Source organism: Enhydra lutris, unplaced genomic scaffold, assembly GCF_002288905.1.
Source record: "Enhydra lutris kenyoni isolate GAN:26980312 unplaced genomic scaffold, ASM228890v2 scaffoldscaffold17, whole genome shotgun sequence".
Lineage (NCBI taxonomy): Eukaryota > Metazoa > Chordata > Mammalia > Carnivora > Mustelidae > Enhydra > Enhydra lutris.
Window position 1 is genome coordinate 10,804,035 of NW_019154101.1, and position 144,179 is coordinate 10,948,213.

Consider the following 144,179-nt stretch of genomic DNA (forward strand, 5'->3'; position numbering starts at 1 on the left):
CTGTAGGGAGTACACAGAGGATGGGGGAACCACAATCCAGCTGGGAGGAGGGTGTGGGGGGAAAGGCTCTCAAAGAATGGGGAGGAGTTTTTAAGATGGTGAGGTGGGGACAGTGGGGAAAATTCTGGGAGGGGAAGGGAATTTTGTCCCAAGAGACCAAAGAAGTTTTTTCAGAATGAGTGGAGTCAGACTTTGATGAGAGGGACTATGTCAGGCCAAGGCTGGGAGGAAGGACATTCCTGGCTGAGGAACAGCAAGTGCAAAGGCAGAGAGGCGATGGCTGACAGATAGGGATGGTCTGGAGTCATTTGAGCACCGTGTGTGCATAGGGATGGGGTAGGAATCAAGGCAGATGAATTGTGAGTGTTTTAAACCCTGGAAAGTGTTTTAAAGTGTTTTAAAGACTGGAAAGCTCTGTACCAAGTGGCTAGTGTTTCAAGTATGTGATATGTGTAAACTCCCTCAACCTCACTATAACCTGATGAGGCAAGCACTCTTAGAATCTCCTTAGCAGATGCAGAAATTAGGTGAAGGAAGATTTAAATCCCTTGCTCCAGACTGTATAGCAGTGAATGACAGGGTTCAGATTGGAGTCTGGGCAGTGGGACTCCTCAGCCCATGTGCTTCCCTGAGACCCTATGCATTCTCTCAAAGCTGCAGACTTCACAGGGATTGGTACTCTTAGCCCTTTCCCTCCACCTGCACTGGCACACCTCTGCCTATCCACACCTGGCATCCTCTGCAGGCTCATATTGGCATCCATCCTACTTATGGCAATGCCAGGAGATTTTGATCTTGGTCCTAAAGGGAAAGGGAGAGAAGGGTCTCCTGGCCCGGGGGAGCCGGGGCGGGGGGAGGGCAGCAAAATCCAGAGCAGCCAGAGAGAAAGGCACATCTGAAAAGGGGAACCTGGATTTATTCAGACAGGGTCCTCCTTTCATTTTAGGGGGGGGAGATTTCCAAAAGGAAACTTCCAGTACCTAATCTCGTTTGTACAGTAGGGATGTAATGACCATTTATACATTAATGCTTTTCTTAGGTGTTTCCATTTACCCCGGCAGGTCAACTCTATGAAGTTTCTAATCTCACCGTCATTTTACAGACAATCTGAGGCACAGAGATGGGAAGTAACTTGCCTGAGGTTGCCCGGCTCATAAATGATGGAGCCGGTCTGCGTGACCCCCAAGCCCACTCGCACTCGCCTGGCTCTTACTGAGTTCTCTGTCAGAGATCTTTTTATCCGTGACAGAATTCTGTTCAGATGCTGCTGCATCCTCCCTCCCTCCCTTTCCCCTCCCATCCTGCTCCCACAATCTGTAGTCAACATATGCCTCGAAAAGGCGACAAAGCCACAGACGTCCTCAGAGGTTAAAAAAAAAAAATGTAGTATTATTATGCAAGAGCTGAGAGAATCATTGCTACAAACACCCTTTGCCTTACTCAGTCCCGGCACGTTTGGAAAACCCGTCCTAAAACAGGAATCTGAGAGCCTTCGGGCACCGAAGACCTTGGACTTGTCCTCCTCCATCCCCCGCCTTAGGGAAGGAGGCCTCTTAAATCCGCGCTGAGCAGGGGAAGGGCCCCTCTGGAACTGATGGAGAGGCGCGCTTCCCCCGCTCTGGCCACGGATTTGTAATAACCTCTTGGCGGGGAGAGGCCCAGAGCAGGGGTGCGACGCCACGCTAGTGCAGGGGTGCGACCTCACGCCAGTGCAGAACGCGCCCCTCACTCACCACGCCGCGTGCCTCCGTCCCGGGCGTGGCGGGCGGCGGGCCCACCCCCTCGCCCCGCTGGCCTCGCCAGCACCCCGCCCCCCGTCCCGGGTTCCCAGGTCCCTCGGTGCCCCACTGCCCGGCCGGCCCGGCTTCCAGGGCTCCGCAACGGCTCCCGGCCCGCCTGCTCCAGACCTTGTTTTAAGCCCCAACTTGAAGCTGACTGATGGCTGGCTGCTGGGCGGCCCACACGTCTGGAGTTCTTCCCGGGAGAAGCCTCAAGTACAGCCCAGTAAATCAATAAACAAATTAATAAGCAAATACTGCTGTCTGCCGAGCCGAACTGGGACTCCCGGGCGAACAGATTTCAAATCAACACCAGACGGCCACAGGGCATGCCGGGAACCAGGGCACCTTTCGGGGTGGAAATTTCAAAGTTCCCCGCCCTGGCCCCCAGCACTCGAAGCAAGGCTGGGGGCGGCAGCCCTCCCGGAGCTGAGCCGGACGGAGGCTGCTACAGAGGAAAGCCCCGTTGCAGCCTGAGTTCACCTTCATCCCCAGTTGCTCCCGTGGGTCCGCTGTCTCCGGCAGAGAGAGAGGCTCGGGCACAGCTGGCGGCAGCTTTGATCTGGGTCCCACGGACGATGATGACGTGGGTGACAAAGGAGCCTTGAATCACAGAAGGCACCAATTACGGGAGTTGGCCCCTTATTGCCGACTGGCGGCTCCTCGCCATAGCGGCTGCAGAGGGGCTTCTGTTCCTGGAGGGGCGTGCGCAGGGAGGAGGAGGGGCTGGCAGCCAGAGGGAAGCCAGGTGACCCCCGTGGACGCCACCCCCATGACCCCATTTGTGAGAAGGTGTGCAAGCAGGGGTGCCGGTGCCTGGGGAAGACCGGAACTCCAGCTCTGGCACAAATCTCGGAGCTAGCCCCCTCCCCAGGCAGCAGAGCATCCACACCCCCACCCCCCACCCGGAAAGTGCCTAGGGGCCAGGGTCAGGATGCAAACAGAGGGGCCTGGACAGCTGAAAATAGACTCAACAGGACCTCCAGAGAACTCCAGCCAGGAAGCCTGCGGCACCCTTTTCTGAAAGGCCCTCCAGAATGCTCGTGTCTTCTCTTTTGTGCTCACAAATGCCACCCAATCGCTGAGAGGCCACTGAAGCTGAATAATAAGGCAGAGAGAGTGTCTGCCTGGGGCGCTGGCCTCTGGGCTGTCTGCCAGGGCTGTCAGGCCGCCCAGACTTCAATACCAACAGAGCTAAGGGACAAGAAAACAGTTCCTGTAAAGGCTTGGAAGCTGGGGAGGGAAATGACCTGTCTTGTGAAGTGACAGAGTTCAGTCTGCCCGAGGCCTTCTGACGTGAGGCTGTTGCAAGGAGGCCCGTGTGGGCAGGCTCTCCCCCACCCGGTGGGCACTAATCGTGCCCACAGTCGGCAAAACGGGCCTTGTAAGCACTGCGCTGCCTGGTTGCCTATGGCTCATGCTGCTAATGAGCCTGGGCCCACCATTTCTTCTGCCGCCATTGGGGAGGGGTCTTGTCAAGCTGCTACAGCACTCAGCAAACACTCTTCAGAAGGGAAGCAAGATGACAGCCCCAAACACCCCAGGACACGGGGAGAATTCTGATCATGCAGTCCACGTGCTGACCAACCTCCAGTGATCTGCCATTGGCTCACAGAACCACATCAAGACTCGCGAACATTCCAGTATTCCTCTGCGGACTCAGTCATAGGGTGCCCACTCTGTCCCTTTGAGGAAGGTGTCCAGGTGGTGACAGTGAGCGAGACAGACATGGTTCCTACCCCGCCTGAGCGTGCAGTAAGAAGATGCCTGGCTTCCAGATTCAAAAGGTGGGCTGGGGTGGGTAGAGCACTCTCCAGAGGGAGGCTGGGGTTTCAACAGGACTTAGAGGCAGACTGGGTTGGGCTGGGAGCAGAATGCATTGCACAGGGTGGAGAGGAGGCTGGCAAAGGGCAGAGGCCAGGATCAGCCAGTCAGGGAGAAGAGGAAGCCATCCTGCCCAGAGGGTGAGGGTGTGAGGCAAACAGAAATCTGTCCCGCTTCCAGGCCAGGAGGAAAGACAGAGGGCCCAGACCCGGGGACTTCCTCCTGCCTCCAGAGCCACTTGCCTCATTAACTGGCATACCACTGCCCAGCAAGCTCAGGCCCGCACTCATCCCATACCAATCACCACATGAGAGGAAGAGAACAGGGTTTGGAGGAAATGCCAGAGGAAAAAGAGATCAGGCCCAAGGCAGCTACCTTGCTGGCCCCAGAGAAGCCAACAGAAGGTACGTGGCTGGGGAGCGCAGACCCAGGGGCCAAATCCTAGCTCTGCATCTTAATAGCTGTGTGGCCTTGTGTGAATCACTTCCCCTCTCTGTGCCTCAGTCTCCTCATTTGTAAAATGAAGGTAAAAACAGTATCAATGTTCATAGGTTGTTGTGGGAATTAGGTGAGTTCAAGTATATGAAGCACCTAGAGCAGCTTCCAGTGCCCAGTAAGAGCTATGACTTTTACTCTGAGGAAACAAGGCGGCTGGACCTCCTCGCAAGGAAGGTGTCCTGACCCCAGCCACTTCCGCAGTGTAGGCAAAGGAATGAAAAAGAAAGAAGAGAAGAAAGGGGGACAAGTAGGCATGGAACCACAGGCTGCTGCAGCGAGCTCAGGCCCGCACTGTGTTTGCTGAGTGTTGTAGCATTCTGACAACTAAAGGCCCCAGGCTTTTAGATGAACCATGGCACACAAGTGGGAACCCACTAGGCTCTGACATGTGTGCATGTATGCGCATATATGTGTGTGTGTAAGAGAGAAATTTTTGTACTGTCGAATGCACTGATCTTAAGTGTACTGCGTAGTCAGTTTTTACATATGTGTACACTTTTATAATCACTACGCAGGTCAGGATAATATTTCCATCACCCCAGAATGTTCCTACGGGGACATGGCTTTTAACACAGTCTTCATCGAAGCAGGGAGCCCACACCCCAACAAGGCATGAATCTAATGGGTGCCACTTCTATTTTATCTCATCCTTTTCAATTTGGCTTTGTGCGTGTACTTTATAATGCATGTAATACATTAGCACAGGCGTGCATGTTTAGAATTAATAGGTAAACATACATTTGCTGGGGATATGAGCTGAATGTCTCTCCTGCTTGTCCCCTAGGCACTTGGTGACTAGCTGAATGTCTCTCCTGCTTGTTCCCTTTGCCTTCCTCCTCCACCCTGCCCTGGGGTTTCCGGTAAGATCTGGCTAGTGCGAGGGCTGACAGGAGGACAGGCCAGTGAAGGAATTTATTTTCAGGCCTCTCTCCCTGGGGGGCCACCTCAGATGGCTGTGTCCCTCACTGGGCAGCTCCTCACAGGTTGGCTCTCTCCCTCCAAATTTTGACAGTCATTCCCTCCCCTCCCTAGCAGACGGAAGGATGGCCTTTGCTCTCCTTACCACACTGTCCATAGTGGTTCCTTTGTATATAAACTTTCTTGGATCACCCTAATTTGAATATAACATCTCTTTCCTGCTGGGACCCTGGCTGATATACAGGCACATCCTAATAAACGTCTTATCCACGGGGATATGTGCTCAAAACATTTGAAGATCACTGTTCACTGTGTAGTCAGTTTGTCCAGAAATCTGGACCCATCAGGGCAGTCTTCCTATTCCCAGAAGAGATGTGAAGGTAGCCGTTTCCAGCATTTGCTGCCCCCTCCCAGCAGCAGGTGTCCAGTCCACTTTGGAGATGGAGGGGCCCAGCCCACACTTGTGGCTCACCAAGGGTTCCTCCATTGGGATTGGCCCGGAAGCAACCTCTGGTTCATTCAGCTGCCTCGCAGCCTCCATTTCCTGCCAGTGAGGGGAGTTTGATAGTTTGCTTGCAAAGGTGCAAGCGTGGTGGGGAAACCCACAAGGCATACTGTAGTACCCTCGGGCTGGCGAAATTGGAGAACCTCTAAGGGAGGAGCAGTGTGGAGGGGGCTGCCTGGCCTGGGTAACTGTGGATACAGGGATTCGACCAGCTCATGGTAACCTCGCTGGGGGGATCTGGGTTCCTAACCTCCCTGTCCTCCCTTTTTCCTCCAAACCCAATAGGAAGCCCGAGGTCATGGGAGCCCTTGGATGTGTCCAGAGACAACAGCTTTTCCGGCCAGGCAGCGGGGCGTGGAAAGGTGGGACTCAGATCTGGAGGGACAAAGGGAAGACTTCCTGCCCAGCATCAGAAATGACTTCTGTTCCCAAAATGCTTTGCTGCTACCCCCCAGGGACCCTGGTCCCCCCGGTGCTCAGGGTGACCACAGCACAGCTCCATATAGCTCTCCAGGTACAGAGTGGGAGGGACTCTTATCCCAAGGAGAGGCTGGAGGAATGAGTGGAAGTTTGGAGGAAGAAGTCTGAACCTTCCCAGCAGGCAGGTGGAGGCAGCTAAGCAGTGATCTGGCTGATTCGAGGCCTGAGTCGGCATCCAGCACAGATGGACAGAATCTCTCTGATTCCTCACAGCCTCAAAGGGAGGAGACGAGGGAGAGGGGAGGCCACAGATAAAAATGCCGCTGCCTCCAGCAAGTCATTTAGGAAGAGCTCCTGAGCCTTTGTTCACTGCAAATACACAGAACTGGTTCTCACTTCCCCTGGAGCGAAGGTTCTGGTATTTATGGCTGGGATGGAGAGGGGAGAGGCAGCTGGCGGAAAAGGGGGAAGGGATTTCTCTCTCCCTCTCATCCCTGGGAAAACTCAGACCCCCTCAAACCCAGCTCTGCTTGTTTCTTTTCTGTGTAGCTCTGGGCAGTTTCCTGCATTTCTCTGGGCCACAGTGTCCTCATCTGGAAAGTGGCAATCATAGCACCCTCTTCCCGGGGTTCTTGGAGGAGTAAATGCGACAACACGTGTGCAAGCATATGTCCCTCACCAGAAGAAACGGAGGATGGTGGGCAAGTGCCATTTTATGGAATACCCAAAAGGAATACTTATCTCTAAATATGTCTTGTTGAAATAACAGGACCTTTCCCCCGCCCCCTACTGGTTTACTGAGTGTCTTCATGCCACGCACCCCCCCCCCCTGCCCCGTCCCTCACCCGTCTTTGTGGGCTGCCCTGGAGCAGGGGAGAGGATGGGGGGCCAGCAGCTGAGCCAGAGATCAGACAAACACAGACATCAAGTGTGGGAACTCTGGAGGTGGGGGGACACAAGTTCGGTGTATGGTAATTCTGGGAAGGGGGAAATTGGGCCAGGGGGCGCAAGGAGTGTGCCTAAGCAGTGGCAGGGTCAGCATTCCGGGTGAGAGAAACCTCCCAGGTAGGAGGAGGAGCCTGGAGCAGGAACAGCACCCAGGAGGGAAGGTGCTGGAAGGAATTGGCCAGAAGGGCCACATACAGGTCCTGGGATAGTCCGCGCTCTCAAACACCACACCATGTGTCTGTCTGTTTGTTTGTTTGTTTTCTGGTGGAGATTTATTTATTTGAGGGGGGAGGGGCAGAGGGAAAGAATCTTCAAGCAGACTCCTAGTTGAGCACAGACCCCAATAAAACCCTGGGCTCGATCTCACAACCTTGAGGTCACTACCTAAGCTGAAACTTAGAGTCAGACCCCCCCTTTTTTAAAAAAATATTTTATTTATTAGAGAGCATAAGCAGGGAAGGAGGGGGCAAGGGGAGGAGAGGCAGATGGAGAGAGGCAGACTCCCCGCTGAGCAGAGCCTGATGCGGGACTTGATCCCAGGACCCTGGGCAGATGCTTAAATGACTGAGCCACCCAGGTGCCCCACCACAGCATGTATCTTGATAACCACAGAGGTAGAGACCCTACCCCGGAGAAGCCCCTCCAAATCTTTGTCCCTCTTACTGTCTTTCTGCTCTTTCCTCTGAGCAAAACCCCATGCCTTAATCAGTCCAGACTGCTGGTGTCTGCCAGAGAATGTGATTCCTTCTTGTTAGCCCTGGAATCCCTACAAATTCATTCACTCATTCATTCACTCACACATTCAACAAATATTTATTGAACATCTATTACTTATGTTCACTATTTTAGGCCCTGGGGGATACATCAGTGAATGAAATGGAGCCATGTCCTAAGGTAGAGAGACAACAAACAAACAAACAAAAAATAAGCAAAATATATAGGAGGTGTTATGGAGGAAAAGGAAGGAGAATAAGAGGATGTGGGAGGGAGGTCAATTTAAAGAAAGTGCCAGAGGGTATCTCATTAGGAAAGTGCCTTTGGAGTAAAGACCTGAAGGGAAGAAGAGAGGAAGCCATGTAGGCGCCTGGAGGGAGAGCATTCCAAGCAGTATGAACAGCAGGTACACAGACACCAAGGTGGGAGTGCCTGACATATTTGAGCAAGAGCAAAAGGCCAGCGTAGCTGGGGTAGAGTGCACAAGGGAGAGTAATAGGTGATATCAGAGCTCATGGGAGGATCAAGCTGTGGAGGGCCTTGGAGACTGTTTTAAGATCCTCCCCTCAATCAGGCCCTTAATGTGGCATTTGGTTTCCCTCTTTCAAGCCACACTTGAGTTATTTCAAAATTTCAAATCCCCTGTATCAATTAGGGTGCATTTGGCAATTAGGTTGCATTTGAAAACCCAACGATCAGTGCCTCAGATAGATCATAAGGATATATATTGTGTCCTGGACAAGTGTCTGAAGGTAGTGGGTCCCAAAACTAGTTTCACAGTTCACAGATGTCACCAAGGCCCCAGCCTCTTCCTGTCTTTTTCATTCTGTCACCCTCAATGTGTCTCCTCATGGTGACAGGATGGTTGCTACAATTTCAAGCCTCACACCCCCTCCCAACAGCTTCCCAAATAGAAATGAAAGTCTTGGACAAAGAAAAATGCATGTGTTTAGTGAGAAAACAGGAAGATTTTCTTCTTCCATATGTCTCTTATCATGGAGGAAAGAGTTTCCCAGAAGACCCAACAGACCTTTTGTTTCATTGGCCAGAATGGGGTCACATGTCTACTCCTCAGCCAATCACTGCGGAAGGGAATAGATGGTCTTAATTGATTTGTACCAATCATGATTCATCTTGGACCTGGACACATTGACTGGTGGAGAAAATTGGGGCTTTTTTAGCAAGGGAGGAGGAAAGCTATGGGGTAGATGATGGGTACTATCTACCATGTCCATCCCAGGTCCCCTCAACCACCCACCTGCCCTCCCACCCCATCTGTGATCCCTTCACCTATACCTTGGAGCCCAGCCTTCAGGGTTATTATTCCACTGAACTCATTGTTGTTCTTCCTAAATTAACATCTCTGCCTGGCTTTCCTGTCCCAGCAAATGGCAACACCATCCGCTAGCCCAAGACAGAATTACATGCTTGCAATGTGCCAACAGGCGCACCAGTGATATATTGCATTAGCATTACGTTACTAGAGATTGTGATGCAAACAGAGCTCTGTGGTTTAGCTTGGCCTCTTGAAGTCTTGCCATTTGCTGTGAGAAGAACAAGTTCCCGGCAAGCTGTTATCCCTTCAGCCTGAGTCCCCAAATGAAAGAGACATGGAGCAGATATGAATCTGAGCAGAATCACCCAGCTATCCTAAAATCCTATGAGCAAGAAGGGCATATCTGTTCCTGTAGTCACTGAGATTTTTTTTTTAAGATTTTATTTATTTATTTGACAGAGAGAGACCACAAGTAGACAGAGAGGCAGGCGGAGAGAGAGAGAGAGAGAGAGAGAGAGAGAGAGAGAGGGAAGCAGGCTCCCCGCCGAGCAGAGAGCCTGACGCGGGACTCGATCCCAGGACCCTGAGATCATGACCTGAGCCGAAGGCAGTGGCTTAACCCACTGAGCCACCCAGGCGCCTGTCACTGAGATTTTTAAAGATTATTTGTCATACAACATTATTGCAACAGTAGTTGACCAGTATAATGGGCATTCAGTTTGTTTCCAGTTCTTGGCTAGTACAACAAGGCACCTGCTTGTAATAGGTCACCTCGTGCACCGTGTATCTTCAACTTTTCTAGTTAGTGCTGATTTGTTTTCCAAAATTTTGTACTAATTTACACCCCACCAGCAATGTATCAGAGTTTCCATGGCTCCACGTTCCTGTCAACACTTGGTTTTGTCAGATGTCTGCTGATCTGATGGGTGTGAAATTGCATTGTCTGTCTAACTCTTACTCATTCATCCCTTCCTCTGAGCCTCCTTCCCTAATTCCTTAGTCGGAACTAGGTCTGCATGCTCAACACATTCCTGGCTCCTTATGTTTGCCTCTCACAGTTCTAGTAACATGGCATTGTGTTTCTCTTTTAGTCTATCACCAGACAGAGCCCCTGTATCCCAGGCCCAGTATAGAGATCAGCACTTAGTAGGCACTCAGTAAATAATTGTTGAATGAATATTTGATGAGAAACTTTAATGAAGCTGGTCAGCTCCTGAATGTACGAGTTGAGGCAACTGATTCATCACAGATACAAGGTGTGTAAAATGTCAGAGACCGATTGCTTTTCATGTGGGTATCTGATTTGGGCTTTGAATGCTGCTGGTTTTTAGCTGAAAATGTGATCAGACCAATGTGGATCTCAGGAGACTAGCAGCAGCTACAGAAGTGAGTGAAAGCTAAACCCAACGTTTTGTGGGAAAATGTGATCTAAAAAAAAGCAGGTAATGGCAAATAGCTAGAATTTACTATTGTTGCACGCTATTCTAAACATTTTATACATATATGGAGGCCTACAACAACTCTATGGGGGTAATATCAGAGAAGGAAACCGAGAAAAGCAACTCGCCCGAGGTACACAGCTGGTGAGTGGAGGACCTTGACTGGTTTGAACTCAGGCAGTCCAGCTTCAGAGTCTGAGCTTTTAATCACCATTCTCTGCTGCTGTTCTGGAAACCACACATACCCCCAAGGCAATTGCTTTAGAGATCATGGAAGTTGGCACCTCCCAAAGATCCCTTCCCTGAAATGCTGAGAACCCATTTGGATGGCATGGTTGTGTTTGATATATCTAAGATCATATTCAAAGGTCAGAGTTCTGAGCAATCCTTGAAAATGCATCTCTGCTGCCAGTCAGAGCGATAGAAAGAACACAGATCTGGGAGCAGGGAGAATTGGGTTTTAATCCACTCTTGGCCACAGTCTTAGTTTAGGTTATTTTTGTTACATGAAGAAAAAAAATAACTCCAAAATTCCCTGTATTATAAGGGATGGGTTGTGCTGGTGGGAGGCCCAAGTGTTGATCTAAGAACGGATGCATTGATAGGACACTTTCTGTGCCTTTCTCTCTGGGCTTAAGACCAGCATCTCATTCCAGGGTCACATTCTTGGGTGATGAAATCTGATTGGTCCAGCTTCAGTCAGGTGTTTTCCCTCAGGTCCAATCAACTGTGGGGAGGAAGTAAGATCACTTAAACCCCAGGCAAGGGGGATCATTGTGAGGTGGGTGGATATCTCTGTAAGGTGTCTAATAAAGTTGCAAATTCACTCTAGACCTTAGCGAAGCCATCTCCCCCCACCCCCCGCCCCGGGACCCAGTTTTCTCATTTGTATCTTGTTTACCATTATGTTTGCTATGTCTTGCACATAATAGATATTTAACAGATATTTGTTCAATGACTGAATGGGATCAAGCCATCTCTATATCACCTTCTGACTCTGATAGTGTGTCTTCTAGAATGTTTATATGTGAGCTGTGGGGGTTATGAGAGCTGACAGTGCGGAAGAAGAGGGAGAGGAGGGTGGACAGACACTGACTGGAGGTGTCCAGGGAAGCCAATTTAAGCAGTCCTTTCTCTGGGCATCTTTCCAGTGTCAATCCTCTGTCCTCACCAAGCAGCCTTCTGGACAGAATTTGGCTTCTCTAATGGACTTTGCCCCTGGAGAGTTAGTGCCCTTTATAAGTTAAATTGGCTTCCTGACAATAGCCAGCACAGTGTCCTTTGCTAAACATGGTCTTAAAGAGATGACCCTGGATTTTTTTTTTCTTTTTCTTTTCAACCCTGGATGTGATTCCAAGGTCTAGAACCCAGACTCTTCCAGTTACTATGTGACTTGGGTGGGTCACTTAACCACTTGGTACATCAAAGTCCTCATCAGAATATTTGTTCTGCCTCACTCATAGGAGTGTTTGAGGGATATTGCATGTAAAATTATCCAAAATGATTGAACTACATTTACGAAGTGCTGACTCGATGCTAGGCACAGCATTATATGCTAAAATGGAGGATTTCGCATAATCCTTACAAGAATTTTAGGAGGTACCTACTAAGATTATCCCCATTTTTTATAAATGAGGAAACTGAGGCTCAGAGGTTAAGTAACTTGCCCAAGTTCACACAGTTGATGAGCAACAGAGCCAGGTTCAGAGCCATTCTGAACCACAAAGCTCCATGGCCTTTGTCAGTGGCCCAGCTATAGACAAATGCATGATAGTGTGGTGGTAATTATTATTACCAGAGCCAAAGCCCCCTTGGTCAAAATTAACTTTGAGTTTTCTGACATGGGACCTAGGAAACCAAAACTTGGACTCCAGAGAAACAGAACTTCAGGGTATCTTTCCTCAGTAAAAAAAAAAAAAAAGCGGAGGGGGGGAGTCTAGAAAATATATGAATTAAGAAATCTCTAGGCTGTGAATGAAAGAAACTCAGCTCAAACTAGCTTTCTCAAAAAAGGAGATTTATCAGCCTCCCTCTTGGGAGGGGGTGAGGGTGAGGAACCTCCAAGCTCAGGGCACTTTCTCTCTCTGGCTCTCACAGGTGTTGCTTTGTGCACGCAGCCTGCCTTCTCTCATACTTCACATGAGCTGCTTCTCCTGGAAGAGTGATCAGCCACCAGCACTTCCAGGATCACATCTCAATAGCTCTATAACTAGAGCCGAGATGGGATTTCATTTCCCAGCTAGAGATTAAGAATCTCACTGAAGCACTCCATTGGCCCAGTTCAGTCATGTGTCCTCTCCTTTGAGCCAATCAGGACAGTCAGGAGCATGTGGTTCTATGATTGGCTGCCCAGCTTGGGTTACGTGCCACACCTATGTGGTAGTGGGGGACAGTGGAGATGGCAACAAAGATATGGACTCTGGGTGGGGCAGGGCAGAGCTCTGAAGCCAGTGGTCACCCCAGTTTGTGTACTCTTCAGCTGGTGGCTCCAAACTTCTTAATCCACATGTACTAATAAAAGTCACCTGGTGGGCTGTTAGTTTCATTTTCTTGTCTTTTTCTTCAAAGGTGTTCAGGTGGTCTTCTAGAGAGTTGGGGGAGTGGGTCTGTCCTTTTCTGCAAGCCACTTCATTCACAAATGTACCTCAGCTTCCTTGCCTGCAAAATAGGGCTGATCCAGCATCCGCCCAACTTCCTTACAGGGATGTGTGGGGACCCACAGAGCTAATGGATGTAAAAATTGCTTTAGAAAGAACAAAGTGCCATATTTACAAACACAGGATGTATTTATTGATTTATTTATGCTCCTTTGTGTTCCAAAAAAGGATTTTAGGTAGTTTACTAAAGTGCACACAATACAGCGGGATAAAAATAGATAAAGTGATAGAGCAAAGGGAAAACAAGGGTAGAAGAATAAAATAAAGCCAGGGAAGATGCTGGTACATGCTCCGAATCCCTGAACAAGTTCAGATCTGAGCTTCCTCATGAACAAAAATGTGGGAAGCATGATCAGTTACAAAATGTATAGCAGTCATTAAGGTAAAAACATAACAGCATACCAGGAAAGTTTTCATAGCTTATCTTGACACTCATATCTGATCAAGATGATATTGTGGATATCAATATATTATGGATATGCATATTCAACAATATTTAGATCTCTGTCCTTCCACTTTCACGTTGTCATTTGACATCTACTTCAGAATCTCATGTGGAGTCATCATTTATGATTTTATTTCATTTAGCTAAAAACCAGATACCAATAAAATAGCAAGCAAAAACATCCCTTTCATCTCTTCTGGCTTTCTTTTTCTGGGAAAATGAGATCAGATGCACGGAATGGTACATGAGTTCCCCAGTGAAGTACAGGACAAAAAAGTTCGAGCGTTTTGGCTTCGCTGAAACATATAAAAATCACCAAGACATAAAACTGATCCAAGCAGGCCATAAAGACACTGCTGCCTTTGCCTCAGAACTTGGGCTATAATCTGCTGTCCTGGAAGAAAATTCAAACATAAATCAGCCTCCACTGTATTTTTAACCACCTAAGAAATTCTTCATTTCCTGCCTGAAATGCTTCTGACAGTGAATGATTCCATTCTCCCCCACTTCTGCTCTGAAAAGGTGCCCTCGAGGCAGTGGTGGGAAGGGGAAGGCTGGGGTCCAGGTCCGGACCCCTCGGGTCAGGCAAGTCCAGTATGCACAAAGGGGTGGAAAAATCGACTAAGGGTCTCTGTAACAAGCCAGGGTTGTAGCTAGCCTACACAGTGATTTTGTGCAAAGTTGAAAGGGTTACCCTGTAGGCATAGGAAGTCCCTTGGGATCCCACCTGGGGTGCCCTCTTCCCCATCTTCACCTAATCTAATCTCATCTACCCTCCCAGACCCATAATCTCCACAAAGCCCATAGCATTCTCTTTTTTTCTGAGTTTCTAATGCATCAACAGTACGTACCAGACAGCTGGCATTTAATTATACGATGTCTGGTGTTCACTATTTCATGTTGTCAGTCTGTCTCTCTAACTAGATCGAAGCTATCTTGAAGGTAATGATCAGTTTTTATTTGATAGGTCTACCTTACAGCCAAGGAGGGCGCCTTATGTCTAGATGCTTTACATACAACAAGGTCATTAAAATAGAATCTTAGAGTGTCTAAGCGGTCTAGTTCCCCCTCCCCGTCCCCATGCCCATTTCACAGATGAGGAAATTGAAAACCAAAAAGGAGGCTTTATCTGCCCAAGGTCATGCAGTGAGAACCCGGCCTAGCCAGGAATGAACCTGGCTAGGCAGTGTCCTATTTCCCTTAAACACTTAGCTCTAAAACTCACAGACAGTTCAGAATCACAGCCCACTGGAGAACAAAGACAGACAGACAGCCAGCCCACAGTAATCGATCTGCATGTGGGCAGAGTTTCTAGCACAAAGCCAGGCCAAGCTGCAGTAGGCTTGTCAGACGGCCCCCATGGTAATCAAAGCCTGTCTTTGTATGTAGCAGGGGGACGAAAGGACCTCAGTGGGTCACCTGGGGCTTTTCAGCCTCCCCAGCACCACAGGATCATGCCATCTGTAATGTCTGGGCACATAAAACCCATGATTGATGGCCTCAGCAGGAAGGACAAGTAGATAGGTGGAGAGACGTCACAGAGAGACACTTGTGTATGTTAGGGGCTGCCTTTTGCAGTGAACCCACTTGATAGCAAGAAACCACCTAAGTATTTGCCCCAAATTCCTAACAACAGGTATTTTACAACAGTGTCAAAGCTGACCAAAACCAATATCAAAATAATAACAACAACAACAAAAAAATACAAGTGGCAACAGTTGCTAAGCAAACCTTATACCAGAAAGCTGGCAGCAGAAGCATCAGTCCTGCCGAGTCCCTGCTGGTCATTCACAAAGCACAGCACCGGCTGCTTCGTAATGCTCACGATGACCCTACAAGCCTGGTCTCATGAGCTCGTTTCGTTTTGCAGGCATGGGAAATTATGGTTCAGGAAATGTAAGTGTCATGTCCCACATCACACCACTGCTAAGTGGCAGAGCTGGGGACAGGAGTCCAGGTCAGTCTCCCTCACTCCCCTTATGCTACAACCCACATGTGCATTTCTTCCAGCCCCATTTCAAGTTATTTGTCCTCTTATCAGAACCATGGGACAAGGTTTGGGTGGAAAATCCGAGGCTCTTCCAGAAAAAGATAACAGCTTGCCCAATATTTCACAAGGGAATTAGAGCAGGGGGAGAAAAGGGACTGAAGCCCACTTAGATCTCCGTGGCTTTTTCTTGATGCCAAACAAAGGCATGAGAAGCCACTTTCTAAAAGAACACAGTGTTTTCCCCTCTCTTCTCACCTCCCCTGGGCCTATGCCTGAGATAATTGGGAAGTACAAAGTCTGGTTTTTCTGGGATTGGAACCAGTGCTGTGAAGAGTGTTCTGACAATAAATGCTGTTGATTGACAGTTGATGGACAATGTTCTTGAGCACGTGTTTCCTGTGCCAGGTGTGTTAAGCTGAGAACTGCTCTAAACAACTACTCAACAGCCTGCTTCCTGTTCAGACAGAATTTACTGCACTTTCCCTCTATGGGCCTCAGTCAGGTGGCCAGGCGAGATGCCATCTCAGGTCCCCTCTAGCTCCATTACTCAATGACTCTATCAAGAAGAGAACACAGATCTGCAAACAGTCCTCCTCCACCCCCCAAACATTGAGTCAGGGTTAATCATTCACACACAGAAACACAAGCTCCAGTAGAGAGGTAACTGGTCAGAAAATAAGGCATTTCATTCTGGTATCATATCCTTTGGCCTAATAATTCCACTTATTTGTGAATTTATCTTAAAGAACTATGTACAAAAAGATGTTTGCTTTGGCATTATTTGGAAGTTATGTCCCATAGAATAATGTCCAATACCAGAATGCTGGGACTCAACCGGCAGTATATACAGCTATCACAAAAGATTATTTGAAAAACATGAGAGAATGTCTATGACTGCTTTTTTTTTTTTTTAAGATTTTATTTATTTATTTATTTATTTGACAGAGAAAGAGATAGCATGCACACAAGCAGGGGCAGCAGCAGAGGGAGTGAGAGAAGCAGGCTCCCCACTGAGCAGGGAGCCTGATGCAGGGCTCAATCCCAAGACCCTGGGATCATGATCTGAGCCAAAGGCAGATGCTTAACCAACTGAGCCACCCAGGTGCCCCTATGACTGGCTTTCAAATTGCAGTTCAGTATCCATTAATGGGTCATGAAATAAACTTAATAGGTTTCCTGCCACCAACTCTTTTTTAAAATGAAAAAGACTGGAATAGAAAATACAGAGTACATCACAGGTGGTAAAGGTGTTCATCAGGAAACCAGTTTAGGGTATGTGGATAACTGGGCCAAAATACCCATAGTATTTTTGTATCATATGGTCACAATGAAAACATCTCTGAAGGGGGTGTCTGGGTGTCTCAGTCACTTAGCATCTGTCTCTGGCTCAGATCATGATCTCAGAGTCCTGGGATCGAGCCCACATCCAGCTCCCGGATCAGCGGGGAGCTTGCTTCTCCCTATCCTGCTCCCCCAGCTTGTGGTCTCTCTCTCTCCCCTGTCAATTAAAAACAAAACAACAACAACAAAAAAACCCAAAAATCTCCAAGGACATAAGTCTACAGTGTACTGTACAATAGGATTACAAGAGTGTAAAACACTCTATCTGAGACAAAGCCTAGAAGGGAATACACAGGAACAAAGGTAAGAAATGCATTAAGAGTGGTAGGATTGGGGCACCTGGGTGGCTCAGTGGGTTAAAGCCTCTGCCTTCGGCTCAGGTCATGATCTCAGGGTCCTGGGATTGATCCCCACATCGGGCTCTCTGCTCAGCAGGGAGCCTGCTTCCCCCTTCCCTCTCTGCCTGCCTCTCTGCCTACTTGTGATCTCTGTCAAATAAATAAATAAAAAATCTTAAAAAAAAAAAAAGAGTTGTAGTATAGGGGTGCCTGGGTGGCTCAGTGGGTTAAACATCTGCCTTCAGCTCAGGTCATGATCTCAGAGTTCTGGGATTGAGCACTGCATCAGGCTCTCTGCTCAGAAGGGAGCCTGCTTCCCCCTCTCTCTCTGCCTGCCTCTCTGCCTACTTGTGATCTCTCTCTGTCAAATAAATAAATAAAATCTTAAAAAAAAAAAAGAATGATAGGATAAAGGGTGTTGTTTTTCATTTACAAGTTTTCTGTGATGTTTGTAGGCAGGTTTGTTTTTTGTTTTTGTTTTTCTAAGATTTTATTTATTTATTTGACAGACAGATCACAAGTAGTCAGAGAGGCAGGCAGGGAGAGAGAGAGGAGAAAGCAGGCTCTCCGTGGAGCAGAGAGCCCGACCTGGGGCTCAATCCCAGGACCCTGGGATTATGACCTGAGCCAAAGGCAGAAGCTTTAACCCACTGAGCCACCCAGGTGCCCCTTGTTTTTGTTTTTTAATTTTATTTTTAAGCAACGTCTACACCCCAGGTGGGACTTGAACTCACATCCCCAAGATCAAGAGTCACATGCTCCACCTCCTGAGCCAGTCAGGAGCCCCTGTAGGTGGTTCTTAACAATAAAACAATAAAAATGAGTAGAAACACATGACCAAAAACCAAACCAAAACAAAGGAATATCAACTTGTCATTATGAGAGCCCAGGGGGCCAAAGGGCTCACGGTGGGGCTTCATAGAGGAGCAGAGCTTCAGAAAGAGCCTTGAACGTGGGACAATTTGAACAGGGCACGGGGGATGGCCTCTAAATAAACAGGGTGTTCACTAAAAGGATGAAGGATACAGAAGAATAAAATGGGGTGAAAAAATGCCTCCGTGATGTAAAATGGTTTCATCTAGGAAGGAAAGGAGCACCTCCATCTCTGGAGGATGGGCGACTACTCCTCCGGAGCCAATCTAGCCATCCCCTCCGGGTCCTCACCTGAGATCTCAAACTACAGGTTGCCCCTCATAAACATGGCTGCGCCAAGCTGGCCATGCCCCCTCAACAGGGTCGTGACCACCAGTAGCCCCGCCTCCCGCCGTCTCTGCGGCCAATGAGAGGGAAGTACGGGTGTTGGTGCATGCGTGGTGCCACCAGAGGGTGCGTCCAATAATGACTTGGGGATCGCGGCGAGTAACATGACCAAAAAGAAGCGGGAGAATCTGGGCGTCGCTCTGGAGGTGAGGGGACAAGAGGGGGTGGGCCGCGTCGTTAGCTGCCTTCTCCCTGCAGCGGGGTACAGTGGGACGGCCCGGCTGCAGGTTGGAGGAGTGGCTGAGGGGAGGAAGTGAGGGCGACGCGGATTTGAGAGAGGGACGCGAGGGGCGTGAGAGCATCGGAGGAGGGACCTGAAGATGAGGGGCAGGATGGGTGAAATGGAGTTTGGAGAGCCCGAGGGGGCACCGGAGGTGAAGGGACCTTTACAGGGAGGAGACGTGGAGGTGAAGGGGAGGCCCCGAAGAGGACTGGCCCCGGAAATGAGGCCCTGAGGGGAGACATGTGACTGAAGAGGACGCAAAAGGAACGGGCCCTCGGGGAACAGGGCGCTCCAAAAGGATAGATACCTGTGGATGAGGGCCCCCCTAAAAGTGAGAGAGCCCGTACTGTTTAGTGTATTACTAAATGGCTTAAACATCCCCTGTGGTGGGAAATTTTTCCCCTGGGGTACTGAAGCTCGTAGCCTGAAAATTACTATGGGAATTTGTGGAGAATTCTGGAATGATGAAGTTCCCAAAGAGCTTAAAAATAATGTACTGCATATCGAATTGAGGCATATTGAGCAGCTGCTATGTCCTACTTCATTTGCATTCTCAGTCAGTCCTCACTACAAGCCTGTGAGAGTTTTGTTTTGTTTTTTAAATTTTATTTATTTATTTGAAAGAGGGAGAAGCAGACCACCCACCCGCCCCAGCGAGGTGCCAGATGTGGGGCTCAGATCCCAGGACCTTGGGATCATGACCTCAGCCGAAGACAGCCATTTAGCGGACTGAGCTGCCCAGGCACCCCAAGTCTGTGAGAGTTTTAAACCAATGGGGAAACTGAGGTTTCAGGCAGAGCCCAGGCCAAAGCAGTGGAGGACCTGAGATGCAGCATAGGTGATTTGCCCTCTAGGCCATCTTATTTCTTCAGTGTTACATACAGTTCCCTCAGATACTGTCCCAAGAGTTACCAGAGAGATACGGGGTAATATTCTTTGGGAGTTTACTGCCAGTTCAGTAGTTTTCAAATTTTAGAATGCATTAAGAATAATTTGCAGAGCTTGTTGAAAATGGAGACTTGAGGGGCACCTGGGTGGCTCAGTGGGTTAAGCCTCTGCCTTCGGCTCAGGTCATGGTCCCAGAGTCCTGGGATCGAGCCCCACATCGGGCTCTCTGCTCAGCAGGGAGCCTGCTTCCCTTCCTCTCTCTCTCTGCCTGCCTCTCTGCCTACTTGTGATCTCTGTCAAATAACTAAATAAAATCTTAAAAAAAAAAAAAAAAAGAAAGAAAATGGAGACTTGAACTGTCTCCCACCCCAAGTAATTCAGTAAGACTTGGGTATACATTTTTAACAAGGAATCTGCATTTTTTAAGTAGGCTCCATGGTCAGCGTGGGGCTTGAACTTAGAAACCTGAGATGTAGAGTCCTGTGCTTGACGGACTGAGCCAGCCGAGCACTCCCAGGAATCTGCATTTTTAACCAGCTACATGCACCCATGTTGATGCAGGAGGTTTTAATACCACGCCTTAAGAAATATTGTCCTACTTGGTACAAAAAAAAGATTGGTGGAAATATGAACCACCCTCTAAAAGAGAATATGAGTGGTAAAATGAGGTGCACTGTGTGGTGGGAAAAGCATAGACTTTATTAGATTAGGACACAATAATTGCTGAAGTAGAGAAACCCTAAAATTCAGTGGCTTCAGAAAGTTTATTTTTTTCTAGTAGGGTAGAGCAGGGATTGACAGATGTTGCCTATAAATGGCCAGATAGTACATTTCTAGGCTATGTGGGCCATATGGTCTCTGTTGTAACTACAGTTGATCCTAATTATTCACAGATTCTGTATCTGTGAATTTGCCTTCTTGCTAAAATGTATTTGTAACCCCCAGATCAGTACTTGCAGTGCTTTTGCAGTAATTCACAAACAAACCAGTGAAAAATTTGAGTCACCTGAGGCACAGCTAAGGTCGAACAAAGTAACACTCTGTCGTCTTATTTCAGCTTATACTATAAACAGGTGTCCTTTTTGTGGTCTATGTTTTTTGTGTTTGTGTGCTTTTTGTTGGTGATTTTGTTGCTTAAAATGGCCCTCAAGTGTAGTGCTGAAGTGCTGTCTAGTTTTCCTAATGTGCAAGAAGGCTATATTTACCTTACAGAGAAAATATATGTTAGGTCGGTTTTTTTTTTTTTTTAAAGATTTTATTTATTTATTTGACAGAGAGAGATCACAAGCAGGCAGAGAGGCAGGTAGAGAGAGAGAGGAGGAAGCAGGCTTCCTGCTGAGCAGAGAGCCCGATGCGGGGCTCGATCCCAGGACCCTGAGATCATGACCTGAGCCGAAGGCAGCGGCTTAACCCACTGAGCCACCCAGGCGCCCCTGTTAGGTCGGTTTTGTTCAGAGTTGAGTTACAGTGCTTTTGGCTGTGAGTTCACTGTTAATGAATCAGTAATATATATTAAATAAAGGTTCCGAACAGAAAAACACACAAAACACAAGGTTTTGTATTGATCACTTGATAAAACTGTTGTGACCAGAGGCTCATAGGAATCTAACCTGGTTCAGTATTTGGTAATTCATTGTTGGCAGCAACTTTATAGAACATAGCTACCATAAATAAGGAGCATCAACTATGCTTAGATAGGCTATCTTAGCACAATGGCAGCCATAGACAATATGTGAATTAACGGGTGTAGCTGTGTTCCAATAAAACTTTACAGCGGACTGTATCTGGCCCCCAGGCCGTGGTTTGCCAGTCCGTGGTCTAGAGTGGTTCTGCTATAGTCCCCTCATCTTCTGACCTGCCATCCCTCAGTGCCTTAATGTCACCTCTTGAATGAAATTAAGTCACATCCCATTGATGTGTCCATTGGCAAGGAAAGAGTGGAAGGAGCATAAGCATCATTGTCTTAAGAGTCATGGGCGCAGGGGCGCCTGGGTGGCTCAGTTGATTAAGTATCCTACTCGTGATTTCGGCTCAAGTTATGATCTCATGAGTTGTGGGATCGAGCCCCGCCTAGTGGAGAATCTCCCAGAGATTCTCTCTCACCCTCTGCCCCTCCCCCCACTCAGATGCTCCCTTGCATGTGCACTCTCTCTCTTCAAATAAATAAATCTTAATAATAACAGTGGGCTCAGAGTGCTCACTTTCTGTTGGCAAAGATGTGAGCTAAGACTCGAGACCTCACCCAACTGCAAGAATGCCAACTGCATTCATTGGCTAGGAGGCCACATGCCCAGATACAGTTTGATGGCTATGGAAGAAGGGCCTAGCATGTTTAGTGGACAGCCTGTAGTCTCTACTGCAGATTGCAATTTACCTCGTGTGTGGTTTTTTTTAATTCTTATTTAATTTCAATTTAGTTAACATATACTGTATTATTAATTTCAGGGGTAGAATTTAGTGATTCATCAGTTGCATGTAACACCCAGTGGCATCATATCACGTGCCCTCCTTAATGCCCATCACCCAGTTACCCCATCCTCCTACCCAGCTCCCCACCAGCAACCCTTAGTTTGTTTCCTATAGTTCAGCGTCTCTTATGGTTTGCCTCCCTATATTTATCTCATTTTATTTTTCCTTCCTTTCCCTTATGTTCATCTATTTCTTAAATTCCACATGAGTGAAATCATAGGGTATTTTTCTTTCCCTGATTTATTTCACTTAGAATTATACCCTCCAGTTCCATCCACATTGCCGATGGCAAGATTTCATTCTTTTTGATGACTGAATAATATTCCTGTGTGTGTGTGTGTGTGTGTGTGTGTGTGTGTGTGTGTGTGTGTACACACATACATACACCCCACATCTTTATCCATTCATCCATTCATCCATTGATAGACATCTGGGCTTTTTCAATATTTTGGCTATTGTGGACATTGCTGCTGTAAACATTGGGGTGCAGGTTCCCATTCAGATCACAATATTTGTACCCTTTGGGTAGTGCATTTGCTGAGTCGTAAGATAATTCTATTTTTAACCTTTGAGGAACCTCCATACTGTTTTCCAGTGTCTGTACCAGCTTGTAATCCCACCAACAATATAAGAGGGTTCCCCTCTCTCTGCATCCTTGCCAGCACCTGTTGTTTCCTGAGTTGTTGATTTTAGCCATTCTGACTGGTGTGAGGTGATATCTCATTGTGGTTTTGATTTGTAACCTCAAGTGTGGTTTTGGGGAGACGATATGTCTGAAATACCAGCCAGTGAGTCTCCAACCCCTCTTCCTTTGCCCACCTCCACTGCAGAGGTTAGAAAAGCTCAAGAGATGCTTTCCCAGACTCAAGTATAGTTTTGAGAGGACCATATGTGTGAAATATGTAGCACACGCAGGGCTCAAGATGCAGATAATCAACAAACAGTGCCCTTATTAGTAGCCTTTACAGTTCTTTTGCAGTATTCCATCATGGTTAAGTCCAGCCCCTTTGTTCAGACTTAGTTTATTTTTCTGTAACATGATGACCTTCAGTTTCATCAGCGGTTATAAGTTCATTGACTGTGATCCAAATACAGGTCACAGAAGTCTTGTTTGGCTGACACAGGTTTCTAAAATGTTTTAAATTTGGTGGGCCTGTGTTCTCCTAGTGCATTCACATTCACCCCCTTTTTTTTTTAAGTCCTGTCAGTACCAATGTAGATATTTACGTTTGTAACTATCTAGAGTTTGTTAAAAAAAAAAAACACACACACACACACACAAAAACCCTCTAAGGTTACTTTTTGCTTTGATATTTTAAGATTCGAGATCTATAACTGTGCACCTTAGGAAAAGCTTGGCATCTGGCTGTCTCCCCACCTGTTCCTCCGTTGCCCCCCAGCAGATCTGAGTACTGAATGTGCACTGATGCTCAGTAGCAGTGGATATTGTCCTCTTATTAAAAGTCATGTGCCCAGAGCCAATGAAGTGGTGATTTAATCAAAATGTTTGTTAATCTGACGAGTGCAATAAAACCCCCACAAGTGAGTAATCTCAGCACCTGCAAACAGTCTCCACTGGTTGTAATGAAGCAATTACCAAGCAGGCAGTACTCACCCTGAGGGCTGGCTTGGGCCAGCTGTACCGGGCAGTCACCTCCCAGGTCAACCAAGGCACCCCCTAGCAGCCTCCATTCCTACGTCTCCTCTCAAGGTCTGTTTATCCAACTCATTTGCCAGCCTGTAAGATCTCAAAGTTGGAAAAGACTGGCTATGAGTTTAGCTTCTGAGAGTTAATTCTGAATAATGAGAGCATTCAGACGAGAAGTCACCAGCTTTGCTACTGATTATAATGTGTGGAAGGAGGGAAAGTTGCATTTCAGTCTAAACTGATAGATTTTGGCTGATGTAAATTCCTGTTTCTGTTTTTATAACTCTGATAGTAATGAGCTGTTACTTGGTCATTGTATTTTCTTTCACAGACCATTCAGCTCGGTGTCTTTAGATGTTTCAACAGCCAGTGAGTCCTCACAGATGTGTGGTGTCTTAGCTGACATCTTAAGGGGATAACTAGGTTAGATCTGGTCCCTAGTACAAAAATCTATCAGTTTGAAATGTTTGGCTATAAGGTACAGAAACTGACCTAAGTAAATAGGAATATACTTTCTTCCCCATAACAAATTTGGAGGTAAATGGCTACTGGCATTGGTTCAAAAGCTAGGTCAAGGCTGGTATTTCTACATTCTCTTAGCTGTTTCCTCATATTCTCAAGATAGCTACCACAGCTCTAGTCATCATATCCAACTTTAAGTTAGGAAGAAGGATAAAGGAACTACAACACTGTTCTTTTTTTTTTTTTTTTTTAAGATTTTATTTACTTGAGAGAGAGAGAAAGAGAGAGATCACAGAGGCAGAGGGAGAAGCAGACTGGTTGCTGAGCAGAGAGCCCAATGTGGGACTCGATCCCAGAATCCTGAGATCATGACTTGAGCCAAAGGCAGACATTTAACCGACGGGCCACCCAGGCACCCAATGTCCCTTTTATCAGCAAAGCATAAGCTGTCTCAGGAGTCTTCCAGCTGATTTCTGGAACATTTCATTGGCCAGAACTGGATCATGACCATCCCTGGCTGCAGTGAGTGTGGAAAAGCATCTCTTTAGCTTTTCTAACCTCTGTAGTAGGCAAAGGAAGAGGGATTGGGAATCAATATTGCGTTGGCCAACTAATAGTATTTGCTATAGGAGATAAAAGTGAATGGGAGTCATTCAAATTCACAAGAATCCTTACCAGAAAAAGAGGTAATAAATTGAGGGTAGAAAATTACATAGGAAAAAAAAAATTACATAGGCAAGATGAGCACAGGAGGAAAGAACCTTGACATTGTAATTATTTGTTCAGTATAAGCCACTGCTGTATGCTCTCTGTGGGCATAGAGAGGCAGAAGCACCAAGTTGTTGGTTTGCAAACTGGCCCCCTTCCATGGAGGACAGAGAGACCCAAGAAAGAGGCAGTCCACACCAGGTTGGTAGGTGGCAGGTTTAATAAGCAAGGGAACTTACTGGTGAGGCTTGTCTTGGGTAGTGAATATGAATAAGAGGACTAGATCTCCACACCCGCCCGCCAAATCTTCAAAGTTTGTCCAGAGGCCTTAACTGGGTTCAGTCATGTATACTGTCCAGATGGTCTCCACAACACATGGTCTCTCAAGGCTATGTCCTTGGAATAGCTCCCACTGTGGGAACAGTGGGCAGAACGTACATTCCAAGGTCAATGGAGGGATGAGGAGCCTCCAATTGCCCTGGTCCTGTGCTCAGGACCAACCGGTGGTCACATCCTCTTCGTTACCTCCTCCAGCACCAAGATGAAGAGAGTCACAGGCTGTGCACAAGGTTGGGGGGCATCTACCAATTTTCTGAGACAAGGGGCAGAAGCAGCTTAGTGGACCATCAATAAATATTTACTGAATTGGCTTGAGTAGCTGGAGGAAGCGCTTGAACCCTCGCCCTTGCTGTCTGGGCCCTCTTGAGTGGTTCACTGGTCAGGGTTAGGAGGCTAGCATGGGGCAGGCAGTTGGATACCACCTTGCGGGGGAGCCACCCGCCCAGGGGCCGGGAGAAGGGCCGCTGACCATTAAATGAGCCTCACCTGCTGCCAGGCGCAAGCGACAGGTTGCCATTGGGCAGGTGATTTCTCTCGACAGCCTGTGTCTGGCTCCATTCCACTTGACAGGGGTCCGGAGACTAAAACCTCATTACCTAACACGGCTGGATGTCAGCATGTGTGGAGTGGCTGTTTGCCAGCATCTTAATTAATGAATTCATAAGGCATGGGGTGGATGCCAGTTCTTGAATAGTGCTTTGAGCCTTTCAGCGATGAAGAAGCTTTTGCTAATTTATCAAAAAATATATATTGGGGGAAAGAGGAGAAAACAAACCCCAAACATTCTGGCCCAGGGACAGCTGAAGGCCTCAGGCAAGGACTGCCGTGGCTCTCCTTGTAGAGCTGCTCAGCACACCAGAAGGTCTCACAAGGTCTCAGAGCTTGCAAGCGTTTCAGCAGGGCCCCTTGTGTGCCTGACCTGGGGCAGTGGAGGAGGGGGCAGTGAGTCTCCAGAGAAATGACAAGCCCTTTGGCTCTCTGCTTTTCCTGAAAGTTACTCGTTTATTAAAAACCGGGAAGGTTTACGGTCTTCATCTGCTCACCCTGGTAGAGAAACTTCTGATGATTTGGGGAGACATGGATGGAGGTTTTGTCTTCTGTCCCCACAGAGCCCTGAGCCTCCTCCACAGAAAAACATCCCTTCAGCAGTGTCAGGGCAAAAGGCCCTTTGGGGTTTGAGGCTGGTCACCTGGGAAATCGAGGCCCATGACCCTCATGTGATTTGGCAGTGTGGCCTGATGGCCTCAGATGGAAAGCCCCAGCACTCTTGCCACAGATATCTGGGCAGGTGTTCTGGCCTCTTTACCCATTATAATAAATGTCCTGGGGCCTCCCTGACATGTGAAAATGAGTGGATTTCCAGAAATCCAGTTCCTAGGCTGCTGGGGCTGGAGATAAAACAGCTGGCACCATTCTCAGGGCTGTGGATTGGCATGTGAAAAGAAAGGCCTTGCTACCCACTAGGGAAAGAAGAGCTTATCAAGCCTACCCTAGCTCACCTTTCTCCTTCTCAAAACTGGGTCTGTTTTGTGTGAATTTTGGAGGGTGCTGTGGCAGTTTAGGCAATCTGGGGCGGGGGTAGGGGGGCAGGGTAGGGGGGCAGGGATCTTCGAGAAGCTGGAATTTGGAGGGTGGGTAGTTGCCTTCAACATGAGGATATGCACCCTGCTCCCATCTCACTGTCTCCAAGCAGATTTCAGTCAGGTTCTTGCCTCACAGAGAGTATCTGTTACGTGGACAGAGACCAGGCAAAGCCCTTGTACCAGATTATTCAGAGTAGAGAATCTGTTGAAAGCAGATCAACAAGCTTAGATTGGCTTCGACTGGGATGTGGAATGACTTTGTTCCACAGAACCCTTCTTTCTCATGAATGTTTTCATGAGGGATTTTCGAGAAAGAGCTTGAAGTGTTGGAAAGAACATAAGCTCTGAAGCAGAAAAACCTCAGATTCAGACCCTCAGTTCTGCCACTTCCCAATTACATGACCTTGATTAAAATCTCTACACTGGGAGTTTACTCCTCTCTAAAACAGAAACAGCCCCTTCCTTGCAGAGTTGCTGCAGACATTGGTAGCCTACACGAGCTGCACAAACTGCCTAGCTTGGAGTACAAGAACTGGGGGTTATTCCCAGGAGCTGAGAGGCTTAGGTAGGTCGGTATGTTGGGTGGCAGCTAACAGCACAGACTTAGACTGCCCAGCGCCCACCATGTGCACCCTGTGACCCTGGACAAATGACTTCCATCTCCACAGCCCAAGCTTCCTCATCTGCAAAAGGTGAATACAGGAGTTCCCCCTTACCCATGGTTTTACCTTCTGAGGTTTCAGGGGCCCACAGTTAACTCAGCCTGGAAGCAGATGATCCCCCTTCTGACATATTGCCACAATGCCTACATCATTCACCTCATATCACCTTATCATGTAGGCATTTTTTCATCTCCCATCAGCACAGGAAGGGTGAATATAGTACAGTAAGATATTTTGAGAGAGAGACTACATTCACATAACTTTTATATATCCCCTTTTGTCATAATTGTTTAATTTTTAATTTTTAAAAAATTTTCCTTATTTATTTCACAGAGAGAGACAGTGAGAGAGCGAACACAAGCAGGGGGAGTGGGAGAGGGAGAAGCAGGCTTCCTGCTGAGCAGGGAGCCCAAAGCAGGGCCTGATCCCAGGACCCTGAGATCATGACCTGAGCTGAAGCCAGTTGCCCAACAGCTGAGCCACCCAGGCGCACCCATAATTGTTTTATTATTAGCTATTGTTAACCTCTTATTGTACCTAATACATAAATAAAACTTTAACATAGGTATGTACGTATAGGAAAAAACATATATACACACACACACAACCATATATATCATATATATACCATATATGTACACCATACAGACCATATATATACCATGTATACCATATACTATATTTATTTCAGTACTATCTGTGGTTTCAGGCATCCATTGGGGTCTTGTTCCCAGCAGGTGGGGGGGACCACTGACTGATGCTACTACTACCCCCTCATAGGGTTATTGTGAGCGTTCTGTGCATGAGGTGCTGAGAACTGTGCCTGGCATAGAGCACACGCTATGGAAGTGTTGGCTGCTGCTGGTAGTGTGATTTAATGTTGGGTGGATTTCGGCTTCTGTAAGTTGTTTTGACTTGCGCTGTGCCATCTACATACCCCCGCACCATGCTCTTTATTAGCAAGTACCTGGCCAGGGAGCTGTAGTATATAACCCCATGACCACTGCCTGACTCCTGAGGTTAACCTATTCCAGAAACTTCTGGCAGTCAGTGGCCAGAAGCTGAGAGCAAGTCTGGGAAAACCGGAAATAACTTCCTAAACCAGAAAGCACAGTGGCCTGCATAACCCAGAGCTCTAAGTCCTGAGGGTGCTTTCTGCCTTTTTCTGAAGAAAGCCTCGCCCTAGACAGTGGCTTGGGGTGGGTGGGGGAGTCGCCCCCAGGCTGGGGAGAGGCTCTTGGGAGCACCGTTCAGGTGCCCTCACTAGGAGCACCTGCAACAGAGTAGTGGCAGCCTGTGGCTTATGCCTGTCAGCAGAATATGAGCTGTGCACGAGGGCCCGGCAGCCGCCGGACCTGGAGTGGCCCCCCTACACCCCAAGGGGACCTGATCTGACCAGTGTGCTGGGCAGTTATCCGTGCATGAGCTGGCACTAAGGTTCTCTGTCTCCAAAGAGGCTCACTCGGGGTTTCAATTCCAGGAGGCTCCACACTCCTGAAAAGATGCCTCACGGGGATTTCAGACGAATTTTACAGTTTCTCTTAACACAGTGGTTTTATGGCATTATAGGACCCCAGGGAGACTTCCCTAAAGCTCTGAGAATAAGGTGTTATTCCCCAACTCAGGTGGCAGAGGGGATTTTGCTTAACTGGCTCAGGGCTCATGACTGGCAGGTACAGCACATGGAGCACACGGCACTTAGAGCTACATCTGAAGGGCACAGGGGGAAGGCGGCGGGAAGTCTCTGCCCCTGGTGACTGGAAGTGAAAAAGCCCTCACTTCCCTTGGCACCTGCCAACAGGATCAGCGGCCCCATCTGGCTGGAGTGGGGCCTCTGCTGACCTTGACTGCCTGCCCCGCTGACCTCAGATCTTCACATTCTTATGTAAGAAACGCACTACCCCAACACCACCCAGGCTCCAGACTCTGATTCCCCAGTCCGTGCTTGGGTCAGAAAGGCAGTGGCTCTCAGTCTGCCTGCAGCAGAATCACTCGTGGGCCTTTCCTGATCGAGTGCAGACTTCCTGGATCCCCGGTTCCAGGGCCTCCTCTGGGACCTTCGGCTCCCTCCCACTCCCTGCCATGTATATTTTTTCCCTTCCACTCTGCATCTTTCTTTCTGTACTCAGACCAGCAGTCCCCATGGTCTCGTCTTGGGGTGAATCAACTGTCCTACCAGGACACCCTGCACATTTACCACCTACCTCTCAGTCCCCTGAACTGTAGCACATGAGTTTTCACAACTACCAACTCCCCAGCTCTGTGTGTAATGCTAGAAGGCAGAGTTTGCTAAGCTCCCCCCACCACCTTTCAGACTTCTTGTGTCCCTTTGTAGCTGTGCTTCACCTGCTCATCATCATCTCAGAGAGACACAGTGTTCTTTGTCCTTGTATAAAAATGGGACGCTTGGTCTTCTGAATACTATGTGTATGTGTGTGTAATGTAATTTTATTACTAATTTAATAATTATATATAATATAATGTAATTTTACATGGAGGGTGTCCATTCTCACTCCTACATTGTGCCTGAATGAGTGCCTCATCCCAGTTCTCACCTCAGCCGTTACCACTTTGCCTATGACAGTCAGTTACAGCCAGCCTTGCTGCCCCCGTAGCTCCAGGAAAGTCTCAGTACCTGAGGCACTTTTGGGCCGGTCACACTCTTTCTGCCAGTTGACCCTGTATCCATTCTGCTGGGCAGGAGTCCTGGGAGCCTCTGTGGCCTCGAGTGTAACTTCTTCCTGCTAGAGTTGGTCCGATCTCTTTGATGGGGCCTCTTTCTGCCATAGTCCTGGGGCTTCACATTTCTTTTTTTTATATGACAGAGAGAGAGATCACAAGTAGGCAGAGAGGCAGGCAGAGAGAGAGGAGGAAGCAGGCCCCCTAGTGAGCAGAGAGCCCGCCCGATGTGGGGCTCGATCCCAGGACCCTGGGATCATGACCTGAGCCGAAGGCAGTGGCTTAACCCACTGAGCCACCCAGGCGCCCCTTCACATTTCTGCTCCCTGTAGAGCCATGGTGTGGGTAAACATGGTCTCCGTCTGCCAGGGCCTGCCTGCCATTCCACGTCTCCTCAGATGCCCATTCATGCCCAGACCACACCTGAGTCCGTCTGCCCTCAGACGCTGCTCTGGGCCTCATCGTCGGGTGCCATCAGGCCCATCCTCAGCAAGTTGGTGCTGGCTGAAGAGCCCAGCCTGGTTTTAGCCCCAGGCAGGGACATGAGGTTCCCAGCATGCTATGTTCCAAGCCAGGTGGATGGGCTAGCCTTTAGAGGTGGTGCTGTTCTGATAGGCTACCCTGCAGGCCCCCTCTCCCCTCACCCCATTGCTGAACCCCTCTGTAGACTCAGAGGAGAGCCATATCCCAGCTAGATGGCCTCCCTTTGCCACTGGTGCCAGCCAGTGATGAGTGCAGATTCCTTTCCATCACACACCCACACTTCTGTCTCCTCTTACTTTGTCGCATACTCACTTTTCTTTCTCTTCCCCAAAGATCCAGTGAAAACCATTCTCGGCTAATAATGACAGCACACACTTATTTAACTCTTACTGTTCTAAGCACCCTACATGTATTGGCTCATAGCATCCTCACAAAACCTTTTTGAAATATGAACCGTTAACTTCGTTTTACACATGAATAAAATGAGGCACAGAATTAAGGAAGTCCTTTCGAGGGCAACTGAGCAGCAAGCTGAGGCACCTGATTACAGCCCACCCTCCTCACTACAATACTTCTCAGGACCTGCAGTTTCAAGCTTCTGCGCACTTGGGCTCCCAGCTGCTTGTCCAGCTTTGACCCTGTGTTTTTAAAATCTTCCTGACATTTGTCTTCTTATTCTGGCCCTAACCCTGTGGCCTCTCTCCTGTGCTGGCTATATTGTCCTCTGTTGCCTTTAGCCTGGCAGCAGAGAGAAAGCTACCCCAGGACTCTAGATTTGCACTGGGGAATCTGCGAAGTGCATAATTCACATAAATGCCATCAAGAATTGACTGAAACCCAAGGAGCGGCTTCCTTTAAGGCCCACTTCCTGGGTCCTCTCTCCCATTTCTGGTCCATTTGAGTCAGCCCCACTCTGTAGGCACCACTCATGACCCCAGGCACAACTAAAAGGTGCATCCTGACCTTCCCTCCCTACCTTCTTGTAGCTGGGTCACTCTTAAGTCTTTGCACCCATTATTATAGCTGCTTGAGAGCCAGCTTCTGCTTCAGCAAGTGCTACAGGGTGTTTGACTGCCAGCGGGGTCACCTTCTGAGGACGGGTTTGTGGCCTGCTGAAGAGCTTCCTGACAGTCTCCGCCTCCCCTCACTCAGCCCACATCAAGCAGCTGGGTTATAAAAAAGAAGGGGGGGGGGACTTGCTATTTAGAAGGGAATCAGAGAGAGCTGTCAGCAGGACATAAATATTCATAGAGGGAGGTTAGAACTTGAGTCCCTAAAACCTTGATTTGTGTTCGTCCGTTTAAGCCTCATTAAAAAGTGGTAAATGAAAGTGGGGATATTCAGTGGAACTGCAGATAAATTGGGCTTGTTCAGATAAAGGCCTCCGACTGCCAGCTCCACAGGCCCTGCCCAGAGCACGACGGCAGATTGGCTTGGCCACTTGTGGTTTGCCAACCTCAATTTAAAGATTTTGCTTAGCATGAGTTCCCAGCCTTGTTCTGGGCCAATTACCACTTATTTGGGCACCTGGTAGCCTTCCAAAGGTGTTTAGGGACGGAAATCCCCCAAGCTGCTTCTCCCCAGAATGACATGTGAACTAGGACTTGGCCCAAGGGGCAGCAGGAAGAAATCTAACCTAGGCTAAAGATTTGCACTGGGTTATCCACAAAGTACATAATCTATGTGCAAGTATAGTTGCTTCTCCTAGCTTCTTCAGGCTTCTGTGGGCTCTAGGGGAGGGTTTCAGGCTTGAGTTGCTACATGAGGTCTAGATCTGTCCCTAGCTCCTTGGCCCATCCATGTCCGACCCGAGTCATTCCTCCAAGGCTACAAACACAAAGACTGAAGTAGTCCAGGCCTTTGTGGTGACCACAAAGGAGAGACTGGTGGCCACCATTCTAGGATAGGAGCTACAAAATCAGGCATCCTTAGGAGCCAGGCAGTCATATACACAAGTGGAATGGGCCGCACTGGGCAACACTTGATCCCTGGGCTACAAGTTTACACCATAGGCCCTAGGGGTTCCCAGAGTCTGGTAAGGTGAGGTTGGATGCTCATAGCTGGGATGACCTAATGTGCTGTCAGCCTTACGAAAGAAGGCCTAATTCATTTGCCAAGGGAAGGACATGGTACCTCTCCAGCCAAGGGCAGCAGAGAAGGCCTTGTGGAGGAGGTAGTGCTTCAAGAATTAAGCTTTGGGATCTAGTGTGGAATTTGGTGCCTGACTGTGGTTTCTATACCATGGGATGGTAGGATCCCCAGGGGCTGGATTGAGGGTCCTGCTATGGCAAGTGGGTCACGTGGTGGCCTGAAGCACCTGCTCTTCTCATCCAGCCCCAATGACCATCACATTAGGCTGTTACTATTCCCTGAGCCTGGCTGCCCAGTGCTTATTTCTCTGCGGTACAGGTTCCTGGATGGTCTTTGGCCTCCCCAGGTCCAGGCCACAGCTCCTTGCTAAGGCTGTTCCCCAGGACAATCCTACATTTGGTGCCAATTAGCAGAAAAATGATACAGTTAACCAGGCAGTCAACTCAGGGCTCTTCAGTTGCTCCCTCCCACAGGGCTCAGCTTCTGGAGCTGGAGTTGGCAGCCAGCTGAGGCTGTAGGGAAGGGACTAGATGGTGTGTCATTTGGGGCAGGCCTTGGGATAAGGTAAAGTGGCTGACCCAGAAGTGGCTGGGTAGGTGCTGGCCAGGGAGAGGGGCAGAAGGTTTCAAGTGCATCTCTTCTGACACGGGCCCCGAAACACCCACTTGAAACACTGGGATCCATACATGTAATCATTGATTACCTTCTCCACAGGGGCCTTTCTGGAAGGGACTGGCTAAAGAACTGGCTGAGGCCAGTAAGGACAGGGGGGACTCCAGTCTGTCTCAGAAAAGTCATTCTCTTTGGGGATCCCAGTCTCCCATTTGTGAAATCGAGATCATATTTGCTCTCCCTCCCAGGGATGTGGTGAGAGTGAGTGAAGTCAGATGGAAAACTGAGCATCCTGGGCACCCAAGGCACTATTCTGTCAGCTGCCTTAAGGGACACAGGGCCCTCTGAACCCTCCCACCCACTGAAACCTGGGCTCCCACCAGCAGGGCAGAGGTACTGGAACAGACCTGGGCCGAGAGAGGTGGCCAGAAAGACAAGAAGACACCTGGAGACAGACACAGATGAACTTCCAAAGCTACATGTATCATACCAGGAACTAGGCTTGGATGATCCAGTCCAGTATTTTACAAAATATTTTCCCACAACTCACATTATTTGCCCAAGAACACGGCTTTGAAACTATAATCAAAACAAATGGGAAAACTTATACCTTTGGCAGCCAGCCTTTGAGGAGCTTAGCTGTTTTGCCCGACAAGCTACAGCTGCCTTGATAATGTTTTTGCATAAGAACCAAGTCAGAAAGAAACAAGTTTTTGAGCTGTGTGGTTGTTGTTGTTTTTACACTCAGTGGATTTTATTGATTCTCATGGGAAAATACATATTCTTAACAACTTAAGGCCACCTTAAGTGTGTCAGTGCAAAAAACACCTCTGCTTTTTGTCCCCTAGATGTCTAATCCCCCCATCCCTCACGAGTGTGGAGCGCTGGGGGAAGGCAGCACCTCACTGCATTCTAGGCTAGCCCTGTGTCCCAGGTGCCTGCTGCATTCCCCAGCCCTGGTGGCTCCTGTGGTCTGCACAGCCGGGCTGTGTGCTGGGGAGACAGAGCTGACTAAGGGACTGGTCCTGTCTGCCCCCAACCCAGGCTTGGTCCAGAGGGGCGGGGCCGCTGTGAAAACTGCACCCCACCCAGAGCTGCTTCCAGTGGGGCCCCACTGTGTGGAAGCAGGGGACAACAAAACAGGCTGGGGAGCCAGGGTCAGGGGACGCAGGGCACTGTCCAAGAAGACTCCTAGAGGCTCCTTCCTCCCCATTCCAAGATCCTAACTGTTTTGAAAGTTTTAAGGCTCTAGCACCCATCTCTAGTTATTGGGTGTGCTGTGTGTTTCAGATCGATGGGCTGGAGGAGAAGCTGTCACAGTGTTGGAGAGACCTGGAGGCTGTGAACTCCAGGCTTTGTGGGGCAGAGCTGAGCCCAGAGGCCAGGTAACACATCTGTCCTGGACTCCCACCTTACCCCACGCCCTCATATTTATCCTGAGGCTCTGGCCCGGAGCGTCCTTCACCCTGCCCCTTGCCACTAGAGATCTGGGCCCCTGTTCACCTGGTCCATCCTGCCCCCGTGTGTCAGCGGCCCCTCAGATGGGAAGAAAAGGGCTTGAGCCATAAAACTCCTTTCCTCACAGGAAATCTCTGGAGAAGGAGAAAAACAGCCTGATGAACAAAGCCTCCAACTACGGTAAGAAAGTTCCCTTCCTTTACCAGCTTCATCCTCCAGTCCCAGGGTCAGGAGGGGACAGATAGCCCAGGGAGCCCATCAGGTCATGGGCATCAAGAGGGTTCTTTGGGAGGGAGCGCACCCTCTCCCACACCACCCCGTGACCCACCCCCACTCTTCCCCTCTGCCCCACCCCCCACCCCCCACCCCTCTGCCAAGGCTCTAGGAATCCTCTGTAAGCCTGGCAGCCTGGAAGGAAAGCAGGTTTGTTCCTTTGTTCCAGGGGAGATAGAGAAGCCTATGGGTCTGTTCTTCCTCTGTGCGATGAAGGGGAATGGTAGTAGTCAGGTCCAGAAGAGACTCTCACATCCACCCAGACTGAGTGAGATCAGTACCACCACCCCCCTCTCCCCTCCCACCTCATCCCGGGAAAACCCTAGAGGTGAAGGAAGGGCTTACTGTGGGTGGAGCAATGCTGCCACCTTCTGGGGGCTGGGGGCAGAGTCAGGTAGAGCCAGGAGGGTGCAGGGCTGGAGCACGACTACTGCCCCCCAACCCCCTCCTGGCCCCAACCCTACCCCATCCAGTCTGAGAGGAATATGGTCTGCAGAGGTTCCTCAGACCTCTTGGATTGGTTCGTCCCTTGAGAGACCAGACTTGCCAAGAATCAGCCCCAGAACAGTCCAGATGACAGAGACTCTCCCAGAGGGACCAGTTTGAATCAACATTGTAAGCAGAGCACATGTGTGTGCACACACACCCCCTACCTGGGCCCCAGTCTCAGTCTGGCCTGCCCAGAGTTGATTTCCGGGTACCTACCCACTCTTTCACACAAGTAGGGGAGGGATACCCATTCTGCCTCCAGCCTAGCAATTTTTACAATTGCAGCCTCAGCCCTCAATTTACCTGAGAGGTAGCACGGTACCACCCACCTGCATGTCACACAAGGGGATGAATGGATGCCCTTTCCTCTAGAATAGGACTGGCTTCCTCTAGAGGCGAGCCCGACCACCTTGTGGGCACACTCCTTTCTCCTAGCATCCCTGGTTCCTGCTTAGCTGGGCATGCAGCGGGGGCAGGACTAGAAGCACTGATGGTGTGGCCCCCACCCTGTATCTACTCCAGTGTCAGGCCCAAAAAGTCCCAGCCACCCTGAGCTTCTAGTTGGCCAGATGAGACCCCCTGCAAGGAGGAGCACCACAAAGCACCCCACACCCATGTCCTGCCGGCAGTGGCAAGCCGGAGCACTCACCTGGTGATGCCAGGTCTGCACCTAGCCTGGCTATCAGGTGTGGCCTTTTTGATGACCTTACACACTCCATCCTCCACTTCCACTGCATTTGAAGAATGGTTGAGCAGCACTGGGTGCTGGGATGCCTTTGGGCCAGGACCTGCAGCCAAAGGTGGTGAGAATCTGGGCAGACCAAGGAGGATAGTCATTTTTGTGGATAAAGAAGTGGAGAAGCTGGGCGGGAACACCTCTGCTCTCAACAGTGTGTACACGCATTTGCCAGAGAGCAGAGGCAGAGGCGAGTAGCAGATGGGCCCAGACTATCTGTTCACCACCCTGTTTTCTCCCAGAAAAGGAGCTAAAGTTGCTTCGACAGGAGAACCGGAAAAACATGCTACTCTCTGTGGCCATCTTCCTCCTCCTGACACTCATCTACACCTACTGGACCATGTGAGCCAGAGATTTCACCAGTCAGCGCAAGCTTCACCTTGGCCCCCTGGTCACTACTAGCCAGGCCCTTCAAGCCTCAAGACAACCAAGGCACAGGAGAATTTCTCTGCAACCCAGAAGGGCTTCCTGTCGGTCCAGCCCCTCACCCCCTGGTCCTGCTGTGGGGCCTGGGTCTCCAGAAGGATTGTGTGCTGGTTCCTCCCTCAGCCCAAGGGAAAGGCAATAAAGAACAGCCAGGCTTCTCCCGTCTGCTGAGTAAATGTCATAGTCTGACTGCAGCTGGAGGGCAGTGGGGATGGCACTCGGGAATCAAGGAAGAAAAGATGTTCAAGGGAAAGTGCTTAGCTTAGAACTCAGGAGTGGGGGAAAGGGGCATTGCAAAGGTGAGTCCCCAGCTTAAGTGGGGAATAAGAGCATGGAAAGCATTTGTAAAGCCAAAACTATTCTGGGAGCCATTTCCAAGGCTTAGGCATGGCACCACCTGTCCACCGCCCCCACCAAACATGCTGTCTTGCCCTCCGGTCTGCCACTGCCTGTAATTATGGCAGAAAAATGCAGCCTGTGCACAGGGGGTGACTGGGGACTTGAAGTGGTCAGATGGAGGTCCCACAGGGGTATGGAGTTAATCCATCTTCAAGAGGCAAGCAGGGCTGGTGAGGCCTGGCAGAGGGAATGGGCAGCAAGAGCCATGATAATGACCGGACAGACTTATGGTGACAGTGGCCAGTAAATCAGGCAGGGCTCGCTGGGAGAAGCAGTCATGGCAGGGCTGATCGGAGCAGGGGCCAGGAACAGCAAACACATACCCTGCCGCCCCAACTCTACCCCCAGCACACCAGGACCAAGAGGGTCAGGAGTGGGAGTCTGGAGCAAGGCAGAGCACAGTAGGGCTAGGCATGGAGACTATACCAATTAAGAAAGTGAAAACAAGGAAAGGAGCTGCCCTGGGAGCTAAGGCTGTGAGACATCAAGGAAGGACCCTCAGGGCCAGAGTGAAGGAAGGAGCCAAGCAGAGGCAAGCTATGGGAGGCCAGCACCAGAGCTGTGGAGCTGGCAGAGAAGCTCTAGCCCTGAGCTGAGAGGGAGGTGCCATGGGCACCTGTGTGCCTAACCCCAAGCGCAGCCCCTCGCACTCCCCAGTGCAGACTCAGAATGGAGGGGAGACTGGCTAGGGGCCAGCGAAATCCTCTCTCCTCCCCTTTTCCTCCGGTCTAGTGACACTAATTGGTCTGACGCCTCTGTTATTTTAGTCACACAGACTGATCCTGGATTGTCACAGTGCCACCATGGAATGAGCCGTGTGATTTATGTGGAGGGGGGGAAGGTGCCTCGCTGCCCCGCTGGGCTATAGGTTCATTCATTCTCCAGTCGCTGCTTCCAACAGGAGCTGCATAATTTCTGGACTCTTCTGGGGCCCTCTCCAGAAGCAAGCAGCAGGGCCTGCAGGGCCCAGGAACTTGCACAGGCTCTGAGTAAACCAACCTGCTTTTTCCCCTGTTCTTAAGCAGAGAGCTTCCCCCCTTCTCCAGCCCAAGCAGTTTCATCCAAGCCAATCCCAGACCACACAGCACCAAGGACAAACAGCAATAGCCCCAGCACAGAGCCACACAGGAATTAAAAATATGTTTATCTTTAATGATCCAAGATTCTGCAAGACACACTGATATACCCAGAACTGGGTGGAAATACAGCTTTCTCAGCGGTGCTGCCGCCAACCTGGGAGGGAAAGACTGGATGCTGGCTGGGGACCCCCCCCCCCACCAGGTATAGTTCCAACCTCCGGGGAAGTCTCAGTGCCTTATCTCCATGGAAACCAGCCCAGCACTGGGATGCTGCTCTAGGGAGTCCACAGGAGCATCTCTGAGAGGTATTTCCCATTAAAAACAACCATAGGTGCCCTCCCCCACCCAGAGCTACTGCCCAGCTTCCCCTCTTCCCCCTCTGCCAAAACAGAGGAAATGGAGTGACCACAAAAGGACAAACAAAAGTGACTGTACTTCCTACTGGGCAAGAAAAACGAAGGGAGGGGTTAGCAAGGTGGCTGTGGCAAATGGCGGTGCCATGATTGCCAAAGGGCCAGGTGTGACCCAACCCCAGAGGTACCCCGTGTTGCCAGGGGGCCAGTGCTCTGGGGCACAGAAAAAGGCAGGTCTTCAAGGCTGCTTCCTCCTCTAGAGCTGCCCAAGGTTCAGACTGAAAGGGGGTGGGGCCCAGGAAGGCAGTCACACTCACTGCCAAGAGACTACCTGTGTTATGATGCAGTGTCAGGATGTGTGGCCCATAAGCCTCCCTTCCCGGCCTGCGGGACTATCAGAGGTCCGGCTGAGAAGAACTCCAGGGAAGACCAGGACAGGGGTCAGGGGAGGAGACCAAATCTTCTCCAACTTGGCATCAAAACAGAGCAAGTTCAAAGAAACAAAACATTGATTTGTACAGCAGCTGCCCCTGGCCTACACCCACTTGGGGTCAGCCCAATAAAAAGCTGGGCAGAGCAGAAGCATGGCCGCCCTCAGGGCAGTGCACGAAACTCAGAAAAGTGAGTCTACAGGATACAAGAGAGAATGGCAGAGCCAACGCCCTGCTGTTCTCTGACAGGTCCTACACCGGCCGTATGTTCCCTGGGCCCTGACCTCCAACCCACCGTCGGAGCAGCATCCTCAGGCTGAGCCCTGGCAGGCAGGTCTCTGGGGAGGGAAGTTCAAAAGGTGTCCCAGAAGGAATGCCTCTGGGACAGAGTCCTCTGAAGGCCCCTGACTGAGTTCTTCAGGGAGAACGGAGAGGAGACCACCCACCCCTTATGGGCAGGCTGCAGTGACTGCGCTCCCCAGTCCCTCTCCTTGAAGAGCGCCCTGACTCAGAGAACGACAGGTCAATCGGCAGGGGTGGGCATCCCCACACCCTCAAGCGCTGTGTGTCTGGATGAACGACAGGACATCTTCCTTGGACAGCTTGTCTGGGTCCTGGGGCTTCTGGGAGTCATGCACACGGATGCCATCCCCCCACTCCCAGAAGAGCCTGCCATAGTAGCAGATGCTGGGGAGAAGGAAGAGAAAGGAAGTCAGAGGGCTGTACTGAGGTGGTGCAGGACCAAGAGACCACCCCAGCCCTGGCGACCGTGATTTAGAAGGTTGGTTCTTAAGAGTCGGGTCTGGTGGTGGGGGGGGTGGTCATTTAACTCCAGGTTAGGGTCTTCCCTCTGGTGGCCAGAAGGTACCCAGTAGGCCCCAACTCCTCCTCCCTGACTTTCATAATCAGCTTTTCCCAACAAAAGAGGCTGCTAATTGTGTTCAATTGGATTTCTACAATTACTGATATTCCTGGTTTATCTGTCTGTGCTGCTTTATTAAAACAGTGTGGCCACAGAAACTAGTGTCAGTTGCTAATTACAGGCACATTAGGGCTGCTGGCTACTGTCAAAACCTAGAACTAACAATCTGGCAAATGGACACTGGGTCCTTGTGATGGACAACTAGGACCTTGAGTCCCAAGAGGCTGGGCTGCAGGCCCTCAGTATGTTCCTACCAGCAGGCCAGTACTGGAAAGTAATGTAAACAGTGGCTGCTCCAAGGGGCAGATGCCCTGCCTGGGTGAGGCCCTGCCCACCGAGGACCCCCAACCATTACAGCAGTTTCTAGCATCCCTCGCCTCGCACTGAGCCTCTCTACGCAAAATGGGGCCACATCCCTACCCTTGGGAGGAGCCTGGCCCAAGCACAGGGGAGCCCCTGCTTGGGCAGCCATCTTTCTCAGGACTTGGGGTGTGCCCCAAGAAGGCTGGCATCCTGGCAGGAGCACCTGAAGCTGCAGAAGGGGAAGGCACAGAGGAGGGCCACTTACTGAAAGGGGGCAATGGAGTCTGCAGGGAGGTCAAAGGTAGAGATCTTAGTTTTCTTGTTGTAGAAGAACTTCCTCTTGAAGCTTTTGCTGAATCCCATAGTCCATGGCTCTGGCAGAAGGAAGAAGGAAAGGTTATAAAGGACATCCATTATTCATGGGGGACAGGGGTAGACCAACATAAGGGTGTGTCTTGCACTCCTGTTCTTCCATTCCCTTCCCAAAACGTAGGCTGAGAATAGCCTGTGAGGATGCAGCCTTGATCACCAGCCCAAAGAGGCTCAAGGACAACTAAGATAATTACTTCTCAGCAATCCCACCCCAGTCCTACCAACCTGCCACCAGGGCAACAACTCCAGGACCCTGGCAAAGAGAGGGCTCTGTTAGCCAGAGGGCACTGAGGAAAAAGGGACGGTACCAAAGATGCAAATGGCCAAACTTGACTTTCTGGATCTGCTGCTGCCCCCTGAGAAGGCCCTTTTCCTGCCATGAGGACACCATCTGTGCACAGACCAATTGGGCTTCTCTCTCCCTAGCCCCAACCCAATCCCCAGGGAGGAAAAGCAGTCCCCACCCGTCCAAAATCACCTCCAGGAAATGCCAGCCTGGCTGCTGTGCATCTCAGCAGGCGGCTTTCAGCTCTGGCTCAGTCAGGGTCTGGGCCAGTCATCCCGGCTGCAGGAAGCGGACAGGGAACTATCCCTCATCACCTACCATTCACTGTCCTGACGATGTAGAGGCCAGTGGGCACAAAGTGCCGGTCATCCCGCCCTGTGTAGCTGAGCTTCGGAGTGCCACTGGAGCCCTTGATGATCTTCATTTCTAACCTGATTTCCCCAAGGTAAGTAAACAGGAAGTGTGAGTCCATACGTGGAGGGAGAGCAGGAGAGAGTGAGGGCGCCCTCACATTAGCCTCTGGCTAATACCAAAATCTCACCATCCACGGCATTTTATTTCAGCTCAACATAAGAAACTGAGGCAGAGACAGGAGTGGTTCCAGGCCACACAGCAAGGAAGTTTGTGCAGAGCTGGATGGAGGACTCGAGCTCTGAACTCTCGATTAAGCAGTGGAGGCAGGAAAGTGACAGATGGCCCCGCTCTGTTGCTGCTGTTGGAGGTTTCAGGGTGATACCAGTAGGGTAGAGTCTGAGATCAGAGGTGCCACTGGGCCTTCAGTCTACCACCTAAGGCACTGCGGTGGCCACTAAAGAGTTAACACAAGACCACGGAGGCCAGGCCCAGCTCCCGTGGCCACGGTGGGCACAGGCCCAGGATGAGAGCCACAGACTGCAGCAGCCCACACACCACTAAGGATCCGAGGAAGCAGTTCTGTACCCTCCACCCCAGGCTCGATCTCTGTCAGCACCAGGAACAGGGATTTACAGCATTTCGAGCAGCTTGCCGCTTTGCCCTCACAGGGACAGTCGTAACTATTACAGCATCGGTGAGCCAGTATTTCTGCCTGACACACCCCTGCCCTGCTCCCCTCCTGACAGGGTGCTGAAGCAGCTCTCAGCTGGGGGGCTCTTGGCTGCAGCCGCAGGGTCAGAGGCAGCCTGACAGGCCCAACTCACTGCCTCCCCCGCAACCCATCTCTGCAAAAAAAGAACACTGCACCCCCCACCCCAACTCCTCTCAAATCCTGAGCAAAGGGAGAGTCACTCACCTGACAAAAATCTTCTCCATCTCCTCCAGCCTGTACACCTCCTTCACCCTGTGTGTAGAGGGACAGAGGACAAAGGCTTCCTGGGGGCTGGGGGGGCGGACATTCTTGTCTGGCAGGAGGCAGGAGGTGGTGCCTGTCCTCGTCCTCTGCTTCATGCCCCTGTACTCCCGACCCACCAGAATGAGGACCCCAGTCTGGCTCGGTGCTGTCCCTCACAGCCATGCCGCTAGCTCAGAGCTACCAAACACCACCTTCGGCCTGCCCCAGGCCACGGGGGAGCACAACTACAGTTATAGAAGAAGGGCGAGAGGGCAAGGTGAGGCAGACAAAGCTGTCTCTGCCAGCATTCCCACCCCAGGTCATCTTCCCTGTTGCCATGGGCAGAAGCACCAAGGTCAACGCTCATCCCCAGATCTGTCACCATGGGTTTTAGGGCTTCTTGTAGCAGAGTTACTTCCAAACAGTTCTAACGGGCCTTTTACCATATGAGGTAGGGGGTCCCTACCCAAGGCACAGGGCTCCTCCACCTCTGGGGGCCCTTGACTGTATCTTTGGAACTGCTACTAGGTAAGGTCCCCAGGGAGCCCAGCAACCAGACCACCAGCAACACAGGGAGGGTCCCTGGAAGGTGGCCCTCAGGACGTGGCCAACAGGAGATTCTAAATGAAGCGTAAACAGACACCTCAGTCTCTAGTCACGTAAGCCCCAAAGGTAATAGCCTCTGACCTGGGCACAGCCAGGAAAGTCTGTTCTCCATCTGTTGAATCCCTGACTGTCCTCATCCTCTTCTCCTCCCTCAGGGGCCTGGAAATTTCACACTACCTAACATGGCAACAAACTTTCTCTTTTTCATGTTCAAAAACTCCCATTTCCTTAGCACCCTTTTCTTAACTGAAAAAAAATTGAAAAGGCCAGGTGATATGCTAATGACATTCGCGCGTGAACGTGCGATTCACAAGGTTCGTGAGCACCCTCAGGAGCACGTGCATCTTAAATGCAGACACCTTAACCCCTAGGAATGAAGCTCTCCTCTGGAGGTTGGCCCACAGGGACGGGCAGGATGGGGAGAGACTCTGGGGCGAAGGAGACACCTATCCTAGCAAACCTCCCCCCCCCAAACAATTCACACCAAGGGTAGTCCTATCTAAAGCCAACCTTGCCTGGTCCCCTCTACTGAGCTCTCCCATCCCCCACAGGATGCGGAAGCCAGCACTGGCCACAAAGCGGCAATGGGGAACGGGGGTTTGGAAGGGAGAGACCACATGCTCACCTGATGGGATTCATGTCAGGCCGACTGGGCTTGGAAACCGCTTTCACAAATTTCTCAGCAAGCTGAATTCTACAGTTCAAACAGAGGCTGTCAGAGGCAAGCAAAGGCACCTCCGCTAGCACCCCGGCCCCCAGAGCATTTCCATGGCAGCCATGAAGGAACACTTCCAAGCGTGCAGCACAACTGCTCTGAGATGCAGCCCTCCCACCCCCAGGGAGCCCCCCCACCCCTGCACTGCCATCCTCACGCAGGCCTGCCCTCTCTCTGGATTCCCACACCCGGTTCGGCTCCACCCTGGGAGGCTTTCCTGCAGTGTGCCTTGAGGTGTGCTTGGTTTCCCCCCACTATAACCTCAAGTATCAACTTTCTTGTATGTGTCCACTCACCCCAAGCCACTGATACCACAGCATACCACACAGAAGAACCACCTTAGGAGTGACATCAGCAACATGGCAGTGTCAGCTGTCCCTCCTTTTTGTCCCCTGCCCACAACTGATCAGGCACCACAAACAAAAGGGATCCAGATGAACAGACCGAAATGGGACCACCCATGCTTAAGACATGTTCTGTAGAGACCCTTCCTCTGTAAGGTTAACATCATCTTGCTCAGCCTTAACACAAACATCACTTCTGATCTGAACAGCTATGGCAAAACAGAGTGTGCTGGTATCTATGGCCATCAAGGCCCATGCCCTAGCAACCTGTGCAGTGCCCACAGTAACTCCTCTCCCTGCCCCTGCAACCGGCTGGTGGGAAGGGAAACTAAGGCTAACTTTCAGCAAGGAAGGCCCAGGGGAGGGGCCAAGCCCGAGGCTGCTGCCACAGGGTTGCCCTGGCCTACCCAGCCCTCCCTCCCCAGGGCCCAGGTCAGACCGCTGGTTGAAGTGCTGCTCCCGCACGTCGCTGCCGTTCAGCACGAGGACATCAAGGATGTGGATGGCACTAATCTTCCGCTGGGCCTTACCCTAGAAGGACAAGTACACTGCCCACCTTGCCAGGCACTGGCCTGGGGCCCACTCAGCCTACCCCGGCACTCTGGCCTGCATTCTACCTAGAGCCGGAGAAGGGAAGGACGCCAAACAGGATATTTCTCTTGCCCCCCTCCCCTTTCCTAGCTCATTCTTAGCACCACACTGGCCCAGACTTCTGAGCAGGCACAGATCTGAGGCTTTGGCTGATGAACCCCCTAGGACCCAGGGAGAGGAGACCACCATGGCCCTCCAGCTTCCTAGCTTCCAAGCCTAGCTTCCCAATCTTGTCATTTTCATTGACAGTTCTGAAAGTCATCTGTATGGCTCTAATGGCCAAAGCTCAAGGGATCCCTGGTAAAAATAAAATCAGCAGCTTAAAAAATACCAGCAAGCCCACTAGGGCCCTCGCTGCCTAAAAATGATCTAGATCCCCTCTTATAAACATGGGGACTGCGGTCCTTCCTACCTGAACATATCATGGTTTACAGCAACTACCTGAGGAGGAAGAATCATTACAAAGCCTTCCTCCAGCCCTGGGCCCCATGAGGCACCACATACAACATAACCCAGTTAACTCAGGGGGAGCTTAGCTATACAGCTTTGCTGGCAGGACCAGAACACGTGAGCAAAACCACCTCTGACCTCCCCTTTCAGCTCATGGACGATCTCCACAGACAGCAGAGTATCCCGGGGTAGCTCTGTCTTCAGGTCCAGCTTGACCCATCGGTCTGACTGGCGGCCATCCCATGTGTAAATCTGGGACTTCTATGGGCAGAGAGAAAGGGCCCATTCAAGCAGGCATGGAGATCAAGGCGTTGAGAGACTCAGTTCTCAAAATGGCTTTCAGTTGGTAGCTATAAGCTGATGGGGCTGGGAAATGTCAGAAGAAAATGTCTAGGAGAGATTAGCCGTTATACTTCAGCGATAGGGATCTGGTGGTCCTGGTGGGACAGAATAGGCTCAGGGCACCATTCAAAAGGCTTAGGTCCACAATGAGTGACCGTCAAAAAAGATCAAGCTTACTGTATGTATCTCTAAGGTGAGCTTGCAGAAAGATCAGGTAAGCGGGGGGGCAGGGGGTGGGGGTACAGAAAGTAAAAAGAGAAAAAGATCAAGTGTGGGAGAACACAAAGTATATGAGGGAGCAGAGATAAAGTTACACAAAGATACAAGGCAGAGTGGAAAGAAAGCAATGATGACTTTACCCAATTAAGATACAGAATTGCCAAGGCTTGGGGCCCCTGCAGGTTCAGTCAGTTAAGGATCCGACTCTGTTCTGACTCAGGTCATAATCTCAGGGCCTTGAGATCCTTGGGCTCAGTCCTGGTCAAGGAGCCTGCTTAAGATTCTCTCTCTCCCTCTCCCTCACTCCCCTTCGCTCATACACATGCTCTCTCTCTCACCAAAAAAAAAAAAAAAAAAAAAAAAATTGCCAAGGCTTTCCCTTATCTTAGACTCCAAGGGCTCCAGAGCAAAACAGGATGACAAGGGATGGTGTTGCAAAGAAATGGCTGTGTGGATTCAAACCATATTAGCCTGCTGACCATTCTGCTAGGCTAGGAAGCTTAATCTCACAAGAAAAGAAGCAGTGTTCCCTTTAGCAATGCACAGCGATGAGTAAGAAAATGTGTGAACTGAAAGGATGAAAAACTGAATATGGCTGAATGACACCTGGCTAACTCAGAGGAAGAAAGTGAAACTCTAAGAAATATCTTCCCTGGGGTCAAAGCCCCAGCTCCTTCGTGCCAAGGGAACATACACCAAGCGTGGCAGGCAGCTGCCCAGACCCACAGACCTAGACCAAGGTTCCACACCCCAACTACTAGATGGGAAGCCAGCGGCAGACTTACCCCCAGGCCAATGAGGAACTTCTGCTCGCTGCCAGACACCATGCAGCGGTAGTCGAGCACTGGGCGGATCTTCTCCAGGGTTTTGGAGGTGAGCAGCGTGGGCTTATAGCTGAAGATGTCAATCTCAGTGCCCTGCAGCCCCGGGTCAGAGAAAACACGGCTGGGTTGGGGGAACGGACAGGTGCTCAGTAGGGGTGACTGTATGGTGGCAGGGGCAGGCTGGGAAGGGTGAGGGACAGGAAGCACTGGCTCTCTAAAACATACACACCTGCACCCCTGCTCTACCTAACCAGGCACTAACTGGGATCTAATTCCATCTGCTTGAAGTGTTCCTTTAGGACCTATTAGGACAGGCTGGGAAGGGAAAGAACACCAAGTCCCTGAGTACAGATCAATTTACCAGAGCCATAAGGAAATGTCACCAGAATATAAAAGCCACCCCTTCAATAAAACTGAAGGCGAGGGCTCATCAGTAGTTAGTCTGAGAGCAGTTAAGTGACCTTTCCACCCCATTTAGAAAAATGTACACATGCTACTCTTTCGAGGTCATCTTGAACCACATTCCCCAGTCCTTGACCCCATAAAACCAGCACAATGGCCCATTATCTGGGCCAGATTTAAATGAAGCCCAGAGAAAAGCTGGAAGTCAGGTGGTAGAAAAAAAAACAGGGCAGAATTATTCCAGGACCAGCTCACCAGAAACAGAACAGGGAGTCCAGGGTTAGGCCAGCACCACTGTGGAGCTCCCCTGACAGCCTCCCCTGGCCCTCTGCCTAGCTCCCCCACCTGAGATCATCCCACACTTCATTGTCTCCCCAGCCGGCAAATCTCATGTGACCCTGAACTTGCCAAGGAGTGATAGCCAGCCCCACCCTTCGGGCAAGTGGGAATGCTAAGCACATCACATTCTGGACAAGCATCTTTAGGCATCACCCGACACCGAAGATACCACCTACGTAGTGGCCTCAGCCTAGCCCCTCAGAGCCCGGAAGGTACTTGCACAAACCCTCTGGAGGCCACGCCTGGGGCATCTCAGTGATACTTCCACATCTAAAGTTAGGCCTCTCCAACTTTATTTTCACCAGATACCAAGCTTACCTGGATTAGCTCAAAGAACTTAGATTTGGGGTCTGAGGAAGAAGGAGCAACTCGAGCCTGGTCTGGGATCTGAAAGGAGACAGCAACGAGCTTTGATTTTCAAATGCACTTTCAACAAAGGCTGTGTGTGAGCTTATGCGGGCGAGGAGACAGGTCCAGAGAGGGGAAAAGACAATGGCACCTAACAAAGGGGGCTAGAAAGCAGGAGATGGAGATGGGTAATCCAGCCACTGCCTGATTTCAGGCCTTGTGGTTGTACACCACAAAGGCCACTTCCCTCCCTCTGGGGCTCACTGTGGCCAGTGCTGCTGTACAGGGCCCCAGAAGCAAAATGAGGCCTGGTCACCCACCACTCTTGTCCTTTCTGACCCAATTATAGGACTACACCGACAGTGAAAGGCTGAAGAAGGTAACTCCTGTCAGTGCTGAGACAGCCAGCTCTGAAATGCCATGAGGGTAGCCAGACGTTTTCACACAAGAGGAGATCCTAAGCTGACAGGGTTGGTCAATTCATTCTTGTCTACAGCTTCCCTGCCCTGGAGCAACAATGGGCTGGGGAGATGCTCACCCCCCAAAGTCGAAGGCACTCTTTCCGGATCTCTGCCTGCCGAGGCTCACTCAGGGTCCTGGGAAAATGAAGCCAATAAGTGATTAAAACCTCCAAGAGGTGTACCCCTCAGGACCCCAGAGAGAGGGAGCCCATATGAGTAAACGTGTGTGGACACACTGAGGCCACAATGCCATCAGCTCAGGGTGCTAACAACACTTACACAGCTCTGCCCCTTAAAGATGGGCACTCAGAGGTACACAAAATGGAATGACCTCCCCTTTCCACCACAAAGGGAAGGGAGACCATCTCCCTGATTACCCTGGATGCCAGAATTCCCCACGCAGCCTTCTCTCAATGACCCATCAGCATGTTCTGGCTCCTCCTCTGCTGAGAGAGGCCACATTAAGTCCATCCCAGTGGACGTCACTATGTCCCAGAAAGCTGGATCAGCTTCTGCTCACCCCCTACCAGAGGGCTAGTTTTTCTTGACCAGTCCTATCTCCCCTCTCTGGACCACTCTTTACTCCACGTCCCCTGAACATCATATATGCTATTCATACTGTGCCACTCTACCTCCTCTGACACACTATTAATAACTCGTGCTTTATCCTTTTCCTGGGTTACTCTTCTCTACCCAAACACAAACACCAAGTCTTTGAGGGCAAGGTTCATGCCATATACTTCTCTAGCATGCTTCACAGACCAGAGCAGAGTATAAGATAAAAGAGTAGATGTTTTAAAACATTTGTTGAAATAAAATAAACAAAGAGCATAGAGCAAAATGAAAAGATCTTCCCTTGAAATAGGTGAATTCTGGGGAGTGGGCAACACTTACGTGTCTTGAACAAAGGCATGGATTTTGGCCAGAGCTTTGATCTGCAGACTACAGTGGCTAGAGAGAGAGAGACGGGGGAAAAAAAAAAAAAGATTTAATTTCAGAAGGATTACCAAAAAAGAGAAGTTCGGCCAGAGCAGTGCTATCTATTTTTGGGGCAGAAGCTGGAGACCTAAAAGAGAACTCCCTTGACCACACCCCAAGGTAGAGTTACGTGGGGCCTGCTTATAATAAAGCAGAATTGAGTCAAACCCTGCCGACACTCAGCTCCCAAGTCCTGCTAAAAGGCAAGTTCTGATCCCATCCTTAAAAATTTGATAGCAGTAGTGAACTACTTCTAAATAAAGCAACAACAAAATCCAGACCCAGTTCAACTACAGACTAAACCCTATACTAACAACTGCCCTTTCCACTTTAATCCCCAGTGTTACACACAATGTCTGGCATTAAATAAAAAAGTATGTGACATGTGATAAAGCAAGAAAATGTGACCAACTAGCAAGAAGAAAAACAATCTGACAGCACAAGATCCAGAAAAGCGTCTGAATGTTGGAATGATCAGACAGGGCCCCTAAAATAACTGAAAAACATGTTAAAGGATCTAGCAGAAAAGATGTAAAATGTGCATGTAAAACAGAGAATTTCAACAGAGATGTAGAAACCACACTTCTAAAAAACAAAGATTCTAAAGATAAAATGTATAATATTATAGATGAAGAATGATTTTGATGGGCTTAACAGCAAACTGAAAATAGAGGAAAGGATCAGTAAACCTGGGGACTGAAAAATAAAGAGAGAAAAAAGTGAAAAAACCCACCAGCACTGAAGCTCTATAGGACAGCAGGAAACAGTTCAACATAAATAAGGAGAGTCTCAGAAGCAGAAAAAAGAATAGGACAAAAATACTGATAATAGCCAAGAACTTTCCCAAACTGATAAATGAAATCAATCCACAGATCCAATGTCAGAGAATCCCAAGCAGAATCAATACAAAGAAAACCATACATAAACACATCATAGTCAACATGCTAAAAACAAAGATAAAGAGAAAATCTTGAAAACAGAGGAAAAAGGACACAGGACATGCACAAAAACAGTTAAGAATAATGACTAAATCTCATCAGAAACAAGGATGGCAGAGAACAATGGAAAATTATCTTTCAAGTGCTGAAACAGAAACATAGCCAACCTCAAATTCTATATCCAGTGAAAATATCCTTCAAAGATGAAAGGGAAATAAATACATTATCAAGAGACGAAAGCTGAAGGAATCACTCTAGCACACTTGCCCAACAAAAATAGGCTAAAAGAAATTCTTTGGGCCAAAGGGAAATGATTCCAAATAGAAACCTGGGTCTGCAGAAAGAAAAGAAGAACACCAAAACAGGTAACTAGGTCAGTCAATATGAAGGATCTTTAAAAAAACAATTGTACAAATACAGGCATACCTTGTTTTATTGTGCTTCACATGCCCACACTTCACAGATAATGCATTTTTTACGAATTGCAGGTTTTTGGCAGCCCTGTGTCGAGCAGACCTATTGGTGCCATTTTCCCAACAGCATTTGCTCACTTCATGTCTCCGTGTCACATTTTGGTAATTCTCACAATATTTCAAACTTATTATTATTATTATTATTTTATATTTGTCATGGTGATCTGTGATCAGCAAACTCTGGAGCCTGAAGATGAAACTGAAATGCTATAAAACCTTAACAGATGAGGAGCTATTTCTTATGGATAAGCAAAGAAAGTAGTTTCTTGAGATGGAATCTACTGCCAGTGACAATGTTATGAAGACTGTTGAGATGACAACAAAGGATTTAGGATATTACTTAAACTTAGTTGATAAAGCAGTGGTAGGGTCTGAACTCCAATTTTGAAAGAAGTTCTGTTGGTAAAATGTTATCAAACAACACTGCATTCACAGAGAAATTGTTCATGAAAGGAAGAGTCATTCAGTGTGGCAAATGTCTTATTTTTAGAAATTGTTGTTTTATTTTAAGAAATTGCCACAACCACCCCTACCTTCAGTAACCACCACCCTGCTCAGTCAGCAGCTATCAGCACCAAGGCAAGACTGTGCACCAGCAAAAAGATTACAACTCACTGAAAGCACAGACAATGCTTAGCATTTTTTAGTAATAAAGTATTTTTAAATTAAGATTTGTACATTGTTTTTTGTACATAGTGCTACTGTACACTTAACAGACTACAGTATAGTATAAACAAAACTTTATATGCACTGAGAAACAAAAAAATTCATTTGTCTTGCTGTATTGCAATATTCACCTTATTGAGCTAGTCTAGAACCAAACCTGCATTATCTCTGAAATATGCCTGTACAGGCATGTGTACCTTTAAATCTCTTTAAAAAGATGATATGGACTTTATAATTTAAAATTAAAATAACAGCAAAGTAAAGTAGGGTTTATATGAAATAAGAACACGCACATGCAAGTAAATGTATATTTACTATGTTAAGGTTCTTACATTGTTCATGAGATAGAATACTTTTTGAAGGTAAACCATGGTAAGTTACAGATGCATACTGTAATCTCTGAAACAGCTAAAACATAACATAAAAGGTATATAAAAGAAAAAGCCCAAGGAGATATAAAGGACTATTGAAAAATACCAAAATTTCGCACTCCCCCCCCCCCAAAAAGGAAAGAAGGAACAAAGAAACAAAAAGAAGAAGTCAGGATAAACAGATATCAAACCACAGATAGAGGATTTAAACCCAAACATATCAATAATTACATTCCATGTAAATGTACTAAACACTCTAATTAAAAGGTAGAGACTGGTACACTATATGTTAATAAAAATAATTTTAAAAGTTTTTTAAAAGGCAGAGACTGTCACACTGGATAAGAAGGTAAAATCCAAGCATATGTTATTTACAAAGACAAAGACAGGTTGAAAATAAAAGAACATAAGAACACAAACCAAATAAATACTAAGCAAAAGAAAGCTGATGTGGCTGTATTAATACCAAACAAGATAAACTTCAAGACAAAGAGTATTACTAGAGATAAAGAAGGATATTTCATAATAACAAAAGGTTAATTCATTAAGAATAACAGAGAATACAGATTTAGAGACTAATGTACCTCATGAATATAGACTCAATAAAATATTAGTAATCAAATATAGCAATATATGAGTGATACTCATAATCAAACTGCATTCAAAAATGCAAGATTTGTTTACCATTTGAAAATCACTCAATGTAACTGTATTGAGGGAATAAAGAAAAATAACATAATTTCTATAGAAACAGAAAAATTATTTGGCAGAATTAAACATCCATTCATGATAAAAACTCTAAACAGAGGAGTCAAGATGGCGGAGAAGTAGCAGGCTGAGACTACTTCAGGTAGCGGGAGATCAGCTAGATAGCTTATCTAAAGATTGCAAACACCTACAAATCCAACGGGAGATCGAAGAGAAGAAGAACAGCAACTCTAGAAACAGAAAATCAACCACTTTCTGAAAGGTAGGACTGGCGGAGAAGTAAATCCAAAGCGACGGGAAGATAGACCACGGCGGGAGGGGCCGGCTCCCTGCAAGGGCGGAGCAACGGAGCACAAAATCAGGACTTTTAAAAGTCTGTTCCACTGAGGGACATCGCTCCAGAGGCTTAACTGGGGTGAAGCCCATGCGGGGTCAGCGTGGCCTCAGGTCCTGCAGGGTCACAGAAGGATCGGGGGTGTCTGAGTGTCGCAGAGCTTGCAGGTATTAGAACGGGGAAGCCGGCTACAGAGACAGAGCCGAGGAGTGAGCTCTAAGCTCGGGGTTACCTTGAACCGGTCGCAGGCTCGGTCAGCTCGGAGCGCGGCCGGAGGCCAGGGTGACGGGAGTAATTGGGCGCTGTTCTCTGAGGGCGCACTGAGGAGTGGGGCCCCGGGCTCTCGGCTCCTCCGGGCTGGAGACTGGGAGGCCGCCATCTTCATTCCCGCCCTCCGGAACTCTACGGAAAGCGCTCAGGGAACAAAAGCTCCCGAAAGCAAACCCGAGGGGATTACTCAGCCCAGCCCCTGGTAAGGGCGGTGCAACTCCGCCTGGGGCAAAGACACTTGAGAATCACTACAACAGGCCCCTCCCCCAGAAGATCAACAAGAAACCCAGCCAGGACCAAGTTCACCTACCAAGGAGTGCAGTTTCAATACAGGAGAGCAGCGGAATTCCAGAGGAGGGGAAAGCAAAGCACAGAGCTCATGGCTTTCTCCCCATGATTCTTTAGCCTTGCAGTTAATTTTTTTTTTTTTCAATTTTTTTTTCTTATCTTCTGCCAAATTTTTTTTAACTTTTACCCTTTTCTTTTTGAACGTTTTTTAACTAGTTTATCTAATATATATATATTTTTTCTTTTTTATATTTTTTCTTTATTCGTTTTCTTTTTTTAATTCTTTTTTTTTTCTTTTCTTTTTTTTTCTTTCTGAACCTCTTTTTATCCCCTTTCTCCCCCCTCACGATTTGGGATCTCTTCTGATTTGGTTAAAGCATATTTTCCTGGGGTTGTTGCCACCCTTTTAGTATTTTACTTGCTCCTTCATATACTCTTATCTGGACAAAATGACAAGGCGGAAAAATTCACCACAAAAAAAAGAACAAGAGGCAGTACCAAAGGCTAGGGATCTAATCAATACAGACATTGGTAATATGTCAGATCTAGAGTTCAGAATGACGATTCTCAAGGTTCTAGCTGGGCTCGAAAAAGGCATGGAAGATATTAGAGAAAACCTCTCGGGAGATATAAAAGCCCTTTCTGGAGAAATAAAAGAACTAAAATCTAACCAAGTTGAAATCAAAAAAGCTATTAATGAGATGCAATCAAAAATGGAGGCTCTCACTGCTAGGATAAATGAGGCAGAAGAAAGAATTAGCGATATAGATGACCAAATGACAGAGAATAAAGAAGCTGAGCAAAAGAGGGACAAACAGCTACTGGACCATGAGGGCAGAATTCGAGAGATAAGTGACACCATAAGACGAAAGAACATTAGAATAATTGGGATTCCAGAAGAAGAAGAAAGAGAGAGGGGAGCAGAAGGTATATTGGAGAGAATTATTGGAGAGAATTTCCCCAATATGGAAAAGGGAACAAGCATCAAAATCCAGGAGGTTCAGAGAACCCCCCTCAAAATCAATAAGAATAGGTCCACACCCCGTCACCTAAGTAAAATTTACAAGTCTTAGTGACAAAGAGAAAATCCTGAAAGCAGCCCGGGAAAAGAAGTCTGTAACATACAATGGTAAAAATATTAGATTGGCAGCAGACTTATCCACAGAGACCTGGCAGGCCAGAAAGAGCTGGCATGATATATTCAGAGCACTAAACGAGAAGAACACGCAGCCAAGAATACTATATCCAGCTAGGCTATCATTGAAAATAGGAGGAGATTAAAAGCTTCCAGGACAAACAAATACTGAAAGAATTTGCAAACACCAAACCAGCTCTACAGGAAATACTGAAAGGGGTCCTCTAAGCAAAGAGAGACCCTAAAAGTAGTAGATCAGAAAGGAACAGAAACAATATACAATAACAGTCACCTTACAGGCAGTACAATGGCACTAAATTCATATCTCTCAATAGTTACCCTGAATGTTAATGGGCTAAATGCCCCAATCAAAAGACACAGGGTATCAGAATGGATAAAAATGGATAAAAAAACAAAACCCATCTATATGTTGCCTACAAGAAACTCATTTTAAACCCGAAGACACCTCCAGATTTAAAGTGAGGGGTTGGAGAAGAATTTACCATGCTAATGGACATCAGAAGAAAGCAGGAGTGGCAATCCTTATATCAGATCAATTAGATTTTAAGCCAAAGACTATAATAAGAGATGAGGAAGGACACTATATCATACTCAAAGGATCTGTCCAACAAGAAGATCTAACAATTTTAAATATCTATGCCCCTAACGTGGGAGCAGCCAACTATATAAACCAGTTAATAACAAAATCAAAGAAACACATCAACAATAATATAATAATAGTAGGGGACTTTAACACTCCCCTCACTGAAATGGACAGATCATCCAATCAAAAGATCAACAAGGAAATAAAGGCCTTAAATGACACACTGGACCAGATGGACATCACAGATATATTCAGAACATTTCATCCCAAAGCAACAGAATACACATTCTTCTCTAGTGCACATGGAACATTCTCCAGAATAGATCACATCCTCGGTCCTAAATCAGATCTCAACCAGTATCAAAAGATTGGGATCATTCCCTGCATATTTTCAGACCACAATGCTCTGAAGCTAGAACTCAATCACAAGAGGAAATTTGGAAAGAACCCAAATACATGGAGACTAAATAGCATCCTTCTAAAGAATGAATGGGTCAACCAGGAAATTAAAGAAGAATTGAAAAAATTCATGGAAACAAATGATAATGAAAACACAACAGTTCAAAACCTGTGGGACACAGCAAAGGCAGTCCTGAGAGGAAAATATATAGCGGTACAAGCCTTTCTCAAGAAACAAGAAAGGTCTCAGGTACACAACCTAACCCTACACCTAAAGGAGCTGGAGAAAGAACAAGAAAGAAACCCTAAACCCAGCAGGAGAAGAGAAATCATAAAGATCAGAGCAGAAATCAATGAAATAGAAACCAAAAAAAACAATAGAACAAATCAACGAAACTAGGAGCTGGTTCTTTGAAAGAATTAATAAGATCGATAAACCCCTGGCCAGACTTATCAAAAAGAAAAGAGAAAGGACCCAAATAAATAAAATCATGAATGAAAGAGGAGAGATCACAACGAACACCAAAGAAATACAGACAATTATAAGAACATACTATGAGCAACTCTACGCCAACAAATTTGACAATCTGGAAGAAATGGATGCATTCCTAGAGACATATAAACTACCACAACTGAACCAGGAAGAAATAGAAAGCCTGAACAGACCCATAACCAGTAAGGAGACTGAAACAGTCATCAAAAATCTCCAAACAAACAAAAGCCCAGGGCCAGACGGCTTCCCGGGGGGAATTCTACCAAACATTTAAAGAAGAACTAATTCCTATTCTCCCGAAACTGTTCCAAAAAATAGAAATGGAAGGAAAACTTCCAAACTCATTTTATGAGGCCAGCATCACCTTGATTCCAAAACCAGATAAGGATCCCATCAAAAAAGAGAACTACAGACCAATATCCTTGATGAACACAGATGCAAAAATTCTCACCAAAATACTAGCCAATAGGATTCAACAGTACATTAAAAGGATTATTCACCACAACCAAGTGGGATTTATTCCAGGGCTGCAAGGTTGGTTTAACATCTGCAAATCAATCAATGTGATACAACACAGTAATAAAAGAAAGAACAAGAACCATATGATACGCTCAATAGATGCTAAAAAAGCATTTGACAAAGTACAGCATCCCTTCCTGATCAAAACTCTTCAAAGTGTAGGGATAGAGGGCACATACCTCAATATTATCAAAGCCATCTATGAAAAACCCACCGCAAATATCATTTTCAATGGAGAAAAACTGAAAGCTTTTCTGCTAAGGTCAGGAACACGGCAGGGATGTCCATTATCACCACTGCTATTCAACATAGTACTAGAAGTCCTAGCCTCAACAATCAGACAACAAAAGGAAATTAAAGGCATCCAAATCGGCAAAGAAGAAGTCAAACTATCACTCTTCGCAGATGATATGATACTATATGTGGAAAACCCAAAAGACTCCACTCCAAAACTGCTAGAACTTGTACAGGAATTCAGTAAAGTGTCAGGATATAAAATCAATGCACAGAAATCAGTTGCATTTCTCTACACCAACAACAAGACAAAAGAAAGAGAAATTAAGGAGTCCATCCCATTTACAATTGCACCCAAAACTATAAGATACCTGGGAATAAACCTAACCAAAGAGGCTAAGAATCTATACTCAGAAAACTATAAAGTACTCATGAAAGAAATTGAGGAAGACACGAAGAAATGGAAAAATGTTCCATGCTCCTGGATTGGAAGAATAAATATTGTGAAAATGTCTATGCTACCTAAAGCAATCTACATATTTAATGCAATCCCTATCAAAGTACCATCCATTTTTTTCAAAGAAATGGAACAAATAATCCTAAAATTTATATGGAACCAGAAAAGACCTCGAATAGCCAAAGGAATATTGAAAAAGAAAGCCAAAGTTGGTGGCATCACAATTCCGGACTTCAAGCTCTATTACAAAGCTGTCATCATCAAGACAGCATGGTACTGGCACAAAAACAAATACATAGATCAATGGAACAGAATAGAGAGCCCAGAAATAGACCCTCAACTCTATGGTCAACTAATCTTCGACAAAGCGGGAAAGAATGTCCAATGGAAAAAAGACAGCCTCTTCAATAAATGGTGTTGGGAAAATTGGACAGCCACATGCAGAAAAATGAAATTGGATCATCTCCTTACACCACACACGAAAATAGACTCAAAATGGATGAAGGACCTTAATGTGAGAAAGGAATCCATCCAAATCCTTGAGGAGAACACAGGCAGCAACCTCTTCGACCTCAGCTGCAGCAACATCTTCCTAGGAACATCGCCAAAGGCAAGGGAAGCAAGGGCAAAAATGAACTATTGGGATTTTATCAAGATCAAAAGCTTTTGCACAGCAAAGGAAACAGTTAATAAAACCAAAAGACAACTGACAGAATGGGAGAAGATATTTGCAAACAACATATCAGATAAAGGGATAGTGTCCAAAATCTATAAAGAACTTAGCAAACTCAACACCCAAAGAACAAATAATCCAATCAAGAAATGGGCAGAGGACATGAACAGACATTTCTGCAAAGAAGACATCCAGATGGCCAACAGACACATGAAAAAGTGCTCCATATCACACGGCATCAGGGAAATACAAATCAAAACCACAATGAGATATCACCTCACACCAGTCAGAATGGCTAAAATTAACAAGTCAGGAAATGACAGATGCTGGCGAGGATGCGGAGAAAGGGGAACCCTCCTACACTGTTGGTGGGAATGCAAGCTGGCGCAACCACTCTGGAAAACAGCATGGAGGTTCCTCAAAATGTTGAAAATAGAACTACCCTATGACCCAGCAATTGCACTGCTGGGTATTTACCCTAAAGATACAAACGTAGTGATCCGAAGGGGCACGTGCACCCGAATGTTTATAGCAGCAATGTCTACAATAGCCAAACTATGGAAAGAATCTAGATGTCCATCAACAGATGAATGGATAAAGAAGATGTGGTATATATACACAATGGAATACTATGCAGCCATCAAAAGAAATGAAATCTTGCCATTTGCGACGATGTGGATGGAACTAGAGGGTATCATGCTTAGCGAAATAAGTCAATCAGAGAAAGACAACTATCATATGATCTCCCTGATATGAGGGAGAGGAGATGCAACATGGGGGGTTAAGGGGGTAGGAGAAGAGTAAATGAAACAAGATGGGATTGGGAGGGAGACAAACCATAAGTGACTCAATCTCACAAAACAAACTGAGGGTTGATGGGGGGAGGGGGTTTGGGAGGGGAGGTGGGGTTATGGACATTGGGGTTGGGTATGTGCTACGGTGAGTGCTGTGAAATGAGTAAACCTGGCGATTCACAGACCTGTACCCCTGGGGATAAAAATATATGTTTGTAAAAAATAAAATTAAAAAAAAAAAAAAACTCTAAACAAAGTCAAAATAGAATAAAACTCTTCAACCTGATAAAGGACTCTAAAAAAAAAACAGCAACATCATACATAATGAATGATTAAACACTTTATCCTTAAAATCAAGAATAAGGCAAGGCTATCTGCTTTTATCACTTCAATTCAACATCAAATTGGAGGAATAGTCAGTGCAATAAGACAAGAAAAATAAAAACAGAGCTACCATATGATCCAGCAATTCCACTTGTGAGTATTTATCAATAAGAACTGAAATCAGGATCTTGAAAAGATTCAGTACCCCCATGTTCACTGTAGGACTATGCACAATAGGTAAGATGTAGAAACAACTTAAATGTCCACTGACAGATGAAAAAAGAAAATGTGGTAATATACCTATGATGCAGTATTTTTTTTTTAAGATTTTATTTATTTATTTGACAGAGAGATCACAAGTAGGCAGAGAGGCAGGCAGAGAGAGAGGAGGAAGCAGGCTTCCCGCTGAGCAGAGAGCCCGATGCGGGGCTCGATCCCAGGACCCCGGGATCATGACCTGAGCCGAAGGCAGCGGCCTAACCCACTGAGCCACCCAGGCGCCCCATGATGGAGTATTTTTAAGAATTTTTTATTTTAAGTAAACTCCACACCACATGTAGGGTTCAAACTCACAACTCCAGGATCAATAGTCACATACTCTACTGACTGAGCCAACAAGGCACTCCTTTACATATACACTGGAGTATTATTCCAACTTTAAAAATAAAGAAAATTAAGCAACATGAGACAACATGAATGAACCTTGGGGACATCATGCTATGTGGAATAAACTAGTCATAGAAAGATCAATGCTGCATGATTCCAATTATATAAGGTATTTGAAATAGTCAAATTCATAGAACCAGTAAGTAAATGAAACATTCTCATAGGATATAGTCAGTATACAGAAATCAATTGTATTTCCTCATACTAGCAATGAACTAGAAAATAAAATTTTAAACATACTACTTACAATACATCCAAATGCACAAAATTCTTAAGGAAATTTAGCAAAAGATATGTAAGACCTCTATACTGAAAACTGTAAAACTCTGCTAAGAGACATTAAAGAAACTAAATAAATGGCCATTTTTTAATTTATGGATGGGAAGATTCAATTTTATTAAGATGTCCATTCTCACCAAATTAATTCATAAATTCAGTGTAATCTCCATCAAAACTCCAGGAGGCTTTTTGTAGGAACTGACAAACTGATTCTAAAATTACACAGAACTGCAAAAAAAAACAAAACAAAACCAAACCTAGACTAGCTAACAGTCTTGAAAAAGACCAATGCTGGAGAACATACACTACCTGACCTCAAGGTAATTTGTTTCAAGGTACAGTCATCAAGAGAATATGACAAAGGACAGACAAACAGATTCATAGAATAGAACAGAATGCTCTAGATATAATCAATCACACATATATAGTCAAATAATTTTCAAAAAGAGTGCCAAAGCAATTAAATGGAAAGAGGAATGTATTTTTAACAAATGGTGCTAGAACGGGTATCTATAGGGGGAAAAAAAGAACTCTGACCCCTACACCATCACACCACATGCAAAAATTAATTTCAGGGGGACTACAGACCTAAATGAAACTTCTAGATGAAAACAGGACAATATTTTCATGACTTTAGTGTAGGCTAAGACTGTTTAGGGAAAAAAATCAAATCACTAACAAAAAGAAAAAAATGATAAATTAGATTTCGTCATCAAAATTAAAAAATTCTAGGCATCTAAACTGAAAGAAAAATAAGTAAAATTACATCAGTTCACAGATAACATGACCTTTTATGCAAAATACCCTAAAGATTCCACCAAAAACAATTATAACTAATAAGCAAATTTGGCCAACCTACAGGATACAAAAGTCAACACAAAAAAAACAATCATTTCTATACACTAATAATGAACAATCTGAAAAGGATTAAGAAAACAACTCCATTTACAACAGTGTCAAAAAAAATAAAATACTTAGGAATAAATTAAAGAACTGTAAGACTTGTACACTAAAAGTTACAAAACACTGCTGACAAAAATGGAAAAAGACATAAATGAATTGGAAAACATCCTGTGATTATAGATTGGAAGACTCGATATTGTTAACATGATAATACTATCCAAAGCAATCTACAGATACAATGCAATCCCTATCAAAATCCCAACGGCAATTTTTTTTTTTTTAAAGATTTTATTTATTTATTTGACAGAGAGAGATCACAAGTAGACAGAGAGGCAGGCAGAGAGAGGGAGGGAAGCAGGCTCCCTGCTGAGCAGAGAGCCCGATGTGGGACTCGATCCCAGGACCCTGAGATCATGACCCGAGCCGAAGGCAGCGGCTTAAACCACTGAGCCACCCAGGCGCCCACCCAACGGCAATTTTTGCAAAAACAGGAAAACCCATCCTAAAATTCATATGGCATTTCAAGGGACCCCAAAGCCAAAATAATCTTGAAAAAGAAAAACAAATTGAAGGACTCACACCTCCTCCTCCTTTCAAAACTTACTACAAAGCTAGAGTAATCAAAATTGTGGTACTGGCATAAAGACAGACATATAGACCAAAAGAACAGAGCAGAGAACCCAGAAATAAATCCTTGCATATATGATCAAATGATTTTCAACAAGGGTACCAAGACCATTCAATGAGGAAAGAACAGTCATTTCAACAAGTGGGTTGGGGAAACTGGATATCTACATGCAAAAGAATGAAGTTGGTCCCTTACCTTACATCTATAAAAATTAACTGAAAATGGATCAAAGACCTAAATAAAAAAGCTAAGACTATAAAACTCTTAGAAAAAAACAGAGCAAAATGCTTAAGATGTTGGATTCAGTAATGACTTCCTGAATATTACATCAAAAGTGTAAGCAATAAAAGAAAAAGTAAACTGAACTACATCAAATTAAAAACTATACACTGAAGGACATAATCAATATATGGGGAAAAAGGGAAAGAAGGAAAGAAAATATTTTCAAATCATATATCTGATGAGGGCTTAATATCCAGAATATATAAAGAACTCCTACAACTCAACAATGAAAACAAACCAATTTAAAAATAGGCAAAGGACTAGAACAGGCATTCCTCCAACGAAGATACATAAATAGCCCAATATAAAAATATGTACATATCATTAGTGATTAGGAAATGCAAGTCAAAACTACAGTAAGATACAATTTCATACCCATTAGGATGGCTATTATCCAAAAAACAAAAAACAACAACAAAAAAAGAGAGACAGACAATAACAGGCGCTGATCAAGATGTGGAGAAATCTGGTGGGAATGTGAAATGGGGCAGATGCTGTAAAAAATAGTATGGCAGTTCTTCAGTAGCTGTGCCATTTAAGCAGAATTACTACATGCCAACAATTCCACTTTTTGGTATATATAGAAAAGAACTGAAAGGGGGGGTTCAGTTACTTGCACACCAATATTCAGAGCAGTATTATTCACAATAGCTAAAATGTGGGAATGATCCAAATGTCCAACAACAGATGAATGGATAAACAAAATGTGGTATATACATATGGGATATATTATTTAGCCCCGAAAGACTGAAATTCTGACACGTGCTACAACATGATGAATCATGAAAACATGCTAAGTGAAATAAGCCAGACACAGAAGAACAAATATTGTATGATTTCCCCTTATATGAGGTACCTAGACTAGGTATATTCATAAAGCTAGAAAGTATAATAGAGATTACCAGGGGCTTGTGGTGGGGGAAATGGGGAGTTATTGTTTAAGAGATACAGAGTTTCTGTTTTGGATGATTAACGTTCTGGAAATATACAGTGATGATGGTTCCACAACAATGTGAATGACTATATTTAATGCCACTGAATTATACATTTTAAAAAGGGTCAAAATGGTAAACTTTAAGTATATGTAACCACAATTAAAAAAAGATAAAAAATTTTTAAACTTCTGCTTATCAAAAGATATCATTAAGAAAATAAATAGGTTAAGTCACACATTAGGACAAAACAGTCACAACACACATATTTGAAACTAGACTTGTATTCAAAATATAGAAAGAGTTCCTACAATTTAAGAAAAAGACAAATCAATTTTTAAATGGTCTAAGACTTAAAGAGACACATCATAAAAGAAATATACAAACAGCCAATAAACAAATAAAAAGAGGCTCAAATCATTAGTCATCACAGAAATGCAAATCAAAACCAAAAGAGATACCACCTCACATAATGATTATTATGAAAAAGAAAAGAAATAACACATGCTCGGGAGGATGTGGAGAAAAGGGAATCCTTGTGCAGTGTTGGTAGGAATGTAAATTGGTGCACACACTATGGAAAACAGTATAGAATTTTCTCAAAAAATTAAAAATACAGAACACTACTACCATAGTCCAGCAATTCTACTTCTAGGTATTTAACCAAAGAAAACAAAAATACTAATTTGAAAAGCCCATAGGTGCTCCTACGTTCATCACACTATTACTTACAATAGCCAAAATATGGAAGCAAGCTGAATGTCCATCAATAGATAGATGAATGGATAAAGAAGATGAATGTATATAACAGAATGTTACTTGATCATGAAAAAAAGAACAAAATCTTACCATCTACAGCCATATGGACGGACCTAGAGGCTATTATGCTATAATAAGTAAAATAAGTGCATAGTCAGACACAGAAAGACAAAAACCATATGACTTTACTTATATGTGGAATAGAAAAAACAAAACAAATGAACAAATAAAAACAAAACAGAAACGGACTTACAGATATAGACAACACTGATGGTTAAAAGAGGGGAAGGAATTGGGGGGGATGGACAAAATAGGTGAAGGGGATTAAGAGGTACAATCTTCCAATTAAATAAGACATAGGAATATAAAGTACAGCATAAGGAATACAGTTAATAATACTGTAACAACTTTGTATGGTGACATATGGTAACTAGACTTACTGTTGTGGCCATTTCATATATGTATATAAACACTGAATCACTATGTTGTACACCTAAAACTAATACACTATTCAATTTTAAAAATACAAAAAAAAAAAACAAAAAACACCACAACGGTCAAACACTACACCTCTACCAGAATGGCAAAAATGAAAAAGACTAACAATACCAAATGTTGGCAAAGACATAGAGCAATCAGAATTTCACACTCTGCTGGAGGGTGTATAAACTGGTATAAGCACTTGAGAAAACTGCATGGCACTATTAAAAAGTTAAATACACATCTAACTTATGATCTAGAATTTCTGTTCTTGGATATTTATCTAAGAGAAATGAAAACATTTGTCCATCAAAAGCCCTTCACAAAAGTGTTTTAGCAGCTTTATTCCTAACAGCCCCAAACTAGAAATATAGTATGTGTCCATCAAGAGAGAATAAATTTGATATGTCCATACAATGGAATACTACTCAGCAATGAAAAGGAACAAATAAACACTACAAGAAAGAATCTCAGAAACACTATGGTAAGGAGAAAAAAATTATGGACACAAAAGTGTCTATGTATGATTCCATTTATACAAAGTTCTAGAATGCCAGGACAGGGACACAAAGGAATTTCCTGAGGTTACCGTAATGTTGGTTTTTTTTTTTTTTTATTCTTAATAGAAATGTAGGCTACATTAATATATGCATTCGTCAAAAATGAAGTGTCCACATAAAGATCTACACTTCAATTATGGAAGTATACATCAATCTTTTTAAGAAAAGAAAGAGAACTAGGGCACCTGGATGGCTCAGTTGTTAAGCAGCTGCCTTTGGCTCAGGTCATGATCCCAGGGTCTTGCAATCAAGCCCTGCTTCAGGCTCTCCACTCAACAGGAAGCCTGCTTCTCCCTGTCCTACTCCCCCTGCTTGTGTTCCCTCTCTCACTGTCTCTCTCTGTCAACTAAATAAATAAAATTAAAAAAAAGAAAAGAGAACAGATTTGATATTGGATTGCTTAAACCGTGAACTTTTGGGAGCACTAAGTCCAGTTCTTTTTTTTTTTTTTTTTTTTTAAGATTATTTATTCAAGAGAGAGAACATGAGTGGAGTGGAGGGGGCAGGGAGAGAGAAGCAGACTTGCCACTGAGCAGGGAGCAGGATGTGGGGCTTGATCCCAGGACCTGAGCCGAAGGCAGACACTTAACCGACGGAGCCTCCCAGGCTCCCCTGAGAAGTCCAGCTCTGCCGTGCGTCCACACGCGCTCATAGCAGACGATAACACAGTTCAGCAAAAAGAAGTCCAGAAATGTTACAAAGCCGTGGTTTTGCTGACTCTAGACCAGTTCAGCCTGCTTCCTCATGTATAACATGCTGAAGCTCAGCATCTGCTCCACCTTGGTACCTCCCATTACCATCAAGATGAGAGCACTTTGGTGGCAGTACTGTGGAGAGTTAAAATACTGCAGGATGATGGATAAATGGGTAAAGACTTCCTCTTCTGTGATTCTCCAAGGCCACCCATACCTTCAGACTTCTCTGGGAGAAGGGACTGTACCCTTAGAAATGACCTTTCCAACACCTGTCTGCTCCGTGAGAAAGCACCTGTACTGATTCACTGCTACTATACAACTCTCCAACGTACCTCCAAAAATTTTTCTCTCAGGCTTGCCCACTTAGAAGACTGAGCCAACTGTCACTACTTTAAATTACTACCAGTAACAAGAAGCGGGGACAGAGGGTGGGAATCAAAGAAGGTTTAAAAAAAACAAAACAGAACAACATTCAGATCACCTGACTGGGGAATTCATGAACTGGCAAAAAAACTTTAATACCAGAAACTTCCAAAGCATGCTGCATCCTTGCTTCCTAGCCACCTCCTGTCTCCAAACAGGGAGCTTCACAAGGCAACAACCATGACAGCCTTTCACAAACAGAAGCAATTCAAGAGCAGTCACTCCTGCCTCCAGGGACACAGGACAAGGCTGCTCTCTGTCAGGTTTCATTGTCATCCTCAGGCTCCCATGGGCAGGGCTGTACCAACCAGGTTCCCACTGGCCACACTGGAACAGAGCATGGGAGTAGGATGAGGGTCCCCCAACTCCTCAAAGTCCAAGGAGCTCTGGAACAAGCAGACCCATCCTAGTTACCAATTTTTTTAGGACTGACCAAGTGATACTAAGAGCCAGTCATTCAGTCCTTTGTTCTCAGGTCTTCCTTGATACCCCAGTGGTGTCAGCAAAAAACACCCGGTCTTGCTCACCTCTCGTTGGATCGTATCATGTAGTCAGTAAATTCATGGTCTCCCTTGATCACCTCCAAAGGGACCACAAGGTTGACGTCAGAATCAGTGTTCTGCAGCTGGTTGAGTTTAATATTGACTGAGAAGAGGTAATCCCGCACATCATCTATGCCCACCTTCAGGCCCTTGCACACCACATACCTGGGGGAAGAGATCCTGTCAGTCCACTGAGCAAGGGCTTCTCCCCCACATTCCTCCTCCCCAAACTCCCTGCTGAGTCATAAAGCTAAACAGACTTAAGTCCATGCACAAAGAACAGCACAGACTCTGCTGCAGAAGTTCAGTTCAATTCTTTCCTTTTTATGTTGGGCTATATCTCTACCCTCTGCAGCAGCAGAGGTTCCTGCCCTATGCCAGGCCGGCTGCATCACCATCACCAGGGAGTCTGTTAAATTACAGACTTACTTAATAGACTCTCCAGGAATGGGGCCCAGAAACCTGTGTTTTTAACAAGCCACCCAGCAGTTCAGACTGGCCACAACTTCTCTCACATCATGCAGGAGCACTGCATACTGTGTCCCCACTGGGATAACAGCAGTGCCTCTGGTTGGCAGCCCCCTTTCCCCTGACCAGCCCATGTCCCTCCAGGAGCCCCTTCTTCTGGTCACCTTCTCCTTCCTGGACCAAGCCAAGGATCCCCCACCTAAGTGTGCGGAATCAGGCTTGTGGAGAAGGAGGCAGAGGCTGAAGTGGCACACCAAAGAACCATGAGGGTCAGAATCCGATCTCCTACTGGTTCTAACTACGTCCTTAAAAATCAGGGTTTTAATGAAGCTTGAGTAGTTATGCCAGAGATGCAGCAGGATGTGCTGTGCTAACATGCAGTCAACTAGTCTGATTAGAACGGAGAGGAAAGCCTCACCTCTCTGAGTTGGCAGGACGGCTGGTAATCGGCTTAAACAGACACACTCGTTCGAAGCAGCAGTAGAGCAAGTAGATGAGCCCCACACTGAATGGTGTGAATAGGTCAAAGGTTTTACAGATGAAGTGGCCGCCTAGAGTCAAGTAAACACACCAACAGCAGTCAGTGGGTTCTATCCCAGGAGGCAATAATGTAACCTCAGGGAATAAATATGACAAAGCCAAGGACCCACTGCCTGGGCCCATTAAAGGAGACAATTTAAGGGGAAGACTCAGCTTTCGAGGGGCTTCTGGGGCTTCTATAGCATGTACTCCCCTACATTCCTCATTTAGCCTCATTTAGTCACCTGAGATAAGCAGGGTTTTTTTGTTTGTTTTACTCCCAAGCCCCGTATATGCTCTTGTCCAACGGGGCCTCTAATGGGTCTTGGGCCAGGGAGACAGCTGAGAAGTGTCACCTGTTCGGACAACAGACAGCGCCATGAGGAACTGACAGAGCAGCAGCTGCTTGCTGAGGATCTCTTGCAGGTTCTCCTGCCCCTCCACGGAGAAACCCTGAAATGAGAGGGTAAGAAGCGGAGTAGGAAAGAGACACAATGAGGACTTCATTCATCCCTACCCCATCCTCACTGAGACGTCTTCAAGTGTTTTCATTGACTTCCACCATCTGACTGATACAGACACAGCTCAGCGTTTAATTTATTTTGGCACAGTCGTATGGCACCTCATGGGTGAAGTCAGCACTAGGACCCAGGCCTGACTACTAGAACAGGGCCTTCCTTCTGCTTCATCGCTCCCACGGGTAGAACCAAGTCTACTTTTTCAAGGAGACGGTCCAAAAAAGTGTAAAACCCGTGTGGGAATCCAGGGGAAGAGTAAGGGAGGACGGAGGCAAATACTGGCTGGTCATAGGCCAACTACAAGCTAGGAAACAGAATACCCTGTTCATCCCAAGAGCCACGGAGTGGTGTGACGGCTCTGCCTGGTCTTACTCAGCCACTGTGCTGATCACCGACCAGGCCCCAGTATGGTGACAGAAGAAAAGTTAGCTCAACTCTTGTCACAGTAATCTCTCTTTCTCTGCTGACCAAAACCCCCTTCCTGTCTCAAGACCATGGAGCCTCTCCCTCCAGCTGGCAGGGCCTCTGGCCAGGGTGTTTGTTCAAAGAATGTGCCTTCCTATTCCTCGAGTGGTCTCCCCTGCCTGTGAGATGCCAACAGGAGCAGAGAGTCAAGCTCACACAGAAGTAAAGGAGGCCAGTGGCTGGAGGAGCGGGGAGAGGAGAGCTGCTGTTTACTGGCCACAGAGTTTCAATTTCACAAAAAGAAAAAAAGCAGGGTAATCTGTTTCAAAAAAATGGGGGGCATACTTAACACTACTAAACTATACACTTAAAAATGGCTGAGATGGAACACTGTGTATGTTTTTTATCACAATTTTTTTAAAAAGTAAAGGAGGCTGACCTCTGTTAAGCTAGCTCCAGCCAGACCAGGTCTCCCTCACTCAGTCCTACAACGGTAATAGCTAACTGACTCAGAGTCCAAAATTGTTTAGCCATGTCCTCCAGATTTACAAATTTTTCTCAAAATGCATGTCTATTTGTAGGGTCAATCAAAAAAAAAAAAAAAAAAAAAAAGCCCAAGTCACCAGTCTATATTGCCTAAGCAGAAAGACAACCCTTGAGTTTGCACTCTGTCTGCCAGCCACATGGCACTAACAGCCTCAAAAGCACCATTAGGCCCCCACGTCTGCTCAGGGGCAGCAGTCCCCCTTCCCTTTATCCCCCAAGCCTGTCTCTCTGCTGTTCCCTGTTGTGCACAATGCTTTGGTAAGACAGGGCATCTTCAGATCCTGTGCTGGCATCCTGCCCGTTCCTTCACCTTTCCACATTGTTACTGCTTGAGAGGCCACCCAAGGACCTCTGAGGCTCTTCTCAATTCTAGCCATGTTGTCCTTCCTCTTAGAGGAAGTAGCGGCCCTCTGCAGAAAAGATTTCCAGCAGCATCATAATGGGATGCCCTCTGTACCTCAAGCAGCTGCCCAAAGAACAAGGCTCCCTGAATATTCACTTGAGCCCAACCACTGACCTCCAACCAGAGCCTCCTGTGGGTTCCCCCGAGCTGCTGCCTTTGGTTTTCTGGTTATCTGTCAGCCATCCAGAGGCTTAGGGGTGTAAGGACAGCCTCTACCAGGAAACACAGCCAGGTGACAAATGATGGAAATGTTCTTCCCAATCACTTTTGCCTAGTCCACTGTGGTCACGGTTTTCACCTACCATCTCTTACAGCCAACCAAGGCCCTCTGAGGAAGTGAGCTAAGAATCCACTTGCTCCAAGCAAAGATGTCCACAACATTACAATGTTGACAAAAGAATCACTGAAAATGTGTGCAAAAAGAATAAAAACATACATCACACATCCCTACTATCTGAATAGTGAACCACCACCCTCTGGGGCAGCAAAGGACCAAATAAAACAAAATAAGCCTCTAACATGATAAATCCCTAAAGCATCTCCCTGTGGAAAAAAGATCACCTACCCCATCGGCCATCAGAAAGTGGACACCCTTGCGATCTGTGTTATCCAGGACAAAATTCCGAAAAGCAGTGATGTTCTCCGGGCGGGTGATATCTCCATCTCCATCGATCCCACCTTCACCTGGCAGGGCACAAGATTCACATTCAGCTCATCCATCCTCTGCATCCCAGGAGCTGGGACACAAGCACTCTGGGGCTGGGAACACAGGTTCTCCTTGAGGACCAGGAGAAAAGGCCCTGTGGGGAGCAACTCACTGCAGGATCTATCCTGCCAAGCTGCCTTGTAGTGATGGACCAAGAGGCAAAAATAGGGCCCTGCTATAATAGAGCAGAATTCAAAAAGAGTTGTCTAGTGAAGATTCACCAACTGAAACAGAGGAACTTCCTCTCCAAGACTGAAGTTGTGTTTAAAGCACCAACATGGGGGCGCCTGGGTGGCTCAGTGGTTAATAAAGCCTCTGCCTTCAGCTCGGATCATGATCCCAGGGTCCTGGGATCGAGCCCGGGATCCGGCTCTCTGCTCAGCAAGGAGCCTGCTTCCTCCTCTCTCTCTGCCTGCCTCTCTGCCTATTTGTGATCTCTGTCTGTCAAATAAATAAAATCTTTTAATTAATAAATAAATAAAATAATAAAGCACTGACATTTAGAAACCAGTATCAATTTTTAAATAAGAACTGTTACGAAAGAACTTGGGATTTGCTGCCAAATCACAGCAATCAAGAAAGAGTGGAGGGGACTGCGTGGGGCTGCTGAGCTGTCTGTTACCCAGTGCATTCCACACCCGGTGCACAGTGCTGGAGACGGGCATGGGGTTTGTATTTGTTAAGAACTCTGCCAATTCTCAGCCGGAGATCAGGCAGTTTCATTATCTCCTGTCACCACAAGAGAAGAAAAGAGGATTTAATATGGTTTTGATGAGAGTTTGCCTTGTGGAGTGTTTAACCTGCATCCTACAGGCCTGAGGGAAAAAGAGACAGTCTAGAGGGAACCAAGATCTTCGTGACATGGACTGGAAACCCCAGGCTGAGGGACCCAGTAAAGGAAACATGCCCAGTGGTAATAGCTGCTTCTGACCTAGAGTCCCCACAGAGGACAGTCTCCCATTGCCCCCAGGACCTCCTCCTCCGTGTCCTTACCATAGTAGGGTTCGAAGAGCTCACTGGAGGCCGAGTAGAAGTCCTCCAGTTTGAAGTCATTAGGGCCCTTCAGAGTCATTCCAAAGCCCTTTGCATGCCACTTCTTCCTCCACAGCACATACTCCGAGAAACCGCCTGGGCCTGCACAGACGTCAGCAAAGTATAGAAGCTCAGCTTCCCGGTCCTTTACCAGTGGTTTCTGCAAAGGCAAGTGGAGGACAAGGGAGGAAGGGAAAAAGTCTGGCTCAATGGGAAACAGGAAGGAGAATGCAGGGGGAGTAAAATGAGCCTTTCAACAAGCATAGTGCAGAGCTCCCGCCAGGGCCACAACACCCAGGAGATGTACCCTCTGCAGTCCCTGCCCTCTGGAGTTGCCCATCCCTACTTCAAAATACCCCTGGTGCCCGCAACCATAGGGCCCAGCTCAGACTCCTAATAAAAGCATCTTAATAGGAATCTGAGCATGCATTTTTATTTCTCAGAGTCTTTTCCTTACCATATCCTGCCTTACAAGAGTCCCACTGAGTAGACTAGATGCTGTATCCCACACTTACAGACAGAGAAAAAAAGACACCAAGACACAAAGCAACCTGTTCATAGCCTGCATGCAAGAAAGCTTATTCAGAATCCAGTCAGCCAGACTGCTAGACTCAGGTCTTCCCATCCAAAGCCTGAGGGGCTCTAACATTTCCCCCTCCCAATCACAGGGCCTACCTTTCCAAACCACAGCCTTTGCTTCCCTTCTCTTCCTTCTCGACTCTCCCTACTTTTTTCCAATTAACTTTTTATTTTGGAATAATTTTAGAGTTACAGAAAAGCTGCAAAGACAGAGTTCTCATATACTCTTCATCCAGATTCCAATTCTGTTGACATCTTACCTGGCCATTTTTCAAAACTAAGAAACCAACATTGGTACACTATTAACTAAATTCGACTTGATTTGGGTTTTATTAGTCTTTGTTTTGTCCCAGAATCCAATCCAAGATACCACAGTGCACTGAGTCTCCTCCTTTTTGCATTCCCTTCTCCTGCCTTTGCCCCTCTGCGGGCCAGGTGCATGGGGCGGCGGTGCAGAGCTGGAGGCCAACAAGGCAGAGGGTGAAGGAGACGCTGGTGTGCAGCCCCCAGAGGGCCCGCCCACCTCAGAAATAACTACATTACAATCATCATTTGAATTTTTACTGGATTACAGGTTTGGTCACTCCAGTACCTTTTAACTCTTAATCTGATATTTAAGTTGAACCCAGCACTGGCCCATACTGTGTTTCCCTTCTATACACCTGGTCGCAGAGGGCGAATTCTACTTGTCCCGACCTAGCTCCAAGGCACAGTGGATATGCCATCTGCACTGGTGACAAGAAGAGACTGAGCTCTAGAGCAAATGACTAAAGAAGACCCTGAGGAACATCCAGCGAGAAGGAGCTTAGGCAGCTCAGCCCTCCCTCTCCATAGGTTTGTCATGGCTGAGTACTTGTCCAGAGTTCTGTAACTGCTAGATAAAGATCAGAAAGCTTTAGGGGAAGGTTTTAAGAAAGAAATGGAAAATACAAATGTTCACAATCTCATCACTTTCTGGGTGAAAAGGGCCCTGCCTCTGATGATAGCTATCCAGCTTCATCAAAACAGTGAAGAAGTCTCTGGAGAAACTGACTTCAGCTAAAAATAAACTTCATCATCCTATGACAAGCCCACCCAGGCATGTGGAGATGTATCAGTTCTTGCTCTTCTTTCCCACCAATCTAGCCCAGTATTCTTTATTCCTGAGCCATCAATTATTCATATTTTTGGATTATATTCATTTGCACACAAAAAAAAGACCTAATGGCACTTACTGAGAACATTATGTGGCATTTTCTAGGCAGCACAGTGGCAAGGAGGCAAGAATCACAAGTTTAAGGCCTGCACACACTGGGAAGAGGAAAAACAACGTTCCTCACCACTGGCCATACCTAGCCCAGGCTGTAGGCTTTCCCAGAGAGCTGCTGGCTCAGGAAGGCTGGGCGAAGGAAGGAAAATTAATCAATGAAAGAATATTACCTCCAAAAAGAGGGCATAAGTATGGGTGCCTGGGTGGCTCAGTGGGTTAAAGCCTCTGCCTTCAGCTCAGGTTATGATCCCAGGGTCCTGGGATTGAGACCCTCATCGGGCTCTCTGCTCGGCAGGGAGCCTGCTTCCTCTTCTCTCTCTGCCTGCCTCTCTGCCTACTTGTGATCTCTCTCTCTCTGTCAAATAAATAAAAAAAATCTTAAAAAAAAAAAAAAAAAAAGAGGGCATAAGTATGATTTCATTCTTTGATTTCAAGACATGTGGCCCTCACAGGTCATGGCCAGAAGGTCTTTTCATAGAAAGGACAGTTGGAGTTCTCACCTCTGCCACCTACGGGCTGTGCAGTTAAAGCCATCATACAATTTACGCCTTTAAGCTTGAGCACCCTCAACTGTAAATTGGGACTAATGTAGGTTCTCAAGGCTATTGTGGGATTAAAGTACCATATGTCAAAGATGGTTATAAACTGTAAATACTAAACAAACATAAGATGATACAATATTCAACTAGATCAAATTCCTTGGAGTCAAAATTCTTGTCCCTTTCCATCACCTCATGTAGTACTCAAGCTCAGGGGGTACTTTGTAAGTGCTGTCTAATTTCTTCTAAGATACCACTGCAATTCTAAAATCCACATTCAGTTTTTGTCTCCTGTAAGGCTTCACGGACAACATCTACTTACTTCAGCAATATTCCCAAGCACACAAAGCCCACACATAATGTTATGGTTTATTATAGGCTAGCATATCCCCCAAGAATCTAAACTCCCTTCTTTCCCTTGTCTCTTCCAATTCTTGTTTATAACTCGTTTCCCTACATAGTCTCTTCTCTCCTTTTACCACAACCCACAGAACCAGAATGCCAGTGAAAAACTTCATAGTCCCCCACCTCCCACCTCCCCACACTGCTCAGGCTTCAAGTTCTCCATGTTCTTCTAAAACCTAGGGACGCCTGGGTGGCTCAGTGGGTTAAGCCGCTGCCTTCGGCTCAGGTCATGATCCCAGCGTCCTGGGATCGAGTCCCACATCGGGCTCCTTGCTCAGCAGGGAGCCTGCTTCTCCCTCTGCCTCTGCCTGCCACTCTATCTGCTTGTGCTCACTCTCGCGCGCTCTCTCTCTCTCTCTCTGACAAATAAATAAATAAAATCTTTAAAAAAAAAAAAAAAACAAACAAAAACAAAAAACCTGCCTGATCCAAGAACTACTGAGACCCTAGCAAACCCTTCAGCCACTCCCGTCTCTACGGGTGACTGTGCTAGAGCACTCTGCTCACCTGAAAAACACACTCTGGTCCTCAGGGGAAAACAGAGATGAAAAGAGAGAAGAAAACAGTAGGGGCTGGAGAGAAATCACTTCCTATAGTGGAGTGCAGGGAAACATCTCTGAAAGGGCAATTCTCCATGGCCAGTAACAATCAGTTCAGGTCCAGAAGGTGCCTGAAGCATTACAAACACAGCTGCCTTTTCCTATGTAACTAACATCTCCACCCTTGACCTGAATGGTTCAACCCTGGTGCCTCCTTCGCTTTCCTGACAGCAAAAGACAATAACCAGATCCCAGCTGCTGGAGGCATTTATAATCAAAAGCCCAAAATGATGTGGCTTCCCAGCAGCCTGACAGAGCTCCTCTGCTAGGCAGGGGTTTAAAGGAAATCATTTGGAGCTCAGAAAATTAAACCAACATTATATCAACCTAATTTTCTCAAGATGCTAACTCCAAGAGGTCTTTTGTGCTGCCTGCTGGTCCTGGAAAACAGGGAGGGAGACCTGGGGGAGAGAAATGACTATGGGCTGGAGGGGTCCACATGCCAGTTTTGCCAGCATGGAGGGAAGCAGTAAGGGAGGTGGAACTGAAACACTAAAGAACTTGGAAAATAAGTTCCTTTAGCGGGTGGATAATCAGGGGCCTAGTGGAAGTAGAGTGAAGCAGAAACAGGTTTGGGAACAGCTGGCTCCTGGCCCGTCACTGTCAAAGAGAACTTTTAGGACTGAGTGAAAGTGCTTTGAAACCCTGAAGGGAATGCTAGAATGAAATTTCCTTTTCTCTCTATCATTATGGTGTGTCTGTGTTCAGAGAAATGAAACGGAGCACAGTAGAAAATCATTTTGCTCTACCACTTCTTGAGAAGGACCAAAATCTAATAATTATGATCTCACATGAAGCTGGTTCAGAACGGCAGAAAGGGAAAGTGGTCACATCCGAAATCACAGATCTTAGAACTGGAACAGATCCTAAAGGCTTCTGGTGCTACCTCAACCCTCTGACATGATAGTAGAGCTAATTTCAGGGATGAGGCAGCTGAAGCCCAAAAAAGGGATGAACTTAAGCGACACCACCTACAATGTTAAGTGCTGTACTTCCTGCCCCACAACCCGTCACTGAACAACACGCCTAGATTTTCAGACAGGATACTGATTTTAAACGGACCAGTGAAAGGACCCAGATGCTTACATTTCATTCAATACTCACATCACATTTCCCCAAGCACTCCCTTCTCATACCAGCCACAGCACACAAATCAGATGATGTCACAGGTTTGAATTTGGAAAACAAGCTCACTGTAAAGACTACATACTCATCCTGGCAGCAACTGGCCTCCACAGAAAGGCTTTACAAACATTTCCACCTCACACCCTTGCCAGTTCTCGAATCCACCAGAACTTCCAGAACCTAAATGCCACAGGGGAAGGGATCCCATCTATCTCATTCAAAATTATATTCCTTGTGCCCGGCACATGGTAGGAGCTGGATAAATACATGTTTGATGGATGCAGGAGGAGGGCCCACACTCTATCTCTTACCCTCCTCCTCCCTGCTCCCTAGGCCTACAGATGTCACAACTGCTGATTTTGCCCAGAAATGTCCCTTTGCCGCTGCTGTAAGCCCTACCCTCCTCCACCTGGGGTGAGCAGCAGGATCTGCAGAGTTGGGGGCTACAATTCTGGGCCTGAAGCCCTAGAGACAACTGCTTACTGGAGCATCCCTGGGACCATAGGAAGCACCATGGGACCTAATTTGAGAAGCTCAAAGCAAAATCTCTCTCACATAGCAGGAATAGTCTCCTGACATTGCACAAATGGCAATTTCTAGGCCACTGAAGCGTAAGCCCATTTAGCACTATGAATTCAGACAAAGAATTTTGTTCTCACCCCACAAGAGTCCCGTGGATTTGTAAACATGCGATCAAACACAAAATCCATGTTAGCCATCTTCATGGCCGCCCTGCAATAAAGACAGAAAAGCACAACTCAATACACCAGATGTATGGAAAACTATGAAAAGGTGGAACAGTGGATGTCAGGGGAAGGGAAAGGTGGGCAATGTCAGCAAACCTGTTTAGGAAGAAGACTCCTCGGATCATCTCGTAGGGATTGGCCCGGGTCCGAGCTCGCCGCATCTCCTCCCCATCCAGGACATCGAACACACTCTGCCCAGGGAGAGTCAGAACCTTAAGGTGAGCATCACCCTCCAGGAAGGGACAGGGGACTTAAGAGCTTAAGGAGCCCATCTCAGCCCTTGGAAGAGCTACAATACTGCCGCATCCCAGCTCTGAAATGACTAGTTGTGTGACCCTAGACAAACTGCTCAATCTCTCAGACCCTCAACTACCTCACCTGTGAAGTGGTAAAAAATAAATGATAAATAAAATGTATTTATCATTTATTTATATATCCCTGCAAAATGGTTAATAAATGGCACCTGTGGGTAGGCACAAAGCCACCTGTTGGCATCACAAATCCTCAGAGCAAATCTGTTTCTCCAGTCCAGCAGCAATTTTCCAAGGGACCAGAGTACTGATAGTAAGGCTCACTCAGAGGGCAAAGCAAACCAAAACCAGTGTTTTGTGATGGCACCTACCCACACAGTAGGGATTCCTTCTCCCTTCTTCTATTTTCTCCCTGAGAAAAAAAAACCTCACTTCACCAGAGTTCCAATCACCTTAAGGATATTCCCAACCCTCTGCCTACAAAAAAAATTTCGTGAGGCTGGTCTGAGTCTTCTTCTCTAACCCATTTCTTCCTCAGAGCTTCCCTGGCTCATCCTGCCCTGGGCCATGTACTTCCTGACACAAACTCACACCGAAAGCTATCAAGGAAAGACTAACATTTGCCCGGCATGTTAGGGGCTTCACGCTGACTATCCAATTTAATTCTCAAAACAGGAAGTATTTTCTCCGGGAAGTATTTTCTCCCCATTTTACAGATGAGGAAACTTCAGAGCAGCTAAAGCAACTGACCCAAGGTCACACAGCAAGAAAGCTGCAAAGGGCCTAAATTCACAAGGATGTGAATTCAGGTCTACCCGACACTAAAGAATCATTCCAAACTTTTCACTACACCACGCCCCCTCAGGACTGTGATGGACCGACCCACTGAAGTTAAGTGGAGCCTTTCCTGGCTACCGACCACAGGAAGAGCATAATACTACAAGGCCCCAGGAAAAGGATACACTGGAGAAATGTGGCAAGCCACACATTTCATCTCCAAGAAAAATCTTAGCTAAACTTCGGTCCTCCACCCCCAACCAATTCAAAAGAACTGTAAGAGCCCAGCACATGCCCTCACACAAGGTATTCCAGCCCCACAGGCCTTACCTTACACTGCAACACACTGTGAAGCAGCTCTTCCCCACAAAACTCTGTTTCGTCTTCAATAATCATCTTTCTCTACAGAAAGAAGAAAATAATCGATAATGACTACGTATGACTGCAGTTGGGGGAATGAATGGAGAAATGAGGGTTCTAAGTGAGTAGAGCAAGAAGGGGCTTGAGTCTCTGCCAAGAACATCAATCCCTGAGGTGCAGGAAAGAGAAAATCCTAAACCCCTCTGGCTGTACTCCAGATGGCTGGGAGATGAAGCAGTCCCCTGGGCGCTCTGACTAGAGCACCATATGGATACAAGACTCATGAATGCTGAGGCTGAGAAAGCACACAGGAAGGAAACATTCTAGCTGTCTGCCCCCAGAGCATGGAGGCAGAAGGATGGGGACTGCCCTTAAATGACAGAAACCCGTCCTTCAACCAGGAAGCCTCTTGATCTGTAAGGGGTACAACTGCACTGACCTGGTAGCATCAGAGATAACGAGGGCTCAAGAGACCCTCACAGGGGTGTCAAATCAAACCTCATGGCTCAGTGAGGCTATCTCTAAACCAAGGGATGCTCAAACTTGGGTGTTCTCAGGTTTTACACATTTCAAAACCACTAAGGACCCCAAAGAGCTTTTGTTTATGTGGGGGATATATACACAGCAACATTTATTATTAGAAACTAAGACAATTTATTCAGTGTAAAAGAACACACTATGTTAACATAAATATTTTTATGAAAAATAACTATATTTCCCAAAAAAACTTTTAATGAGAAGAGCAGCACTGTTTTTCATTTTTATAAAACTCTCACTATTTGGCTTAATATAAGATGGCCAGACTCTCCTCTCTGCATTTGCGTTCAACTGGTTGTGATACAGCCTCTAGAAGACTCCACTGGAACTTGTGAGAGAATGAGTGAAAAAAAGCACGTAAATTTCCAGTATCATTATGAAAATAACTTTGACCCTGTAGAGCCCCTGAAAGGGTCTTGGGAGATCCCCAGGGGGCCCTACACTTGGGAGAATTGCTCTCTAGACCATACTGATTTGGTAGCTATGTACTTTATTCGTAGTTTTCCAGAAGGAGATTAAACAAATTCCCTCTGTAACAACTCCCCCATTATTTTTCTGTGGACAGGGACAGTGTCTTTTCATCTACCAGGAACAGTGCCCAGCAGTGACCAGAATATACACAAATGTATAATAAGCTACCCTAAAAAGCATCCATGAGAAAGACAGAAGTTATGCATTTTGTGCTGCCTTGCAAGTTAAATGACTAGGAGAAAAAAACGCTGTCACATCTCCCAGGGGCATACCTATAAACCCCTTGACACACCACCTTGACAAAACTTTATTCTTGCCAGTAATGTCAGATTCACATTTTTCTTACACTATGAGTATACATACAGACACACTGGACTCAAGGAGAAAAGTCAGGAGGTAAGTGCCAAGAATTCAGGGTACATTTTCTTGAAGTCCTACCTTTCCCACAACCATCCAATCGCTCATTTCCTGAGTGTCAGGAATTTCAGTGGTACATTCTGGAAACCATGACACCTGCTCACAGGCACTGGGCTACAAACAAAAAAGAGGACAGTAAGTCGAGGAAGATGGCCCATCAGAGCTATGCTCCAACTTGCAAGGGCCTCCCCAAAAACAATCAAAAGGGATTTAGACAGATGGAAGGGTCTGGGAAGCTGAGCAGACTTGAGAACTGAGCCAGGATACTGAGGGTTAACTTTGGAAGGCTAGCTACAATTCTAGTTTGAAGCTTAAGAAACTTCCCAAACCTTCAAAGTTTCTTTCCTTTGTTCCAATATTATTTCATAAATATGTACTATGGGCTAAGTACTCAGAATGCAGTTAAAAATGACATGATCCTTGACTGAAAGGGCCTACAATCAGACTACTAGGGACACAGAGAAGTACACACAGGCTAGAAGTCTATGAAAAGGTAATTATACCAGGAAGACCCAATGGCAATGAGTCTCATCTCCAATGCCCTTTAAAGTGTTATTCACAAATAGGATTCCTTGCCTATTCAATCCCAAAGCAGAAACTGGCATCTCAATGGTGCTTTCTCTTAATTTTTGAAATACATTATATATAAGAAATATCTGCAGTCTTTTTTTTTTTAAGATTTTATTTATTTTTAAGTAATCTCTACATCCAGTATGGGGCTCGAACTTACAACCCTGAGATCAAGAATTGCACGCTCCACCAACTCAGCAAGCCAAATACCCCTCCGCAGTCCTTTAAAAAATACTGATAACAAGGCCTCAACCTCAGAGTATATGATTCTGTCAGTCTGAGGCAGAAACTTGGTATAATCACATTTTTTTAGAAGACCCCAGATGATTCTAATGTGCAGCCAGGACTATGTTTATTGAGCTAGAGACACAGATTATAAAACTTAAACAGGTGGCTAACCCGCATGGCAGCTCTACCCACTGCCTCCCAAGCAAGTATGGAGAAGAGATTCACCGTTGCAAACTGAAGCAATGTGATTAAAGGTAATATTACATGCTCTGAAAGGCATAAAATGGTAACACAATGCAAGGTCTTGAGGGCAAGCTAACGATCAACAACACAGAAAAAGTTTAAAAGAAAATTTACAGAAGTCCTTTTGTCAATGAATCTGACAGTGAATCACGGCTCCCCCTCCCCCAGTCAAATCCATCACCTTTAACCATTTATAAATGGTTGTAAGTTATAAACTCTATGGGAAAAAAAGCTCATGTAAACTTGGGATGTCCCTTTGGAGAGAGTAAGCAGACTCAACTTCTCCACAGAAGCATGAACATTAGGAGCAAAAATGGACTGCAAAGTGCTGTCTGTGAAGGGTCAAACCTTGCCCTCTATAATCCTGCGCTGCAGAAGCCACTAGGCACTTCCTCTGCAGTGATGGACAGTCACCTGAGGCAACACAGATTCCTCTCCCTCAAAGAAGTGGATACCAACTAATAGTTAAGACAAACTCTTAACCAAGAAATAGAGCATCTTTCATAGGAGAAAAATTAATACACGGTAAATGACAATTAGGACAGCCTTGCCTCAAAAAGGAATTTCAATAGCCTGTCTCCATGAAAAATAGAGATTTCTATGGGCAAATTTGAGACTTTGAGTTTAGCTAAGTTCTAATTCTGCCCCACTATGAGGATGGGGACTCTTTACTGGTTTTCATACAAATGAGGACCCAAAAAGCACGAAGAATTTCTGAGGTAAAAACCTACATCTAGGACCCAATTACAAATATTTACCCTATTCTTCACTGTCTCATCTGCTATTCTGCTGGTCTCATCTCCTTACAACTACAAGGCAACACAGCAGGACCACCCCCGGAAGCCATTAGCTCCTGACTTGTCAGCATCTTACTCTGAAGCCTTATTAGGCTTTTGTCATGTACAATTCACGGGAATTCTTTCCTGAACTGGAACATCAGACAGACAAATAAAATATCAATTCTCCAGAGTTCACAGCCACATGTGAAGCTCAACTACACCAGCTACGTAGAAGACTAGACATTTGTGTTCTATTTTCTCTAGCTTCAACTCTATAATGGCAATATTTCATCATTATTTTTAGTTGTTTCACTATACCTACTTGGAATTCTCTGTGATATAAGACAGGACATATACCAATGAATAAAAGTAAAATCTCAACATCATCTGCGCCATGAAAAAGGATATGAGTCTCTTTTGGTAGTTAGGTCCAAACAAACTAGTACCCAAGCAGATAAGCAGACTAAAGCCACACCAGGAAAGCTACACAGTATAAATAAACACCTACACAGAGTTCGGGTGTCATAAAGCTGTAGAGGTATAAGACCTTCGAGGGCACCTAATCCAGTCACTCACCCAATGGGGGAGCAGGTCCTCACTGAACCGCTTTGAATCCTTTCAGCAGAGGGAACTCATTGCCTTACAAGGTACCTTAGCCACTAGTGGAAAGGCTTATCTATTAAAGTTCTTTGTGGAACCAAACTCTGCCTTCCAGCATCTTCTACTCACAGTCGTTAACAGAAAATAAATCCACAGCCTAGCATATCTCCCTCAGTATATCTCTTCTGTTTCCATTCTGGACACCCCCAGTACCTTCCATGTAAAAACTCAGTTCAAAATCCTACTGCCTCTGGAGACTTCTAGTTTGTTAACATGGCTACTTAGAGCCATACACATGAAAACACAAGCTGGCCTTCCAGTCTCCTCCTCCCCTCACCAGTTACCTCTGGCTCATCTCGCCAGTCCACATTCAGCTCTTGATCAAAGCCCTGCAGTGTCAGACCCAAGCCTCTTCGGCCTTTCTGATTAGAGGCCTCAACGATGTCCTTCCGACCCTGGCTGTATTTACCCAATCCTTCACCTTCCCTGAAGCCCATCTTGGCCTGAAAAAGACACAAAATAGAGAATTTATATAAATAAAGAGATAATAATAAAGAGATAATAATAAATAATAATAATAATAAATAATAAATAATAATAATAGATAAATAATAAATAATAAAGAGATAATAATAACAGAGCACTTGCATAAACCAACAGACATTTACTCAGCCCCTACCATGTGTCAGACATTATGCTAAACTCTGAGAAACACAGATAAGTAAGGCTGAAACTTTCCTTCTAGCCTAATGAAGAAAATAAGCATAAATAAGTAACTACAGTTTATCTGTGCATGCAGTGGCTATTTACTCTGGAGGTGAAAGTCTAGGGCAACCAGAACTTGGATAAATGAGAAGGCACCTCATAGCTGTAATTAAAAGCACCAAGAGCACTTAATGAATTTCACTGGACATCTACACAACTACCCTTCTAGCTAATTTCTCTGATTAAGTAAAAAGTAGATCTAGAGTTGAGTTGGTAAAGAGAACATAATTTACAATGAAACTGCTTCAAGCAGCAACTCAACCTTACCCGCAGCCACTCAAATAGCCTTACTATGTAAAGACAGTGAGGGCCTGCAGGAGCCCACTTGAACTCGCTTCATGTAAAACTGAGGTATGGACCCATAAGTACCATAAGACACCAGAGAGGGCCTTTTTTTTTTTTTTCCCCTTAAAGAGAGAGCGGGGAGAGAGAGAGAGAGAATCCCAAGCAGGCTCCATGCCCAGTGCAGGGCCCGATGAGGGGCTCAATCTCACAACCCTGAGATCATGACCTGCGCTGAAACGCCCAGCTGACTGAGCCATGCAGGTGCCCTGGGAATATTTTTTTAAGTGTCACAACTGTCCATAAGCTCACATAAACTCTAGAGTCACTAGGCCCAGATATATACCCCCAAAACAGAGACCTAAATCCCAAAGCCCAAGGACCTGTCTAATAAAATAACTCCAACCCTAAGAAAATGTAATCCCCTCTTGAAGGTCTATATTCCCTTTGGAAGGGGTATTACCAACTCAAGAGCTGGAGAGTATTCCTACAGTAGCCACAAATCTCTCTCCAGGTCAAAAAAGCTGACTGAGAAGTACCCTCTCTTCCTCTCCCCCTGCCCCTCTGCCTTCCCACTCTCTCTCTCAAATAAATAAAAAATAAATCTTTAAAAACAAAACAGAACAAAAAGGCTGACTCAGTCACAAACCTCCCCATTGTCCACTTCCCCAAATCTACAGCCCCCCAACTAGAATCCTGACTATGACCTTAGAAGTGGCAGTTCCCATTCCTTAATGAATCCAAATGAAAACGGAGGAGTTAATACCTGTAATATTAAAGCTAGCCAGAAAGCAAACTTGGATTTCCCTAACCTTTGTGCACTTACACTGAAGTTTTATCAGGAAAGCCAGCAGGTCTTCCTAGTCACTTTTCTTCTTCTGGTATATCAATGGGATAAAGAAGCTAGGAAGGAAAACTGAACCTTCTTTTCAAAGTCATATTAAAGACTGTACTACTCTCATTTATTTTTGGGCACATGGAGTGAGCAGGATTTTAGTCATTCTCTTGAGATCACTCACTAGAGCAAAAACTCCCATGATGAAGCCTCTTTACCCAACCACACACGTCCATGTGTAGGGAAGTACATTCACATGTACTCACGATAAGCTATCCAAAGTGATCCAGCTTTGGATAGGACAGGACAAGCAGGCCTGCACAGCCACTTCCCATGGATAATTCAAATGTGACAGATACTTCTGTTAAAAAAGGGGCCACACTCTCTACTAAATCTCCACTATAAAGCAAAAGAAAAACTCATGCCCTAGCTTTTCTTCTTTTCACATCAATACAATTTCCCTTCTCTTACTCCGTTGGTAGAGCTTTAGAAACCCAACCCAAGCACTGACATACCATAAGCTTCTGGGAGACACTATTATACATGGAATAGCGAGAAGAAGTTCCCTCCACAAGGGAGTCTGCTTTGAATGCATCGTCAAAAGAGTCAGAGCTGTGTTGCTTCCCCTCGGTCTCACTGTCAGACCCACTTAGGCTCGTGGTAGATGCTGGAAAAGAAAAAAAGAAAATGCTCAGGTGAGTTTATGGCACCAAGTAGCCTCTAAAAGTCCAAGTTTCATTTATTCAACTAGTGTTCGGTATATGCACTATACACATCATGTTCTTTAAATGAGCCAGGGTCAAATGTATTCTCTACTTCTTACTGTGTTATCTTGGGCAAGTCACTGAAAGTTCCTAATGGTACCTGACAGACGATGGGAGCTCAAAATATCAGGTGTCCTTTCCCATTCTTTCAATTTTTCCCCTATAAAACTGAGATGGTACTACCTACCACATGGACTTATATGAAGATTAAATGAAATAATGTGTCTGAAAGTACACTGTCAAATATAAAATGTATTTATTAAAGATATAATTGTTATTTCTGCTGCTTATTATTTGAACATCACCTTCCAAACAAGGATACTTAGTTCCATTTTCAAAATTTTATCACAGGACTAACAGTCTGATTGTTTAATCTCCTAGATTCCTTTGTTTTCACGGTCCTTCAAACTCACAGGTAAGAGGGTATGTCTACAGCACTGCCCCAGAGAAGAGCTGGCTCACAATGAGCTGTGACATTTTATAGAAGTAACTGTTCTCTTTCGATCACCACCCTGGCCTACACACTAAACTCTCCGTGTTGATGAGTCAAAGCCTGGCTGCTTGTGGGAGGTGTTGAGGAAAGGCAGCAGTGTAAAACAACTCTTCAAAGATCCATGAAGGTCACTATTCAGGTATTCATAACTTGCAATGGCATCATAATTCTAAAGCCTAACTGCACTGATTCATCCACTTCCCCATGAGAACATAAACTTGTTCAGGGTTAGCATCTGAGAAGAGCAAAATGCTCTCCCCAGCCCCCCAGGCCCAATTCTCCTCCACACTGTGCTCCAGGGGCAGCAGCACCACCAGCACATCATCCGGCACAAATGCCATCCCACTGGCCAGGGTCACTCTTGGAGAGCGAGAACTGTGTCACACTCAACTTTCCATCTCCAACACTTGGATTGAGTCTTCCCATTCAACAAAAAATTAAGTACTCACTACAGTGAATTTTTTAAAACTTTTAAGTCTTGATTGACAGCCTTAATATATTAATTACTAATACATTTGTTTATAGAGGGAGGCATGTACAAAGTAATCTAGGAATTGAAACATAAATTTTCCTTTCAAAAGTTCCATATACAAGAAAAAACTTGAAAATAGTAATACCCATAGGACGAAATTTGTACTACTACCAAAAATAGCTTCAAGTCTCATTTGGGTACATTTAACTTCGTTCCAGTGTTAAAACTTTGACAAAGACGGTTTTAAATAAAGCAGCTTTATAACTTGGTGCCATTAAAAAGAAATTTTAAGTCTTTAAACTTTTGTTAAAAAGGTTAAACAATAACAAAGAGTTTAAGCATGAGTATGAAATGCCTATATCTTAATAGAGAATTGGGCCTTCCTTGGACTATTATTTAAGAACTCCCATTCCCCCACGCCTCCAGCCAGTAGGTTGAAATACGGTATCTGTCAGACCTGTAAAGGGAATAAAACACTGGTATTGTTTAATTGATCAGACAACTTTGGCCCAGGACATTTTCTTTTTTCTTTCTTCTTCTTTTTTTTTTTTTTTTAATTTATTTGACAGAGATCACAAGTGGTCAGAGAGGCAGGCAGAGAGAGAGAGAAGGAAACAGGCTCCCTGCTGAGCAGAGACCCTGATGCGGGGCTCGATCCCAGGAGCCTGGGATCATGACCTGAGCCAAAGGCAGAGGCTTAACCCACTGAGCCACCCAGGCACCCCAGGCCTGGACATGTTCTATAAAAGGTCCATGGTATATACAATGGGCCTCTCTCCTACAGAAATAATCCTACTCTCAGAGAGTTTAAAAACCAGATAACTAAGGTCCAGGTTGAAAATGGTGATGGCAGGTGGGTCCTGGGTTTCTGAGCTGCTAAGTCAGTCAGGGACACATGTGGGGCAGTCCATGTTGAGTGGCACCCATGGCGGTGAGGAGGGCTCTGCTCAGATGTGGAAGGCCCTCCCCTACTTCATAGCGCTCCCCGATGTGGGAGTATGCTAAACGTCTTCCTGAAGTCACATCACAGAGAGCATGGAGAGCCCCAAGTTCGTGGCCTACCTCATTCCTGCAGCAGGTCCAAGCCCTTTCCCAGGGGAGATGATAGTCACACTCTATTCCATAACTCTCACATGAATCCACTTCCAACCACCTATGAAAATGAATAAGGAGAACCTGGACCACTACCCAGCGGGGACCACAGCACTGGTTTGGACCATGACTCCGCATGAGGACCAGAAAAGTATATGGGACCTCAAGCTCACCTCCCTTACTTGTGTCAAATGATGACCAAAATACTGATCTTCCATCCTTTTGTTTATGGCAGGAGATGGCTTAAATAAATAACTTAGATTGGTCCATGAAGAAACTATTAAAATAATAAAAATTTTTAAAAAACACAAAAATCAGATAGCTAAAATAAACTTTTTTTTTCTTTTAGTGATATAACATTTTGCAGAAGAAAGAAAAGGCTTACAAACATATTTGAAAAAAACTAGAATAAACTTAAAACCAACATTCTGGCTCCCAAGCAGTTAGTAAGGAGAAATTTTGGTTGAGAATAACCTCATATGAGAGGCACCAAATCTACCCCTTCCTCTTTTTCTTTTTTTAAAGATGGTATTTATTTATTTATTTGAGAGAGAGAGAGCACACGTGCATGAGAAGCAGGGAGGGGCAGACAAGCAGACTCTCAACTGAGCAGGAAGCCCAACGTGGGGCTTGATGCAGGGATCATGACATGAGCAGAAGGCAGATGCTTAACTGACTGAGCCGCCCAGGTACCCCTACCCCTTTCCTCTTAGAAAGCTATCCAGTTCCCTAAGGAGCTGACTTGCTTACACAGACCAACGCAGCACATGTCACAGAGTGCCAGAGAGTGCCACTCAGAAGGAAAGACCCAGAACATTAATAATGAGTAACCATGGAAACTGTGAGGTGAGGTTATATTTATTTTCTGTTTTGCACTTTTCTTCATTTTCTGTGTGAGAAGAATATATTCATTTGAAAAGTAGAGTAAAAAAATACAGCTATAAAGAAATAAAGTACCATTCCTTGAGAAGAATTTGGTTCCCTTCCAGACCAAGCTTGAGAGGACAGCAGATCTAAGGGAAAAGACCTCTCAAGTGGCTCGAGACTAACCCTGGGTCTCTCTTATCTCCCATGCAAGAGAAAGAGGCACGTTCTAAAACAGAGGGCCCACATGCTAAAGAACCGTACTTCCAAAGATGTAGCCTCTCTTCACTCAGTCACTTCCATACTGACTGGTACAGAAAGAGGGGGGTGCCAAGAATGTGGGTGGCTCTCTGAGCACAGTCCCAAAGTTTCTTTCTGTGCAGCCCAGGGACCTGGGGTCCTGACTCACCAGAAGCTACAACGTTAGATCAGTTACTATCCCTTTCACCAGCTTTCTGGGGATTCACAGGTGAACCTCCTTAAAGATTAGGAAAACCTGGTATCCTTATCAAAGGAGAGTGTGCCCTTGGTCCAGCTCTAGGTGGAGTTGCCAGGCTGTCAGGTTTGCCTGAGGACACAGCAATGGGCACTCATCAATGGTATGAACATCATTCCTCCGCATGCAGGGTACAAACCACCCTCAGATCTCAAAGAGAAATCTTTTGTTTTCTTTGTCTTCATACCATTCTTGGAGCAAAATGACAAGGAGAACCAAATTTGGGTGGAGGGCTCATTAGGCAAATCAGTGGTGCCTAAATGCAAAATACCAGCACCAGACTCTGGGACAGAGATGTTTCCACTCCATCCCCTTCCCTAGGAGTTACCCAGCATACAGACGTCTGTACAGGTTCTGAGAGTGAGGTGAATGAAAGCTAAAATCCATCCTACTAAGCATTTCTTTGTGAGATCAAGAAGTGTGCTGGATAAGCCTTATTTGTCTTTTATTTCATGTGGTATTTGAAGCAAGTTTTCAGTCTGATGATTTAAGACAAAGCTGCCTAGACTAGTCCTCATGTCCACAGACAGCCACAGCCACTGCCCATTTTCACGCCTGGACCTTTGGGGCCATGCTTTTCAGGTGGAAAGAAGACAACTGTTGTGGCTGCAGCAATAACTAAAGGGGAGATTTCATCTCCCAAGACTGGTAAGAATTCAGCAAACACTGAGCAGACAATTTTGTATTGAAGATATAAATTAACAGGAGTAATAAGGTCAGTCTATTAAAATGATTAGTTTCATTAAGAACTTGCTAAAGCTGGGTGGCGTTCCCATTTACCTCCCCAGGAGCTTCCCCTCTAAAACCTAAGATAGCCCAAAACATTATTTAGAGTTTTCATTTAAGATTTCTTCTCTACCTGATAGAAATCATTACTCTTAAGTCATTTTAAAGAAGAAAAGTTCAAATTTTTTCACATAGCAACTGAACAGCAGGGCAAAAATTTTTTACATGGCAACAGAACAGTAGGGCAAACATGCCAACATTAAAAATGACCGTGACAACACATACGGAGAGGCAGCTCCAACCACTAATGGCCAAGGTGAGCAGCACACAGATACAGAGGAATACATTATGGGTTTTAATAAATATCACAACCTGCCTAACAACTGCTGTGGAATATACACATTCCTGTTTAAAGACTCAATTTCTCCTTCATGCCAGACATATGGTAACTCGTTAGAGCAATTTAAACAGATACCAATAAAGGAAGTTTTTGATTAAGGTCATGAATCTGGGCTGACAGTAAAGCAATGGTGTTTCAGGGAGAATAGCCTATTTAGCGAAGAATTAAACCTGGTAGAGGGAAAGGCACTACTAGTGTGGTACCTGCAAAAGGGCCTGGCAACTTCCAAAGCAACATGCTGTGGGAGGGCCAGGAGCCCACACTGGATGCACAGCTAAGGAGAAAAGAAAATTGTCCTGGGAGACTAGACCACAGTTTTCCTGAGAAAAACAACCAAAAAGAAAAAAACGACCCCTATCTGCCTCTTCTTACTTCAAAAGGTTATTTAATAGCAAATTTCTAAGAGTTTATTTAGGCTTAAAAATGCCTTCAAACTCCTCTTAAAATACTCAAAAGAACACATGATCCCACAGTGGCCATCACAACAACATCCCTTTTTTTCGTTACTCTGGTCAGGTGTCAATCTCTGACCTGGCACTGCACTTACCTTGTTGATAAAGTAAAACAAACAAACTGATTAAACTAAATAGGTCTATTAATGAGGCATCACACTGATCTAGCAGAGAAAGCACAAATAAGGCTCAGAAAGACAGAAATAGTAACTACTATTTTTTTGTTTTTCTATTTGCACTCCCTAAAGAGCGTTTTTCAATCACTTGTTCAACAGTACGTCCAGGTAGAAGTGGTTGAAGCACAAGGGAACACATTTGCTTTACTGTAATGACTTGACTAGGAAAGCTGCATATAAATCTCAGCGGATATATATCTTCTGGTGAGACAGTAAATTACCAGGGCACACTATCCAGGGGACACCTAAGAAAACCCAATTCCAGGGGTGCCTTTGGCTCAGGTCATGATTCCAGGGTCCTGGAATCAAGCCCCTTGTCTGGCTCCCTGCTCAGCGGGAAATCTGCTTCTCCCTCTCCCTCTGCCCCTCTGCCCTTCCCCTCAACCCCAGCTCGTGTTCTCTCACTCTCAAATAAATAAAATTTTAAAAAAAGAAGAAAGAAAAGCCAATTCAGAACAGAGATGATATAAATGCTAATTACTTAATGAAATGATCTTTCTTTTTTTTTTAAAGATTTTATTTATTTATTTGACAGAGAGAAATCACGAGTAGGCAGAGAGGCAAGCAGAGAGAGAGGAGGAAGCAGGCTCCCTGCCAAGCAGAGAGCCCGATACGGGGCTTGATCCCAGGACCCTGGGATCATGACCTGAGCCGAAGGCAGAGGATTAACCCACTGAGCCACCCAGGTGCCCCTGAAATGATCTTCTATAGAATGGAGGAGGGATAGGCAAAATGAAAGAGGTAAAGCATTTTAAGCTTCTTGGAAAAGATACTACTGTTGCCTTCTATCGATTCTATTCAGTAACTATTTACTGATTATTTATTCCATGCCAGGTATGGGGTGGGGGGGGGGAGGTTGCAGAGAGAGCAATCATGCTGATAAAGACATCAGACTCCAGCCCTCAGTTTTTATGACAACAAAAAAGCTAAAGTAAGCTAAAACAGGGAAATCTAGCATTGTTTATTTGCCTCGGAAAAATAAAAAGGATGAGGGGCACCTGGGTGGCTCAGAGGGTTTAGTGTCCAACTCCTGATTTCAGCTCGAGTCATGATCCCAGGGTCATGAGATTGAGCACCATGTCAGGCTCTGTGTGGAGCCTGCTTAAGAGTCTCTTTCCCTCTGCCCCTCTCCCTTTCTCTCTTTTACATTCTAAAAAAACAACAAAAAACAAACAAACAAACAAACAAAAAGTACCATATGGCCTATTGCCAAACGCATGTAAAGTACTGGCCATTTAGATTTCCATTCTGTACACACAATAGCAAGTCAATCCTAACTGAATCACATGGCGCTACTTCCAGAAAAGGTTAAAGCTATTTGGTACAATTAACGGAAATGCAGGGGGCAGTGGACAATTTCAATTCAGTCGATTTTAAAAGCTTGAAATTTAAATCAGACTGGTTCCCTTAAAAGACCCTTAACCGGGACGCCTGGGTGGCTCAGTTGGTTGGACGACTGCTTTCGGCTCGGGTCGTGATCCCGGAGTCCCAGGATCGAGTCCCGCATGGGGCTCCTGGCTCCACGGGGAGTCTGCTTCTCCCTCTGACCTTCTCCCTGCTCATGCTCTCTCTCACTGCCTCTCTTTCAAATAAATAAATAAAATCTTAAAATAAAAAAAGACCCTTAACCATATGCCTCCCTGTCAGTTGCCCTCTTTTTACCACAAGAAGACGCCCCCTGAGATCCACTTAGAACTAGATACCTCCAGCCCCTGAGTACATTTATTCTCCCAGACATGCTCTCCCTTTTTTTTCCTTATAGGCCATCTCTCCCAATAATCCAGAGTTCTACCTAAGGAGACTCTACCTTCACCAAGCTGCTCAAATCCCAGGTGAAAAGCAAAACTCCCTTTCTTCAATAGTCCCTAGAACCAGTACACCCACTATGTTTTTGCCTTCCTACTTAGTACCTCAATTACAGATAGTCTTTCTCAGTTATTCTGGAATCCACTGTGACAACTTTAAAGGGACTCATATCTTCACACACAAGGTTATAAGAGAGACTCTTATTCAACCAGACCACAGCTGCGCCAAACGCTTCAGCTGAACTGCCTTCTCCTTTCTGAACCAGCTTCTCAGTACACCTGATGAGTAACTGCCCTTCAATTACAACTGCCTACCACTTGTAAACTGTATTTCCTACCACTCTCAAAGGATGCTTTACACCCTTTCAGTCACCGGTCTATTACCAAACTTCATTCTAATTGATCATTGATCCAGCAAAGGCTCCAAAATGCAAGACTGCTGGCGTACCAGGTTGAATAGTGTCCCTCTAAAAAGCTATGTCCATTCTGCACCAGGGAATGTGATGTTTGGAAATATGGTCTTTGCAGATGTAATCAAATTTTAAAAACGTCCTATTAGATTAGGGTAGTCCCTGATTCAATGACTGATGCTCTTTTAAGAAAAGGAATATTTGCAACAGACACACACAGAGGAAAGACAGAGGCAAAGACTGGAATTATGCTGTTATAAACCAAGAACACCAAGGACTGCCAGCAACCACCAGAAGATAGAAGAGGCAAGGAAGGATTCTTCCCAAGAGCCTTCAAAGGAAGCATGGCGCTGCTGACAGCTGGATTTCAGATATGTAGCCTCCAGAATTATGGAAAACAGACTTCTATTGTTTTAAGCCACCCAGTGTGTGGTACTTTGTTGCAGCACCCCTAGGAATTGAATACAGCTGGCAAGTCAAGGTAAATGCAAATGAAGCTGCTTGATATTTGAGGCAAGCTTCTAGGCACTCTACAATTTCTTTCACAGAAAGGCATCTATGGACACTGCATATGTCCATAACCCTAAAAAACAGGGAAAGCAAAATGTTAGTTTCAACCAGATCAGTGAACTCTTTTGAGCTTAATATCAACAGTGAACACAGAGATGCTCCAATTCATATGGGTGTTTCTGATCACAACAGTTGAAGGAATTGAGAAATCAAAATGCAAAAACCTGAGGGGAATTAGGCCAGATCACTGCAGCAAAGAGCCCATCCCCTGTGAAAGAGCCCCAGGATCATTAACAGCAATTAACAGCACAGGGCACTCAGCGCTCACCACTACTTCCAACTGGTTTAATTAAGGCAGCAAAAGAGTGCCATCTACTGAAAGACCAGCCACAGAATTAAGGCACTACTGTAAAAATTCCAATTATTTAAAACAAGTTGCCCATTCCTAGTAGAATGGGCTGAAGGAAAGAGAGGCTATAGCCAACATCTCTCTGTAGAACTTGCCTAATTTCCCTTAGGGGGCAGACGCCTGTGTTCTGCCCAATTCAGGCACCAGGGAGTCAAACAACCAGATGGCCAGCGGCCTCACATCATGTGGGCAAGCATACCTTTTGCTGCATGATTGACGGAAGAGGGAGGTTCGTCATCAGACGTAGAACTGAGGCTCAGGGCAAGCTCTGCAACTCTTTTCTTCTGTTTCTTGATAGGGGCAGTGCATTCTGGATCATTTCTCCTCTTCATTGTTACTGCAACCATAAATCCAGAGAGTCAGCTGCCCCTGTTAGAGTCACTAGGATCAGAGCAGGGATTCCAAAATATAAATCATCAATGGGATGGGATTTGGCAATTCCAAACAGCTTCCAATGCCAGCATTTGAATAGTCTTTTTCTCAAATTGAGGTCCAGGAAGGATGCTAGCCAGCCTCTAGTCTTCAATAATAGCGGTTAGTTATATTGGAAAATGTGTGGTGCTCACAGACCCAGAGGCCTCAGGGCCTTGATGTCATATACCAAAATGTCATGGATCAACTCTACAAGCCACAGGGGAGAAAAAGCCTTGGGTACTTATTATTCTATACTTTTCATGCAACACTGGCCATGTGTGACAACAACGTACACTGGACATTATGAAACCTAGTGAATATCAACCAGTATTTCCAAGGTGAAGGGGCCAGCCCAGAATGATAGCTCCATCACCATCATTATTTTACCAATTCGGAGATTACATAATATGATACAAATGCTGGTTTTGGTTTATTTCAGGATGTTTGAAACCATGAAAGAACTGGGAAAGTTTTTAATGAGAATAAGGAACAGAAGCAGTGGTTGACTCAGGACTAAGAAAATAGAAGGGTGGGAAAATTATTCAAACTGGAGATAGCCATATCATGAACTATGGTGTAAAAATAATTTTAACAACACCAATACATCTCCATGAAAAAATGGAGATGATCAGGCACCATGTCACCATCATCCATGCCCACTGGCAGGTATATGAGAGGTAAGCATGATTGGAGCCGGCGGGAAATGAGATGGAATGAAGTGATTATGCCATCCTGAAACCTTAAGGAATGATCAAGTTAAAGAACAAGAGGGAGTAGTAGTGAATACAGTGTGGTTTACACAGAACTGATGGGCTATAAGGAGACTCAGAAAAGAGAACTCAAAACATAGAAGCAAACAGGTGGTGACCAGATGGGCTGCAATTCCTTGAGGAAGGGGAGGTGCAGAGGTACAAAATAGACTTTTAACTGGATCACAGCTACAAGAGCAATGAATGCAACGGTACCACTGATCCCCTCAACCTCACAAAACCCTGAATCACGTTTCACTTCTTTGCAGCTCAAGGTTGAGCCTGTCAACCCAATGCATTATCTTATCCTAAGGAGGCAGCCTTTTACTAGCCACAGGCCGGGGCTATCCTGGGGAAGTTAGAACGGGGAACCTTGAACAAAGAGAAAGCAAAACCACGTTTCACTTTAAACCACCGTCTTAAATGCCCCCCAAAATGCCCATAAAAAAGGAAAAAGGGCCATCTGATTCTTAACGACTCTGGGAGACTGCAAGCACGGGAAACTCAATGTGGACTGCGTTGGGGTGGGTGCAAAAAAAGGAGAGTGAATAGTTGTGTGAAAGGCAGAAGATACTGATGCTCCTCCCCAAACCACCTTAGATTCAGGCCTTCCGAATCATCTACTCCAACCCTCTCATTTTCCACTGGATAGAACCGACGCCCGAGAGGGAAGGCCGCACACCTTAACCAGTGCCCCGCTCAAGTGATCGACACAGGCCAGAAGAATGCGCCCAGGCAGGGAACTTCTACATGTAAGGCAAAAGGCCTGGTTCTACCTGCTGCTCCCCAAGGAAAGGGTTCAAATCCCCCTCTCCAGTCTTCTCTCCCAGGGTGTCGGTATCGCCACCCTTATTCACTGAGGGAGATAAGCACCTCTCTCTCCCGACCAGTCTTTTCGTTTGAAAACAACGTGAGTGTGTGAATGTGTGCGCAGAGACGTTTGTCAGCGGCAACTCGGGCTACTAGGAGCTGGAGGAGCAGGTCGGGGACAGAGGAGGGTTGAAGGAAGTCGGGGAGAGAGTAGGGGCGGCGAGGGTCACCACCGCCTGTGCGCGGCCGAGGCGGCGGTGGAGGGGAGAAGGATGCTTCGCCCGCGCGCCCGCCCTCCCACTCGCTCCCCCCAGGCCGCGCGTCGGCACTCACGCTGAGGGGAGAGGGTGAGCTGCCTGGGAGCGGAGAGGGGGGGGGCTCAGGCTGCCGTTGCCGCCGCCGCCACCAGGCCTGGCCCTGCCGCTGCCAGAGCCGCCGCCTCCTCCCTCAGTTTCGTTTTCCCACCACCAGCCCGGTCCGCCGGCCGCGCTGTCGCGCTCGGGTCCCGCCCTGCGGCCTGCGCAGCTTGATGACGTCACGGGCAGCCCGCACCCTCTGCGCGGCCGGGTCCCGGCCCGGGGGAAAAAGACACGGGTTCGGGCCCGCCCCACCCCCAGCCAAGGCCGTCCAGGGCGCCTGCGCGCGAGAACCTAGGGGGAAGGGTACAAAAGCAAAAGTAACCCAGTTATCTTCCTTCCCGCTCTAGGCACGAGAAACAAATATAAAAAAATTTAAAAAGCGGGTGTCGTCACATTTCACCTGATCTCATTATTTTCATTTTACAGATTAAGAGCAAGTTGAGAGAGGTAAATGGTAAACTGGTTAAGGTCAGAAACCCAGTCCCCTTGTTCACTGCTGTATCCCCAACATCCTGCGTATAATACATCCTCAACAGATGTTGAACGAAGGCCGGGAGGAGAGAAGGAATGCTGCCTATGCCATCTTACCATATGGAAACAGATGGCTTCCCATCCCAAACCCCTCTTCCAATTTTCTGGACAATATGGCCAAAAGTCTGCTGAACATCCTCATTTAGTCACTCACACGGATAAATTCAAATCTGATTTTATGTTTTCCTGTAAGCCTGCTCTTTTTCCAGTGAATGGCACCACCGTTCATCCCGTTGGTCCAACCGGAAATCTGAGATGGCCCCATCTCCATCATTTCCTAGAGCCTCCAATATACACTTCATTGAGTTTACCACCTAATTGTCAAATGTATACATTCTTTTCCATCCCCATTGCCACAACCCATGCACTTGCCTTCTCTCGACTGGATTTCCCCAATAATCTTCAAATCATTGTTCCTGTCTCCAGTGGTGATGCCTGTAGAGTAAAATTTTAAAAATTTATTCTGATTCTGTCACAACCTGTCAATGATTAAAACCCATCAATGACTTACCATTTCTCTTAGGTTGTCTTTAAGATGGTGACAAAACTCTTCCGTCTGACCCGGTTCTGCAGTCCTTGCCTTGTGTTACTGGTACTTTCTCCCCATCCCCATGTCTCTTAAGGGTTCACCGCCCCCGCAACCTGGATAGCTCTTCTTCCCTTTTGCTTGGCTAATCCCCACTTAACTCTGAGATGTGTTTAGCAACCTTATCTGGAAATCTTTCCTGACTCTGGAAGTCTGATTTGGGAATCCCATGCCTGAGTTCCCATACTTTTGTCCTTCTGCTATCAAAGTACTTATCTCAGAGTTGTGTAATGACCCCTTGACTCATTTGTTTCCCCCACTCAGTTGTAAGCTTTATTTTTTTTTTAAGATTTTATTTATTTATTTGACAGAGAGAGATCACAAATAGGCGGAGAAGCGGGGCGGGGGGGGGGCGCGGAAAGCAGGGCCCCCACTGAGCAGAGAGCCCAATGCAGGGCTCCATCCCAGGACCACAGGATCATGACCCCAGCCAAAGGCAGAGGCTTAAACAACTAAGCCACCCAGGCACCCGTCAGTTGTAAACTTTATACAAGAAAGCTTATCTCCATCTGTCTGTATTAAATCCATAAGATCCACAAGATTTAATACAGTGGCTAGTAGTAGGTGCTCAATAGACATTTATGGAATCTGTGGAAGTATGGAAGGTGAATTAAGGTTAAATGATGTGCCCAAGGCCACAGAACTAGGAAGCAGCAAATGAGCATTTAAACCTAGGTCTCTTTGATTCTAAAGCTAAACGTTTTTCTACCTCACCAGGGGCTCTTAAAATATGTATGTTTTGGACACCTTTGGTAATCTTAAAGCTTATGGCCCCATTCTCAAAATAATAATTTGAAAGGCATAAAATACAATATATAGAATTGCAAAGGAAATCAATTATATTGAAAAAGAATTATTTAACAAATTTTATGATTTTTTTGGTAATTTTAATGTAAAGCATTAAATAATGCATTTAAAAATAGAAAAATTAAAAATAAAACTAGTTTTTAATACATAAGAGTAAAATCAATGAATAGTGCTGGAACAACTAGATAAATTTATAGAGAAAAGGTGAACCTTGATTTCTACCTTACACCATATGCAAAATTAAATCAAATGGATCAGACCTAAACATAAGAGCAAAAATGATAAAGCTTGTAATAAAATACATTAGGCAACTGTAGTGAACAATAATATATTGTATATTTGAAAGTTACAGAGGAAATCTTAAAAGTTCTCATCACAAGAAAAAATTATAGAGGTGTGAGGTGATAGATATTAACATATTTATGGTAATCATTTCACAGTATATACATATATCAAGTCATTATGTTATACACTTTAAACTGATACTGTATGTCAATTATATCTCCACTAACAGGGGAAAAAGGAAGTTAAAAAAAGAAAACATAGGAGAATAGCCTTGCAGACTTGGAGTAGACAAAGATTTTTTCACAAAAGACCCAAAAAGCATTAATCAGAAGAGAAAATTGTTAAAATAGACTTCACCAAAATAAAAGGCTTTGCTCATCAGGAGACACCATTAAGAAATTGAATAGGCAAGCCACAGACTGAGAGAAAAACATTCATAATATGTACATCTGACAAATGACATACACCCAAAAAATTTATAATACTCAATAATAAAAGAAAAACAGGGGCACCTGGGTGGCTCAGTCAGGTAAGCATCTGCCTCCAGCTCAAGTCATGATCCTGGGGTTCTGTGACCAAACCCCACCACAGGCTCCCTGCTCAGTGGGGAGTCGTCTTCTCCTTCTACCTCTGCATCACTCGTACATGCTCACACGCTCATGCACACTCTCAAACAATCAAATAAAATCTTCAAAAAAATATTTGGTGCTGAAAAGATATTTGAAGAAATAATGGCTGAAAACTTCCAAAAGATGGGGGAAAACCCATAACTTACAGATTCCAGAAGCTCACTCTCCAAACAAGAAAAACTCAAAGAAATCTATTCCCAAACGCATCATAATCGAACTGCTGAAAACCAAAGGCAAAGAAAACATCTTGAAAACAGTCAGAGAAAAACTGAGTATCACACATAGAAAAAGGACAATTAGAGTAACTGTGAATTTCACATCAGAAATGTCAAGAATGAAGAAAGAATGATAAAAATGGCAAATATTTAGATAAATAATAGAAACTCTCTTTTTCTTTTAAGTTCTTTAAAATTCACATGAGAGTTGAAAGCAAAAAATGTGACATTGTCTGGTGGAGTTTTCAAGGGACGTAGGTGTACTCTATGTGTCACAATTATAACATAAATGGGGGAGGGCAATGTAACCTATAAGGTTTCTATATTTCACTGGAAGTTGTAATATATTAATTCTAAATAGACTATGAAAAGTTAAGTACACATATTGTAATCCCTAGAACAACCCCTTCAAAAAGATTTAGGAATTCCAACTTCTGGAATGGCATAGTAAGAACTTCTAAAAATATGGTCTTCGTAAAAGCAAAGAAAAGACAGGCAGATTTGTCAAAATCAATTTTTTCAGAACTCTGGAAATTAACCAAAGTCTTGCAACAATTGAAGGAGGCTTTCCTCAGGAAAAAAAGGTTTCAGTAAGAACAATGAGATTTGTGACATTTTAACCTGCCCCATTCCTACTCCCCTACCACCAACTCCATGGTAGACTTGAAAACCAACAACATCACAACTATGGTAGCTATGAAAACCACAAATCTAACAGCAAGTGGCAGTACAAAACAGGTTTGGAACTCCTCCAAAGCCCCATTCCCCCAGAGAATTATCTCTATTTTAAATGTCTGGCGGTGTGCCGAAAAATTCCTTTCTCAGAGTATGTCTTTATTTTATCTGATCCAGAGGTTACTCTGTGCAAACAATTCTATTTGCAAAGCATTATCAAAAATAATAAGCGACAACCATTACCAGTTGGAGGCAGCATTACCAGTTGGAGTTAACAAAAACTAAAAATAAAATATCTGGGAATGAGTTACCCAAAGGGATCTCTAAAAAACCCTAAAATGGGGCACCTGAGTGGCTCAGTTGGTTGGGCGGCTGCCTTCAGCTCAGGTCATGATCCCAGGGTCCTGGGATCTGGCCCCACATTGGGCTCCCTGCTCAGCGGAGAGCCACCTTCTCCCTCTCCCTCTGTCTGCTGCTCTACCTACTTGTGCTCTCTATCTCTCTGTCAAATAAATAGGTAAAATATTTAAAAAATAAAAATATAGAAAATAAATAAAAAGCCCTAGAATATTCCTAGGTATCTAGAAGGCTACAGGAATATGCAGGCCTGTTCACATGCCTAGGAAAGACCTGAGAAGGCCCTAGTCTCTCACCTCCGACCTACTGTTGAGGTTCTTCACAGCAGGAAGTGAAGATAAAGGGAGAGTTAGTTGTAAACTGCCTGTCAGAGCACTGAAGCCATGCACACACAGACCTTAACAAAGGCTAGGAGATTTATTGGTTCAAGGCATTTAAGGAAATCTGTCCAATCAGTAGCTGACAATTAAACTAACCATACAGAGACTTCAGTGGCCATGACAAAGACTGCAAACTTTACAGAATTAATTCAGGGAAACCACCAAAAAATAGCAACAAAACCAACTAGTTGGGTGGGGGTGTCACATTATTTTCAAAATTCAGTTTTCAACACACAAAGAAATGGTAAAGTATGACTCATTCAAGGGGGAGTAGAAGCAGCCAGTAGAAACTATACCAGTGAGTGCCCAGAAGTGAACCTAGTAGACAATGACTTTAAATCATCTATTATAATATGTTCAAAGAATTAAAGGAAATTATGTCCAAAGAATTAAATGAAAGTATGAGGCAAGTGTCTCACCAAATAGAGAACATCAATAAAGAATAAAGTAGAAATTCCAGCATTGAAAAGTACAATAACTGACACGAAAATTTCACTGTTGCCATAGTAATATGGACTGAATTGTGTCTCCTATAAAATTTATATGTTGAAGCCCTAACTCCCAATGTGACTGCATCTGGAAATAGGGCTTTAGGAGGTAACTAAGGTTAACTGGGGTCATAAGGGAGCCTCAATAAGATTAACAGCTGACTTCGCATCAGAAATCACGGAGGCCAGAAGGCAGTAGGATGACATATTCAAAATGCTTAAAGAAAAAGATGGTCAACCAAGAATTCTATACCCAGCAAAACTTAAAAAAAAAAAAAAAAGGCCAAAAAACCCAAACTGGGGGATTGGGGGTCATAAAGAAGAAATGTAGACATTCCCAGATAAACAAAAGCAGAATTTATTATTATCAGACCTGCCTTACAAGAAATACTGAAATGAATCCTTTAAGCTGAAAGAAAGGACACTAGATAGTAAGTTGAATCCATGCAAAGAAAAGAAAATGTATAACACCAGTAAATTTTACCTCAAATCCATTTTGGGAGTAGACAAATGAAAAACAGTAAATAAATTACATTCAGAGTTCTCTGTCTTATATTCCCTACTGTATTTATAACTGTCACTTAATCAGAAAACAAAGTCAGAAGTAACTTGAGAGGATGTATTTTTATTTCTTACTTAAAAAATATATAATATGAATTTTTAAAAGTATACACAGAGATAAAGTTTAAAAAGTCACTGTATCAATTACAATGGAAACTTTTTAAATTTTTATAATTTATTTAAATTCAATTCATTAACATGGTGTATCATTAGTTTCAGATGAAGAGTTCAGTTATTTATCCACTGCATAACACCCAGTGCCCTCCATAATGCCTATCACCCAGTACACCATCCCCCACCCACCTCCCCTCCAGCAACCCTGCTTGTTTCCTAGAGTTAAAAGTCTCGTATTATTTGTCTCCTTCTCTGATTTCGTGTTATTTTATTTTTCCTTCCCTTCCTCTATGATCATCCATTTTATTTCTTAAATTCCACATATAAGTGAAACCATATGATTATTGTCTTTCTCTGATTGACTTATGCTTCTCACAAAATGTAATCTTTCAAAATTTCAAATAATCAAATAATCCAAAAAAGTCAGGAGAGGGGAGAACAGAGGGATGGAAAATAGAACAAACAGAATATAAATAACAAAATGGCAGACCTATAGCTAAACATATAATTGTATTTAGTCTTGATGGTCTAAATACATCAATTATAAAGGATAAAATAATCAAGAACCAACTTATACACTCTCTATAAAAATTCACTAAATATGAGTCAGTTAAAATTAAAAGAATCAAGAAATAATATACCAAGCAAACACTGACCAAAAGAAAGCTGAAAGATCTAGAATAATATCTGTCAAAGTAGACTTCAGAGTGAGGAAAATTATCAGGAATAAAGAAAGACATTGCATGGGGCACGTGGGTAGCTCAGTTGGTTAAGGATATGACTCTTGACTTCTGCTCAGGTCATGACCTCAGGGTCCTGAGACTGAGCCCCACATCATGCTCTGTGCTGAGCATGGAGTGCTTGAGATTCTCTGTCTCTCCCTCTGCCCCTCCCCATGCTCACACACACACACATACACACACACACACACACACACTATCTAAATAAATAAATAAAGACTTTGTATAATGATAAAGGGGTAAATTCATCAAGAAGACATAACAATCTTAAACATGTATGTATGTACCAGAGCTTCAAAATAAAAGTGAAGACAGATGGAAATGAAAGGGAAAATGGACAACTCCACAATTATGGTTGGTGACTTCATTTCTCAGTAATCAGTGGGACAGGAGACAGAAATCAGCAAAGATATAGAAAAACTGAACAGCTTCATCAACCAACTGGATCTAACAAACACTTAGAGAACACTTCATCCAACGACAGCAGAATACATTTCAAGTACACATGTGCACTGAGATAGACCATATTCTGTGTCATTAAACAAACCTTAATAAATTTAAAATAATTGAAATCATACAAAGTAAGTTCTCTATGTAATATTAAAGTAGAAATCAATAACAGAAATGTAACTTAAAAATCTCCAAATACTTGGTAGTTATTTTAATTATTCCAAATGATCTATGGATCAAAAAGAAATCTCAAGTGGAATTAGAGAATATTTTGAACAAAATAAAAATGCAACATAAAATAATTTCCAAGATGCAGTTAAACCATGCATCTAGGTAAATTTTATTGCATTAAATGCAAATATCAGAAAAGAAGAAAAATCAAATTCAGGAATGTATTTTTTTTAAGATTCTATTTATTTATTTGATAATCTGCCTATCACAAGTAGGCAGAGAGGCGGGGCGGCTGGGGGTGTGTGGTAGAAACAGGCTCCCTGCTGAGCAGAGAGCCTGATGAGGGGCTCAATCCCAGGACCCTGAGACCATGACCTGAGCTGAAAGCAGAGGCTCAACCCACTGAGTCACCCAGGCACCCCTAGCAATGTATTAAAAAAAAAAATCCTATACCATGGCAAGTAGGGTTTATTCCAAGAATGCAGCAATAATTAAATATTAAAAAGGTCAATGTAATCCATCATATTAACAGACTTAAAAATCAAACCACATGATAATAATTGATGCAAAAAGTATTTAACAAAATTCAGCACTTATTTATTACTAAAATCTAATTTTAAAATGATATATATATGTATATCATTTTAAAATAATAATATACATATATATGTATATCATATATATATCAATTATCATAATATAATGTAGTGATATATTATTATATATTACTTATTATATATATTAAGTATCCTAATTTAAAAGTCTGAATGCTTTTTATCTAAGGTCAAAAACAAGACAAGGATAAACACACATATTCAAATCATACTGGAAGTCCTAGCCAGTGTAATAAGGCAAGAAAAAAAAGACATATGATTGGAAAGGAAGGAATAAGAGGATCTTAATCACACACAACACAATATCTACGCAGATAATTCCAAATCTACAAAAAACTTCCTAAATTAATAAGTGAGTTTTGTAAGTTTGCAGAATTCAGTGTCAACAGATATAAATTGGCATTCCTAGGTACTAGCAATTAACAATTGGACATCAAACTTTTAAAAACACCATCTACAAAAGTTTCAAGAAAATGAAATATTCTAACAAACCTTGTTCAAAGAATGTCTACTAAAACAAAAACAAAAACAAACAAGCAAATATTGGGTACTGATGCAATAAATCAAAGACAACTTATGTAGAGAGAAATGCCACATTCATGAGCTGGATGACTCTGTGTAATTAAGATATCAATTATCCTTAAATGATCTATCAATATAGAGCAATTCTGATAAAAATTCCAGCAGAAAAATTTATAGATATAGACACATTGATTTTTAAATTTATGTGCAAAAGCAAAGAAATTGGGTAGACAAAAACAATCTCAAAAAGAAGAAGGTGGAGAGTTCATACTCCATGATTTTAAGACTTACTAAAAAGCTTTAGTGATCAAGGCAGGGTGGCAATGATATAGAAATAGACACATAATTAATGGAACAGAATATAAAGATAATAAACGAACTCATACAAACATAGCCAATTGATTTTTGACAAAGGCAGCTCAATGGAGAGAAGGTTGTCTTTTCAATAGATGGTGTTAGAACACCAATTAAATACCATATGCAGAATCATCATTATCATCATCTTGAACTAAACTGCAACTTAATACAAAAATTAAACTCAAATAGATCACTGATCTAAACATAAACTCCAATGCTATAAAACTTTTAGAAAAAAAATAGGAGGAAATCTTCATAATGTTAGTTTAGGCAATGAGTTCATAGATATGGTACCAAATCGTGATGATCCATAGAAGGGGCCCGTGCACCCGAATGTTCATAGTAGCCATGTCCACAGTAGTCAAACTATGGAAAGAACCTAGATGTCCATCAACAGATGAATGGATAAAGAAGATTTTATACACACACACACACACACACACACACACACACATACATATACACAATGGAATACTATGCAGCCATCAAAAGAAATGAAATCTTGTCATTTGTAACAATGTAGATGGAACTAGAGGGTATTATGCTGAGTGAAATAAGTCAATCAGAGAAAGACAATTATCATATGATCTTCCTGATATGAGGAATTTGAGAGGCAAAGTGGGGGGTTTGGGGAGTAGGGAGGAAAAAATGAAACAAGATGGGATCAGGAGGGAGACAAACCATAAGGGACTCTTAATCTCACAAAACAAACTGAGGATTGCTGGGGGTAGGAGGGTAGGGAGAGGGTGGTTGGGTTATGGGCATTGGGGAGGGTATGTCCTATGGTGAGTGCTGTGAAGAGTGTAAGCCTGATGATTCACAGACCTGAACTTCTGGGCCTAATAATACATTAAATGTTAATAAAAAATATGGATCACAAATAAACACCTGAAAAGATACTCAACATCATTAGCCATTAGGGAAATGCAGATTAAAACCACAGTTAGATCCACACCTATTAGAATGCCTACAATTTTTTTAAAAAATCTCATAATACTAAGTGTGGTGAAGATACAAAGCAACTGAAACTCTTATATGTTGCTGGTGGGTGTACAAAATGGCACAAGCAATCTCAGTAAGTTTCATTTGGCAGTTTGGCAGAATCTTATAAATTTAATATATATACACACCTTATTACCCAGCAGTCACACTTATCTATTTACCCTATGTAAATGAATCTTTCTTTGTAAGACGTTATGTTTAAGTAATCTCTACATCCTACATGGGACTTGAGCTCACAACCCCAGGATCAAGAGTCACATACTCTAACGACTGAGCCAGCAAGGCACCCCTGTATAAAGGAATCTTATGTTCACACAAAAACCAAATACAAATGTTTATATAGTGAGTAGCTCTATTCATGATTATTAAAATATGGAAAGAACTGAGGTGCTCTTCAAGGAGGATGGGTAAACAATCTATGATATACCAATATAATAGAATGCCATGCAAACAATAAAAAAGAACTATTGACGTAGGGAACAACATGAAAGAATTTTAAATGCTGAGTAAAAGAACCCAGACTCCAGTGATTACATACTGTATGATTCCATCTACATAAACTTCTGGAAAAGACAAAACTATAGGGATAAAGAAAAGATAGGTGATTGTTAGGAGTTAGGAATGGAAGGGGATGGGGAGCAAGGTTTGACCATAAAACAAAATGGGATCCATGAGGGACTATTTAGGATGATGAAACTATTTTATATGCTGATTGTGGTGGTGGTTACGCAGATCTACATGGGTTAAAACTTATAGGACCATACACCAAAGACCCAATTTGACTATATGTTGTTAGTTATCAAGAACACACAAATTCAAACCATAATGAGGGGTGCCTGGGTGGCTCAGTCAGTTGGGTATCTGACTTTTGGTTTTGGCGAGGTCATGATGTCAGGATCATCAGGTAGAGCTCCTGATGGGCTCCATGCTCAGCAGGGAGTCTGTTTCCCCTCTCTCTCACCCTCTGCCCCTCCCCCCACTCGTGAACTCTCTTAAATATATACAATCTTAAAAAAAAAAAAAGATTCTCTCTCTCCCTTGCCTTCTGCCTCTCCCCCTCTAAGAAAACAAAAACAAAACAAAACAAAAACCGAGATGCGTGGGTGGTTTGGTTGGTTAAGTGTCGGTCTTTGGTCCAGGTCATGATCCCAGGATCCTGAGATTGAGTCCCGCTTTGGGCTCCTTGCTCAGTGGGGTGGCTACTTCTCCCTCTGCCTGCCACTCCCCCTGTTTGTGCTCACTCACTCTCTCTCTGACAAAAAAATAAAATCTTTAAAAAACAACAACAAAAACGATAATGAAACACCACTTTACACCCACTTTAAAGCCACTAGAATGGCTAAAGTTAAATATATGGCACAGACAGAACCAAATGTTGACAAGGATATGGAGCAACCAGGACTCTCATACATTGCTGTGGCAATTTCTCATGAAGTTAGACATAACTTATTCTATGACCCAGCCATTTCATCTCTAGGTATTACAAGAGAAATAAAAAGATATGCATATGAAAAGCCTTGTATATGAATGTGCATAGCAGCTGTATTGGTAATCACCTCAAACATAAAATACTATGCAAAAGAAGCAAGCAGTTGAAGTTCAAGAGCAGTTGAAACTAATCAATGGTGATATCAGAACAGTGATTGGCTCTGGAACAGAAGAACTGACTGAAAAGGGGTGTGAAGGAACTTTCTAAGGTGCTAGAAATATTTTACATTTTGATTGAACTGGTGGTCACACAGAGACATACATATTGTCAAAATTCATAAACTGTTCACACTTAGTGCTGTGATTTAACTGGATATAAAATTTATCTCCATAAAAAAATTACCATATATATCATACACAACATATATATGTAAGTCAGTGAGAAAGCTGTTATCCAGCTTAAATAAGAAAACTGAATTGTGAGCTGGTCTTTACACTCATGTTTTGTTGAACATTCAATCAATTTTTAATTTTTTTTTGATGGTCAGATATGTTGAAAAATCCCCACTTGCAGATTCATAAAGATGTATTGCTACAAATGGAATTAAAGTTTCTAGAGTGTTTTTTAAAATCAAGGCAAGAATAATCCTATCTCAAGGAATACTAGAATTCTTCAAGTGTGTTTGAGTTAAATTTCAATTATTTTTTTGGTCTAAGATCAATGAATTCATCTTCAGTTAGGTCAACATCTTAACATCTTTGATTCAGCTTATATAAGAAAGAAATGGATTGCATATCTATGGTTCAATTTAGGAGCCATCAAGGTAGAAATAACTTTTGAAGGACTTCTGAAGTGTTCCAGAAATTTGCAGATTTCTCTTTCCAAAGAAATTGCCAGAATTTTGTATCACAACTCCATCTTAGACAAGCACGTCCTCCAGTTTCTTCTTTAGCAATTACTTAACCAGGTATGTTTTAAATTTTTTAGGAAGCATCTGTATTGTTGACTTTATAGCATTGAATTGAAAGGTTTCATTCACGTGGTTAAAAGTAGATGCCAGGGGGCACCTGGGTGGCTCAGTGGGTTAAGCCACTGCCTTCGGCTCAGGTCATGATCTCAGGGTCCTGGGATTGAGTCCAGCATCGGGCTCTCTGCTCAGCAGGGAGCCTGCTTCCCTCTCTCTCTCTCTCTCTCTCCCTGCCTCTCCATCTGCTTGTGATCTCTGTCAAATAAATAAATAAAATCTTTAAAAAAAAAAAAAAGTAGATGCCAGGTAAGCCAATACATAGATAAAATTCTTTTTCTCGTGTTCCAAGGGTAGATTTTTTTTTCCTCTCTTTTTAAAATTTCAATTAAATTAAAACTTCTGCCCTTACAAGGGGGGAAAGAAAAAGGAGAGAGGGAAAGAAACCATAAGAGACTCTTTAAGGATCCAGAACAAACTGAGGGTTGATGGAGGAAGGTGGGTGGGGGATGGGCTAGATGGGGGATGGGTATTAAAGAGGGCACTTGTGATGGGCTCTGGGATTGTATGTAAATGATGAATTACCAAATTCTACTGAAACCGATATTGCACTGTATGTTAACTAACTAAAATGTAAATCAAAATTTAAAAGAAACAAAAACAAAAAACTTCTGCTCTTAGTTCAAAAAAGCACTTGAGCGGCATATTCTCATGAAGGCCAGTGAATTTCTCTCTGGTAGAGAAAGAATTCATCTTTCGCTCTCATCTTTATAGCGAATTTTAAAATGCATTTGACTCAAAGATCTGCCTCTGACCAAGTTGGTGACATTTAGGGCTACGGACAAAACTTCTTTTTCAGGGTTGTGAGAAAAATCTTGTTGTCAGTGTATGTCTGCATAAAAAAGACAATGAGGGATGTGAAAAGTTTCCTTTCTCCTGAGAGTAGCAAAATTAGATGCATTAGCAAGCATCTCATGGCCTCCATCTGTGCAGAAAGTGAAGGTTTTCTTTCCCAAGTTTTATTTGGCAAAAATATTTTTACCATTCTCAAAATGTCCAAAGCCTTTAGAGCTTCCAGAAGGACTCACAAAATAAGAATTCTTCCTTGATGGTACCCGCATGTGTACAGTAAACAGAGAGGGAGCTGGCTGTACTGAGAAATATCTGTGGAGAGACACCAACTCATTTATATGCCCTTCCAGGCTGGACGCATGTGAGATGCTCTTTGAATTTTGCTGACATTCTACCTCAATTCACATTAACTTGTATGCATATACTTGCCCCACTCTGGCCTTTGTGTTCCAACACATTCAAAACACAAGTAAGAAATATAATACATGGTCTTCATCATCTGTCCTTTTCTTTGACATTTCATTTTAAATTGGGTTTGTCAAAAATAACAAAAATAAAGCTAAAATAAAAAATTTGATCTACTTTGCTTCCTCTTTTTAAATTTTGAAATAATTTAAGACTTATAGGAAACTTTCAAGAATAATACAAAGAGGGGCGCCTGGGTGGCTCAGTGGGTTGAAGCCTCTGCCTTTGGCTCCGGTCATGGTCTCAGGGTCCTGGGATCGAGCCCCGCATCGGGCTCTCTGCTCAGCAGGGAGCCTGCTTTCTCCTCTCTCTCTCTCTGCCTGCCTCTCTGCCTGCTTGTGATCTCTGTCTGTCAAATAAATAAATAAAATCTTTAAAAAAAAAAGAATAATACAAAGAATTGCCATAGACCTTGGACTATATTCCCCAATTGTTCACATTTTACCACGTTTAGTTTATCATTCTCTCTCTATATATTTGACTCCTATACTTCTCTTTATACATATGTAGTTTTCTCTTTCATCGTTTCATACAAAAATACATACACATTTATCTCTATGGAAATATGTATTTTTTTGAACCATTTGAAAGTAAGTTGCAGACACAATACCTCTTTATCCCTAAATATTAAAGTATTTATTTCATAAGAATACAGGTAATCTTTTACTTAACTGGAGTATAATGATCAAAATCAGTAAGTTACCATTGATATGCTACTTTAATCTACAGACCTTATTTATATTTCACCAATTGTCCCATAATGTCCTTTATAGTAAATAATAATTTTGGGGGGTGAATTAAAAAAATGTGCTCTACACACACACACACACACACACACACACACACACACACAGGATGGAATGAGGAAATCCTGTCATTTGCAACAACATGGATGAACCTGGAGGGCATTATGCTAAATGAAATAAGCCAGGGGGGTGCCTGGGTGGCTCAGTTGGTTAAGCAACTACCTCCCACTCCAGCATGATCCTGGAGTCCCAGGATCGAGTCCCCCTTCTCATGCTCTCTCTCTCTCTCTCTTTCTCCCTCTCCCTCTCTCAAATAAATAAATAAAATCTTAGGAAAAAAAAAAAAAAAAGAAAGAAGCCAGGCAGAGAAAGACAAATAGTACAGGTTATCACTTATGTGGGGAATCTGAAAGAAAGGGGAAAAAAAAGCTCATAAAAACGGGGAGTAGAAAAGTGATTGTCAGGGCCTGGGAGGTGGGAGGGAGAGGGAGAGGTTGCTAAAATGATAGAAATTGTCAGTTATAAGATGGATAAGTTCTGATGATCTATTGTACAAGATGGTGACTATAGTGGATAATATTGTATTGTATAATTGGAATTACTAAAAGAGTAGAACTTAAATGTTCTCACAAAATAAAAGGTAAATATGTGAGGTGATGGATGTGTTAATTATGGGGGAATCCATTCACAATGTATATTTATATCAAATCATCACAGCATATACTTTAAATATCTTGTGATTTTATTTGTCAATCATACCTCAGGAAAGTTGGAAAAAAAAAAAAACTTTCTGGTCCAATCCAGGATCATTTGTCAAATTATATGATATCACTTTAGTCCTCTTTAATCTGGAACAGTTCCTAAATCTTTGTCATTCATAATCTTGACATTTTTAAAAAGTTATTTTGTGGAATACTTCTCAGTTGGAATTTGTCTAATGTTTCCTCATGACGCAATTGGAGTTACATACTTCTGACAAGAATACCATAGAAATGGTATGGAATGGTATGGAATGGTGGGGAACATGATGTCAATTTGCATCATTACTAGTGATGGCAACTTTGATCACCTGTTTAAGAGGGTGTCTGTCAAGTTTCTCCACTATAAAGTTACTATTTTTCCCTTTGCAATTAACAAGTATTTGGAAACTATATTGGTATTCTATTCCTCATCAAACTTTTACTAACTAGTTCTAGCATCTGATGATGACTCGGCTAAATCAACTTTTACTGTGATAGCTACTAAATGGTAACTTTCCTTTTTTTACGATTTTATTTATTTATTTGGGACAGAGAGAGAGAGAGCATGAGCAAAAAGAGGGGTGAAGGGAGAGGGAGAAGCAGATTCCCTACTGAGCAGGGAGCCAGATGCAGGGCTCAATCCCAGGACCTTGATATTATGACCTGAGCCGAAGGCAGGTGCTTAACAGACTGAGCCACCCAGGCACCCCTAAATGGTGACTTTCTAACTACGTCATTCCTTCTGACTTTAATGGCTGGTATTCTATTGTAAGAAGTTTTCCTTCTCTTTAACGTATGTATGTATGTATGTATATATGTATGTGATTATAATTGAATTCAGTTATTATGCACTACTGTTATTTATTTTAAGGCTCCAAGTGACATTTTTGAAACTCAGTTTTTGTATGATTTTTAAGTAAATTGTTTTTCATGAACAAGGGAGAAATAAGTAATTTGTACGTTAAGTAAAATGATGTTCAAGAGATATGTATAAGTTATAAAACAAGGCACATTTTCTACTTGATCTGGTTTTATCACCTTTATGGACTTTTAATGCTCAGAGAGGCATATGGATTATAGCAACAAAGGTCAAGAATTCTATCCTCCCAAGAATCTGGTTTTTGCTCCATATGGTGTTGAATAGCTCTCTGTGACTTCCTAGAAATAATAGTTCTTGTTTTTTATATCATTCAGCTTTTTACAAAATTTTTATTATCATATATGTCACATCACACAGTAATACAGTATTTTAATAATTGTTTTTTATCATCTGTTTTTTATGATAGTTAGGAAATGAGGAAAATATGTTTCTCCTCTTTTAAATTAACCCACATACTAACCATTTCTGGTGCTCCTAATTTCTTCTTGTGGATTTGAGTCATTTTTTGGTGTCATTTCTTTTTGGTCTGAACAAATTCCCTTAGTGTAACTTAAAGGCAGCTCTGCTAGCAATAAATTTTCTGTCTTTATCTAGAAATGTCTTTATGTGACTTTCCTTTTTGAAGGGGAGTTTTGCTGGGTAGAGACTTTTTCATCCAGCCCATTGAATATGTCATCCCGCAGTCTTCTGGCCCCCATTGTTTTGGAAGAGAAGTCAGCCAACAGTGGTATTGAAGCTCTCTGTATGTGATAATTTTTCCCTTCCTGCTTTCAGATTTTTTTCTTTGTATTTCAACAGTTAGACTATGATGTGTCTCAGAATGGATCTCTTTGCATTAATCTTACTTAAGGTTTGTTACATTCTTGCATATATAGATTCATATTTTCATCGGATTTGGAAAGTTTTTGGCAAGTATTTCTTTTAAAAAGTCTTCCCTTGGGGCACCTGGGTGGCTCAGTCATTAAGTGTCTGCCTTCAGCTTGGGTTATGATCCCAGGGTCCTGGGATCGAGCCCCGTAGGGCTCCCTGCTCGGTGGGAAGTCTGCTTCTCCCTCTCTCTGCAGCTCCCCCTGCTTGTGTTCCCTCTCTCACTATGTCTCTCTCTGTCAAATAAATAAATAAAAATCTTAGAAATAAATAAAATTAAAAAATAAATAAAAAGTCAGGAGCACCTGGGTGGCTCAGTGGGTTAAGCCTCTGCCTTCAGCTCAGGTCATGATCTCAGGGTCCCGGGATCGAGCTCCACATCGGGCTCTCTGCTCAGCAGTGAGCCTGCTTCCTCCTCTCTCTGCCTGCCTCTCTGCCTACTTGTGATCTCTCTCCCACTCTCTCTGTCAAATGAATAAATAAAAAAATCTTTAAAAAAAAAAAAGTCTTCCCTTTTAGCTCTCTCCCCTCCTTTCCTTCTTTGGATACAAACATTAGGTATATGTTGGCAATCTTGATGTTGTCCCACAGGTCTCAGAGCACTATTTTTTTTTTCTTCAATTTTTTTCAATTTTCAGATTAGGTAATTTTTTAAAAAGATTTTATTTATTTCCTTGAGAGAGAGAGAGAGAGAGAGCAACAGAGAGAGCACAAGCTGGCGGAGGGGCTGAGGGAGAGGGAGAAGCAGAATCCCCACTGAGCAGGGAACCCAACATGGGACTCAATCCCAGGACCCTGAGATCATGACCTGAGCAGAAAGCAGATGCTTAACCAAAGGCAGGAGCTTAACTGACTGAGCCACACAGGTGCCCTCCTGTTTTCTTATTTTAAATGTTCAGTATTTTCTAAGGAGAAACAGTATACAAATACCACCTGTACAACATACTGTGTGTTCATGCCTTTATTTCAAAACATAAACAATATACAAAAAGGGAGTTTAAGGGGAAAAGGAAAAGAAAAAAACCTCTGCTACTTACAGAACTTGTTACTGTATACACCTGTATCATGTGTTCACAAAAATAAATTATCTCAAAGAATATTCTGTAACTGTTACCTAAACTATTAGACATGTGTTCAAGTGGCTCATCCACATTTCTAGACTGCGTTCTAGAGGCAGAGTAGCACAATGGCTGGCCAGCACCAGCACACAAATGTAAGTAGATGGAAGACTGTAATCATGTATTCTAGTGGCAGATCTAATGATACTGCACTTCTGAAGTTGAGATAAGTAGAAATAATATTTTGAAATGTCTACAGCAACTTTGATGTGATATGAAAATAGTTATGGTTTCAAGAAACAGACTTCTTTGTTTTTAAGGAACAGATTCTTTTTTTTTTTTTTTTTTAAGATTTTTGTTTATTTACTTGACAGAGAGAGAGACAGTGAGATTGGGAACATAAGCCAGAGGAGTGGGAGAGGGAGAAGCAGGCCTTCCACCGAGCAGGGAGCCCAATGTGAGGCTCGATCCCAGGACCCCGGGATCATAACTCAAGCCAAAGGCAGATGCCCAACGAATGAGCCACCGAGGCGCCCCTAAGTAACAGATTCTCAACTACAGAGGACAAACAGATGGCTACCAGAGGGGAGGAGGGTGAGGGGATGGGAGAAACAGACAATGGGGATTAAGGAGCACTGGGTGATGGGTGGACGTGTTGAATCACTATGTTGTACATGTGAAACAAAATTACACTATATGTTAACTAACTACTTTTAAAATAAAAACTTAAACAAAGAAACAAAAGGAAAGCAAAAACCAAAAAAAGGAAAACAGTTGTGGTTTCTATTGGTGATAAAGTCCTAGATAATCGCTATTACTGGGGTTTGTTACCTATTGCATTAGTTTCCCTACTGCTGCATAACAAATTGCCCCCAAATTTAGTAGCTTAAAACAACACTGATTACCTCAAACTGTGTCTAGGGGTTAGGAATCTGGGAGCAGCTTAGCTCAGTGGGTATGGCTTGGAGTTTCTCATGAGGTTGAAATCGAGCAACTGGCCAGGATTACAGCCGTATAAAGGCTTGACTGGGCTGAAAGATCCACGTCCAAGCTCACTCATGTAGCTGTTGGTCAAAGCCTCACTTCCCCATGAACACTATGTCATTCTGGGTGGCAATCTGTCCAGCTGAAAAAAATTATAATGCTAGCTTCCTTTGCAGCTAGGTATGACTATGACTAGGTTCTAGCCAATGTGTAAGTAGAAGTTGTTGAGTGGAACCTCTGAAAAGTCTCAAAACTTCCCAGGTAGTTGCTGTCCTGGACTATCAAGCAACCACTAAAGACAGTGAAGGAAAAAGAAAGAGCCTGATGCCTTAATAATAATAGAGCTTCCCTTTAGCTCCCTTCCTATCGAGGGCAAATGGCTCATTTAGGGCCCTGGATTAGCCTAACCTAATTCTGATAGGCTTATGTCATCTCACTTCACCCTCACAAAAACCCTGGGAGGAAATATTTTATTATGCTCATTTTATGGAAAGAAAATCAGAAGATAGATTAGTTGACTTACCAGAGTTCATCTGGGTGGTAAAGGTGTTAGAGTTGGAATTAAAACCCAGGTGTGGGGGTGCCTGGGTGGCTCAGTGGATTAAAGCCTCTGCCTTCAGCTCAGGTCATGATCCCAGGGGCCTGGGATCGAGCCCCACATCAGGCTCTCTGCTCAGCAGGGAGCCTGTTTCCTCCTCTCTCTCTCTCTGCCTGCCTCTCTGCCTACTTGTGATCTCTGTCTGTCAAATAAATAAATAAAATCTTAAAAAAAAAAAAAAAAACCCAGGTGTGTCTGACTCCTTAGCAAGGGCTCATGACCTCCAGAGCATGTGGTTGTTTTGCAACACGGGCAATATAAGTCCTTTACAGTAACAATAAATGACAATAATAGCAAGAGCTCACAGCAGGCATTATGCTACAGGCTACATACTTACCATTTCACTTAATCTTCATAACAACCCCCAAGAGGTAGGTATTATTATCCCCACTTTACAGATGAGGAAACTGATACCTGGAAATTTTAAGTCATTTGCCCATGACTCAAGCAGAAACATAGGTGGCCAAGACAAGATCTCATGTGTACTTTAGAAAGCCACCTTGGGATAAGGAGTGGAAGATGGATTGGAGAGGGAAATAGCAACACCAGGAGCTTACTTAGAAAGCTGTCAAAAGACTTTGAAAACAGGGGAGGAAAACTGAGCACCTGTGCATTCTGTCCCGAGTCCCAACTTCTAAGATGTGTAGTATGTATGTTCTGAGGAAGCTCCTTATAAGAAAACATATGTAAGAGGGTAAGGCTAAGGACATGTCTGTCTCTTTGATCCCTGAGCTTTATTAATTTTTTTTAAGTAATCTCTATGCCCAATATGGGGCTCAAACTGACAACCCCAAAATCAAGAGTCTCATGAATCAGCCAGGTGCCCCTCCCTGAGCTTTTAGGGAGTTCCTTCTATTCCCTCTTGTCTCTCATCTCCTTTAGCTTCTGGAATGCCTTCTCTCCCAGTCTCACCCAAAGTTTGTGAGGAAAAAAATGGATAGAAGGGAAGAGATGATAAACCTATTTGCTTTAGGATGTTATGAACTTAAAAGAGAACCCCCAGTGGCTGGGGGGAAAGGAAGTGAAAGGAGTGGTACCATCAATCAGCAGTTCAACCTGCTGTTCATTACTCAGTACAGGCCTTTGAGGGGCCATCTGAATTCTTTAACCAGAGCACTCAGAGTGGGAAGTGCCCTCTTATCTGTTAGAAGAGGTAGGGTAACAGGCTAAAGGTCACAGAGTAAGTAAAAAAAAAGACTGGAAACTAATACTTTTCTTTCTTTTTTAAAGATTTTATTTATTTGAGAGAGAGAGAACAATCATGAGCAGGATAGAGGCATAGAGGGAGAAGCAGACTTCCCACTAAGCAAGGAGCCTGATGGGGCACTCAACCCCAGGACACTGGGGTCATGACCAGAGCTGAAGGCAGACGTTTAACCGACTGAGCCACCCAGGTGTCCCAGCTCATACTCTTTTCACCATCACATTTGCTACCTAGACAAATAATGGAACCTGATGTTAACTTAAATCAAAATAAAATGTTTTGGAAGGATATAGGCTAGCTCACAGAACTAAGCCGAGGCTAACCAGGCAGGCTGTGTCGGCTTTCTGACTCAGGCACACTACTTAGAGAAGGAATACGTTGACGGGGTTGAACGGATATTTCAGAAGAGGCTTGGCAGTTATGCAACCAGGAATATTACCCCAAATTCATGCCACAGAACCAGTCTGTTGAACTCACCACTGCCCCTAGCATCTGGGCACACACACCAAAGCTTGCACGGCAAATACCCTTGAACATGGACAGTGCTGAGCACGATTGCCACAACTGTTTCTAGAAACTGGACTCACGAGCCATCGTCTTCCAGAACCACACTTCTGCTGGGCCTGGGTTTTTTGCATCACATTTCCCATTCACACTTTGAGTGGTTCAATTAGTGGATCCCTGTCGTGTACATAGCTCTAGCAGCAAGGAGTTCTGGAAAAGTGAGTATATGGTATTTTCAGCTTCTTCATGGAGAGGTGGGCCTTGCTTCATAAGGAAGGAAACTAGATAAAAATAAGAAAGTAGTTGGGCACCTGCGTGACTCTGTCGGTTAAGCGTCCAACTTTTGATCTCAGCTCGGGCCTTGATCTCAGGATTGTGAGTTCAAGGCCTGTGCTGGACTCCATGCTGGGTGTAGAGTCTATCTATCTAGATAGATAGATAGATAGATAGATACATAGATAAATAAACAAATAAAATTAAGTAGTTCAGGTGCTGGACAATCAAAAAGAAGAACAAATGTAGGTGGAACAGTTGCAGGAAAAGGACAGGAACCAAAGATTTTTGTAAGAGCCTTTTAAAATAATGCTTACTTTGTTCCCACTATTGCAGCTGGAGATTAAGGGAGAAAAGAGAGTGGGAGATTAAGGATTACATAAGATTATATTCTCAAATATGAAGAGTTCTTATGAATATATTATACTGCAAGTGGCGCCCCATTGGGTGACCAGTCTCCAAGCAGGGGCGCAGCAAGAGGCAGAAGCACAGTGAGACCCCCTTCCCTCCCCTGGGAGGAGTGGCACAGGTGCACACCACAGGAGTCCATAAAGTTAGGAGTTACATGCCTGAGATAAAAATGCTCTATCATGGGATGCCTGGGTGGCTCAGTTGGTTGGGCATCTGCCTTCAGCTCAGGTCATGATCCCGGGGTCCTGGGATTGAGCCCTGCTTTGGGCTCCCTGCTGGGCAGGAGGCCTGTTCCTCTCTCTCCCACTCCCCCCAATTGTATTCCTTCTCTCACTGTCTCTCCACTGTCAAATAAATAAAATCATTAAAAAAAACAAAAACAAACAAACAAAAACAAAACTGCTGTATCATGGGCTGGCTAAATACAGTCTAGACAGAAACCAAGGAGATAAGAGTGATTGACTGCCTTTCTGTGAGGGCACGCTGAAGGGTGGGGGGGTGTGAACTTTCAGCTCTGAGGCTAGAGATTGCGCACCGCTGATTTCATCCCTCACATGGGCTCTGGAGCAGTTAAACCTGAGTCTGACCCCCTACAAGGGGTGGCACAACTCCACCCAGGCAAAAACACCTGAGAATCAGTGCAACGGTCCCCTCTCCCAGAAGACCAGCTGGAAATTCCAGTGAATATCAAGTTTCCTGATCAAAAAGAACTGTAAAACTCCAGATCTTGAAGAAAGAAGTATATAGCATTCATGGTCTTTTTATTATTCTTTAGTCCTTCAATTTTATATTTTATTTTCCTTTTCAGCTATTTTCTTACTCTATCTGTTCTTTTTTTAAGTCCTTTTTAATTTTCATTTTTACACTTATGGTTTTATTTTTCATTTTTGGCTTCCTTTCATTATATTCAACTTCATTTTTGTATATATATATATATATATATATATATATATATATATATATATATAAGTTTTTCTTTCTTTCCTATATTGGGATTTAGTTTCTTCTAACAAACAGACCAAAATACACCCAGAATCTAGTTTATTGTTCTGTTCAACTTCTTGTTTGATGTTATTCTCATTTTTCTTTTCTTTTGTTTTTTGTTCTCTTCTGATTTGTGTAGTGTATATTTTTTTGGTGTCATTTTTCCTATTTTTGTATTTCTCTCTCTCTCTCTTTTAAAGATTTTATTTATTTAGTTGACAGACAGAGATCACAAGTAGGCAGAGAGGCGGGCAGAGGGGGGTGGGGGAAGTAGTCTCCCCGCTGAGCAGAGAGCCCGACTCAGGGCTCAATCCCAGGACCCTGGGATAATGACCTGAGCCAAAGGCAGAGGCTTTAACCCACTGATCCACCCAGGCGCCCCCCTCTCTCTCTTTTTAAAGACCTTATTTATTTATTGGACAGAGAGAGAGCACACAAGCACAAGCAGAGGGAGCACCAGAGGGAGAGGGAGAAGCAGGTTCCCCACTGAGCAGGGAGCCTGAAACAGGGCTTGATCCCAGGACCCTGAGATCATGACCCGAGCCAAAGGCAGATGCTAAACTGACTGAACCATCCAGGCATCCCTCCCTCTCATTCATCAATTCTTTTCTGGATATAGTGAAAAGATGGAAGAACTTATCTCAAAAAAGGGAACAAGAGGCAGTATTCACTGGAGGGATTTAATCAATATGAATAAAAGTAAGATGTTGGAACTAGAATTCAAAACAACAATTATAAAGATAACAGCTTGGCTTGAAAAAAGCATAGAAGACACTAGAAAATCCCTTTCTGGAGAAATAAAAGAACTAAAATCTAATCAGGTCAAAATCAGAAAGCCTATTTCTGATAGACAATAAAAAATGAAGGCTCTGACCACTAGAATAAACAAGACAGAAGAGAGAATCAGTGATATAGAAGACAAAATGATGGAGAATAAGGAAGCTGAGAAAAAGAGAGATTAACTACGGATCATAAGGAGAGGATTCGAGAGATCAGCAATACCATAAACAAAACAATAATAGAATAATTGGGGTCCTATGGGAAGAGAAAAGACAGAGAGGGGTAGAAGGTTTATATGAACAAATTATAGCTGAGAACTTCCCTAATCTGAGGAAGGAAATAGGGATTCAAGTCCAGGAGGCACAGAGAACCCCCCTCAAAATCAATAAAAATAGGTGAACACCTTGACATATAATGCTGAAGCCTGCAAACTTCAGGGATAAAGAGAAAATCCTGAAAGCAGCTTGGGACAAAAGGTCCATAGCCTACAAGGGTAGAAACATAAGGCTGGCAACAGACCTGTCCACAGAGATGTGGCAGGCCAGAAAGGACTTGCATGATATATTCAGGGTCCTAAATGAGAAAAATGTGCAGCCAAGAATGCTTTGTCCAGCAAGCCTTTCATTCAGAATAGAAGGAGAGATAAAGAGCTTCCAGGACAAACAGAAACTAAAAGAATTTGTGATCACCATATCAGCCCTGCAAGAAATATTAACAGGATCCTTTGATTGAAGAGAGAGCCCCAAAGTACAAAGACCAGAAAGTAACAGAGACAATAAACAGAAACAGTGATTTTACAGTTAATGCAATGGCACTAAAGTCATATCTTTCAATAATTACTGTGAATGTAAATGGACTATATGCTCCAATAAGGGGCACCTGGGTGGCTCTGTTGGTTAAACATCTGCCTTCAGCCAGATCATAATCCCAGAGTACTGGAACTGAGGCCCATGTCAGGCTCCCTGCTTAGTGGAGAGCCTGCTTCTCCCTTTCCCTCTGCAGTTCCCCCTGCTTGGGCTCTCTCACTAGCTCTCTCTCTCTCTCAAATAAATAAATAAAATCTTTTAAAAAATAAATAAATGCTCCAAAAGGTCAGGAATATGACAGGAATGTCCACTCTCTATGTTCAACACAGAAAGAAATAAAAAAGAAATAAATGGCTTCCACATTGGCAAAGAAGAGGTGAAACTCTCATTCTTCATGGATGACATGATACTCTTCAAGGATAACCCAAAAGACTCCATCCAAAAATTGTTAGAATTCACACAATAATTCAGCAAAGTGGCAGGATATAAAATCAACCCACAGAAATCAGTTGCATATCTATACATTAACAATGAGACAGAAGAAAGAGAAGCAAGGAATCAATCCCATTTACAACTGCACCAAAAAAATCTTAAAACACCTAGGAATAAACCTAACCAAATAGGCAAAGCATCTGTATTCTGAAAACTATGGGACACTTATAAAAGAAATTGAGGAAAAGACAAAGGAATGTTTTTCCATTTCCATTTCCATTTCCATTAGCATGGCTTGGAAGAACAAATATTGTTAAAATGTCTATGCTACCAGAGCAATCTACACATTCAATGTAGTCCCTACCAAAAAGCATCTACATTTTTCACAGAGCTGGAACAAATAATCCCAAAATTTGTATGGAACCAGAAAAGACTCTGAATAGTCAAAGGAATGTTGAAAAGGAAAACCAAAGCTGGTGGCATCACAATTCCGGACTTCCAAGTGATATTACAAAGATGCAGTCATCAAGACAATATGGTACTGGCACAAAAACAGACACACAGATCAGTGGAATAGAACAGACAGCCCAGAAATGGACCCTCAACTGTATGGTCAACTAATCTTCGACAAAGCAGGAAAGAATATCCAGTAGAAAAAAAGACAGTCTCTTCAACAAATGGTGTTGGGAAAATTAGACAGCCACATGCAGAAGAATGAAACTGGACCACTTTCTTATACCACACACAAAAGTAAACTCAAAATGGGTGAATGATATAAATGTGAGACAAGAATCCATCAAAAAACCTAGAGAAGGACACAGACAGCAACCTCTTTGACCTTGGCCCCAGCAACTTTTTACTAGACACGCTGCCAAAGATAAGGGAAACAAAGGCGAAAATGAACTTTTGGTTGGGCGCTCAGGTGGCGCAGTTGGTTAAGAGTCTGCCTTCAGCTCAAGCTGTGGATCTCAGGGTCCTGGGATCAGGTCCCGCATTGGGTCCTGCATCACACTCCCTGCTCAGCAAAGAGTCTGCTTCTCCCTCTTCCCTCTGCCCCTCCCTTCTGCTTGTGCTTGCACACCCTCTCTCTCAAATAAATAAAATCTTTTAAAAAATGAACTATTGAGGGCGCCTGGGTGGCTCAGTGGGTTAAAGCCTCTGCCTTCGGCTCAGGTCATGATCCCAGTGTCCTGGGATCGAGCCCCGTATCGGGCTCTCCGGTCAGCGGGGAGCCTGCTTCCTCCTCTCTCTCTGCCTGCCTCTCTGCCTACTTGTGATCTCTGTCTGTCAAATAAATAAATAAAATCTTTTTAAAAAATGAACTGTTGAGACTTAATCAAGATAAAAACTTTTGCACAGCAAAGGAAACGGTTGACAAAACCACAAGACAACTTACCAAATGGGAAAAGGTATTTGCGAATGTCTTATCAGATACAGGGCTAGTATCCCAAGAAGGTATTTGCAAATGTCTTATCAGATAAAGGGCTAGTATCTGAGACCTATAGAAAACTTACCAAACTCGATACCCAAAAACCAAATAATCCAGTCAAGAAATGGGCAGAAGACGTGAACAGACATTTCTCCAAAGAAGACGTACAAATGCCAATGCACACATGAAAAAATCCTAAACAGCAGTAGGCATCATGGAAATACAAATCAAAACCACAATGATTTATCACCTCACATTCTCACTGCAGTCAGAATAGCTAAAATTAACAACTCCAGAAACAACAGATGTTGGTGAGGATATGGAGAAAGGGGAACCCTCTTACACTGTTGGTGGGAATAGAGGATGGTACAGTCACTCTGGAAAACAGTATGGATATTCCTCAAAAAGTTAAAAATCAAGCTACCTTACCACCCAGCAATTGCACCACTAGGTATTTACCCAAAGGATACAAACATTGTGACCCAAATAGGAACCTGTACCCCAATGTTCATAGCAGCAGTGTCCACAATAGCCAAACGATGGAAAGAGCCCAGATGTCCATCCACAGATGAATGGATAAAGAAGATGTGGTATATATATATATGATGGAATATTACTCAGCCATCAAAAAATTGAAATCTTACCATTTGCAATGACGTGGATGGAACTAAAGAATATTAGGCTAAGCAAGATAAGTCAATCAGAGAAAGACAATTATCATATGATTACACTCATATGTGGAATTTAAGAAACAAAACGGGATCATGGGGAAAGGAGTGACAAATAAGTCAAAATCAGAGAGAGAGAAATCATAAGGGAGTCTTAACTACAGGAAACAAACTGAGGGTTGCTGGAGGGGAGGTGGGTAGGGGAATGAGGTAACTGGGTGATGGGCATTAAGGAGGACACTCGATGTAATGAGCACTGGGTGTTATATACAACTGATGAATCACTGAAGTCTATCTCTGAAAGTAATATTACACTCTATGTTAATTAGTTGAAATAAAATAAAATAATTTTTTTTTAAATGTCAAAGATGCAAAAACAAAAAAAAAAAGTTCTATTTCTTTCAAGTGCCATGTAAGCCAATAATTCCAGTCTTGGGTATTTACCCAAAGAAAATGAAAACATTAATTTTTAAATTATTTTCTGGATAAGATGTAGCTATTTTAAAATATGGAATTTAAAGGGTGTCTGGGTGGATCAGTAGGTTAAACATCCGACTCTTGATTTCAGGTTGGGATCTGATCTTAGGGTCAGAGATGGAGCCCTCTGTTAGACTCTTCACTCTCATGGAAGCTCCTTGAGAACCTCTCCCTGTCCCTCTGCCCTTCCTCCTGCTCTCTCTATCTCTTTCAAATAAATAAATGAATAAAATCTTTAAAATATGGAATTTAAAGGAGAAGAAACAGCAGCCTCCAACATCGGGAACTGGCCTGACACTGACATCTGGCCCTCAATGTGGTCAGAAGCTGGCTAATGCCCACCACTTGGCCATATTCTTCTCCTGTGGAACATAAGCCAGTCATCTCACAGAACATCAGCATCAGACAAGGACACTCTGAAACCATGACATCACTTTGTGTCATTAGAGACAAAACAAGGCACTGAACCCACAAAATACCAAATATCTCCCTCTGTTGGCTAATGTGAGCAATTGCTGCTTCTTTACCATGACTGCTTGAGATGCTCAACCATAGAATTGCCCACACATCCTGACAACATGCCATCAGGAGTGAGTCCCACCTTCCACAGACCTTCTTCAAAAACACCCACCCAAAATGGAACTAGAGGGTATTATGCTAAGCAAAATAAGTCAATCGGAGAAAGACAATTATCATATGATCTCACTGATACGTGGAATTTAAGAAACAAAACAGAGGATCATAGGAGAAGAGAGTAAAAAATAAAATGACGAAATCAGAGAGGAAGACAAAGCATAAGCGATTCTTAATCATAGGAAACAAACTGAGGGTTGCTGGAGGGGAGGGGGGCGGAGGGATGGGATAACTGTGTGATAGACATTAAGGCGGGCACGTGATGTAATGAGCAATGGGTATTATAGGAGACTAATGAATCACTGACTTCTACCTCTGAAACCAATAATACATTATATGTTAGTTAATTGAATTTAAATTTTAAAAATGGAAAAAATAAAATAAACTGTCAAAAAAAACCCCAACAAAAACAAAAATACACCCATCCAAAGCCCATATCCTTATAGGTTCCAACACCTTCACGTTAAGATGCCCCAAGGATCCCAAAGGGTGTGTTCTCTCTCACTGCAACAAGTAATAGATCCAACTTGAGTGCCCACAGGTGTTACTGGTGGTCTTGAGCTGAAGAACTTTGAAGCATGTTGCCCTTTTTTCTGTAAAAATTGTTTTTGTGTCTTTTAGTTTGATCATGACACATGTTTGTATATTTGTGAGTGGGTGGTTGACATGCCGAAATCTCATGTTTTTCTTTATGGGTTTTCATCATTGGGCCATGCTTAGAGAATTCTTCATCCCACACTTATAAACATTTCATGTATATTTTCCCCTCAGTAGAAATGAGGAGCAGAGGGTTTCGAAGGTGAAGGGAAACACAGAGAACAGTCTGAATTTGGGCAAAAGTATGGGGAGGTGAAAGAGGTAAAAGTTTCTGGGCAGGTGGACTCTAAGATGTACATCTTCTGCTTTATGATTTCCGCAAGTAGGTACAGGGCCTCCAAGGTATCTGATATATGTTGTGCTCAATAAATGTTTTCAGGGGCGCCTGGGTGGCTCAGATGGTTAAGCATCTGCCTTCGGCTCAGGTCATGATCCCAGGGTCCAGGGATTGAGTTCCGCATCAGGCTCCCTGCTCAGTGCAGAGCCTGCTTCTCCCTCTGCCTCTGCCTTTCCCTCTGCTTGTGCTCTCTGGTTCTATCTCTCTGTCAAATAAATAAATAAGTAAAATCTTAAATAAATAAATAAATAAATAAATAAATAAATAAATAAATATTCTCACTTGGGCTCAGTGAAGACTTACGTGCCTCCTATATTTACCACGTGGACACAGGCACCAACAAGACACCTGAACTAATTGACACGTCAGTTAGCTCCAGTAATGGGCATTTTTGAACACTGATGACCTTGATGTGATACATCGTGTTCTGTTTAATGTCTGTACACTTCAACTGTTATAATGCATATTAGTTACACTTTCATGCTGTATTATAAGTGTATGTCTCAGACCTGCATAGACAAACCCATGACTTCCATTTGAAGATAAATTTAATATACATATACCTATGAGTCTTTTTTGAGCAGAATCCTGAAAACGAAGAGCGTTCTAGATGTATACTGTCTGCATGGTAGCTACGAGCCACATATGGCTACTTCAATTCCTCTCCATTAGAAACAATTAAAAATGCAGCTGCTCAGCACACCAGACACATTTCAAGGGTCACCTGTATCTCTAGAGCACCATGAAGCTCATGGCCACCATACTGGACAGCACAGATACAGAACAATTCCTTCCGCACAGAATGTTGTCTTGGACGGTACTGCTCTCCATGCTTTCCAGACCTTGGATTATTTAGACTAGGATATTTGGCCACCAGTTTCTTAAAAATGAACATCAGCCTACCCCTTCATTAAAATCAAATCACATATGACAGCAGTTCTTGTTGCCTTGACCAAATGTAAACTCTAGAGAGAAAATCAGAATTTTGGAAAACTTTTGATCCACCAAAGATAGCTTCTCATTACTGACAAACTTTCCTGTCGGCATCTGTGGTAATATTAAAACAAATGTGATATCTTGATAATTTGATTCCAGCCTAGTAAACACGGGAACACCTACAATACCTAGTGAAACAACATATTAATTTAAAACAAATCAAGCATTAGTACAAGATCCATTCGGTGTACAAGTTGGGCCTATAGATTTTCATCTAACAGAGAAGGACATAGTCAATGAGATACTGTTTCAGGTGCTACTTTGCAAATAACCTTACAGGAAATATAACCTGTGTAGTTATAGCATCAAGCATCAAGCATTATCTGAAAAGATTATGAAACATACTATTCTCCCATATTTATGCAAGGCTGTAAATATTTTCATATACTTCAACCAAAACAACACAATTAGTGCAGAAGCAAATCTGAATGTCCAGGGGTCTTCTAATGCGACAGACAAGAACAAGAAAGAGACTTGAAAGCTGGAAAATATAACAGAAATCCATTCTTCTCACTGCCCTGTTTACTTGGGGAAATAGTTATTTTTCATAAAAGCAGTATTCATAAAAGCATGTCATGGGTCATTAATATGATTCTAAATGAATTAGTAAATGTTTAACACTGTTTTATCCCTACTATGGTAAACATTAATAGATAAAACCCATAGATGCAAAATTATCCTTGGGATCCTCAGTAATTTGTAAGGCCATATAGATATACTGTGAGCAAAATGTTTGAGAATCACCGATTCAATCACGACTCAGGGAGACTGGGGGATAAAGAGCGCTCCGTGCAGTAAGAGAGGGGTCGGGGCAAAGTCGCAGGTCCCAGGGAGGGCCTGCCTCTCAAGACTGGTGTCTGGGGCGTGGAAGCCGAGTGTTGGAGAGTTCCCCTCTCCCTGGGTTTCACTTTTCCCTCTCACCACGTGTCAGGTCCTCCTGGCGACTGCAGTTCGCAGTTCCATTGGGTGTCGGGGATCTGGCAAAGCCAATCAGCGGCACCGCGGTTCCGGGTTCTAAAGTCCTCACCAGACCCACAGGGACGCACCTACCTCAGACCTTAAGGTTTGGGCCATGCGGCCCCGAGCCCTCCTCCTGCTGCTGTCGGGCGCTCTGGCCGTGGGAGAGACCTGGGCGGGTGAGTGCGGGACGGGAGGAAAGGGCCTCTGCCAGGCGGGAGCGAGGGGACCCCGGGGAGGGAGGAGGACACCCCCCGCCCCAGACCCCCAGCCGCTCCCGGCCCCGCCCGAGCCTGTGCTCCCCTGTCCCTCCCCGCCTGCGCCCTGCTCTCCCCCATTCGGTGCTCCCTCCCCTGCCCTCCCGGCAGTCTCCACCTGGTCCCCCGGAAAGGCGCCGGGAGGAGAGTCGGGCGGGCTCTCGGCCCCTCCGCGCCCGCAGGCTTCCACTCCCTGAGGTATTTCTCTGCCGCGGTGTCCTGGCCCGGACGCGCGGAGCCCCAGTACTGGGAAGTCGGCTACGTGGACAACACGCAGTTCGTGAGGTTCGACTCTGCCAGTGGGAGGATGGAGCCGCGGGCGCCGTGGATGGAGCAGGGGGGACCGAAGTATTGGGACCGGCAGACCCAGAACGCCGGGCACCACGCACAGACTTTCCGAGTGAACCTGCAGACCGCCCTGGGCTACTACAACCAGAGCGAGGCCGGTGAGCAACAGGGCCCGGGTCCAGGTCACGACCTCCATCCCCACCGACGGGCTGGGGTCTCCCCGAGTGTCCGGGTACGAGCGCCACGCCGAGTCTGCGGGAATCCCAGTTCCCCGACCTTAGAAGAGCACCCCGAACTTTCAAGCGGTTTTACTTTATGTTTGGACTTAGTCGCTCGTCCACCACTAGGGGTGGAGACAATCTGAGAGCGGACCGCGGGGGCGGGGCCAGGGTCTCACACCCTCCAGGGGATGTTTGGCTGCGACCTGGGGCCAGACGGGCTCCTCCTCTACGGGTATGAGCAGTTGGCCTACGACGGCACATCGCCCTGAACGAGGACCTGCGCTCCTGGACCGCTGCGGACACGGCGGCGCAAATGACCCCGCGCAAGTGGGAGGCGGCAGGTGCTGCAGAGCACTACAGAAGCTATTTGGAAGGCACGTGCGAGGAGTCGCTCCGCAAGTACCTGGAGAAAGGGAAAGAGACGCTGCTGCGCACAGGTACCGGGGCCGCGGGGCCTCCCTAATCTCCCACCACTGGGGCTGGCTTCCCAACAGAAAGGGAAAATGGACTCAAGGTCAGAATACCAACCACCCAATGGGTGAGGAGAGGGAGATCCGCCTTGGTGTTCATATTCCTACTGAGTGACTCACCCAGAGTCGCTTTTCTCTAAAGGACAATTGAGGAATCCAGTCTCTCCAGGGAGGCAGGTGGAGACCATTCCTGAAATAACACATCAGTGGTTCCCTTTGACCCTGGCAGCCACCTTGGGAACCATGACAACCTCCATCTGAGAATATCTCCAGATGGAGATATTCTCCATCTGAGAACATCTTTGGACATCTGACTCTGGGTTTTCTGACTCAATCACCAGCCACGCATTGTCAGGACTCACTGACTCACTTAGACCTACAGTGTCCTACCCTGGGCCATCCCCCTGTTCTAGAACTTTGCAGGATTAAAAGATCCCAAAGACTGGCCCAAAGGCCAGTCAAAGGTGACTGGACTTTGTACTTCTTCCATCCAAACCAATTGCCTGGTCCACTTCAGGATGGTCACATGAATGCCATTTCAGTGGCCCATAAAGGTAAACCCAAGTGTGGATTTTCTGATTCTTCTTCCTCAGAACCACCCAACACACACATGACCCAACACCCCATCTCTGACAAAGAAGTCACCCTGAGGTGCTGGGCCTTGGGCTTCTACCCTGCGGAGATCACCCTGACCTGGCAGCGTTATGGGGAGGACCTGACCCAGAACACAGAGCTTGTGGAGACCAGGCCTGCAGGAGATGGGACCTAACAGAAGTGGGCGGCCATAGTGGTGCCTTCTGGAGAGGAGTAGAAATACATGTGCCACGTGCAGCATGAGGGGCTGCGTGAGCCCATCACCCTGATATGGGGTAAGGAGGGTTTGGGGTAGAGCCTCTTCTCAGGGAAAGCAGAGACCTTCTGAAGAATTTTGGCAAAGTGAGGACTCCTACTACAGGTCTTGGCCCCTCATGTTCCTTTCCCTTTCCAGACCCTCCTCCTCCCACCATCCCCATCACATAGATCATTGCTGGTCTGGCACTCCCTGTGGTCATTGTGTGACTGGAGCTGTGATCTGGAGGAAGAAGTGCTCAAGTAGGAAATGGAGTGGGGGGATCTGAGTTTTCTTTCCCACTGGGGGGTTTCCTAGGTAGCAGATTGTCCTGCCTTGTTACTGTCAAGTACCATCCACACATATGTACTTGCCCGGTCTGGAGCTGATTACTAACATTCACTCTGTAGCAAGACATTTATGAAAAGGAAGGACAAATTTTTCATCTTGGTAATTCTGGTGATGGGGACCTGATCCCCAGCAGTCATAGGGCAGGGAGGAAGGTCCCTGCTGAGCACAGACCTTCAGCAAGTCTTTTGGTCCAGTGACCCCAGACTTCTTTTGTCATGATTCCTCATCCTGTTCTGGATCTTCAGTCACAATTCTGCAAACTTCCTTTTGGATCAGGACTAGGGAGCTTGGACTAGGATCTCATGGCCCAGCCTTCTCCAGGCTTTTGACAAGATGTTTTCTTCCCACAGATGAAAGAAGAGGAAACCACTCTCACACTGGACGTAAGTATGGAGGGGGTGATTCCTGAGACCCCAGGGTAGTGTAGACAAGACCCCATGGGGAGCTCGCCTACTCCATAGCTCCTCCTTTAGTCTCATCTCCTATGGACTCTGACCATGTCCTCTTTGTTCTCCCCTAGACGATGACAGAGGCCAGGGCTCTGATGTGTCTCTCATGATAACTGGAGGTGAGACCTCAGAGGGCCTGATGTGGGGAAGGGTTGGGCCACTAGGGACACTTTGAGCATGCTGGGGGCTGTTGAGAATGTCAGCTCTTATGTGATTTACCTAAATTTGACATGATCATTTTTCACAGTATGAGACCAGCTTCCTTGTGGGGACTGAGCGTTGCAAGATTTATTCACACTCCCACTTGGTGACACCAACAACTCCTTTATGCAAAAGGTGTCAGAATGTGTCTGTGTTCATATGAGTATAATATGAGGAGGTGGGGAGGCTGGTCAACCCTGCCTACCATGGCCCCTTCCTATACTGACCTGCGTTCTCTTCTCTGATGTGCTTTCCTGTTCCAGCAGAGGCTGGGCTGGACCATCTCCATCCCTGTCTTTATTTCATGTTGGGCTAGTACAAATGACTTCCCTATTGAAAATGAGAATACAGATATGAGTTTATGTTTTTTAACACTTGGCATGTGTGGCTGATGAGGTAATAAAAGAAATTTGTAAAGTTGAGACAGCAAATAAATGGAAGCACTGAGAACCTTCCAGAATCCGTGTGTTTTTTGTGCTGAGTCTGTGGCAGGTGGGGGTAGGAGTAGGCTGTGAAGAGTCAAGCAGAGACGGGGCCTGTGCCCAGTCTGTGCTCAATGCATCATGGGAGTGACATTCTCACTCTTCAGCTGAGTCATCTCTCTGCTCTCTGTCCTGCCCCTTCTGTGGAAGCTTGTCCTACCAGGACCTGTGATCACAGGGACTTGAACATCACCTGTCACCAGGAACTTCTGCAGCCAGAGCTTGCTGTCACTGGGTCAGCCTCACCTCAGGCCTGGGTCACAACATAGCTCCCATTTGGGGGTGTTTGTTTCATGGTTTCTGTAGTATCAGGCCTGTTGTTGCTCTTGTATACTTGTCACATTCTCCCTTGGGTGACCCTGTCAGTTACAGCAGCAGGTGTCCTTTGGGCTGTCGTTCCCATAGGCCTAGGTCAGCCCCTGCACACAGGAGTCTCTGTGGTATGGAGGAATGAACTTTCAGATTCATCTATCTCTTCTCCTTCCTCTAGAGCTGTTTTCTGGATTACTATTTAGAGTCTGGAGCTAGAGAGAAGAAGAATCTGAGAGGTTCTCATCCTTATTAAACTTTAGTTAGTTTCTGCCTTCCCTGCTGCTCTGGCCTCTCTCCCCACCCTTAGTTTAATGATCCTAGTGCTGGCTCAGTTCCAAGTTCACGGATTTATAAAGCAGAGTCAAACATAGATTTCTGTGTGGTTGGAGAAAAGGATACAAAAAGCCTAAGTACAGTGTTTCTGAAGAGAGAACTCTGTGTGCTGTGCTGTGCATGAGAGATGGTGTGTGGGGGAGGGGCTGAGCAGAGAGCGAAAGGGGAGGGCAGCCCTGTGAGAAGAGAGAGGCAGCCCGGATGGTGAGGTGGGTGCACATGGGGCAGGAGCTGCCTTGGAAGAGCTGTGCTTGAGACTCATCTAGAAGAGGGAGTCCTCTATCTGCTCATTCATTCCACTGATAATTGTCATGTGCCTAATATAGGACACACTATGTTTACATCTAGGACAGCTCAGTGAGACTAAGAAGAGGCAAAATGTGCTGGTCTTGGGAAGACTACATTCTAGTGGTAAGGGGCAGACTCCCACTTGTCTCTCAATGTGGGGATTGGGGCAGTGGCCTGCTTGTACTGTCAGGAATCCAGGTATAATTTTGACTCCCCAAAAACTTAAGTACGAAGAGCCTACTCTTGACTGGAAGGCTTAGTAATAAAATACACAGTTGCTTAACACATATTTTATATGCTACATATATTATATACTGTATTCTTCTAATAATTAAGCTAGAGAAAATAGTAAAAAATAATAAGGAAGAAAAATGCATGGATGGTATTTACTGTATAAAAGTCCACATGGAAGTGGTGGTGCCCAGTCCATACCAGGGTCATTCAGAGGTGAACTGTGTCTTGTGTAAGCGCAGTCCATAAGGGAAGGGTTTAATTAGGAAGTTGGCAGGAGCTGTGAGGAAGGTGACCCAGAGAGCACCTGTGCTGGGACGGGGACGATGGCTTCTTTACTCTAGGGATCAGGGGAGTCTCACTGAGAAGGTGACTTCTGAGAGATGTGAAGGACATGAAGGAATTGTGTAAGAAGAGGTCTGGGGGGAGTTCTTTCCAGGCAGGGAGCCTCTGGGGACACACACATTAGGGCAGGAGCATGTCCTGTGTTCAAGGAAGGGTGAAGAGGCCACTGAGGCTGCAGCAGAGAGCAGGTGAGATGAGGTCAGAGGTCAGTCTCATCATGGAGGTCTGAGGACATTAGAAGGTTTTGAGTTTTCTCTGAGTGAAATGTGGAGTTACAAGAATGAACAGATCAACATGACTGATGTTTCTTTAGCAGCACCTGTTTGCTGCTGTGCAGAATCGAGAGGGGCAAGGTAAGTGACCAGCAGAGAAACTGTAGGAAACCAGTGCAGTGTCCCAGGAGGGGGGTGTGGGCTGTATGTCATGGTTGAGGGGGTGTGGGCTGTATGTCATGGTTGAGAGGAGGGAAGTTACTAAGAAGTGATTGGCTGCTGGAGATATTTACAGATGGATTTTGCAGCATTTCCTAGTGGAGTCATTCTGGGTGGTGAGAAAGGAATCAAGGAGGGCATCCAGTAGTTCAGACTGCAAGTAGAAATGTGGAGTGCCTTCCTTGGAAACAGGGAAGACTTTGAAAGAAGCACATTTGAGGAAGCAGCATCGCAGTCATTCACTTTAGAAATGGTGAAACTGACTGTCTATTAGAAATCCAAGCCAGGTTGGCGGTCGGATACAGAGTGCAGGGGAGATTTGGGAGGTGACAGCATATACATGATGTTTAGAGTCTTCAGCAGAGATGAGGTCACCAAGGGGCCAAGGGCCATAGAAGAGAAAGCAACAGGACCAAACCCTGGACTCCTCAGGGCTAAGCAGGCTGATTAGAGCGCATACCCAGAGTGCACCGCACAGGCTGGTTGTGCGTCTAGAAGGCACATAGACCAGGGAGACCCAGCCTTCAGTGAGCACAGGAATTTCCCGGACTATGAAGACCTAGACAGGCTGGAATAAAGTGTGAGATCCTGAGTTGATAACAAGGTTGGTGCTGCTGCTGCTGGTCTTCAGATCCCACATGGAGTAGCGAGCACATGAAGCAGGATCCCCACATGGCCATGCATCAGCCTCTCCTGTAGGGCTTATTATGTAAGTGATTCCTGGGCCCTTGTCAAGCATTCTAAGATGATGGGTCTGGGGAGAGGCCTGAGTATTTTGTAACAAAGCCACAAGCAATCCTGGTGCTCCTCCAGATAGGGAAGCACTAAAGTCATTGGTGAGAGCGCTCATTGTGGGAAGAGTTCTTATAGACACGTTTAAATGCTTTTTGGGGGGCACCTGGGTGGCTTAGCCGGTTGGGTATCCAACTCTTGGTTTTGGCTCAAGTCATGATCTGAGAGTCATGAGATTGAGCCCTGAATCAGGTTTCCCACTCAGCATGGAGTCTGGTTGAAATTCTCTTCCTCTCCCTCTGCCCCTCCCTCACACGGGCACACACACACACTCTCTCTCTCTCTCTCAAATAAATACATAAATAAAATCTTTAAATGTTCTTTTTGTAGGAAGAAAAATGCAAGACATGCTGGGAGAAACATATTTTCTCTCCCATGGGGCAAAGTCAGGCAGATTGAGGAAGTGCTTATCAGCTCAACATAAAATCTTGGGGTTACTAAGAATGTAGGTCTTAAATGTTCGCACCTCATAAAAGGAAATGGTAACTACGTGACATGATACAGGTATTAGCTAATGCTATGATTGTAATTGTTGTTACTATTTTGTGGTATAGAAATATACCAATCAACAGGTTTTTACCCTTAAACTTACTTATACGGGGGCGCCTGGGTGGCTCAGTGGGTTAAAGCCTCTGCCTTCAGCTCAGGTCATGGTCCCAGGGTCCTGGGATCGAGCCCCACATCGGGCTCTCTGCTCAGCAGGGAGCCTGCTTCCTCCTCTCTCTCTCTGCCTGCCTCTCTGCCTATCTGTGATCTCTATCTGTCAAATAAATAAATAAAATCTTTAAAAAAAAAACCAAAAAAATTTACTTATACAATGGTATATGTCAATCATATCTCTATAAAGCTGGAAAAAAATGCCTGAATTCTTGCTCTTGGAAACTCTTCCCTGCATGGGTTTCTGACTCCTTATGATACATATGTATAGTTACAGAGAGACTTAGGGAAGAGAGAGGGTATACAGGACCTTGTTGTATTTCCAGGAAAGCCACAATAAATGTTTGAGGCTACACAGCCAGGAACAGAATCCACACTGGACCCTAGAGGTGGGCCCACATATAGCCAGTGCCTGTTACTGGGTATTGATGCCACTGTCCACACCACTGATTCCCCTGAGGGAGGACACTAGACCCTGCAGCTGGGACTGCTATCGCTGCTGCCCCTGACAGCTGCATGACACTACTGTGACATCACTCAAACCACCTGTGCCTAGTGCATGGACGCTGTCCCCATGTGTCTGTCACGTGCCCTGAGTCAAAGTCTGGCCAGTGGTCATGTGACTATTGAAGCTTCATGTCATGTCCAACCGCAGGACTGGTGAAGTGGGTTCTTCTATGGATGGAGGTAGTCTCTGCCCCATCAAGATTCTTTAAGTGTGGAATTCCTTTACTTGGGAAGAGGGGTACAAGTTCTGGGAGTAGACATTGAGAGCAGGAGTGGAAAGGAAGGACAAATTTCCACATTTGGAGCAATGATCTGAGACTAGAACTCAATTGGGTACACTGTAGGCACTCGAGTCCTCTTGCATGAAGGAGTGACTCATAAATGGCATCTTTCAACTTATTCCCTTGATGGTTGTTATGGGTCCAGCTTTTGTGCACTCCAGTTCCTACTCACAGGTAAGTGGAGTAGCATCGTTGGGTCATGAAGTGATTGTTCAACACATCTTCTCCTAGCCTTTGTTTCTTCCTGGGATTAAAAACCCAGATCTATATCACTTCAGATGATCCACATATACACGTTGACATTTTACATCTCTTTATACGTGCACATATTTCTGAGGAGAGTGTCCATAATTTTATTAGGTTTTACTGGCTTCCACAAAAGTCTAAAAAACTTCTCTATTTTAGACACTGTCCTACTTCATCTCTGGTCCATGAACAGCTAATGATCACAGTGTTTTAGCAGATCCAATGATGTGATATTCATGCTCATTTTTGTCTTGGCAATGACCAGTCTCAGACAGGAGAAGGGAGAGCTTCCTTGCTCACGCTCACTTCCAATTTCTGTATGTATCTTTCTGTGGTCTGAGTAACAGTTTACTGACCAGGGCTGGCGCATGGAAGACCCAGATCACCATTGGTTTAGGTGACTTACACTCTAGCATCTACGCTGGTGCCTAATAAATAGTAGAGATGAAAAATACTCACTGAGGATTCCATTTCCAATAACACAGTAGACTAAGGTTTAAGGTCGCCTCTTCTCCTAGAACAACTAAAAATAATAGAAAAAAAACACAAATCATCCAAAAAGTGCAGTAGAACAATCAAGAGAATAATAATTTAGGCCAAAATTTATAAATGGGCCGTAAGCCAGACAGAAGAGTTGTTGTGATCCTTAGGGCATTTTTCAAATCTAAAAAATCTTGGCTCGGTTTCTCAGGCTCATGAACTTCACAGAGAAGAGATAATGCCCAGAGCTTCTTCATGTGAGCAGCAGGAGAAACATCCCCTCCCTGAAAATCTGCAAACCTAGGATTCTATCCTCGGAACAGGGTGACACAAACCAAATCTGTTCTATTTTTAAGTACGAGAATATTTGGGAAACTCACAAATAGGCAGAATTTAACAACACACTTCTACATAAGCAAAGGGCCAAAGAGATATCAAAATGGAAATGAGAAAATATTTTGAAATTAGTAGAAGACAGAGCATACCCAAACCTAGATGATGTTCCTAAAGTAGTGCTCAGAGGCAAATATATAGCTGTAAATGCCTATATGGAAAAGCAAATTCTCAAAATGATTACCTAAACTTCCACATTAAGTCAAGAAAGGGAAGCAAACTAAACGAAAAGCAACCAAAAGGAAAGGGAAAAAAAGTAAAGGTTAGAGTGTAAGTTAATGAAATAGAGAAAAGAGAATAAAATAATGGTATCTAAAACTGACCAAATCAAATATGATCCTTTGAAAGATCAATTAAAAAATTTTTTTTAAAAAGAAAGATCAACTAAACTGACAAATCTCCCACTTGACTCACTAAAAGAGTGAGAGAAAGGCCGCACATTACTGGGATCAGCAATGAAAGAGGGGATATTATGACTGACCACCAAGAAATAAGGAGAATTATATGAGATCATGATGAAGAAGTATATGCCAAAAAGTTAACTTACTTAGACAAAACAAATTCATAGAAAGACACCAATGACTAAAGCTGACTCAAGAAGAAATAGACCATCTGAATGTACCTATAACAAGGTAGAAGATAGACTCAATTGTCAAAATCTATTCCTCAAAAAAGCCCAGTTCCAAAATGCTGCATTTGTGAATTATACCAACCGATGAAAGAATTAGTTACAATTCTTTACAAACCCTTCCCAAACGGAAAGGAGGGAATCCTCTCCATGAGGCTAGGATTATTCAGATACCAAAACCAGACAAAGATATTGCAAGACAAGAAAACTATACACCAATATCTCTTATGAATGTAGAAGGAAGAAAGAAAGAGGGAAGGGAAGGGAAGGGAAGAGAAGGGAAGGGACGGGAGGAAGAGGGGCACCTGGGTGGCTCAGTTGTTAAGCACCTGCCTTCTGTTCAGGTCATGATCCCAGGGTCTTGGGATGGAGCCCCGCATGGGGCTCCCTGCTCAGCGGGAAGTCTGCTTCTCCCTCTCCCACTTCTCCTGCTTGTGTTCCCTCTCTTGCTGTGTCTCTCTCTGTCAAATGAATAAATAAAATCTTTTTTTAAAAAAGTAGCAAATCAGATCCAGCAACATATAAAGAGTTACATACATGCCTAAAGAAATTTATTCCAGGAATGCAAGATTGGTTAAACATCCATATCAATCAATGTAAAACACCATATTAATATAATAGGGGGGAAAAGCTACCTGCTTCTCTCAACAGATAAGCAGATAAGAAACATTTGATAAAATCAGACACCCTCTCATGATAAAAACTCAACAAACTATTAACAGAAGGGAATTTCCTCAGATTAAAGGCATTTACGAAAACCCTTAAGCTAACATCTTACTTAATGGTGAAAGAGTGGTTCTTTTCCTCCTAAGATCAAATAGAATGTCTACTCTTTCCAATTCTTTTTTTTTTTTTAAGATTTTATTTATTTATTTGACAGACAGAGAGAGATCACAAGAAGACAGAGAGGCAGGCAGAGAGAGGGGGAAGCAGGCTCCCTGCTGAGCAGAAAGCCCAATGCAGGGCTCAATTCCAGGACCCTGAGATCATGACCTGAGCTGAAGGCAGAGGCTTAACCCACTGAGCCACCCGAGTGCCCCACTCTTACCACTTCTATTAAACATTGTGCTGGAGGGGCACCTGGGTGGCTCAGTGGGTTAAGTCTTCAGCTCAGGTCATGATCTCAGGGTCCTGGGTGGGATCCAGCCCCATGGCAGACTCCTTGCTCAGCCAGGAGTCTGCTTCTCCCTCTATTCCTCCCCCCGCTTGTGTTTTCTCTCTCTCTTTCAAATAAATAAATAAAATCTTCTAGCAAATTGTGCTGGATATTCTAGAGCAAGAAAATGAGATACAGTGCATCTTGATTGGAGAAAAAAAGAAGTAAAATTACTTCTATTCACAGATGTCTTGTACATAGAAAATCCTAGAAAATTAAAAGCTATTAGAACAATTAAACAAGTTCAGCAAGGTTGCAGGATATGAGGCCAATATAAAAAAAATCAGTTATATTTCCATACACTTTTTAAAAAAAATTATTTATTTTTTATTTAGACAGAGAGAGACACAGCAAGAGAGGGAACACAAGGAGGGGGAGTGGGAAACGGAGAGGGAGAAGCAGGCTACCCGCCAAGCAGCAAGCCCGACACAGGGCTTGATCCCAGGACCCTGGGATCATGACCTGAGCCAAAGGCAGATGCTCAACAACTGAGCCACCCAGAGGACCCTCCATACACTTGCATAAGTAATCCAACAATGAAATTAAGAAAACAACTCCATTTACAATAGCACCAAAATGAATAAAATCTATTTCACAAAAGTACAAAAGATAGACTCTGAAAACTACAAAACATAATTGAAAGAAATTTTAAACACATCCAAATGGAAAAATGTTCACAGATCAGAAGACTTAATATTGTTTAAGTGGCAATGTTCTCCAAATTCATTCATAGGCTTAACATAATCCCTATGGATACCTAACTAGCTCCTTTTTTTTTTTTTAAGATTTTATTTATTTATTTGACAGAGACCACAAGTAGGCAGAGAGGCAGGCAGAGAGAGAGGGGGAAGCAGGCTCTCCGCTGAGCAGAGAGCCCAATGCGGGGCTTGATCCCAGGACCCTGGAATCATGACCTGAGCCGAAGGCAGAGGCTTTAACCGACTGAGCCACCCACGCGCCCCTAACTAGCTCCTTTTTAAAAATTGACAAACTGATTTTAAATTCACAGGAAAATTCAAGGGAGTTAAAATTGTCAATTTTAAAAAAGGAGACCAAAGTAGTGGGACCTCCAATTCCCAAAGTCAAAACTTGTTGCAAAGCAATGGTAATCAAGATGGAGTCAGGGGACTGGTTCAAGATGGCAGATCACGAGGATCCTGAACCCATCTCCTTCCATGGACACAACAAAATTACAACTACAAGTGGAATAATCTCCTCTGAAAAAGACCCAAGCCTCCACAACAAAGGATAAAAGGGCAGCACCAAAACAGGTAAGAGAGGCAGAGACACTCTTGCCAAAACGGAAAAAACCCACCCCAGGCACGAGAATCCAAAATATGGTGGAATCTCAAAAATACAAAACTTTGCTGTGAGAAGCAATGGGTTTGTGCTCTACACCAGGCATTAAGCCCTAGGTCATGTACAGGAGAGATGAGCCCCTAACATGCCTGGCTTTGAAAACCAAAGGAATTATATTTAGGAAAACCACAAAACTACAGGGAATGAAGAACCTACTCTTAAAGCCTGTGTATAGTCTCACTTACCTCAGGACTCAGTTTAAACACCAGATGGAAAGTGCCTAGGATTGAAGTAAGGAGACCCACTTACTAATCTTTGTTTTGTTTTCATTGTAATTGCAGTACAGTTAAGATACAGTGTTATGTTAGTTTCAGGTATGTAATAAAGTGATTCAACAATTCTCTGGTAACCATCAGTTTGTTCTCTATAGTTAAGAGTCCACTTTTCGGTTTGTCTCTTTTTTCTTTGTCTTTTGTTTGTTTCTTAAATTCTAAATATGAGTGAAATCATAATGGTATTTGTCTTTCTCTGACTGACTCATTTCACTTAACACGATAACCCTCTAGATCCATCCATGTTGTTGCAAATGGCAAGATTTCACTTTTTTATGGCTGAGAAATATTCTATTGCATATTTAGCTCACATCTTTATCTAATCATCTGTCAGTGGATACTTGGGCTGCTTCCATAATTTGGCTATAGTAAATAATGCTGCTATAAAACATAAGGGTGCATATCATCTTTTTGAATTAGCATTTTCATATTCTCTGGGTAAATACCCAGTAGTGGAATTATTGGATCACATGATAATGCTATTTTTAACTTTTTGAGGACTCTCCATACTATTTTCCACCATGGTTGCACTAGTTTGCATTCCCACCAATAGTGCACAAGGATTCCCTTTTCCCTACATCCTCACCAACACTAGTTTTTTCTTGTGTTGTTGATTTTAGCCATGCAGACAGGTGTGTGATGATATCTCACTGTGGTTTGTTTTTTTTTTAAAGATTTTATTTATTTATTTGACAGAGATCACAAGTAGGCAGAGAGGCAGGCAGAGAGAGAGAGAAGGGGAAGCAGGCTCCCCGCTGCCCAGAGAGCCCGATGTGGGGCTCGATCCCAGGACCCTGGGATCATGACCTGAGTTGAAGGCAGAGGCTTTAACCCACCGAGCCACCCAGGCGCCCCCTCACTGTGGTTTTGATCTGCATTTCCCTGATGGTGACACTGAGCATCCTCTCATGTGTCTGTTGGCCACCTGTATCTCTTCTTTAGAGAAATGTCTGTTCATGTTTTCTGCCTTTGTTCTAATTGGATTACTTGTTTTTTTTTGGTGTTAAGTTGTATCAAGTTTTTTAGAAATATATTTTGGGTACTAACCTTTTATTGAACATGTCATTTGCAAATAACTTCTCCCATTCAGTATGTTGTCTTTTAGTTTTGTTGACTGTTTCTTTTGTTGTGCAGAAGCTTTTTTATTTTGATGTATTCCCAATAGTTTATTTTTGCTTTTGTTTCTCTTGCCTCAGGAGACATACCTAAAAAAATGTTGCTGTGGCCAATGTCATAGAAATTACTGCTTGTGCTCTTTTCTAGAATTTTTATGGTTTCAGGTCTCACATTCGATCCATTTTGATTTTGTTGCTCCTTAACCCATTTTGAGCTCATTAATCCTTAATCCATTTTGAGTTTATTTTTGTGTATGGTGTAAGAAAGTGGTCCAGTTTCATTCTTTTGCTTGTAGCTGTCCAGTTTTCCCAGAACCATTTGTTGAAGACTTTTTCCCATTGCATATTCCTGCCTCCTTTATCGAAAATTAATTGACCATATAATTGGGGGTTTATTTTTGGGTTCTCTATTCTGTTCCTTGACCTATGCATCTATTTTTGTGCCAGTACCATAGTGCTTTGATTACTACAGCTTTGTAGTATAACTTGAAATCTGGGATTGCGATACCTCCAGTTTTGTTCTTCAAGACTGCTTTGGCTATTTGGGGTCTTTTGTGGTCCCATTCAAATTCTAGGATTATTTGTTCTTATACAAATTTTTAAAAGATTTTATTTATTTGTTTCACAGAGAGAGACACAATGAGAGAGGGAACACAAGCACGGGTTGAAGGAGAGGGAGAAGCAGGCTTCCCACAGAGCCCGACGCCAGGCTCAATCCCAGGACCCCAGGATCACATCCTGAGCCGAAGGCAGACGCTTAATGACTAAGCCTCCCAGGCACCCCTCTTATATAAATTTCTATGTAACAAATTGTAAATTTGTCAAATTAAATTATTAATTTATTATAGAAATACAATAGTAATATTAATTTATTATATAAATAAAAATACATAATATATATTTAAGAAAAACATCCAAGATTATTTCCATAAAGGAGAGTAGGGCAAAGCTCATCATTTTATTTTGGGATGAGGACATCCATGTTTGGTTATAGAACTGTTCCCGCCCTTACATACTAAATCTACATATCAGTTCTCTGACTTCTAGCTCTCTCCTTCAGATCCAATTCGTTGACTCTACAGATTATCTACACCAGGCTCTGAACTCATCTACTTCCTACTTACCACCTCCACGATGTCTTCATTCTCCACTCCAACCAGCCTTGAATCCAAGGTTATTACGTCATCCCCTCTTCATCCCCATAGCACCCTCTTATCAAAATCCCAACCCTGGATCAATGCAGCTCCATTTTCTCCAGACAGACGGAGCTGAGCCATGCCAGGAGAACCACACAAAAGTACCTACTGGTGTCACAAGACATTCCACGGCCCCCCTTGTCACCATGCCCCCATGCATCCCAGCAATCATTCTGTGTTTCCCTGGTGAGGTCTCTCTCCTATTCTCTGCAGCAGCTATTTCAAACCTTCTCCATCTTCTTCCACTGTCTAATCCCAATGCTCTGCCTTCCTTCACACAGATCAGAAAAGATCCTTTCCAACTTCATAGAATAAATCAAACTATCAGTAGGAAAAGCCCTCAACCTCTCTCTACCATATTTTCAGACTTTCCTCTCCAACTATATTCTATTTTTTTCTTCTCCCCTTCTGAAATATAACAAGTCCTTATTTCTCACACCCTTCCTAATGCAGAGCAAATGTTTGTTTTGCCCCCACCATGTCACTAAAACAGCTCTTCCAATGAAATCCCAGATGCTAATCCCATTGATATTTTTAGTTCTTGTCTTACTTGACCAAACAGCAAGCTTCAGCTCTGTTAACCACTCCTTAATTCCTGAAATGTTCCCTTGCTGTGTGAGTCAGTGTTCTCCAGAGTGACAGAACCAATATGATATAGGTAGGTAGGTAGGTAGGTATGTAGATAGATAGATAGAAAAGAAGAAAGAAAGAAGACTTAGTATAAGGAAATAGCTCATGTGATTATGGAGGCTAACAAATTCCAGGATCTGCAATTGGCGAGCTGGAGACTCGGGAGAACTGATGGTATAATTCCAGATGAAGGACTACAGGCTAGTGACCCAGGAAGGGCACATGTTTCAGTCTGAGTCCAAAGATGGGAAAAAAAAAACAAAACAAAACATGTCCAACTCAAGGAAGTCCAGCAGGAGGAACTCCCACTTACTTAACAGAGGGTCAGCCTTTTATTCTATTCAGGCCTCTCACTAACTTGATGGGGACTCCCACAGAAGGGAGGGCAATCTGCTTTTCTCAGTCGACAGATTTAAATGTCAACTTCATCCGGAAACACCCTCACAGATACCCAGAATAGTGTCTGACCAAATGTCTGGCATATCGTGACCCAATCAAGTTGACACATAAAATTAACTGTCACATTTGCCCTCTGAGATATACCATCACTTATTTCTCCTACTGTTTGCCTACTACCCTTACTTGGTCTTTGCAGGTGGCTCCCCTCTGTATCACTGGTCTTCAGTGTTCTGTTTGGGGCATTTTTCCTTCAGCCTCCTCTCCCTGGGGGATTTTATTCTCCCTTATAATTCCTGGCGCTATCTGTACACATTTGTATCACCAGCCCAGGTGCCACCTCTGAGCTCCCAGCTCTATGTGGAGAAGCCTCAGAGCCCTTGTGAGACAATTCCTCCATCCCCAAGCAGTAGCTGTCTCATGTCCTGCCTGATGTGGATAGCAATTTCATACGATCGCTTGATAGGGCACTTCTTTTAGTCACAAGTGTCAACCACAATGCTTACTTGAGTATACTTCACACATGGATTTTTCCACCTGTGCATGAAAGATCTTGAATCAACACCTCTTCTCCTCCAGCACTTATGCTCTCCCAGTTTGCGAGTATTTATCTTGACAGCCAATTTAGTGCATGTTGGAATGGATGTAGGTCTGATATCATGTGGCACACTGATTGCCTTCGGATATCATGGTAAATTCTCAAATCCACCTGCTAACAGTTGAATTCCTAAAAGCAGCTATCTAGGACTACTTTATTTCTAGCCATTGCTATGGAAGATGATGTCCAGAAGACTATCTGGAAAAACTAAAATGTGTGTGGACTGTGGAGGGGAGCATACTAATTAGCATGCATAGGGATACACACCATGCAATTTTCTTTTGGGCATTATCAAATTCAACAATCCCCACACAGAAATTCATGCTTGACCAGTATGTTTGCCCAAACATTTTCCTCTTCCTGAGTTACTTCAGTGAATTATCTCAGAGATCATTGTCCAAGGCAGAAACCCAGTCACCACCTTAACTCCAGCCTCTCTCTCATCCCCATATCCAATCAGTCAGAAGTCTTGCTCAACACACCTGCTAAATATCTGTGAAATTCTTCACTTCTCCCCATCCCCACTGCCAATGCCTTACTTAACTCAGGTTATCTAACCTCTTGCTTGGATTACTGAAATTGCTCAAGTGGCCTCCCTGGATCCTTTGCCTTCCCACCTCTAACCTACCCTCCACACAGCAACCAGATTGATCTTCCCCAAACAGAGGAAAATGTCACTCTCCCCAATTCTAACCTCCAATGATTGGTCACTGTTCTTAGGACAAGGCCCTAACTCCATACTAGGGACTGGTCACTTTAGCAGCTGCATTTTCACTTCCACCAATGTGTGTCCCCTTGGGCAAGTGACTTAATCTCTCATGACCTCCATTTTCTCATCTACAAAATGGAATTATAATGGTTGAATTAACAAGAGTTAATTCTTTTAAAGTGCTGGTAACAATGTTACTTATCTATCATTAACTAATACTATTACTTTTCTTTTAGGAACTTTACAATCCATTCACACAGAATGCCTTTTACTTCTTCAAGGAGGCCATGCTCTCTCTGACCTTCATGGCTTTCCACTTATCTCTACCCAGAACACTTCCTTCTCCCCTCCCCAACCCTACTCTCTCCTCACCCTTAATCTGGTGACCACTAGTTGTCCTTCAGGTCTTAGGTTAGATGTCTAATGCTCTAGGAAAACTTCTATGTCCCTTAGTCTGTGCCTGTGCTCTCTTGACTCCCAGTACTATTACTTTTTCTTTTTTTTCAAATGACTATGAGAACTCAGGTCGCTGAACAAGTGGGGATGCAGGGTGTGGCATGGCATCTGCCTTCTCTCTGGGCCTCCAAGATTAGGTCCAGCCCCAGTGGTTATGGGACTGATGGTCAGCAGAAGCTTGTTGAGAAACTGGAGATTCTGAAAGTGTCCATGGTTCCAACGGTGACTAAGTGTGGCCTAGAGTTGTGGGGAGGGCTGCTCTGCCTCTGCAGGGGCACCACTGCCATCCTGGAGCAATTCCAGAGTGCCAGGAAGGAGATAGCATCCTTGGCCTGACTAGTGGCTTTTTCATGAGAACTGGGAAGACCCAGGGTGAGAAGGCCTTAGGAACCGTGTGGGGAGACGCTAGTGACATTCTGATAAATGTTTAACTGGCTATCCCTGTGGGGTCGGGGAGGCTCCAATTTGTGGCATTTTGCCATATTTCCATGATGTAAATAATCCCACAATGACTGATTTCAAACTACCAACATGACCTCACTAAAGGTAGAATTAGGAAGAGACACACACAATGAGCTCTTGTGAGTCAGGGCACCACTGGGAGAGGCCTAGGTAAGGAGCTGAGAAGAGTCATAGGTCGGGAGAGTCCTCACAACTAGGCATAAATTCACAAAGGCACATGTCCTAGAAACCTGCCCGGTCTCACCCATCCCCAGGCTCAGTGTGGTGTCAATACTTACTTCAGACACATTTGGGTGTGCCTACCTGGGCTGAGGTCCTGTCACCTTGAAGCTCCCTCAGTGGTCACCTAGGTGACTGCCTACATAGGGCTATGATGGTCTCATGCAGTTCTGAGGGGGTCTTCTGGGCCTGCCTCCCACGCTGGGAGGGCCCAAACTTGCCTCAGAGATGTCCTTGAAGGCCCCTGGCTAGAGCAGGGAGAGAGCTACGTCTTAAGGGGAGGCAAATGGATGGAAAACACTCTGGCGACCCAGGTCCTGAAGATAAGAAATTTCAGCTTTATATCTTGGAGAGGATCCAGTCTGACGTCTGAGGAATGTGAAGACACATCCAACATGCTAGCTCCGAAGGCAGCACTGTTAAACCCCTCCCACAGGAATGTGGTAAAACCTTTCTGGGAAAATTCTGACCCCTCCTAGAACAGATTGTAGGCTCACAGCAGCTTTTTTTGTGCCATACCCCAAACACTTAGAGCAGCACCTAGTCAAAAAATGGGTATTCAATAACTATTACTGAATCTACTGGGAACATCCAGAATTCAAATGGCCACTGTCTGACAAAAAAGTTACACCAGATTAAATCATTCACAGAAGCCAAAGAAAAATGTGTAGTGGAGACAGTGGGTCTGGAAATTGGATCTGAGGTGGGAATCTGCTTTAGAATTTGGTAAAGCAAACACAAGCAAGAAATACGCATAGAGATTAAAGTAGTGAGCTCTGGTAACCCCTAGTGGGTACACTGCTCCTGGGTGGTACAGACAAGAGAAATATAGCATGTAGTTATTGAGCACCTACTACAGACCCAACCCTCTCCTGGGATTTGTATGTTCTTCTAAACTGATGAAATCACTAATACAAGGCCCATCTTCTCCCCAGAAACTCCCTACTCCTACTGCCTCAACTCCCATTTATAGAAAAAGCTTAAAGAATTGACCAAGTGGGAAGTTTAACTTCAGAAGAACAAGCCCTTGGCCTACTGTTACCAGTGGCAGCATTCTGCTCAAATGAGGTCCTGCACCCATTAACAAGACTGCATCTCTTGGTGGGGGGCAGTGATTACATGATTCTCTTTACTTTCTTAGGTTCTGAGGTTAGGACCACAGTCCAAGTTAGATGTTCCTTCTCTTAATTTCTGTGTCAAATATAGTTAATTGTTAGGCTTCTTTAGAGGCCTAGAATGTGTTGTTGAGAACATATTTAGGGCATCCCTAATTTCTAGGTTGCCCTTAGATATGAAGCAGGGAGATTCTATCCAGACGCAGGATGTAAAAGCAAACAGGCAGCTGGAGAAAACTGCCCATCCCAGGTACTCTGGCAGCTGTGGTGACTACCTGGATAGTCATTCAGAGGAAACAGTTGTGAGAGAGATAGATAACAAGGGGTTTTAGGGCTTTCTGTAAAAACAGCATCTTCCAATTGGAGAAGCAGATGACAAGTATCCAGCTATCAAAACCACAGAGGGCAAAGTCCCCCGCCTGGACACAGTCTGATTGCATGCCTAGAGGTAGAGTAAGCCCATTCTAGGTTAACAGAATCAGATATATATGGGACACCTGCCACTCACTGCAAAGCGCTTCACAAAGCAGGCGGCTGCATTCATCTGTGTAATAAAGCAGAATCCGAAACAAACCCTCTTACTCAGTTTCTTGGAGCCCCATTGTAGAGAACATGCCTTTAATTAGAGTCAG

At 44.5% G+C, this 144,179-nt stretch overlaps 2 protein-coding genes and 2 pseudogenes across 4 annotated transcripts; 3 read left to right on the plus strand and 1 right to left on the minus strand.

The window, feature by feature from the left end:
* The first annotated feature begins 18,378 nt into the window (after positions 1-18,378).
* LOC111147882 (coiled-coil domain containing 167) lies at positions 18,379-36,738 on the plus strand. 2 transcript variants are annotated; one of them, XM_022504145.1, is made up of 4 exons: positions 18,379-18,497; positions 34,489-34,583; positions 34,784-34,844; positions 36,402-36,738. In XM_022504145.1, the coding sequence occupies exons 1-4, from the start codon at positions 18,456-18,458 to the stop codon at positions 36,498-36,500; spliced, it is 297 nt and encodes a 98-aa protein (XP_022359853.1). In that variant the 5' UTR covers positions 18,379-18,455; the 3' UTR covers positions 36,501-36,738. The 2 variants fall into 2 exon arrangements, with proteins under 2 accessions (XP_022359853.1, XP_022359854.1); XM_022504146.1 differs by having other exon boundaries at positions 18,428-18,497; positions 34,784-34,836; positions 36,397-36,738.
* A 69-nt stretch (positions 36,739-36,807) lies between these two features.
* LOC111147878 (cap methyltransferase 1) lies at positions 36,808-93,918 on the minus strand. 2 transcript variants are annotated; one of them, XM_022504143.1, is made up of 24 exons: positions 93,812-93,918; positions 91,705-91,842; positions 82,952-83,103; positions 80,899-81,057; positions 78,156-78,248; positions 76,680-76,751; positions 75,418-75,512; positions 75,235-75,307; positions 70,041-70,239; positions 68,907-69,025; positions 66,826-66,922; positions 66,369-66,501; positions 65,468-65,647; positions 48,570-48,626; positions 47,753-47,810; positions 47,185-47,253; positions 46,087-46,218; positions 44,879-45,001; positions 44,139-44,230; positions 43,266-43,334; positions 41,996-42,043; positions 41,044-41,156; positions 40,333-40,441; positions 39,397-39,529 (listed from the first exon to the last, which is right to left on the minus strand). In XM_022504143.1, exons 2-24 carry the CDS (start codon positions 91,835-91,837, stop codon positions 39,397-39,399), a joined length of 2,508 nt encoding a protein of 835 aa, XP_022359851.1. In that variant the 5' UTR covers positions 91,838-91,842; positions 93,812-93,918. The 2 variants fall into 2 exon arrangements, with proteins under 2 accessions (XP_022359850.1, XP_022359851.1); XM_022504142.1 differs by lacking the exon at positions 93,812-93,918 and having other exon boundaries at positions 36,808-39,529; positions 91,705-91,852.
* On the plus strand, positions 85,006-85,334 carry LOC111147881 (annotated as a pseudogene).
* Positions 93,919-124,507: 30,589 nt separating the features above from the next.
* LOC111147880 lies at positions 124,508-126,648 on the plus strand (annotated as a pseudogene).
* Positions 126,649-144,179: the final 17,531 nt, after the last annotated feature.

Bases quoted from the DNA above. Each gene is read 5' to 3' on its own strand.
- LOC111147882 (XM_022504145.1), top strand. From the start codon at position 18,456: ATGACCAAAAAGAAGCGGGAGAATCTGGGCGTCGCTCTGGAG. The intron at 18,498-34,488 runs GTGAGGGGACAA...TGTGTGTTTCAG, and splicing joins ATCTGGGCGTCGCTCTGGAG to ATCGATGGGCTGGAGGAGAA. The intron at 34,584-34,783 runs GTAACACATCTG...CTTTCCTCACAG, and splicing joins GAGCTGAGCCCAGAGGCCAG to GAAATCTCTGGAGAAGGAGA.
- LOC111147878 (XM_022504142.1), bottom strand. From the start codon at position 91,852: ATGGTTGCAGTAACAATGAAGAGGAGAAATGATCCAGAATGCACTGCC. The intron at 76,752-78,155 runs GTAGGACTTCAA...TTCTTTCTGTAG, and splicing joins ATTGGATGGTTGTGGGAAAG to AGAAAGATGATTATTGAAGA. The intron at 42,044-43,265 runs GTGAGCATGTGG...CTCTACACACAG, and splicing joins CCTGACATGAATCCCATCAG to GGTGAAGGAGGTGTACAGGC.